The sequence below is a fragment of the Gopherus evgoodei genome, chromosome 13, assembly GCF_007399415.2.
Source record: "Gopherus evgoodei ecotype Sinaloan lineage chromosome 13, rGopEvg1_v1.p, whole genome shotgun sequence".
Lineage (NCBI taxonomy): Eukaryota > Metazoa > Chordata > Testudines > Testudinidae > Gopherus > Gopherus evgoodei.
Genome location: NC_044334.1, coordinates 32,428,940 through 32,543,939, shown reverse-complemented (window position 1 = coordinate 32,543,939; position 115,000 = coordinate 32,428,940). Strand labels below are relative to the sequence as shown.

The following is a 115,000-nucleotide window of genomic DNA, read 5'->3' as shown; positions in this document are numbered from 1 at the left end:
CAAGAGGATGAGCTTGTCATTTGCAAGGTTGATCTGATGATGGAGTTCAGGTCAGAGTAGAACTGCTCCTTGCTTTCCTCTGTGCTGGTCTGTGTAGTTGCACAGGCTAGGTTATCAGAAGAAGCTAGGTCCCCATCAGGTCCTTCCTGTCAACTGTTGGAAATGGGCCATCCTGATTATCACTACAAATGTTTTTTTCTCCTGCTGATAATAGCCCACCTTAATTCTTTAGTCTCGTTATAATTGGGATGGCAACACCCATTTTTTCATGTTCTCTGTGTATATATATCTTCCTATTGTATTTTCAACTGCATGCATCTGATGAAGTGGGTTTTAGCCCACAAAAGCTTATGCCCAAATAAATTTGTTAGTCTCTAAGGTTCCACAAGCACTCCTCATTCTTTTTTCTTGAAAGCACTGCTTCTCCTCACCCAAAGGTGAGACCATGGTGCATCTTAGTCCAAGAAGGGAGCCAGGCATATACAAGAGAGTGGCACTATGAGGCATCAGAACTACAACTCCCATGTAGCACTACAGCAGTATTTCCTAACCCAAATATTTCAGTTTGGTGACTTTCTACCAAAACGACAATTTTTTGTTGGAAAATAAAAAGCATTTTCTGACCAGCCCTAACATCTGAGAATATGGCCCCCTGGCCCCCTCCCTACAGAAGCACCTCCCAGGAATCATGGCGAGGCCTCTGTGGATGGGAGGGGATGGGCGGGGTGGGCTGCATGCTTCCCATGGACAAGGAAGAAAACTTGGAGGTGCTCAGCTCCCCGGGGGCTGGGCACAACATAACAACCTTCTGCAGGTGGAAAACTGACTCCTAGTTCCATACCTCCAGCAGTACCCCCTCCTGGTGTGGGAGGAAATGTGTGGGTGGCAGTGGCACAATAGCAGCTTGGCTGAAGATCCAGCAGGGTTGCAGGGGGTGCAGGGAAGAGCAGGCGGCACCAGGGAGCATCTGCTCTTATGGCTGTGGTTGCGTGGTTATTTCGGGGAGAGAGGGAAGGTCTGGACAACAGTGATGTCATATAAATGCTTAAACAAAGACAATGAGTGGGGACCAAAGCCATAACATGAATTTCCTGTGTGTGGCCAAGAGCTCCCTGCTCCACACCCCATCCCCAAGGCTCCTTGCTCTCCTGGGCAGCTGTCCCACCATGTCGCTTCCTGCACTTCTCTTGGGCCACTCCGCGCCTCATCCCAGCCTCTGTCTCTGTCAACACTGCATTGGAGCCAGTGTCCTGATATAGCCTGGAGGGGGAGTTGAGAGGGAAGAGGAGGTGGAGGAGGCCCAGATCCTCTGTCAGCAACCACCATCACGTTCCCCAGCGACTCAGGCAGTGCAGTGGGGCATAGGCTGCCAGGCCAGAGAGGCAGCTAGGGTTGCCAACTTTCTACTCACACATCCTTGCCCTACCCCCTGCCCTGCCCCTTCTCTGAGGCTCCATCTCTACTCAGCCCATCCTCCCACTCTCACTCACTCGCTCATTTTCACCAGGCTGGCTCAGGGGGTTGTAGCGCAGGAGGGAGTGCGGGCTCCAGCTGGGCATGTGGGCTCTGGGCTGGGGCAGAAATGAGGGACTTAGGGTGTGGGATGGGGCTATGGGCTGAGGCAGTGGGTTGGGATGTGGGAGAGGGTGAGGGTGCAGGTTCTGGGGTGGGGCCAGGGATGAGGTGTTTAGGGTGTAGGAGGATGTTCCAGGCTGGGGGGTGGAGTCAAGGGGTTCAGAATATGCAAGGGGGCTCTGGGCTGAGGCAAGGGTCTGTGGTGTAGGAGCCCCCATAGGCTCTGGGTTGGTGGTGCAGCTTCTGGGGTGGGGCCAGAAATGAGGGGTTCAGGGTGTGGGAGGATGCTATTGGCTGGGGCAGGGGTGCAGGGAAGGGAGTGAGGGCTCTGGCTGGGGGTGCAGGTTCTGGTGTGGGGCTGGGGATGAAGTGTTTGGGGTGTAGGAGGGTGCTCTAGGCTGGGACCAAGGGGTTCAGAGGGAGGGAGGGGGATCAGGGCTGGGGCAGGGGGTGGGGTCGCAGGAGGGGGTCAGAAGTGCAGGCGGCGCTTGCCTCAAGCAGTTCCTGGAAGCAGCGGCATGTCCCCCCCCCCGGCTCCTACATAGAAACACGGCCAGGTGGCTCTGTGCACTGCCCTCTCCACAGGTGCTGCCCCCGCAGCTCCCATTAGATGTGGTTCCTGGCCAATGGGCACTGCGGAGCCAGCGCTTGGGGTGGGGGCAGCTTGTGGAGCTGGAGGAGGGACGTGCCGCTGCTTCTGGGAGCTGTGCGGCATGCAGAGCATGGCAGGCAGGGAGCTTGCCTTAGCCCCACTGTGCGGCCAACCAGTCTTTTAACCAGCAGTGTTGACCAGAGCCACCAAAGTCCCTTTTCAACTGGGCATTCTGGTCGAAAACCAGACACCTGGCAACCCTAGAGGCAGCATGCTGGGATACAGAGGCCTACAGGATGCCAGCCATTCTGTCACCTCAGAGGACAATGAGGGGGATGAATACTGTACACAGTGAGGTCAGGTGGGAGGAGAGGGTAGTTCCAGGCCAGCAGAGGCAAGATAGGGGCTGGTCCCACAGCAAGGAGCCCCAAAGAGTTCTGTGAGCTGCCCAGGCTAGATAAGCAAGGAGAGAACTGTGCTTCTGAGACTACTTAAACCTTTATTGAAAACTAGTCTCTTCTGGGGGCATGAACTCCTTAGATGCCAGGCCCAGACTATCTCTTCCCCTCATCCAATCCTCACCTCCAGGAAATAGATAGGAACAGAGAAACTGTTTCTCATGAGGTGAGATGCAACCCTCCTCTCAAAACCTGTGCCTCACCTTGCCTGAAATTTGAAAACCTCTCACTGATGTCCCATATTTGGGGCAAAACCATCACCAGAGCAGGGGCTACCTCTTCCTGTGTGTGTGCACAACTCCTAGCACGATGGGGCCCAGATCTCAGTAGGTAGCAAAAAATAAATAATCCCTGCACAGCTGACTATCTGTAAGATATATACAGCCCTGCTGGAATCAAGAGACTGGAAAGCCAATGGGAGAGCCAGAGCCAGTGAGATTTTTAGAGCCAAGGATCAGAAAACACTGGACATGTTAGATATTTGGGCTGGGCAGAACCCCTGAACCTTTAGCACTGCTCCCAGCATTGATATTAAGCACTTGTCAGCTAAATGAATAAGAAGTCTCCACTCAGCACTTTTACTAGGTGCTTAAATCCACATGGGCTGGGATCCCTCCCCAATACAATGGGGCTGGAGGAGACCCATTTCTAGGTGAAGGGTGAAGCTGATCCAGGTGGGCCCAGGGAATCTCTATGAGCTTTTGCTTTGGCGCTGATTCCCCCCTCTCCCCACCCAGGTGGTAATCCAGGTGAACTGCCCAATGAGGAGGCAGAGCTCTTGGGCTGAAGCTGACTCAGGTGGGTCTTGTTCTCTCTCATAGCACCTGCTGCAGGGCCTATTTACAGGGGCTGGGAAGCTAATGGTCTGAATCTTTTCTTTCCCAGAATGGCTCCCTGGAGGCTGGTCCTGGTTGCTACCATGTGTGTAATAGTGTTTGGGATGCCAGGTAATCTGATACTCAAAGCCACTTGTGCTGCTGAGCTTAATAACAATGGTGTGGGCTGTTCTGCTGTCCTGATGCTGTGCTGGGTGTTCTGCTTGCTGCCCTGTTTTCTAAAGCAGGATTCTTGTGATCAGGAGAATAGCTGGTGGATTTCTTACCTTGTAACATCTTTACTTATCAGCCCTACTACTAGGGTCTCTTGTCCTCTCTACTGGGAGGCTTGGGAACTCCTGTGTGTGATGTGAGATGGTGTCTGATGCCTTAAGTTAGCCTAGTCTTTTTCTAGGGTGTCTGCTTAACTCAGAAGTGTGGGGTATTAAATGGTAAGCCATCACTTCAAATGGCATGGGGGTTTTTCTGAACCTGCTTGCAGGCTATGGGGCTCTATGGGGAAGATGTGATATAGGCCTAGCAGCAGCTGGCTATGGGGAAGTGGAGAGAGTTGTGCCTCTCTGCCTTGAGTAGACAAAGCAGACTGCTCCCCTCGTTTTGAGTGTGATCATTCTAGGGAGCAAAGCAGTGTTACCCTGAACATGTGGTGAGAACATGCAGCTTGAGCTCTAGCTCCACTAAGTGGTTGCTATTTCCATGTGAGCAGAAGCTGTCTATGGACAGGCATGTCTTATCTTTTGTAACAAAGCCACACTTCCACCAAAAGTCTAGCCTGCACACTCTGCATTTCATAGAACTTAACGCCAGAAGAAACCATTATGAGCATCTAGTCTGACCACCTACCTAACAAAGGCTAAACACACTCCTTCCCTCCCCTGCCCAAAAAAACCCCACACCCTCTTTATCTAATCCATAGTGTAACTTCTTAGACATTCAGTCTTGACTTGCCTCCACTTGATTTTCCACCACTCCTCTATGTCTTTCTGCTTCTCTTCACTGCATGAGGCACTGAAGGCAAAGGATTGGCCTAAAGAAGTCAAGGCTGATCTAAGATGGCTTTTTGTAACCAGGTGTTGAGGGAGGAGCAGACAGCAAAAAGTTCTGGCTTTTATTACCCTCAAGCAGGCAAGGAACTGTTGTGGTGTCCTCTGCGTCTGACACTAGACTAAATTGCTATCAGATTGTTGGGCTAATGAAAACCATGTGCCCAAGGAAAATGGGCTTGTTTAGTGTCTAGAGAGTAAGCTGTAGACTGAAATGCCATGCTGGGGCTTAATGCTGGAGAAAGGTGCCTCTCAGCCCTGGAGACTGAAATGGTCTCTAGCTCACATACACCAGGCAGACTGGGAGCTTCCCCCATCTGCTACCTTGCTATTATGCCTTAGCACTGACCTGCCTGGCCCTGTTGTAGGATGTGGGGGAGAAATCAGATTGTTTTTTAAAGCTTGGGGTTGGTAATACCATTTTATGATTTGATAGCGAATGCCATGTGTCTTTATAAAGCTCTATTTACTTCTGGTTTCTGAGCTTCTGTACCATAAGGCTAGAAACTCTCTACAGCAATTCCTCACTTAAAGTTGCATTTTTCAGGAACATAACTACAATGTTAAGTGAAACTATGTTAAATGAATCCAATTTTCCCATATGATTTAATGTAAATGCAGGGGGTTAGGTTCCAAGGACTCTTTTTTTCTTGGGGTAGACAAAAGGCATGTACAGTACTGTGGTTGGGAAGGGCCCCTGGCTTACCCCACACAGGCACAGCCTGCTGCAGGCAAGGATGCTAGAGGAAGCACCTTCACAGTGGCAGATTCCCTGGAGAAGAACAGGTGCCGACTTTGCTGGGGGATGCTCCAGGCCTGCCTCTTTTGGGCTCCACTCCAGGCCCACCTTCTCTCCTGAGCATGCTGCTTCCTTGCTCTTCCCCCTCCCTCCCAGAAAGTCCTAAGCACCACCTGCTTGGCAGTGGAGGAAGCCTTGGGGAGGAGGCAGAGAAGAGGAACTTGAGCTGTGACTTTACAAGGGAGCACTGCACTTCCACAGAATCTTACAAGCAGTGGACAGAGCAGGCAGCTAAATGATGTTCTAAGGGAGCATTGCACAACTTTAAACAAGCAAGCTCCCTAATTGAGCAGTGACATAACTTTGAAACAACATTAAGCAGAAGGATGTTATGTGAGCAGTTTCAGCTTTCATATAATACAGTGACTCCTCATACTTGCATGACTAGAAGAGCTGGGGCTGTAAGAGAATCACCAAATGCTTTGAGATTCTCTTCTAAATCCAGCATCAGCAGCACTGAACTTGGCCCACTCCATGTTCCCTTGGGTTCCTGCTGTGACTGATAACAATGGTGCTAGCTGGGGATGTGGACACCTGACCTCTAGGAACTGGAGCATCCACTGACTTCATATGTAAACCTCAAGAAAGACAGAGCTGCTTCTGCCACCCTTTATCTCGTTTCCCCCTTCGAAGCACTGGGCTGGGGAGTAGTAACACTTCACTTGCTGTATAACTGTCTACACCTTAGTCCTGACACTCCCTCTCTGCCTGGATGTTCCTTGCTCTGAAGGAAGCTCTCAACCTGTATGAGCACTTATCTTGGGGTCTGTACTCTTGCTGGGTCCTGCTTCCTCAGCATAGCTGGGTTTTTCTGCAACTAGCCCCCTATTATCTGATAACATTGGATTTAAAGGAACAAATTCCCTGCTTTGTTGTGATTCCTTGGATCCTAGGAATCAGTACTGTTAAAGTCTCCATTTACCATCTCGCTCCATGTGGAGGAGACTGAAGGCTAACTAGGATGGCATCTCCAGCTGCGGTGCCTGGCTTGTGCACTGAGAGCGGAGGAGACTCTAAGCACAGTAGCTAATCCAGTTGAGTCTGGACAATAATCAAAGGTTTCCTTCTCTACTTGTCCCAGAGCAAGTTCCCTCCCAATGGAACAGCTCCTCGCACCCAACCACAGCAGCTAGCGCCACTGGTCACAGTCTGCAAGATGCCACAACTGCACAGTCTGCAAAGATGAGCTTCTTCCGTAAAGTCCTGAATGGTGAGAAACTCTTGGCCTCCTAGGTCAGGCAGGCCAAGTCCTGCAAAAGCCCATGAGCTGGTACTAGTACTTCATCTTGGATTAACCCCTCAGCAGATCTGCAGCAGCATCCTTGAAATTCTATAGAGCTTATTCTGTTCCTGACCCTGCATCACTGCCATCCCCTCACTGGGTGAGGCAGGGCTCTGGGTGGGGGTGAGTAGGCAGTACTTGCCTGTCCCTTGGTGGGCTGCTGCTCAGCAAAATAACCACTGACTTGAAGGTTGCAACCTAGCCAGGCAGTTCCTTCAGTGCAGAAGTTGGTTACATGTTTGTAGGGCAGTATTCCCCTACCCCAGCCTATGGATGACTCTTCCTGAAGGATGAGCCATTTGGGGCTCTTGTCGTCATCTCCCTTCTGAGAGTTGCTGACTAGCCCTCTTAATTACTATCTGACCCCTCATTCCAGAATGACCCAAAGGCAGGTCCTATTGCACCTGTCCATGCCCTTCTATTCTCTTCATGGGAGGAAAGACCAGCTACCTAGAAACCCATGTATACTTAATAGTCCCTTCTTATAGTGCTGCAGGTGTCAGGTTGGCCTCTCCATAGGTTCTCTGCTGAACCTCTTTTCAGTAGGTCCCTCTGTGGTGGTGAAGGTCATACTTGGCCAGTTCTGTGGCCATAGTTATCAGGCTGGTGAATGCTTCATGGGGAGGACTGAGAGGTGCCTGCATGGTGCATCAATGTATCAGAGGGCCTGATGAAGGTCTCCAGTCTAAAGAATGGGATAGAAAGACAAGATGTTCCTCTTCACCCATTCTTGGATTCAAAGAACAAATGGACACCAGTGAAATTAGAATGCAGCAAATTAAAAACCTGATAAGACTTGCCTAAGTGGATTTCAATGCCACCAAAATGCACTGACCTCAAAGAACTCTGCCAGACTAAGATGCTCTGTGGGTAGTAAGAAGATTTCCATATTGAGTTTTAAATAAACCATGGCATAAACCAAACTTTGCAGTGGGGGTGAGTGTTTAATGATAAATTCCCCCATGGGCAGCCTAGTTGCACATTCCTCTAAAGTCTCTCCAGTTGAACACTTTTGGGGATAGAACTGCTGGTCTGATCCAGTCTGGCACTTCCTATGTTCCTGCAGATGCTGTTCAATGTAGATTCTAGTTCTCAATTCTTCTCTCATAGCTGCCAAAGATCTCGTGTCCCCCTTCTGGGATGATTCCTCTAACAGTACACTGACCACAGTGATGCCTGCTGCTTCAGCCCCCTCTGGTACCACAGTGGCTGGCCATCTCTCAGCTATGACTCCAGGTCATGTCCAGTTCCTGCAAGGTGGCCACTCCATAAAGTCTGCAAAGATGAACTTCACCCTAAGGATCCTGAATGGTGAGACCTTCCTACAGATATTGCTGAGGTTGCCATGTGTAAGAGAGACAGCCTTCTGCCTTCTCAGTGTTCTGTTCTGCACTGTTTGTATGTGGGGTGGGGAGGACAAAACCAACTCTGGTAAATGTTAACCCAGCTGCCTAGGTGTCAGTATGAGTTTGAGCCAACTGTCTCTAGGGTAACAATCTGTCCATGGATTTCTGGTTAACATGCTCCTCGATGTGACTGCCTACAGGCATCTTGGGTTCATCTTGTTAGTGGTGACTATTGACTTATTCCCTCCCCCTCTCCTTTCCTGGACTATCCCATGTGTAGGGCTTCATGTGCTGAGAAAGCAAAGGCACTTCCTGAGGGAGATGTTGGCAGTGTTACTTAACACCATTTTTTTCACCTTGAGTGGGGAGCTGCCATCCTCAGCCCAGCTACTCTGGTCAAAGGGTGGATCAGCTCTATAGCGCTGAACCTCTGCTGGCCCAACATGCACACAGGCTCATTCAGATGGGTGTTGGAGCCAAATGCCTGGGATTAAATGCCTGGGGTGGCAGGTTTAAGGGCCAGCATATGGGGCTACCTCTTCAGCAGAGGGATTCATAACTGGGAGTCTTGTGTGGTTGCAACCACACACATTCCTGAACTAGATTAGCTGGGGCATTCAGTACCTTCCCTGAGCTGTTCATATACTCCAGCTGGTGACTTATTGGTGACAGGGGTCTTCCCCCCCCCCCCCCGAGCACAAGTCTGAGTCAGTCTCAAACTTAACACTTACCATGGAGTTGAACTTCTGCCACTGCAGACTCCAGCTCTTTGTTTCCAATCCAGTTCAGATTGATGGTAACTGAGCTCAAGGGCTAGGTGGCTTTCATCCAGCCCCTTGACCACTTGCTCCTTTCCTGGGCTGAAGAAACCTGGGCAGGGTGGCTGCTGGTCTGACCTCTCTGGAGAATAGACACTTGGATGGAGATGGTGCTGATAAACAGCTATGGCTCACTGTTCCTGAGTGCAAGGACCCGATACAGACTTTTTCCAGCCTGTGACCTCCCTGGCTGCTGGAAAGGTGTACTCAGCCCATGGGGCACTCCTCCTGCCACTGGGTGGATGAGACAGGCTCACCTCTTCAGAGGTGCCCCAGACATATTTGGGATAGTGCAAGACATTGGCACATGTAACCTATCCTCTCCTCCCCCTGCAGAGGACTTCAGTGTGATGGCAGAGCCCTCAACATACACCCCTGGCTCTCCCATCTATGTTGAGGCCAAAGTGGAATCCAGTGCAGGTGTCTCCCCAAGAATCTACGTGGAGGAGTGCTATGGGAGCCATGCAAAGGACCTGAGCCATTCCAGGAGGATCTATGTGATTGTGAACAACCATGGGTCAGTGGGGGTGGAGGGTGGGGAGATCAGACTGAGGAGGTGCTTGGGCTTGTTCTGCATGCCCTCAGCTGTGGGGTCTCACTCCCAACACAGGGACATGCAATCTATCCTGCTGGTTGGATTTCTTCACTTCCCTGGAGCAAGAATACAGCAGAGAGGGGGTGAGGGGAGCAGATGTTCTTTGACCCTCAGCTGGTAGTAATGTCTGTATTGAACCCTGATCACTCTCTCAGATGTAGGCGTGTGTGGATCCCTTGCTCTAGCAGGGGAATATGTCACTCCAATGCATACACTTGAGAGAGTCTCTTGTGCTGTGCCCATCACTGTGGTATTGGGTAGCCTAGGACAAGTCAATGGGAAGAATGGCAGCCTGGTCAGTAACATGACTACCTTCACACTCAGTCTGCACCCACTGCACATCCCTGCTGGGGGGGGGGCACCTCCTCTGATCCCTTCCCCTTCTGAAGCCTGTGACCCTGCTGAAGGCATCCCTGGCTGGCTCCCTTGTCTCCCACAGGTGTCTGCATGGGGGGAAGTCTGGGAATGTTGCTGTCTGGCATCGGCCTGAGGATTCTGCCTTGCAGTTTGCCATCCCAGCTTTCATGCTGGCTGACGAACCAGAGGAAAAGGTGAGGCCCAGCTATGCGTGGGGAGTGTGACTGGCTGTGTGGTTAGGTGGTGTTCTGCTAGTGGCTGAGCTCAGCCAGGGGTTGATGGAGAGCAGCGGTCTGAGCACCTGCATCCTAGATGCTGCCAACTAAGAAGCAGACTTGGGAGTCTTGAACGAGCTTCCTGCAGCAACTGAACGGAGCTGTCTGTACCTTGCAGCCTGGCCAAGGCACTCCGCAGCAATTGCCTGCTTTGCTTCAGGGTCCTAATTCTCAACAGAGGGTTCCCTATGAGAGACTCTGCCCATCCCTCTTGGCTAAGCCAAAAAAGCAGGAATTGCTTGGTGAAAGCCACCCTAACTGGACTCCAGATCCTCATACAAGGATCCCAAATTCTCCTCTGCCCTGTTAACTAGGTGCTTTAACTGCCTAGCTAGAACAGGGGTCATCCTTGCCATGCAAGACAGATCTAGGAAGGCAGTGCTATGTCCTGCCCTATTGCCCAGGCTCAGAGATGCAAGCTGGTGCCCTGCAAGGGAATTTCATGAGCATCTCCAAAAATGTAGGTGGGGCCTTCAGGGAGATGTGTGCCTTGGAATGTGTGCAGTAGCCAGACTGGCTGAGCATGTACAGCAAATGGCTCGGAAGAGAGGCTCCTGCTTGGCTCAGCCCTCAGGATCATTCAACCATGGGCTCCCTGTGCTGCCTCTCCAGACAGCCAACTCTTCCTGGGCCCTCTTGTGTACTAGCTTCAGTTCTGCTCCCCAGGGGCTCTGGACCTGCCTGGAGTGGGAAGGGTGCATGTATGCCAGTTGCATGGCAGTAGGCAAGCCCATCATCCCCAGTCTGCTTCTGGACGCCTGCTAGGCTCCTTCCAAACTTAGGACATCAAATGAAACTCAGTCAGTCAGTTCAGGCTTCATCCAAGATGAAGCTTGGCCCAAAGGTTTCCCCTGGCTGCTCTGATCATGACATTGAGCTCAACCCCTCTGCAGCATAGCTTGCATGTAAACCCACACCCCAGGTGCTGCTGGTGAATCTGGGGTGGGAGCTCAGGGTTTGCTCTGAGCACAGCTGTCTCTTTCAGATCTACATTCACTGCCTGCTGACTGCATGGGGCCAGGAGAGCCTCACAAACCTGGGGAAGAAGTCCTGCTATTACAACAGTACCTCCTTCAGGTCTGCTCAGCCATTCAGTGCATTACTGGGGGCCATAACCAAAGCAGCCCATAACACTGGGACTAGTGGGGCTCTAATATAAGGAACAGCTGGCAGGGCTGTTGCAACAGCAGTGTCTGGGAAGGGCTTGTTCACATCTGAACACAAATGAGACACCACTCCAGAGCACCTGTCAAACGGTGCCTGGAGAGGCTCTTTGGGCTATGCTTGGAGGGAGGGCATATGGCTAAACTAGAGCCACCATGACCTGGCTCCAATGTGGCTCCCCTGCCTGCGATGGCGTGGAGGGGACTGGTACTAGGAGGGTACCTCCAGGAAGCTGATTTGACTCAGCTCTGATCAGTAGTTACCGTTTGGTGCTTGACTGGCCTATGTGGAAGTTGTGGGTTTCCACTTGGTTCTAGTAGGCAAGCTGCCACATGGGAATGGTGGCCACAGCTGTCACCAACTGGGGCTTCCTCTCAGAGACGCCAAGGCTATAATGGTGTGGGGCTGGTCTGTCCTCAGAGTCCCTGCTTGTGGGGCTACATGGGCTAACATCTCTGTAGGACCACTCCTGATCCCAGATGTGCTGTGCAGGGACTGCTACTCAGTGACTCCTTGCTCTCTCCATCTCCAGCTGGCAGAACCTAGAGGACCCTTCCCAAAACTTAAAGTGTAGCTGCTGTGACAGCCACTGCCCTGCTGACTCTGCTCCTCCAGAAGAACTAAGAGGTACCAGGACCCTGTGTCCATTATTTTCTCTGCATGCTTAATACTGTGCAACCAGATTGTAGGGCCAGTTGGTGAGTGCTCCCCAAACAGAATGTGGGGAGGCTGGGGTGTGGTCACTGTCTTGGCTGCAGAGATCCAGATGTCTGCTGGGGCTGTCTCAGCAGATTGCAGGCAGGACCTTGCAGCAATGCCATAAGAGGGTGCTTCATCTGCCCAGGGGGGAAGGGCTTCTGGATTCCTGGTATCATCCACTCTGCTATGGCCAGTTAGTACTAGGCTCTCCATTAGACTTTAGTGGTTGTGAGGACAACACATCCAACAAGAGTGGGGCAATGTTGAGGAAATGAGCTCTTCTATAAGCCTGGATACATGGTGAGGAGGGGGAAAGTCCTAGCTATCCAACAGGAGCTGGTCACAACCACCTACCTGCTCTGGTGGGGACACAAAGGCCCCATCTAACATCAGATTGGGCAGCCGCCACTCCATCATATGCAGCACTTCGATTGTTGGTTGCTACATAGTATCAAGCCACCTTGCCAAATTAAGCTGTTGCACCTGAGGTGGGTATTGGACCCTCTCACACAAGTAAGCCCTGCTCTGTTAACCAAAACACTCTCAATATGGCAGTGCAGCCTGTAGTGACTAGCTTGGACAGAGCAGTGTAGCTGCACGCTGGGACGCAATCTCCATCTCCTTGTGACATGAAGGTGGCTGCAGCCATCCCATAGATCTCCATGGCTGTGCTCAGCTGCCTCTGTAGTAAAGTGACCGGACAACCCAGTCTGAGCATGGGTACAAAGATCTGTTTTCCTCCAGAGTTTATAGGTGAAGGGATGCTCCACAGAAAAGTAGCTGGCCCCTGGACAGTGCACAAGGAAGAGGCTCCATGGTATGAAGGTAGGTGTGAATGAGACCTCCCAACCCCTTGTATTGGGAGGGAAGTGGGAATGACTATCTTAGACTCAAGGGTCCTTCCAACCCTACTGCACCTGGAAATGGCTAAGACAATGCTAAAAGCTCTGCTGAGTAAGAGGCAGTACTTGGTTCTTTAGCTTCCAGCTGGCATTGCTTGTAACCACAGTTCTGGGCATTTCTCTGTAGGTGGCATCTAACGCATGGCTATGCATTGTGCACAGATACACAAATGCAGGGCTCTTAGCTTTAGGGAGACTGGCTTCTGCTGGAATTACATTTTAATCTGGTCTACTTGGTCTGGACTCAACCCAAATGTCTGTCCCTTAGAACGATGCCGTACCCTGAAGAAGCTTCTGCTGGTGGGTGTTGCTTTTGCGGGCAGCTGTCTAGTGGGAGTCCTCTTTGTAGGAGGCCTCTTGGCTCTGGCTCTGGCCTTGTTCCGGTCATACCAGCGCAGCAAAGGGCAGAGGCTGCTGAGGAAGAGGAAGGAGTACCCCTATCAAACAGAGCTGCAGAGTGTGGTGAACGCCCTCGTGACTACTGAAGAGATACAGATGGATGAGAGAGAATCCAGCATAGACCACAACTTGAATACGAATGCATCAGAGAAGGAATAATCAGCCCTTCAGGCTACAATAAATGCTTTTTTTCCTCTGTCAATCTCTTGTCTGTCTTCCCTCTGCTGACAAATGGGGGTGGTGGGGAGGAGTCAAAAGCCAAGGAGTCAGGGCTCACTGCTGAGCTTCACAGAGAAACGGGTGCAAGTACCCGTGTCCTGACATGCAAGTGCACTTGTGCACAGGGCCAATCTCTGCCTTCAACTGATCTGTAACAATGAACCAGGGGAACTTCCTAGTAGCAAAGGACTCAGAAAATAGAGCTGGAGTGACAGGGTATCTCAAGGCTAGCAGTTAAGTCTCTGAAAACAGGATGAACAGTCAAAGCTGTGCTAGAGGTCAGGGACAATGTTTTGGGGTATTACAGTGGGTACCACCCAAATCCTGCATTTTCTGGTGTCTGTATGTTGCATTGTCTGCTTCTGTGAGGCTTAGAGGAAGGGAGAGACAAACCTTCTCACTTCTCTCCCTGCCAGCATATCATGGTTAAGGCTCCCTCTGCTTTAGTGCAGGGACAGTCTAACTAGCTAGTTCAATAGCACAGGGAACTGGGAGTGAATTCAGGTTAAAGCGGCTTATTCTGAGGAGAGGGAATTGCAGAGTTTGACTAGTCAGGTTCCCACTACACCACAGCAGCAGGAACTGGAGCCAGTTAGAGGGATGTGAGTTAGTGCAATTAACCTCCAGAACAGGTGTTTTTGTGTGGGTTTTTTTTCCACCATAAATACAGATCTCCTGGATCTTAAGCTACAGAATATGCCAACCCCAGCCTGTATTAATATCCCCTAGCACCACTGGGTTTTGACAGCAATTGCACTTTTCCTCTCTTCTCCCCCCCTGGCCACAAAGGACCAAGAACAACCCTGAAATCTCATGCTGCCAGAACAGCTGGGCCTCCAGCATTTGGGTTGGGCAACCAGCTCTTGGCAATTCAGGGCTAGTGCTAATGGCTCTGAAGCAGGGGTGAGCCTGTGCTGGGGCAGGGCTGCCCAGCCCACTTGCTCTCCTGCCCCCATGTCACAGTAAGTTGGGTTAACAGCAGAAAATTGCTCTAAATACAGTGTAGTCAGTTGTGAGGTGCTGAGCTGGGTGGGTGAGAGAAGAGTCCTTCTCCTGCACAAACACCCCTCCCCCCCTCCCCCCCCCCCGCTTTAGCCGTGTAAAGGGGCTGCCTCACGAAGAAGGACGACGTTTCTCTTCAGCACCATAGAGTTTGCGGAGGCTGGAATCCATCAGGAAATCCACTGACCTGCAGAGAAGAGAGGCTGTGGTTACTTCAAACAGGTGTTTTCATTCTCCCATCCCATTGTGCCCCTGGCATGTCCCTTCACTCCATCAGCTGGGCCCCCTCTCCTAGCAAACAGCCCCAGAGCACTAGCTCACAGCAAGGAGTTACTTAAGGAAAGCATTTGTATCCAGCTCTAATGTGATCAGTGTTGGGCCCTTAGTGACAGGGTTAATCACATGGTTTCCTTTGATCTTCTCTCCTCCTAGCTGTTAAATCCCTTGAGGGATGTGCTGCCCAGCCACCTACTCTTTGATACTAGCTGCCTGTTTCTTCTCACACATAGCAGCCCCTACTAGAGGCCAGCCGGGGGGTTGCTCTTAATTTCCAGCTACATTTACAGCCCTCCAGGTTCTCAGTGCATGGGGATGCTTGGCACATGTAGGTGGAGCACTAGCTTCACAGCTCTTCAAGTTGTCTGAGTGTGAGAATCTCACTTTTTAAAATGGAAACGAAGGTTCTATCCCAGTAGGGGGTGGGGAAAAGCTTGGAGCTGTGACCCTGAATAGCTAGGACACTGGCAGCCAGCCAAAAACAATAGGGCTTTGGGGTGTCTTTAAAAAAAGCCACACTGGTGGGGGCCTGACTCATGATGTGTGGATGCCTGTGCTGGTAATAGTGTGTGATAGGTGAAAGCAAAGAGCAGCACCATGTGGGATGGCAGGATGAGCTCCATGTACCACAGCCAGGCACCAGTGAGGGCTGAGGCCTTATGTGAACCAATCAACTTCAGCTTCCCAGGCCTGCATCAGCCCTGGCTTGGTGGCTTACGGGTCATTTCTCAGTGTAGGAATTTCCTAGTGAGCACTGAGGCTTGTCATCAGCCCCAAGCTGGTATTAGCCATGCACCCCTACAGTCTGCCTGGTTCAAGACTCCTTGAAGCAATGGGGACAACATTTAGCTATGAGCTAGGGCTGTGTTCAGCCAGGTGTTCAACAGCAGCTGTGCCACAAGTGTGTGACACACCAGGTGTGCTGGTGCAGCCAGGATATGTGCACAAATTCCCCAGTGCTAGCTCCCTCTGAGCTGCTTGACAATGAACACAGGCTGCGCTTGCCAGAGGGCCTGGGGCATGAGGGGACTTTCAGCAGGAGTCGAGTGCCTGGGGTCTCAGATTAGGGGTTTGTGAGGCCCTGGGCCAGAACAAGTGAGGCCCCTTCTGCTTGCAGTTCCCCCCTTCCCCCAGCACTCCAGCTGGAGAAATAAGGTTGGAGCATAGGGGCTCCCCCCACCACCTCCTGCCAGGGAGTGGAGTCAGGGTGCAGGGACTTGCAAGGGTCACTTACAAGGGTCACTGGTATCCCTAAGGCAGAGCACTACTGACAAATGCTGCATTTTTAATGCCAAGCACTGTAGCTACCGCTGATAGAGACGGGGAAAACGAGGCCCAAAGTGGTGCCATGACTTGCCCAAGGCCACACCATGAGTCAATAGTGGAGTGAGGCATCTTGACTCCTAGTCCTCTGCTCTAACACCCTGCCTCTCTATGCATGTAGTGTACACTATCCCCTCCATCACCAGCTTACCCCCAGGGCATCACAGGCCTCTTGCCCAGAGTCCTGGGCCCCAGGTGCTGAGCCCTGATCCTGCCACCCGTGTTAACCCTCAGCATGCCAGGGAAGCCTTACCTGTCAATAGGCTTGATGATGACAGGAATGGCTGAGAGGCCAATGGCTGTGGTCATCCACTTCCGGATGGGGAGGGGCCAGTGTGTCATGGTGCCCAGGAAGTAGAGGGAGGCAGCACAGATGCGGTTAATGGTGAAGCCGGGGATAGCCACAGAGGCCAGCGCCTGCCACACAAATGTATCCACCACAGCCACGGCCACCTGCGTCGGCTTCCCCACGTCGTGTTCACGTGCCTGATGGGTGCAGCACAGAGAGCATGGAGAGCAGGACACTGTACCGGAGGAGCAGGGCAGAACAGCAGGGAGTGGGTGTGGGAGCGCACCGAGAGGAATGTACCACTGATGTGGGGGAGGGGGGTTACACACAGGGTCCAGTATGGGTTTGGGGAAATGGTGCAGAGAGGAATGGACCACAGCAGAAGGCAAGCAGAGAAAACACATTTGTTATGGGCTCTGTGGGCACATGTGCACATGTGTACAGGGGTGTGTGCAGGCAGGGGTGTACAGGGGTGTGTGTGTGTGTGTGTGTGCGTGTAAGCACACATGGACAGGGGTGTGTGCATGTACGGGGGTGTACAACTCTGTGTGTGTCTCTGAGTACATGTGTACAGGGATGTGTGCAGGCTGGGAGATGTACAGATCTGTGTGTGTGCGTGTGTGTGTGTGTAGGGTGTGTGCAGGTAGGGGTGTGCATGCATGTGTACAGATGTAGGTGCAGGTAGGGGGGTGTACAGATCTCTGTGTGGGTTTGTGGGTGTGTGCATGCATCTGCATTTGTGTGCAGGTCAGGGTGTACAGATCTGTGCATATGTGCACACGTGCTGGTCTGGGATGTTAGGTCTGTGTATGTTTGTACATGTCTGGGTGGGTGCATTAGCTCACCTGAGCAGGGCAGGTGCTGCCCTGGTGTGTGCAGGGTGTAGATCACAGTCTGGCAGCAGCTTTCCCCAGACAGGTACCAACACTCAGGAACATGCCACAAAGCTCAGCTTGGCACTGCCGGGCAGCACAGCCCATGCAGAGCAAGGAAGCTGCCAAGTCATTGACAGGGATCCCACCTGCTGTTTCACTGGGAGACAGGCCTCCCATGGCACATGGCTCCCTGCTCTCTGGCTAACATTGGATGGCGGGTCAGTGCTAGCATGCTCTGACCCTCTGTCTCCAGCATGGTAGCAGGGCTCAGAGCATCCTCTTCAACACTCCTGGAGGTGCTGTAGCTGGCTTCTCTGGCTCCTGGATCTGTTGCCAGCTTCTGGCATGCCCTAAACCCAAATGCTTTTGCAGAGGGTGGGCTCAGGAATGATCCCCCAGCCCAGCATATTGCACAGTTATGACACATCTGGCACTGGCCAATGTCAGACACAGGGCTCTGGACTGGATAGCCCTGGGGTCTCTTCCAGAGTGTCAGGAACATGGGATACTGCACTAGCTGGACCACAAGTCTCTTCCTGAAGGGGAATTCTTATGGTCCTAACCTCCATCTCTCCTGGAGACAGGGAAGTGAGTGAGAAAGGACTGAAAGGAAAAGGCAGGTGCATTTCACAGAATAGAGATGCAGGACACTACAAGTCCTGAGCTGACACTATGAATCAAAAGACGCCCAGGAACGTCAATCTGTGGAGTCTGACGCCTGTTGCTGGTGGAGTAGGAGAGGAAGACAGGGCCTCAGCACAGAGAGCTGCACAGCCGAGGTGTGCAAGAGTGACTTTGTCTGTGCAAAGGTGGGAACTGCCCCTGGGTTTAGAGGCAGAAGCAGACTTTTGATGCATGAGCAGGACTGGCTCAGTAGACAGGATCTGGGCAGGAATGAGAGGGAAAGTGGAGTTGGCAGATGAGAGAACTTGGCCCCAGCTGCCCAGTTTGTCAGCAGGAGAGGGGAGTCTTTGCCCCATGGAAGGTCAGAGCAAGAAGGTCAGACAGCAAGACCCACCCTAGCCTGCCCTCCCCGCTGGCACTGCTCCCTCCACCAGGACCTGACCAGGGTCTAAGTGACAGGATCTTGGTTTGACCCCTCTCTTTTAGGACACACACAGGCGATCCCAGGGGTCCAGGAGACAACCAGCTCTGGGGGACAAAAGAGTTTGAGAGCTTCAAGGCACTTACAACAGCTGCCTTCTTTCCCTTATCAATCGCATCAGCCATCACATATGTGGTCGCCACCCCGTAGCTTGCCCAGACCAGCGAGATGGGCACAATGGCTCTGAAGGACTCTCCAACTTCATTAGCATAGCCTTTAAGAAAGAGCAAGGTCAGAGGGGCCAAAGGGGGGAGGGGTTAGTTACCGAAGAGGCTAAGGCACAGGCCAGAGAGGAGTTAAAACAAAAAAAACTGGGGAGACTGCAAGCTCCACCTACAACACCCCAGTAGCTAAATGTTCAGCAGTCCAAGTGTTATCATTCAAACATCAGCACTAGGCTTTGGAATGGCAGCTCACACCTCTCAGAGAGCGTCCGGCTCTCTACAGACTGAACAGACAATTCTGCATCAGGTCACCTCTGGGATCAGGAGGCTGGAACTGCACATGTAAATTCTGCAGGAGGCACCAGCCCAGGAGAGAGCTGGCCCTGGGTCCCTCCTCAGCAGGGCTGAGGGTGGGGCAGGGCAGTGTGGGCGAAGCTTGCCCTCTGCTGCACTACTCTGAGACTCTCCAGGGCTTGCTCACCAATGCACCACACAGAGTTTCAGAGCAACCTGCTTCTCAGCAGTGCCTCCTGGGTTATTTTTAGCCTCCGATACCTGCAGGCTTTGCCAGGTGCCTCTGGAGGGCAGAATCACTGAGCCTTGGCAGATGCCTCGCTTGTCCGGGGCTGATGGGCAGGAAGGTCACCTTGAGGCTTGCCCTTTGTTCCCTGCATCGCCCTCCAGCACCCATCAAGAAGGGGTGGGCGGTGCCACCTTGGGGCGAGCTGCCCGCGGAGGGGGGGGGGCCGTAACGCCGTTCCACGTCTCAGCCAGAAAGCCAGCCCCAGCAGGAAGATCCCATGGCGCTTGTAGTCACAGCAGCGACGAAAAGAAGCCAAATGCTCCATAGTATGGCATGGGGATACGGCCCCCTTCTCTGCAATGCAACAATCGGGGCAGGGGTGGGGGGGGAGGAGCACATGGGCGCCTGCGGATTGCACGACACCACACACGCTATACACTGATCTATGTAAATCGGTGTGTGGTTACACAGCAACACACACACTCTATATTGCATAGCTACACAAGAACACCCCGAAAAATCAGGCTGACGACCAGCCCTTACAGCATTAGCTATGGAGTGTGGCTGCCTCTCTCCTCGGAGTACACACAGCCCCTTCCCCACGCGTGTGCGGCACCCCCGAGCCCAGCAGCATGCCCTGCACGGGCGGCTCGGTGTCTAACAGCGGCAGATCCTGCACCCAGATACATCACTGTCCATGGAGCTAGTGCCGCGCTGTGCACCCGTTACACGGATGGGGGGTCGGGATCGGGCCCGCGGCGGCCGGCTTACCCGGGCTCAGGATCGGGCCCACACTCACCCAGGTAGCGCACCCACGTGTCGCGGTAGAGGTCGGTCTCGGCGGGGGGCCCCATGGCGCAGCCGCCGCTGGCTCCAGTCACGCCGGCCCCGGGTCAGCCGCCGCCATCCAGCCCGAGGGCGGTGTCAGCAAATCCCCGCCCCCGTGGGGCCGGCCCGGCGGGGCAAGGCAACCGCGGGGGCCCGACGGGAGCCAGGCTCAGCCAGCCCTTCCCCGGGCCGGGCCGGGGGCAGCTGGGCTGCCTTCCCCAGCGAAGTCACACCAGAGAGAGTCTAGCGCCCGCCCCCCCGGCCACCCGACCTGCCCCGTGGTGTGTGCAGTGTCAGCAAAGGCCCCGATCTGCACCCCGGGGCGGGAGGGGGAGACTTGCACAGAGCCAGGGTCCTGGGGTGGGGTGGGGTGGGGTGGGGCTAAACACCCCCAATGGCCTGGGCTCTCTGACTCACCCACCTTCCTGATGCAAGGCCTGGGCCAGCAGCATTGAGTCAGGGCCATCTCACCAGAGGCAGTAGCCTCCCCTGGGTCGGACCCCACTTTCCAGGCAGGAAAAAAATCAGAAACCACACAGATATCTCCAGCTCCAAGGGAAGGTCTTTCAGAAAGTTAAAAGGGGGAGGGGGTTGAGAGTCCCTGGCAGCTGAATCTAGACTCTGGGTTCATGGCTCTGATTGTGCTAAGAGGACAGTGCATTATATAGGGGGTTGTTCTTAGAGACAGAGCAGCCCCATTTCCTTATAATGGTTATTCCTTCCTACCAGAGCTCTGTCCTGCTGGGAATGAAGGACAGTGCAGGGCTACCCTGGGGTTGTGAATGACAGTATTCCACTGGCATGTATGTTATCTTGTGCTCCTCTCTGTGAATCAGATTGTAATTGCCTTTCTGGAACTCAGCTTCAATCTAGACCAGGGGCTCTCAAACTTTTTGACTGGTCACCCCTCTCACATAGCAAGCCTCTGACTGCGACCCCCCCCCCCTTATAAATTAAAAACACATTTTTATATATTTAACACCATTACAAATGCTGGAGGCAAAGCGGGATTTGGGGTGGAGGTTGACACCGTGTGATCCCCTCATGTAATAACCTTGTGACCCCCAGTTTGAGAACCCCTGATCTAGACAATCTGTGATCCAGAAAGAGAGAAGTGTGCATTCCAGAGCTGAATGCCTCATTGTCAGGAGAAAGGCTGGCTCAGGGGCTGGGACTGGGGCATGAAGGCATCCCTTCTTGGTTACCTGTGGAAGTACAGCCAGACCAGCAGAAGTCAAAACTTAGATGCCAATTTTTAAACAGGGTTCCAGAGGTGATCCCGGCAATTACCAGCCTTGTAAGCCTGAGTTCAGTACCAGGCAAACTGATTGAAACTATAGTAAAGAACAGAATGGTCAGACACATTCTGGTGAACATAATTTGTTGGGGAAGAGTCAACGTGGTTTTTGTAAAGGGAAATCATTGCCTCATTGATCCGCTAGAATTCTTTGAGGGGGTCGACAAGCTTGTGGACAAGGGGGATTCAGGGGATATAGTGACTTAGATTTTCAGAAAGCCTTTGACAAGGTCCCTCACCAAAGGCTCTTAGGCAAAGTAAACTGTCATGAGATAAGAGGGAAGGTCCTTGCATGGATTGGTAACTGGTTAAAAGGTAGGAAACAAAGGGTAGGAACAAATGATCAGTCTTCAGAATGGAGAAAGGTAAATAGTGGTGTCCCCCAGGGGTCTGTTCTGGGACCAGTCCTATTCAATATATTCATAAATGATCTGGAGAAAGGGGTAAACAGTGAGGTGACAAAATTTGTAGATGATACAAAACTACTTAACATAGTTAAGTCCCAGGCAGACTATGAAGAGCTACAAAAGGATCTCACAAAACTGGCAGATGAAATTCAATGTTGATCAATGCAAAGTAATGCACATTGAAAAACATAATCCCAGCTATACATATAAAATGATGGGATCTAAATTAGCTGTTATCGCTCAAGAAAGAGATCTTGGAGTTGTTGTGGATAGTTCCTGAAAACATCCACTCAATCTGCAGCATCAGTCAAGCCAACAGAATGTTGGGAATCATTAAGAAAGGGATAGATAATAAGACAGAAAATATCAGATTGCCTTTATATAAACCCATGGTACACCCACAGCTTGAATACTGTGTGCAGATCTGGTCGCTCCATCTCAAAAAAGATATATTGGAATTGGAAAAGGTTCAGAGAAGGGCAACAAAAATTATTAGGGGTATAGAACAGCTGCCATATGAGAAGAGATTAATAAAAGTGGGACTTTTTCAGCTTGGGAAAGAGATGACTAAGGGGGGATATGATATGACTAGTGTGGAGAAAGTAAATAAGACTCCTTCTCATAACACAAGAACTAGAGGTCACCAAATGAAATTAATAAACAGCAGATAGATTAAAAACAAACAAAAGGAAGTATTTTTTCACACAATGCACACTCAATCTGTGGAACTCCTTGCCAGAGGATGTTATAAAGGCCAAAACTATAACAGGGTTCAAAAAAGAATTAGATAAGTTCCTGCAGGATAGGTCCATCAATGGCTATTTGCCAGGATGGGCAGAGATGGTGTCCCTAGCCTCTATTTACCAGAAGCTGGGAATGGGGGACAGGATGGATCACTTGATGATCCTGGGGGTTGTGGTTGCTGTTCTGTTCGTTCCCTCTGGGGCACCTGGCATTGGCCACGGTCAGAAGACAGGCTACTGGGCTAGCTGAACCTTTGGTCTGACCCAGTGTCACCGGGTCAGTGCTCTGAGACTACTCCATACAAAGCCAGTCTGGACTCTGGTGTAGCAAGCCTCCTCTCTTTCAGCATATTATCACCAGGGCAAGAAACTTACCCAGCTTCGACCTTTCTGCTCTGCCCTGGGAGCATTCAGCATCTGCTTCCTCCCTGTGTGCTTCCCGCAGCGAGTCCACCCGGGTGGGGCTCTTGGTCTCATTCTCAGTCAGCATGTAAAACAGAAGGGTTTATTAGCTGACAGAAACACAGCGTAGAACAGAGCTTGCTGTCACAGAAATCAGTGACTTTCAGCCAAGTCCATCTTGGGGAGTCCTGGGCCAGACGGACTGGACTCCCCTCTTCCAGTCCCCTCTGCAGCCTTCCCAGCTTCCAGCGACCCACCCTCTGACACCCCCGTTGCTCCTCCTCCTCTTTGTCCTGCTTCCCAAGCAAAAGATGTCACCTGGTCACATACCCCTCCTGGGTCTCAGGTACATACATTCAGACAGCTGGACAGCTTCACCTGCCCCGAGGGCCTGAGCAAAAATCACACACCCAATTCCCACCACCGAATATTGGTGCAGTACACAGGGAAACTGTTGTACACATAGTATTAGTATAGGACAGTAAGACACACATGCAACATAACAAGATGAATAAAACCCTGCTTCAGCACATCTCTCCCCGCTCCGAGACTGAACTGACAGGGCCACTTTAACCAGTGGACTGGGAAAGTTCTTGCCCAGCACTTGTTTAACCTGGGAAACATGCTCCTCCCAGGTCTGGCTAAAAACACAGAAATCGTCAATATATGCCAGGGCAAAATTCTCTATCCCTTTGAATAAATGGTCCACCAGGTGCTGGCAGGTGCCCGGGGCCATCCCTACCTATATGCAAACTATGCAGCTGCGTAGGGCACCAGGAAATTTGGGGCACCAAATTGGCCAAAATTTCCTGGTGCCCTACGCAGTTGTGTGCTACATCCAGGTCCAGTGGCCAGCCCAATCTCCCTGACAGCTGAGCCGGCCCCTCCTGGGCTGTGCACAGCAGGACCCAAGAAACCTGCCTCCACCCCAGCCCCACCCCTCTCCCTGGCTCTGCCTCTTCCCTCCCCCAAACCCCGTCCCCTGAGCTATGTGTCCCAGGGGTCTGCAGCAGGGGTCAGGGTCAGGCCCGCCCTGCACTCACTGGGCAGCGGGAAGTGGAGTGACCTGGCCCCAGCTTGCTACGGTATGCTGGCTCCCAGCCCACGCCGCCAGTGAGTGCTGAGGGGTGGTTCCCCTCCTTCTCCCAAGCCTTGGAGCCAGGGGAGCAGAGCAGACCAGGCTGGGGCCGAGTTGCTCCACTTCCCGCTGCCCCGTGAGTGTGGGGGCAGGCCCGACCCTTGCTGCCTTCCTACACTGGCTGCTCCTGCCTCCCAAAGCCCGTGGGTGCAGGCCACCCCCTGCAGAGGCCTGGGATACCCCCGCCCTCCAGAGGACTGGGGCTGGCCCCCCTGCAGGGGGCTGCGTAGGGCACCACAATCACTAGGGATGGCCTTGCAGGCAAGGGTAAAAGTAACTTAAAGGACTTGCCCGTACTCCGGAATCCTGAGGAGGGGCGTGGCCTCCACCCGAAGAGGCGGAGCCTTTAGATCCCCAGGCTCTTTAAATCAGGATTTAAAGGGCCCAGGGCTAGGGCTGTGGAAACAGCAGCTAAGAGCCCCAAGCCCTTTAAATCACCCCCTGAGCTCCCAGATGCAGAGGTGGCTGGAAGCCCTGGGGTTCAGGAGCAATTTAAATGGGGGGATTTAAAGGGCCCGGGTCTCTAGCTGCTGCTACCACAGCAGAGCTCTGGGCCCTTTAAATTGCTGACGGAGCCCCAGGGCTCCAGCAGCAGGGCCCAGGGCTCCTGCTGCCACTACCCTCCAGGGCCCTTTAAATCATCTCCGGAGCCCTGCCGCTGGAGTCCTGGGGTAGCGGTGGCAGGGCTCCAGTGGCTGTTTAAAGGGCCCAGGGTGGTAGAGGCAGCGGGAGCCCTGAACCCTTTCAATAGCCACCAGAGCCCTGCCGCTGCTACCCCAGGGCTCCGGCAGGCTCCAGGGGCTATTTAAAGGACCCGGGCACTGTAAATTGTCCCAGAGCCCTGGGGTAGCGGCAGTGGGGCTCCAGCGTTGATTTAAAGGACCTGGCGTGGTAGTGGCGACAGGAGCCCTGGGTCCTTTAAATCGCCACCCGAGCCCCGCAGCCGCTATCCCAGGGCTCTGGCAGCGGGGCTCTGGGCTCCAGCCCTTTAAATTGCTGCCTCAGGAAGCCGGTCCACCCCGGTATGGGGCACCAGCTCCTGCCAGCAGGGGTGGCAGGTTTGTAGAAATTTTGGTGGTGTCCAGAACCTGCCCCTGGCCAAACTCTACCCCCTCAAACTCCACCCCCCACCTGCCCAAGCCTCTGGGAGGGAGTTTGGGTGGGCGAGGTCTGGGGTGCAGGCCCTGAGCTGGGGCAGGGGACTGGGGTGCAGGCTGCAGGCTCTGGGAGGGAGTTTAGGGATGGGAGGGAGGGGGTGCAGGTTCTGGGAGGGAGTTTGGGGATTAGAGGGGGTGTGGAGGGAGGGGGTGCAGGGGTGAGGGCTGTGGGGTGAGGCTGGGGTGGATTTGGGATGTGGCTGGGGATGAGGGGTTTGGGGTGTGGGAGGGGACTCAGGGCTGAGGCAGAGGGTTAGGGTGCAGGGGGATGAGGGCTCTGGCTGGGGCTAGAGATGAGGGGTTTGGGGTGTTGGAAAGGCTCATGGCTAGGACAGAGAGTTGGGGTGCGGAGGATGACGGCTGTGACTGGGGGTGTGGGCTCTGGGGTGGGGCAGGGCTGGGGATGAGTTCGGGGTGCAGGCAGGCTGCCCTGGGACTGGAGCCAGAGAGAAGGACTCCCCCCAGCCCTCTCCCTGCTGGCAGCAGCGAGCTCTGGGGTAGGGACCCCCTTCTCCTCGACAGCACACTCACTCCCCCACTGTCACTGCACATGCTCCTGGGGCCCCTCTCAGGTCCAAGAATCCCCCTCGCCTCCCTTGTGGTGAGTGCCACGCCGGGGCGGGGGGCAGGGCGCCGCCATCACATGTGCAGCTCCTCCCCTGCTGCTGCCCCTCACTGGGGCTGCCCCTTGCCCCATGTCTGGCAATAGCAGTGACTGCGGGCAGGGGGGCGGCTGTACCGGTGGAGGGTCCCACTGGAAAATGAAAGGGTCCGAGGGGGAATGGCAGCCTGCCCTGGCAGGAGGTGGAGGGTGGGCACTAGGACCCCGTGGCAGCCGTTAATGCAGGCAGACAGCATGGAGCTGCAGGGGATGGGAAGAGACAAGCGCTCTGCTCCAGGACCCAGGGCTGTGCATGGGGGCAGCAAAGGGGGGCTGGGGTACACTCAGGGGAGGCGTGGGGGAGCAGTAGGTGGAGCCAGGGGGGAGACCTGACCCCGAACATTCATGCAGCCGGGCTCCTGGACCCTCAATTTTTCTGGAGCCAGGAGGCAGAGTCAGAGAGGGGGAGAGTGCTCCATTTTCTTGCCCGTAGCTACTGCACTTTTTCTTACCGGTCCTCTGTACCGGCCTGTACCGGCTTACTTTCACCTCTGCCTGCAGGTGCCCCCTTTAGGCCAAAAGGTAGGACCAGGAACTTGTATAGCCCCAGAGGGATGATAAAAGCAGATTTCAGCCTGGCATCCGGATGCAAGGGTACTTGCCAGTAGCCCTGGGTGAGATCCGTAATAGTGAGATAAAGAGCTGCCTCCCCCCAGCTTGTCTAGGAGCTCATCAGGCCTAGGCATGGGGTAGGCATCGAACTTAGTGACAGCATGGGGGAGGGATGGCTCAGTGGTTTGAGCATTAGTCTGCTAAACCCAGGGTTGTGAGTTCAATCCTTGAGGGGGCTATTTAGGGATCTGGGGCAAAAATCTGTCTGGGGAGTGGTCCTGCTTTGAGTAGGGGGGTGGACTTGATGACCTCCTGAAGTCCTTTCTAACCCTGATATTCTATGACTCCAGTAGTCAACACAAAACCAGATTGACCTGACCTTCTTGGGGACCAACACCACAGGAGAGGCCCAAGGGCTGGAGGATGTCTGGATTACCCCTAAAGCCAGCATGTCCTTGACCTATCTGTCCAGATCCTGGGCTGTTTTCCCAGTGACCAGGAACTGGGAGCATCTTACAGGAGGGTGGGCTCCTGTCTCCACCTGGTGGACAGCCAGATTAGTGAGCCCAGGCTGGTTGGAGAGCACCTCTTGGATCTCTGCCTGCTGGGCAGGGGTTAGCTGGTCAGAGACAGTGAACTGATTCCAGCGAAGGGCCAGACCCTTTCTCAGGGAATAGATTCACCAAGGGAACATCTCCTTGCTCCTCCCACTAGCCACACATGGCCAGTACCAAATTCTCCCTGTCAAAGTATGGCTTCATCGTGTTGGCATGGTACACCCAGTGGCTGTGAGTCCAGTTAGATAGTTCCACCACACAATTCAGCTGCTTGATGACCTTAAATGGCCTGTCCCAGGCAGCTTGTAGTTTGTTCTTTCTCACAGGAATAAGAACCATCTTCTGGTCCCCAATGGCATAGGAGTGGCCATGCGCTGAGCAGTTGTACCGACCTTCTGCTTCCCTTGGGCCCTGGATAGATTGTCCCTGGCCAAGCTCATGAGCTCAGTGAGCTTTTCCCAGAAAGTCAGTACATTATCCACCACTGATTCTCTATCCGGAGAGGCCTTCCCCTCCCATTAGTTCCTCATCAAATCCGGGGGTCCCCTCCCTCTCCGCTGGTACAGCAATTCAAAAGGAGAGAACCCTGTAGATTCTTGGGCACTTCCTGGTACAAGAACAGCAAGTAAGGTAAATATTTGCCTCAGTCCTGCGGATGCTGGTTCATAAAGGTTTTCAGCATCATCTTTAGAGTCCCATTGAATCTCTCCACCAGCCCGTTGAACAGAGGGTGAAACGCCGAGGCCCAGGTCGCTGGAGCAGGGGTGACGTGAAATTGGAGTCCTGGTCTGTAAGGACCTCCTTGGAGAATCCTACTCAGCTGAAAATGGTCATCAGTATGTCTGCCACAGTGTCTGCCTCAATAGAGGACAAGGCCACCATCTCGGGGTACTGGGTAGCGAAATCTACAACCACCAGAATGTATTTTTTCCCTGTCCGAGTTGCCTTGCTGAGGGGCCCCACCATGTCCATGGCTACCTTCTGAAAAGGCTCCTCTATGATGGGCAGGGACCTCAAAGCTGCTTTCCCCTTGTCTCGGGCCTTCTCCACCTTTTGGCAGGGGTCGCAGGACCTGCAGTACTGCTGGATGGCATCAAAGACCCCAGGCCAGTAAAAGTGCTGTAACAACCTCTGCTTGGTGCGCTGGATTCTCTGGTTTCCCGAGAGAGGGACATTGTGGCCCAGATATTGGGGACCTGCTCCCTCTCACTGGCTGGGTCTGAAGCCACAGCCCTACTAAGTCCTGTCCCCTGTGGCTCCTTTCCTGCCGGGGTAGGGTGCCACGCCTCCTGCGGGGTATGCACACACACTCCCGCTCAGTCTCAGGGCAGAGTGCCCTTCGCTGGCTCTGGCTACAGGTAATGACTAGGGTGCTCTGGGGGCTGCCCAGCCAATCCACCAGGTCACCCCCCATCAGCACCTTGGGCCCGGCTAGCATCACTTCAGTGCCCATGTCCCAGTACCCTGTGGTCTGCTTCCCATCTACCTCCAGAGGAATGAGGCACTCACTCCTTAGGGGGCATCACGCACCCACCCTGTAGACTGAGAACTTTGAATCCAGAGCATCAAGCCTCCCTGAGGAGCTGGCCTGGGAGACTCCTCCCTCATGTGCCATTGCTAAACTGCCAGCCCCATCAGTTCAATCACATCCGCCTCGGTCTGGGCCCCGGCCCCATTCATCCACTTGTCGGTGTATTCCCCCATCAGCGTGACCAGTTCCAGATACGTCATCCCCTGGGTCTTTTGCATACTCTGGAACCTTTTCCTGTACACCTCAAGGGTCAGCTCAAACTTGCACAGCAGGGCTTGTATGAACAGTTCATAGTCCCCTGCTTCCACCCCATCCATCCGACTGAACATCCCTATGGTCTTGGGACCCAGTAAGGAGGTGAGATGTCGAAGCCCGTCTGCAGGGTCAACCTGGTGCACATTGCAGGCCTTCTCAAAGGTAGTGAGGCAGTCATCTATCTCATCTCCTTCCTTAAACTGAACTTCCTTTTTATATCGGAGTTCCCTGTTGGCTTTGGCACCCTGGTCCCATCCCCACTCACCCCAGCAGGGGTGTCCTGCTTCTCAGCTCCACTATCACCAGTTCATGCTGCCTCTGTCTCTCACGGTCCTCCAGCTCTTTCAGTTCCATTTCCAACTCCAACCATCTCAGCTCCACCAATGGGGAACTCGGCCGTGAAGATCCCCTGCTGGTCGGGTAGGTGGGTTCTAGGATCACCTGTTTGCTTTCAGTCCCTCCCACAGCCCTGGTTGGGTCAGTGGCTGGGGTGACCACTGGGGCTGCCTGGCTGCTCCCAGCTCTCTCTCAGGGCCCCAGCTGAGTCACGAACTGGATCCTTAGAGCGATCATTCTCTTCCAACTGAGCAATTAGTTGTACCTTGGTGAATCTTTTAATGCGCAGCCCTCTCTCTCTGCACAGCTCTACAATGTCCTTCTTAAGGAGATGGTTCCCAAATGGTCACAGACTCACAGGCCTGTACTCTCTCAGCTCCCCACAGTCCCGGGGAAGAACCCCTTCAGTGCAACAGCCTTCTCGGGGGTCCACTCTCTCTTGGGGTTGAGCCGTAGGCTCCTCCGCCTCCTGGAACTGCGCCTCTCTGAGCCTTCAACACGCCTGCTAATCCCCCTTCGTTCTAGAGTACTGCTCCCCAGTCACTTACTGCAGGGTGCAGTTTATCCCACCTCTACCACCAGTTTTTACGGAGTCACTGGGTCACCTGGTCACATCCCCCTCCTGGGTTTCAGGTACATATGTGCAGACAGCTGGACAGCTTCACCTGCCCCGAGGGCCTGAGCAAAAGTCACACACCCAATTCCCACCCCCGAAATATTGGTGCAGTACACAGGGAAACGGAGGTACACACAGCATTAGTTTGGACAGTAAGACACACATGCAACATAACAAAATGAGTAAAACCCTGCTTCGTCACACCCAGTATGGCCGTTCTTATCTTCTTATCTGATGGCATCTCAGTGGTCAGTGTGGGATGAACGAGGGATGTCAGTTGAGTTCCTATTCATCAGGTGGCCATAACACAAAAGCCACCATCACACTTGGCACTCGTTGGCCCCTTGGTGGAAGCCTCAGGTGAGAGGCCCTAGTACTGTACTGAGCAGACTCTGGACACCAAACTACCTTCGTTCTTTGAAGACAATCCCTCCAGAAGGGGATTGAGGACGCCTGTGAGGGACGTGTGACGGTGCACCCCATAAGGCTTCATGGGAATATGCTTATGAATGTATATATGATATAACTGGAATATGTTTTATGCTACATATGCCATGTAACATATCTATGTAAAGGTTATGATCTACTGAATACATTCCTCCTATTTATATGCATGTGTCATTTTTGTACTTGAAGTTAAGAATATTGGCTGTGTACTTGCTTGATTTCTAAGTAGCCTTAGTAAAGCATTTGGTCAGCTTCTTGAGAAAGGCATGTGCAAATTAAGTGCCTAGTCAAGAACCACTTAAGCCAACAATGAACTCGAAGATGCCAATCCACATCGGAGCTTTCCCAGGAATGTGGCTTGGCTGGTAAGAAACTGAGTCATGCATGGTCATGTGACTTGTCCATGTGACTCCAAAACTCCATCTTGGAGCTGGACTTTGCATAGGAGAGAGAAGAGGGGTCTCCCCCCACAAGATAAAGTCTACTTAAACCCCTGGGAGACCCCTCCATTTGGTCTTCAACTGGCTAAAGAGAGAGCCTCTCTACTCCCAAGGATACCTGAAAGAAACTGGAACAAAGGACAGTAACTACAGGGAGTGTGAGTGATTGCTGGACCCAGACTAGAAGATTAGTCTGTAAAAGGAAGCTTACTGGAATTCCTCTAAGGGTGAGGTTTTTTATCTGTACTCAGTTTTCTTACTGTATTAGACTCAGACTTGCGTGTTTTATTTTATTATACTTGGTAATTCACTTTGTTCTGTCTGCTATTACTTAGAACCACTTAAATCCTGCTTTCTGTATTTGGGTGAGGAGACCGGGACTAGCTGGGCACGGTGATGGGGATTTGGGGCCGGCGGTGTGAGGAGGCCGGGACTGGCTGAGCATGGAGATGGGGATTTGGGTGAGGAGGCCGGGACTGGCTCAGCACAGAGATGGGGATTTGGTGCCCATGGGGTGAGGAGGCCGGGACTGGCTGGGCACAGTGATGGGTATTTGGGTGAGGAGGCCGGGACTGGCTGGGCACAGTGATGGGTATTTGGGTGAGGAGGCCGGGACTGGCTGGGCACGGAGATGGGGATGTGGGGCCAGCGGGGTGAGGAAGCCGGGACTGGCTGGGCACGGACATGGGGATTTGGCTGAGAAAGCGGGACTGGCTGGGCACGGAGGTGAGGATTTGGGTGCAGAGGCCAGGACTGGCTGGGTATGGAGATGGGTATTTAGGTGAGGAAGCTGGGACTGGCTGGGCAGGGTGATGGGGATTAGGAACTGGCGGGGTGAGGAGGCCGGGACTGGCTGGGCACGGACATGGGGATTTGGCTGAGAAAGCGGGACTGGCTGGGCACGGAGGCGAGGATTTGGGTGCAGAGGCCAGGACTGGCTGGGTATAGAGATGGGTATTTAGGTGAGGAAGCTGGGACTGGCTGGGCAGGGTGATGGGGATTAGGAACCGGCGGGGTGAGGAGGCCGAGACTGGCTGGGCACGGTGATGGGGATTTAGGTGAGGAGGCCGCTAGTGGCTGGGCACGGTGATGGGCATTTGGAGCTAGTGGAGTGAGGAGGCCAGGACTGGCTGAGCACGGAGATGGGGATTTGATTGAGGAGGCCGAGACTGGCTAAGCACGGAGATGGGGTTTTGGGTGAGGAGGCCGGGATTGGCTGGGCACCGAGATGGGATTATGGGTGAGGAGGCCGGGACTGGCTGGGCACCGAGATGGGAATATGGGTGAGGAGGCCGGGACCAGCTGGGCACGGTAATGCGGATTTGGGGCCAGAGGGGTGAGGAGGCCAGGACTCGCTAGGCACAGAGATGGGGACTTGGGTGAGGAGGCCAGGACTGGCTGAGCACAGAGATGGGGATATGGGTGAGGAGGCCGGGACTGGCTGGGCACGGTGATGGGGATTTGAGGTCGGCGGCGTGAGGAGACCGGGACTGGCTGGGCATGGTGATGTGGATTTGGGTGAAAAGGCCTGGACAGGCTGAGCCCAGAGATGGGGATTTTGTGCCTATGAGGTGAGGAGGCCAGGACTAGCTGGGCATGGTGATGGGGATTTGGGTGAGGAGGCCGGGATTGGCTGGGCACGGTGATGGGGATTTTGGTGAGGAGGCTGGGACTGGCTGGGCACGGAGATGGGGATTTGGGGCCAACGGGGTGAGGAAGCCGGGACTGGCTGGGCACGGAGATGGGGATTTGGCTGAGAAAGCCGGGACTGGCTTGGCACGGAGGTGAGGATTTGGGTGAGGAGGCCGGAACTGGCTGGGCACGGAGATGGGAATTTGGGTGAGGAGGCTGGGACTGGCGGAGCACAGAGATGGGGATTTGGGGCCGGCGGGGTGAGGATTTGGGTGATAGGGATTTGGGTGAGGAGGCCGGGACTGTCTGGGTACGGTTATGGGGATTTGGGTGAGGAAGCCGGGACTGGCTGGGCACGGAGATGGCGATTTCGGTGAGGAGGCTGGGACTAGCTGGGCACAGAGATGCGCATTTGGGTGAGGAGGCCGGGACTGGTTGGGCATGGAGGTGAGGATTTGGGCGAGGAGGCCGGGACTGGCTGAGCACGGAGATGGGGATTTGGGGCCAGTGGAGTGAGGAGGCCGGGACTGGCTGAGCACAGAGATGGGGATTTGGTTGAGGAGGCCGGGACTGGCTGGGCACGGTGATGGGCATTTGGCGTCAGCGAGGTGAGGAGGCCAGGACTGGCTGGGCACGGTGATGGGGATTTGAGGTCAACGGGGTGAGGAGGCCGGGACTGGCTGGGCACTGAGATGGGGATTTGAGGTCAGCGGGGTGAGGAGGCCGGGACTGGCTGGGCACGGTTATGGGGATTTGGGGGAGGAATCTGGGACTGGCTAGCCATGGAGATGGCGATTTGGGTGAGGAGGCCGGGACTGGCTGGGCACGGAGATGGGGATTTGGGGCCAGCGGGGTGAGGAGGCCGGGACCGGCTGGGCACAGAGGTGAGGATTTGGGTGAGGAGGCCAGGACTGGCTGGGCAATGAGATGGGGATTTGAGTGAGGAGGCCGGGACTGGCTGGGCACAGTGATGGGGATTTGTGGCCGGCGGTGTGAGGAGGCCGAAATTGGCTGATCACGGTGATGGGGATTTGGGTGAGGAGGCCTGGACTGGCTGAGCACAGAGATGGCGATTTGGGTGAGGATGCTGGGACTGGCTGAGCACGGAGATGGGGATTTGGGGCCAGCGGGGTGAGGAGGCCGGGACCGGCTGGGCACAGAGGTGAGGATTTGGGTGAGGAGGCCAGGACTGGCTGGGCAATGAGATGGGGATTTGAGTGAGGAGGCCGGGACTGGCTGGGCACAGTGATGGGGATTTGTGGCCGGCGGTGTGAGGAGGCCGAAATTGGCTGATCACGGTGATGGGGATTTGGGTGAGGAGGCCTGGACTGGCTGAGCACAGAGATGGGAATTTGGTGCCCGCGGGGTGAGGAGGCCGGGACCGGCTGAGCACAGAGGTGAGGATTTGGGTGAGGAGGCCAGGACTGGCTGGGCACGGTGATGGGGATTTGGGTGAGGAGGCCGGGACTGGCTGAGCACGGAGATGGGGATTTGGGTGAGGAGGCCGGGACTGGCTGGGCACGGTAATGGGGATTTGAGGCCAGCGGGGTGAGGAGGCCGGGACTGGCTGGGCACGGAGATCGGGATTTGGGTGAGGAGGCCGGGACTGGCTGGGCACAGAGATGAGGATTTGGCTGAGGAAGCCAGGACCGGCTGAGCACGGATGTGGGGATTTGGGTGAGGATGCCGGGACTGGCTGAGCACGGTAATGGGGATTTGGGTGAGGAGGCCAGGACTGGGTGAGCATGGAGATGGGGATTTCAGTGAGGAGGCTGGGACTGGCTGACCACGGTGACGGGGATTTGGCTGAGGAGGCCAGGACTGGCAGACCGCGGAGATGGGGATTTGGGTGAGGAGGCCGGGACTGCCTGGGCTCGGTGATGGGGATTTCGGGTTAGCGGGGTCAGGACTGGGTGAGCATGGAGATGGGGATTTCAGTGAGGAGGCTGGGACTGGCTGACCACGGTGACGGGGATTTGGCTGAGGAGGCCAGGACTGGCAGACCGCGGAGATGGGGATTTGGGTGAGGAGGCCGGGACTGCCTGGGCTCGGTGATGGGGATTTGGGGCCGCAGGCTGGGCGAGGAGAAAGGGACGTGCGGGTAGGGAGCTGGAAGTGGCTACAGGAGGACACAGGGACCTCGAGCAGGCTGGGGAGGAGACAGGAGAACTGGTCCCTTCCCTGCTGCCCGCCAGACACGAATTTTCAGACGGTCTCTAATTTACCCCCCTGCCAACCTTCCTCTGAGGCTCCGCCCATCCCGACCGTAGAGCACTTCCGCCCCGAATAAAGATGTCTGCCCAGTGTTCCTGTCCTGACTGCCACGTGACGGGGAAAGTCTGCGGGTGCAGCGGCCCCGGAAGCGACCCGCCCGATAGTGCGCATGCGCTCATGTTTTCCAGCCAGTGGTGTCTCAGGCAGCGCTGCCCTAGTGCCAGCACCGCGCCTCCCAGCACTAGTGACTCCGGCCCTTCGCCAGTTCACAGCGCGGCTCCGGCCGGGCGCTGAGGCCGCGCGCTGGCTTGGGAGGGGGGGTGCTTGGACGGAGGATGGGGTGGGGCGCGCTCGTAGGGGGAGGGGGAGCTGAGGAGACGCTGGCTGTGGGGGGGATTTAGGGGATGCTGGGGGGGCGAGGAGATGCTGGGGCGCATTTGTGGGATGCTGGCTGTGGGGGGGCATTTAGGGGATGCTGTGGGGGGAGTGAGAGGATGCTGGCTCTGGGGGGGTTAAGGAATTCGGGGGGGCGAGGGGATGTTGGCTCTGGGGGGGTGAGGGGATGCTGGCTCTGGGGGGCATTTAGGGGATGCTGGCTCTGGGGGGGTGAGGGGACGCTCGCTGTGGGGGGGCGAGGAGATGCTGGGGAGCATTTGTGGGATGCTGGCTGTGGGGGGTATTTAGGGGATGCTGTGGGGAGAGTGAGAGGATGCTGGCTCTGGGGGGGTTAAGGAATTCAGGGGGGGCGAGGGGATGCTGGCTGTGGGGGCATTCAGGGGATGCTGGGGGGGGTGAGGGGATGCTGGCTGTGTGTGTGGGGGGTGAGTGAGGACATGTAGTGGGGGGGGTGAGGCGATGCCTGCCAGCAGGGAGAGATGCTGGGTGTGGCAGGAAGTCAGATGTGGCTGTTGACCACCCTGAATATTCACAACAGGGCCTACTAAGTGATGAGACTGGCTTAAACTCCCATGATATTAAACCAATGTGGGGCTCTCTTGCTGCAGGGAGCGGGGAAGGACTCTCAGCTACTGTGAGCACAATGGTATGAGCTGATGGCAGGGAGCACAGAGGTCTGGCCACCTGGAGCATTTATGAACCCACATCCCCAAAAGAGAGGATGAGACAATGATCTGTTCAGCCATTTACTAATAAAGCCTGTGGACAGCATGAGATAGCACAAATATATATTATTCCATCCTATAATTATTCTTTTGTTATTCCAAACCATCTCACCTCTGATGTTTATCCTAGCACACAAGGAATTGAAAGGACATGTGGGCTGGGAGCTAGTGGCTGTGATGGAGGCTCCAGATGGCTCCATACTGTTCCTTCTCTTATGTGAATTTACTCTCATTTTGTAACCTTTCCAGCCTGGAGCTTCTGTAAAGGCTGCAGAGGCAGCAGCCTCCTGATGGCCTTGCCACCTGCTAACAATCATGCTGTACTCATGGTCCTGTAAACATCCCTTCTAAAGAAACATGACCTACAGAGCTAGTGATTCCCTGGAAAAAGAGATCTGGTCTCCCTTTAAGACTAGAGTTCCTATTACCAGTGCAACCTATGTAAGGCACTGATGGGCTGACATGAGCTGGGCTGTATCACCCAGTTTGGCCCACCTGGAGCACACATGGGGTGATACAGCCTAGGCTGCATAGCCTCACAGTGCCTACCCATCACGTTAACTTATTATTTTCTTCTACTGTCCATGATCCAAAGAATAAAAAGTGCCATATCTTTTCCAAACAGCTGAGTGAGTGTTCCTGCCTCGGGACTCCTTCAAAACTTGGGAGGAATTTGTCCTTCATGAAATCCACCAGTTCCCCCTTTATGGTCTGTGCTTTCCCATACTGACACCATGCTTGGCTGTTTGAGAGATGTCCTTGAAAATCAGAGCTGCACAGGGACTAACGCCCATCTTTGCTGTCTCAAGGATCTGCTGCACGTACAATTTGCACTGGCTGTTTCTCCGTGTTCCAGAACATGGTGCAACTGCATGGGAGACCTCCACTTGCTTGTGGCTGCTTGAGCCATCTTGGTTCCAATCAAGAGCTGGCTTTCTGATGTGTCTTTGGCTCAGGCATTTCCACTTGCTCCATGTGCACCCTTAACACAGTGTGTGCAGTCTTTTTCCTACCCCACCGCTAGTGCTGCTCCCTTTCCCCTGTGGATGGGGATCAGGTTCTGCAGGCTGAGGGTTGGGAAGTCAGTGAAATGGACAACAGCTGCATTCAGAACCAATGTTCTCATTGCAAGTAACTCTGGGCCAGCTGAGTGGTCAGGAATTCAGTGGCCCTGGAGCACTTCACTGTCTCTTGATGTTGACCTGGAAAGATTGTTGAAAGCTTCACTGGGTGTGAGTCTCATGGGAACCTCTCCTCCTAGTGCCCCAGGATGGGCTGGGGATGGCTTTATGATTGGCAGGGGCCAGGCTTCCTGCTGGGACTGTAGAAGAGAGAGGCCAACCATGAATTTCCTTCCCAGAGGGGGAAGATAGGTCAGGCCACCTTCTGAATGCCTGGGTCCTCCTTAAAGTGCAATGACGTGTTTATGTCTCAGACCAGCCCTGGGGGCAAGGAGAAGAGCATGAACGGTGATATTGCCATCTCTGGGATTTGCTCTGTATTATTGATTTTGATGTTACGGTGGAAGATGCCCCACACAAGCCGTTACATCCCACTTCCCCGCCTACTATATGCTTCCCACTCCCCAGGCCCAGGCCCTGCCCCTCCTCCCCAGTGTGATTTGCTTTCTCAAGTTGCTCCACTCCCTTGTAGCTGATTGGTCTTTACAGATCCCTGCCCCTCTAGGGCATATTGGGCCATGGGAGCCCAATGCAAGCCTCACTATGGTGCTATGGGTAGCGATGCCCCCTGGGACTGTGGAGCCTGGATCCACTGGCCCCAGGGAAGCTCCAGCCCTTTGTTAGGTGTGAATGTTAATGAGCAAGGCACTGAATTATACAGACACGTGCTGGGGAGGTTTTTGGAGGGGTGGGGAAGAAGGGGCACTCTGCCCGCCTGGATGGCCAGGGCCTTGCCACCAACACCAGCTGCTACCACCCTAAGACTTGGGCTCTCAGCTGTTGCACCTCACTGTGCTATAGAAGTGCCAAGAAGGGCCCCTTTCCCCCCAAGTTTTCAGCTCAGCCCATGTCGAGGACAAACCTACTGATAATACAAGGGGTTTCCCTCCTGAACACCCCATGACCCTCCCCTAACCCCCAGGTGCTTAAAGCCCAGAGTTCTGATCAGGGACAGATTAACCTGGCAGATGCTGGCTGGATTGGCAGCCTGAACTGCCGCATGTCTGGGCACAGACTGCTAGATCCCAGACACTGACTTCCCAGCTCAGCTATGTTCATTCTAGGCAGCTGCAAGGAAGAGATGGAAACTTTCCACTCTGCAGCATCCATGCCCCTGCCTACAAACACCCCCTCTGCAGCCAGTTCAGGATGAGGGAATGTCCAAAAGATCACTCCAGAGAAGGTGCCTGAATGTTCTAATGGCAACTAGCAGAGGTTCTCTAGAGAATGGTTCCACTTTCACTTCCCCATGGCTGGGTGTGTCTGGGGGAAGCCCTGGTTTGCTTGTGCAGAGAGAGATGGGAGTGGGGCTGGCGGTGGGGGTCAGACGATGAGGGAGCTCTAAGAGCCATCACTGGTGGGCATTGTTGAGGTCCAACTCATTCATGGTCTCTTCCAGTTGCTGGATCTGCTCTTCTGACTTCTTGTCTGGCAGCAGAACCTCCACTGTGTAGCTGACCTTCTTGGCATGGAGGTAGCTGTAGGTGTTGTCAAACCGCAGAACATCTGCAGGAGGAGGAGAGAGAGGTTACTCCACACTCAGTGCAAAGAAGAGATCCATGGGCACTGCCCCTAGCTGGACAGAACCAGACCTGTGAATAGGGGTAGTTATTTTGCCCGTTAGTGGCTGGAGGATACAGATCTGGGAGATATCAGCTCCCCAGAGGGAGGTTGCATTAACACCCTATTCATAGAGCAGTTTTTAAACTAAGGGCTGGGGGAAAGCTAACAGGCATGGAGGAGCACATGGTTTGGCCGGAGGCAGCCCTTAGCAGGAGGATCTATTAATGGAGATGCTCTATGTCCTAGTAAGGAGAAGAGGATGGAAGATGATAAAATATGGGTAGGATCTGATGAGAAAGTCAAATTAAAAAAGATTCCCATTCAATTACATCATGTAATGGCAGACAGCTAAAAAGTGACACTTTTTAAAGGGCTTATATACAAATGCTAGAAGTCTAAATAATAATATGGCTGAACTAGAGTGCCTCATGTTAAACGAGGATATTGATAAAATAGGCATCACAGAAACTTGGTGGAATGAGGATAATCAATGGGACACAGTAATACCAGGGTACAAAATATACCGGAAGGACAGAACAGGTCATGCTGGTGGGGGAGTGGCACTACATATGAAAGAAAGCGTAGAATCAAATGAAGTAAATATCTTAAATGAGCCAAACTGTACCACAGAATCTCCATGGATAGTAATTCCATACTCTAAGAATAAGAATATAGCAGTAGGGATATATTACTGACCACCTGACCAGGAAGGTCATAGTGACTGTGAAATGCTCTGGGAGATTAGAGAGGCTATTAAAATAAAAAAATAAATAATAGGGGATTTCAACTATCTCCATATTGACTGGGTACATGTCACCTCAGGACGGGATGCAGAGATAAAGTTTCTTGACACCTTAAATGACTGCTTCTTGGAGCAGCCAGTCCTGGAACCCACAAGAGGATAAGACAATTATTGATTTAGTCCTAAGTGGAGTGCAGGATTGGGTCCAAGAGGTGACTATAGCTGGACCACCTGGTAATAGTGACCATAATATAATTGAATTTAACATTCCTGTGGCAGAGAAAACACCACTGCAGCCTAACACTGTAGCATTTACTTTCAGGAAGGGGGCCTACACAAAAATGAGTTTAGTTAAACAGAAATTAAAAGGTATAGCACCAAAAGTGAAATCCCTGCAACTGCATGGAAACTTTTTAAAGATAGTATAATAGAGGCTCAACTTAAATGTATCCCCCAAATTAAAAAACATAGTAAGAGAACCAAAAAAGTCACTGTGGCTAAACAAAGTAAAAGAAGCAGTGAGAGGCAAAAAGGCATCCTTTAAAAAGTGGAAGTTAAATCCTAGTGAGGAAAATAGAAAGGAGCATAAACACTGGCAAATGAAGTGTAAAAATATAATTAGAAAGGCCAAAGAAGAATTTGAAGAACAGCTAGCCAAAGACTCAAAAAGTAACAGCAAAATAAAAGTTAAGTACATCAGAAGCAGGAAGCCTGCAAAACAACCAGTGGGGCCCCTGGACAAACAAGATGCTAAAGGAGCACTCAAGGACGACAAGCCATTGTGGAGAAACTAAATGAATTCTTTGTATTAGTCTTCATGGCTGAGGATATGAGGAAGATTTCCAAACCTAAGCCATTCTTTTTAGGTGACAAATCAGAGCAACTGTCCCAGGTGTCATCAGGAGGTTTTGGAACAAACTGATAAACTAAACAGTAATAAGTCACCAGGACCAGATGGGATTCACCCAAGAGTTCTGAAGGATCTCAAATGTGAACTTGCAGAACTACTAACTGTAGTTTGTAACCTATCATCTAAATCAGCTTCTGTACCAAATGACTGGAGGATAACTAATGTGACACTAATTTTTAAAAAGGGCTCCAGAGGTGATCCTGGCAATTACAGTCCTGTAAGCCTGACTTCAGTACCGGGCAAAATAATTGAAACTATAGTAAAGAACAGAATGGTCAGACACATAGGTGAACATAATTTGTTGTGGAAGAATCAACATGGTGTTTTGTAAAGGGAAATCATTGCCTCACCGATCCACTAGAATTGTTTGAGGGAGTTGACAAGCTTGTGGACAAGGGGGATCCAGGGGATATAGTGACTTAGACTTTCAGAAAGCCTTTGGCAAGTTTCCTCACCAAAGGCTCTTAAGCAAAGTAAGCTGTCATGGGATAAGAGGGAACTGGTTAAAAGATAGGAAAAAAGGGTAAGAATAAATGGTCAGTTTTCAGAATGGAGAAAAGTAAATAGGGTTCCCCCCAGTGGTCTGTTCTGGGACCAGTCCTATTCCATATATTCATAAATGATCTGGAAAAAGGGGTAAACTCTGAAGTGGCAAAATTTGCAGATGATACAAAACTACTCAAGATAGTTAAATCCCAGGCAGACTACAAAGAGCTACAAAAGGATCTCTCAAAACTGGGTGACTGGGCAACAACATGGCAGATGAAATCCAGTGTTGATAAATGCAAAGTAATGCACATTGGAAAACATAATCCCAGCTATACATATAAAATGACAAGATCTAAATTAGCTGTTATCACTCAAGAAAGACTTGGAGTCATTGTGGATAGTTCGCTGAAAACATCCATTCAATCTGTAGCGGCAGTCAAAAAAGCCAACAGAATGTTGGGAATCATTAAGAAAGCGATAGATAATAAGACAGAATATATCAGACTGGCTCTATATAAATCCATGGTACACTCACATCTTGAATACTGCATGCGGATGTAGTTGCCCCATCTCAAAAAAGATATATTGGAATGGGAAAAGGTTCAGAAAAGGACAACAAAAATTATTAGGGGTATGGAAAGTTTTCCATATGAGGAGTGATTAAAAGACTCAGACTTTTCAGCTTGGAAAAGAGACAACATGGGTGGGGGGCGGAAATAAAATCATGACTGGTGTGGAGAAAGTAAATAAGGAAGTGTTATTTATTCCTTCTCATAACACATGAACTAGTGGTCACCAAATGAAATTAATGGGCAGCAGGTTTAAAACAAATAAAAGGAAGTATTTCTTCATACAACGCACAGTCAACCTGAGGATGTTGTGAAGGCCAAGACCATAACAGAGGTCAAAAAAGAACTAGATAAATTCATGGAGGATGGGTCCCTGAATGGCTATTAGCCAGGATAGGCAGGGATGGTGTCCCAAGCCTCTGTTTGCCAGAAGCTGGGAATGGACAACAAGATAGATCACTTGATGATTACCTGTTCTGTTCATTCCTTCTGGGGCACCTGGCATTGGCCAGTGTCAGAAGACAGGGTACCTGGCTAGATGGACCTTTGGTCTGACTCAGTGTGGCCATTCTTATGTTCTTATTTAAATGGCCATGTATGGAATAGTTCTATATAAAGAGCTTAGATACAACTTTGAAGGAGTCTGACAGCTCCTTCTTTGCATTTTAATTCAGCAGAATGGGTTCCCAGGGAAAGCCCAGAAACCTCCTCCTGGAAATTCTGCTGAGGTTCTAGTTTACAGAGTAATCCCAGCAAAGGCTACTTATCACCTGAATGGGTTTCTGGTTGAACTGGCTGATTCTGTTACATTGGTAAGATCAGGCAGACTAATGAGCGAAGCGTTCTGTATCTGTGATGCAAGCTGATGTGGCCTTTAGAGTTATTCAGGCTTAAATAGCCAGCTTCATTTTTCCCACATCATCCAGCCATTTCCCAGCCCACATGAAGTAGTGTCAGTGACGCCTTGGGCCAGAACAGGCCCTGGGTATTGACAGGGCAGAAACTTGTGCTTAGGGCAGCATTTCCAGTTGGCAGATTAACTTGCAGCTGGAGGGAAGCTCCAAGACTGGCCAGAAATTAGCATTTTAATTACTGGGGAATTCTCTGTATTTTCTTTCCATAAATGCTGGGAGAGATGGTGCCCTCTAAGTCCCAGCTCCTCCCCCCAGCAGATTCAGCATGGTCTCTGCAGCCAACAGATGGGGAAGCTCCCAGTGGCAAGGGAGAGGGAGCCACTTACAGATGCCGGCCACGGAACAGGTGAGGGAGCCATCCTCAGGCACCAGGTGGGCATTGTAGCGTTGGTTTGGAAGCACCTCCATCATCTCGCCAGCTCGCTGCCGCTCCCCAATTCTAGTCTTCAGATAGACCCCAAAGCCCACATCGGCCCCTTCGGACATGAACTGCCACCTGGTGGGACACAGGCCTTAGACACAGGGGGCTCCCATGACCCCTTCCCCTCATAACCACTCTGCCCCAATACAATGAGGCTGGCCTAGACCTTGGTACCACCCTGCAGCCTGTGGTGCAGACCCAGACCTTGCCATCCATCCTCCCCTAATACAGTGGGGCTAACCTACGCCTCAGGAACCACCCCACACATACTCAGTGGGCTCACCTTGACTTCAGGGTCATGCCCGGGTAGTTGGTGTGACCCAGAACTCATTAACGTTAGGTAGCTTGTCTGACCCAAGCCTTGGTACCTTCCTACCCCTCCTCTGTCTGGGTAGGTGGGCTAGCCCAGGTGGCCTCAGTAACCCCCTGCCCCCAGATGGCTGGGGTGACCCATGTCCTGGCACTGCCCCCCCATTCACCCTCACGCAGCCCCTGTTATCTGCTCACCCCAAGTGGGGCCCATGTGTTGCTGGTAGCCCCGGGGACAGCTCTGCACCAGCTCTCCCTACCTGAGGACGCAGCCTGGGAAGAGGATCTCATATTCCACCTGGTGGGAGGAGCCCCGGTTCACTACCACTAAGTGCTCATACTGCTGCTTCAGCTGGTCCCGCACGTAGTACTTCTTGGGGATGTCACCGCCGTAGTTAATCTGGAATGAGAGAGAACCAGGCCCTGAGCCATGAGGGCATCATACACATGCGTGCACACACGCGCACACACACACACACATACCCCAATATCGCTCCCACCCTGGGATCACAGACACAAGATGACTGAGAGGACTTCTGTGTTGGAGTCCAGAGACCTCCTCCCTGCCATGTCTCCCACTGGGCTCTCCAGCTGGTTGCTGCACTAGCAGAGCTGGGCTGTGACTGGAGGAGCAGTGGCTGACACCCCAGCATGCAAGTGGGGGATGCTGGTGTTCAGGATGGGGTCACTGTACCTTGGTCACACACTTGGGGTTCCCATCTGGGTCCCGGAGGGTTCCCCCATACACCACAGGGATCTCCTCGGGGGCGATGTACTTCTGCAAGACCTCCTTCCAGTTTGCTGGCAGAAGAGAGAGGAGCAGCGAGGTTACACCTGCAGGAGGTGCCTTCTGGCTAGAGAGCTGTAGTGGGGGGCAGGGGGACTGTAAGGTTGTGGGACTCAGCCCTACAGCCAGGGCCGGCGCTTCCAATTAGGCGACCTAGATTGTTGCCTAGGGCGCCAGGCTTTGGGAGGGCGGCATTTTGCCGCTCTTGGTGGCAATTCGGCTGCGGGGGTCCTTCTGCACTCTGGGTCGTCGTCAGCAATTCTGCGGCAGGTCCTTCACTCACTCCGAGACCCGCCGCCGAAGTGCCCCGAAGACCGGGAGCATGGAAGGACCCCCGCCTAGGGCGCCAAAAACTCTGGCTCCGCTCCTGCCTGCGGCACCTCCTGCTAGCCTGTTCCAGGAATTAGCTCGATTTCCAGCCTGGAGCACCTGATCCACTACCGCTTGGCTCCCATGTCCCTCTGTTAACTCCAGTGTCCTGAGAGCTGGGGTGCTGCCCCCTGGCAGTGTCAATCTTAGGGTGTCCCTTCCCCAGGGAACCCCCACGCACTATTCCCACCTTACCTCAGTATATGGCTACTGCCCGTCATGGTCTAGCCCTCGCGCCCTGGGGCAGACTGCAGTATCAGCCTACTCATCACTGGCAAGGTTGGGTTTGGACTTGCTGCCTTGGCCTACCCCTGGGCTGCTCTCTGCAACCCCCAGTAACCCTGGGCCTTATGCTAGGCCACAGCCTGGGGCTTCCTAGGCCGGAGCTCCCCAACTCCCTTGGCCCTTCCCCAGCCCTGCTCCACTCTAGGCACTTAGTTAAACTCCCTGCAGCCAGGCCCTTCTCTCTCTGAATGCAGAGAGAGACTGTTTGGGCTCCTGGCTCACAGCTTTTTTATACAGGGGCCGGCTGGGCCTCATGGGTCGTGGCCGAGCTGAGCCTACTCTCCCCCAATCAGCCCAGGCTTCTTGCCCCAGCCCCAGCCCTCTCCTGGACTGTTTTAAGCCCTGAAGGGCAGGGATCACACAGGGACCCTCTGCTCTGCTGGGATCACAGGGCAGAAGGGAACACAGGTGCCTACAGCATGCTAAGTTCCTTGGAGTGAGGGAACAAAACCAGTGGGGTTGAGGGGTGGAAACGATCTATTAGCGCTTCCAGTCCCTCCCTAGGTCTTTCCACAGCAGCATGCGAGCGTTGGGAGTGGTGATGCCATGGAGCTGGGGTGGCGCAGTTTCTGGCGTAGTGGAGACTGGCTTGGCACATAGCAGACCCACTCATTAGCCATCCCCCCTGCCACCTTAGCGAAGACAAGGAGAGGAGGGGTAGAGACAAGAAACGCTCTGTGCTCCGCAGGGATCCTGCCAAGGAGCTGAGTTAACCAAGGGAAATGGAACCAACGTCAGCCTTGTAGTTTGACCGTGTCTGGACAGCTGAGCTAAGAAGTGCAGGGAGCTCAGCACAGAGCACACGGGTTAGGAGCCAAAGGGTGAGTCCCTGGCAGCGATCTCCAGTGCCCATGTGCTCCCACAGCTGCTCTCAAGGGGGCATTTCTGTGTCAGTGACACACAGAACACACAGCTCTAAAGGCCAGGACAGCGATGGCTGCCAAGCTTGTCCCTGCTTCAGAACAGGCCAGGCCCGAATGTTTGGCTCCACTCTCTGCCTCGTGCCATCACGTTACAGCCCAGGTCCAAAGCCAGCCTGGGCTAGCAAGGATCGAACACCATCCCCATGGCCAATGGCTGGAGCGAGCTGGCAGTTGTCAGCCCAGCCCCGTGTGACACAGGTGTGCGTATAGTCTTGTGACAATAGGGAGGGATCAGAGGCGCTGGCCAAGGTGCCTTATTAGCATAGGATGGTGTTATCCCGACAGCACCTGGCTCTGCCCTCTGCCACTGCCTGGACCCCAGCCTAACCCAGCCTGCCGGTTTAGAGAACAGCACCCATCTCCTCACTGGCTCCCTTGGGGGCAGTCTTAGCAAACAGGCCAACGACTGAAGGGGCCATGGAGAGTGACCAGCTGGCTCCCACTGGAGGGGCTATGCCCTCAGCTCGGAGGAGAGAGACAGTGAGCTCTTAGGGGGGAGGCGCTGGAGTGGGACTCAGGAGAGCTGGCTTCAATTCCCAGCTCTTGGGCAAGTCACTGAGTTTCTCTGGCTCTCAGTGCCTGCCCCCATGAAATAGGGCTGAGAACACCCCCCCTTGGGTTTGGCTTGTCTGTTCAGACTGTAAGCTCTGGCCCGGGACCCTGCTGGTCATTACTAAAAACAGTGAAGCTCGAGGTGCATTGGCCACAGCTGTGGACTCCACTCCCCGTGGCTCTCAAGCCAGTGTCACAACATGAAATGTGCTGAGTTTGGGTTGCCACCTCCTTCCCTCCACTGATGCACATGGTGCTCAACTGAATGATGGGTTTTTGCTTCCATTGCTGCCTGTGCAGGAAATGGCGTGACCAGTGGCACGAGCTCTGCCAGCCTGGGAACAGGGTTTGTTAGCCCAGTGGCAGCACAGAGCCAGCAGGGGGAGCTCACACTGAGTTTTGTTTCAAGAAGAAAGCCAAGAAGTGGGGAAGGAAATACACAGGTCACAATATTAAGGTGCCCTGGCTCACCTGACTGTTTCCCTTTAATGATCTGACATTTCTTCATTCTTTTAACACAAGGGTTCCAAGCAGGGCTGTCAATTACTCACAGTTAACTCACACGATTAATGCAAAAAAGTGAATGGGGATTAAAAAAGTAATTGTGATTAATTGCAGTTTAAATCGCATTGTTAAATAGAATACCAATTGAAATTTATTAAATATTTTTGGATGTTTTTCTACATTTTCAAATATATTGATTTCAGTTACAACACAGAATTCAAAGTGTACAGTTCTCACTGTATATTATTTTTATTACAAATATTTGCACTGTAAAAATGATAAAAGAAATAGTATTCCTCTCATACAAGTACTGTAGTGCAATCTCTTTATTGTGAAAGTGCAATTTACAAATGTAGAATTTTTTTGTTACATAACTGCTCTCAAAAAAACCCAATGTAAAACTTTAGAGCCTACAAGTCCACTCAGTCCTACTTCTTGTGCAGCCAATCGCTCAGACAAACAAGTTTGTTTAAATTTACAAGAGAGAATGCTGCCCGCTTTTTATTTACAATGTCACCTGAAAGTGAGAATAGGCATTCGCATGGCACTTTTGTAGCTAGTGTTGCAAGGTATTTACATGCCCGATATGCTAAACATTCATATGCCCCTTCATGCTTCGGCCACCATTCCAGAGGACATGCTTCCATGCTGATGACGCCCATTCAAAAAATAATGTGTTAATTACATTTGTGACTGAACTCCTTGGGGGAGAACTGTATGTCTCCTTGTCATAAACAGATAGCTAAGGGTTAATGTCTCTTACACCTGGAAAGAAGAAACCTGAAACACCTGACCAGAGGACCAATCAGGAAACAAGACTTTTTCAAATCTGGGTGGAGGGAAGTTTGTGCCTGAGTCCTTTGTTCTTGGTCTTCTGTCTGTCTCTCTCTCGACTATGAGAGGATTTCTGTTTCCTGCTTTCTAATCTTCTGTTTCCAAGTTGTAAGTACAAATATAGTAAGGCAGTAAGGTTTCTATTGTTTTCTTTTGTATTTACATGGGTATAGTTGCTGGAATGTTTTGAATTGTATTCTTTTTGAATAAGGCTGTTTATTCATATTTCTTTTAAGCAAATGACCCTGTATTTGTCACCTTAATACAGAGAAACTATTTTTATGTACTTTTTCTTTCTTTTTACATAAAGCTTTCTTTTTAAGACCTGTTGGAGTTTTTCTTTAGTGGGGAACTCCAGAGAATTGAGTCTGTGCTCACCAGGGAATTGGTGGGAGGAAGAAGTCAGGGGGAAATCTGGGTGTGTTAGATTTACTAGCCTGACTTTGCATTCCCTCTGGGTGAGGGGGGAAGAGAGATTAGCTCTCGGTAATTCTGTTTTCCAGGACTGGGAACGGGGAGGGTGGAGTCCCTCTGTTTAGATTCACGGAGCTTGCTTCTGTGTCTCTCTCCAGGAACCTAGGGAGGGAACACCTGGAAGGGAGAAGGGGGGGAGAAATGGTTTATTCCCCTTTGTTATAAGATTCAAGGAACTTGGGTCTTGGGGTCCCCAGGGAAGGTTGTTGGGGGGACCAGAGTGCCCAAAACACTCTAATTTTTTGGGTGGTGGCAGCTTTACCAGGTCCAAGCTGGTAACTAAGCTTGGAGGTTTTCATGCTAACCCCCATATTTTGGACGCTAAGGTCCAAATCTGGGACTAGGTTATGACATGAGTGGCAGTCGTGAGACAGATAGAATCCAGAAGCCAGTAGAAATATTATATTTTTCTTTTCTCTGCTAGGGGCTTTTTAGCAGAGAGGGTTTGGTTTTAAAAGGAACCAGAGAGAATTTTTTTTTCCTCTGGTCTCTCTGGCAGTTGTGGCTTGCATATTAAGCAAGGAACCATTAAGGAGCTATTACGGGTCTTTTGTCACACAATAGCACTCCTATTAGGAGTCATATACCAGCACTATACACATGCAAATAAAGTGGTTTTTCTGGTTTACTTTACATTAAAAAGATTAGCTAGAGGAAGAAAGGGAAAAAGGCACTGTTGCTAGGCAGACCCCAGGAGGCAACAGAGAACCTGCAGTTCAGACAACAAACACCAGAGGGCACCCCAACACAAGAAAACAGGAACCATGACTTCCAAGGAAAAAAGGGAGGCAGAAGAACAATTCAAAGAAGCTGAACACAGGCGACAACTGGAAATAAAGCAAAAAGAGATGGAACTAAGAGAAAGAGAAAGAGAGGCAGCCCACAGAAGAGAACAAGAAGACAGAGAGGCAGCCTACAAAAGAGAACAAGCAGCCAGAGAGGCGGCCTACAAAAGAGAGCAAGAAGCCAAAGATGCAGACCACCAAAAACAGCTGGAAATAAAAGAGAGAGAGTGGGAACTCCAGAGGGAAGCCCACCAACAGGCCATGGAATTAGAAAAGGCTAAGCAAAACACAGCCAACCCTAACAACCCTGCGCCAATGATTGTTCCACAGCACAGGAAATTTCCCACCTACAAGGCAGGTGATGACACCGAGGCCTTCTTAGAAAATTTTGAAAGAGCCTGTCTTGGGTACCGCATCTCTGAAGACCAGTACATGGTAGAATTGAGGCCACAGCTCAGTGGACCTTTAGCAGAGGTGGCAGCTGAAATGCCTAAGGAGAACATGAACGACTATAAACTTTTTCAAACCAAGGCCAGATACAGAATGGGGATAACCCCGGATCATGCCCGTCGGCGTTTCAGAACTCAAAAGTGGAAACCAGATGTGTCAGTTCCCAAACACGCCTACTACGTTGGGAAAAATTATGAGGCCTGGATATCAGGACACAATGTTAAATCCTTGGAAGAACTGCACCTCCTCATACAAATGGAGCAGTTCTTGGATGGTGTTCCCGAGGACATCACACGGTACATACAAGATGGAAAACCCAAAAATCTCGCTGAGGCGGGGGAGATTGGAGCCAGATGGATGGAAGTGGCAGAAAGCAAGAAAGCTACTGTCAAGGGGAACGAATACCCCAGAGGGCACACCGACCATAAACCCTACAACCGAGGACAACCAAAGACCCCACCTACAACCCAAGGAAAGCCACAGACAGACTATTCTTCCACCTCACCAGTCTCCAGTAATCCACCTCGACCCAGTGACCAGTCAGATGGAAGATGCTTCAAGTGTAATGAACTGGGACATATCAAGGCCAACTGTCCAAAGACCGCCAACCGAGTGCAGTTCATTACACCACCATCACACCAAAGATCCCCAGGCCCAGATGCCTCTCAAATACCCTTGGAGTGAAGGGAACATTTGAGAGTGGGCGGAAAGAAGGTTACTGCGTGGAGAGACACGGGGGCACAAGTGTCAGCTATCCACCAATCCTTCATAGACCCCAAATCCATCAACCCAAAGGCCAAAGTGACAATTTACCCCTTCATGTCACAAGCTGTAGACTTGCCTACAGCTGAACTGCCTGTCCAGTACAAAGGCTGGTCAGGAATGTGGACTTTTGCAGTCTATGACAATTATCCTATCCCCATGCTACTGGGGGAAGACTTGGCCAACCAGGTGAAGCGGGCCAAGCGAGTGGGAATGGTTACACGTAGCCAAACCAGGCAAGCTTCCAGACCCATTCCTGTTCCTGAGCCGTCCATAGACGCCCCGTCTGTGTTACCAGAGACCCAGACAGAGGTAGTGGACCCGGATTCCATGCCAACCACTGAAACAGCCACAGCACCTCCAGTCCCAGGCCTGGAACTGGAACAGCAACCAGCACCAGCAAGTGCAACCACATCTTCAAACTCAACACCAGAGGGTGCCAGCGAGCCAGAACTGGCAGAAGCAACAGACAGCCATACCCAAAAGGCTCAGCCAGAGCCTGAAATACCCTCAGGTGCACCAGCGGAGAGCGGTTCACCAGCAACGGAAACAACCCCATCACCTACATCGCTTCCAGAGGGACCATGTCCAAGTCCACAGTCTGAGGAAGAACTGGTGACCCCAGCCTCAAGGGAACAGTTCCAGACTGAGCAGGAAGCAGATGACAGCCTTCAGAAAGCTTGGGCAGCGGCACGGAGCACCCCACCGCCTCTCAGCTCTTCTAACCGATCCCGGTTTGTAATAGACCAAGGACTTTTATACAAGGAGATTCTTTCTGGTGGACACCGGGAAGAATGGCAGCCGCAAAAACAGTTGGTGGTTCCAACTAAGTACCGGGGGAAACTCTTAAGCTTAGCCCATGATCATCCCAGTGGTCATGCTGGGGTGAACAGAACCAAGGACCGGTTGGGGAAGTCCTTCCACTGGGAGGGGATGGGCAAGGACGTTGCCAAGTATGTCCGGTCTTGTGAGGTATGCCAAAGAGTGGGAAAGCCCCAAGACCAGGTCAAGGCCCCTCTCCAGCCACTCCCCATAATTGAGGTCCCATTTCAGCGAGTAGCTGTGGATATTCTGGGTCCTTTCCCAAAAAAGACACCCAGAGGAAAGCAGTACGTACTGACTTTCGTGGACTTTGCTACCCGATGGCCGGAAGCAGTAGCTCTAGGCAACACCAGGGCTAACACTGTGCCTGGCCCTAACAGACATTTTTGCCAGGGTAGGTTGGCCCTCCGACATCCTTACAGATTCAGGATCTAATTTTCTGGCAGGGACCATGCAAAAACTGTGGGAAACTCATGGGGTGAACCACTTGGTTGCCACCCCGTACCACCATCAAACCAATGGCCTGGTGGAAAGGTTTAATGGAACTTTGGGGGCCATGATACGTAAATTTGTCAACGAACACTCCAATAATTGGGACCTAGTGTTGCAGCAGTTGCTGTTTGCCTACAGGGCTGTGCCACATCCCAGTTTAGGGTTTTCTTAGGGTTTTCAAAGGGTTTCATTTGAGCTTGTGTATGGCCATGAGGTTAAGGGGCCATTACAGTTGGTGAAGCAGCAATGGGAGAGGTTTACGCCTTCTCCAGGAACTAACATTCTGGACTTTGTAAGCAACCTACAAAGTACCCTCCGACACTCTTTAGCCCTTGCTAGAGAAAACCTAAAGGATGCTCAGGAAGAGCAAAAGGCCTGGTATGACAAACATACCAGAGAACGTTCCTTCAAGGTAGGAGACCAGGTTATGGTCTTGAAGGCGCAACAGGCCCATAAGATGGAAGCATCATGGGAAGGGCCATTCACGGTCCAAGAGCGCCTGGGAACTGTGAACTACCTCATAGCATTTCCCAATTCCTCACTAAAGCCCAGAGTGTACCATGTTAATTCTCTCAAGACTTTCTATTCCAGAGACTTACAGGTTTGTCAGTTTACAGTCCAGGGAGATGATGCTGAGTGGCCTGACGGTGTCTACTACGACGGGAAAAAAGACGGTGGCGTGGAAGAGGTGAACCTCTCAACCACCCTGGAACGTCTGCAGCGGCGACAAATCAAGGAGCTGTGCACTAGCTTCGCCCCATTGTTCTCAGCCACCCCAGGACAGACTGAATGAGCATACCACTCCATTGACACAGGTAATGCTCACCCAATCAGAACCCCACCCTACCGGGTGTCTTCTCATGCCCGAGCTGCTATAGAACGGGAGATCCAGAACATGCTACAGATGGGTATAATCCGCTCATCTACCAGTGCATGGGCATCTCCAGTGGTTCTGGTACCCAAACCAGATGGGGAAATACGCTTTTGTGTGGACTACTGTAAACTAAATGTTGTAACTCGTCCTGACAACTATCCAATGCCATGCACCAATGAGGTATTGGAGAAATTGGGACGTGCCCAGTTCATCTCTACAATAGACTTAACCAAGGGGTACTGGCAAGTACTGCTAGATGAACCTGCCAAGGAGAGGTCAGCATTCGTCACCCATGCGGGGGTGTATGAATTTAATGTCCTTCCTTTCAGGCTGTGAAATGCACCCGCCACCTTCCAGAGGCTGGTAGATGGTCTACTAGCAGGACTGGGAGAATATGCAGTTGCCTACCTCGATGATGTGGCCATTTTTTCAGACTCCTGGCCCGAACACCTACTACACCTGGAAAAGGTCTTTGAGCGCATCAGGCAGGCCGGACTAACTGTTAAGGCCAAAAAGTGTCAAATAGGCCAAAACAGAGTGACTTACCTGGGGCACCAGGTGGGTCGAGGAACCATAAACCCCCTACAGGCCAAGGTGGATGCTATCCAAAAGTGGCCTGTCCCAAGGTCCAAGAAGCAGGTCCAATCCTTCTTAGGCTTGGCCGGGTACTACAGGCGATTTGTACCACACTACTGCCAAATCGCTGCCCCACTGACCGACCTGACCAAAAAGACCCAGCCAAATGCAGTTGAGTGGACTGATGAGTGTCAAAAGGCCTTTACCCAACTTAAGGCGACGCTCATGTCTGACCCTGTGCTCAGGGCCCCGGACTTTGACAAGCCATTCCTAGTAACCACGGATGCATCTGAGTGTGGTATAGGAGCAGTTCTCATGCAGGAAGCAACGGATCACAACTTCCATCCTGTCGTGAGAGGGAAAGTCACTGGTCAGTCAGTGAAAAGGAATGCTATGCCATTGTGTATGCCCTGGAAAAGCTACGCCCATATGTTTGGGGACGGCAGTTCCAGCTACAAACTAACCATGCTGCACTAAAGTGGCTTCATACTGCCAAGGGGAACAACAAGAAACTTCTTCGTTGGAGTTTAGCCCTCCAAAATTTTGATTTTGAAATTCAGCACATTTCAGGAGCTTCTAACGAAGTAGCTGATGCACTCCCCCGTGAGAGTTCCCAGAATCCAGTAGTTGAAAAGTGTTCTTAAAATGTAGAAGTCTGTTAGTTATATACTTACTGGTATATGTAAAGGTGTATGTGTTGTATTAATCTGTTTATTTTAAAGTTCTAGGAGGAAATCGCCGCCCGTGAGCTTCCCCACTGTCTGCAATTTGGGGGGCGTGTCATAAACAGATAGCAAAGGGTTAATGTCTCTTACACCTGGAAAGAAGTAACCTGAAACACCTGACCAGAGGACCAATCAGGAAACAAGACTTTTTCAAATCTGGGTGGAGGGAAGTTTGTGTCTGAGTCCTTTGTTCTTGGTCTTCTGTCTGTCTCTCTCTCAGCTATGAGAGGATTTCTGTTTCCTGCTTTCTAATCTTCTGTTTCCAAGTTGTAAGTACAAATATAGTAAGGCAGTAAGGTTTCTATTGTTTTCTTTTGTATTTACATGGGTATAGTTGCTGGAGTGTTTTGAATTGTATTCTTTTTGAATAAGGCTGTTTATTCATATTTCTTTTAAGCAAATGACCCTGTATTTGTCACCTTAATACAGAGAAACTATTTTTATGTACTTTTTCTTTCTTTTTACACTCCTGCTCTGTGTTTTACCCGCATTCTGCCATATATTTCATGCTACAGCAGTCTCAGATGATGACCCAGCACATGTTGTTCATTTTAAGAACACTTTCACTGCAGATTTGACAAAACGCAAAGAAAGGACCAATGTGAGATTTCTAAAGACAGCTACAGCACTCGACCCAGGGTTTAAGAACCTGACGTGCCTTCCAAAATCTGAGAGGGACAAAGTGTGGAGCATGCTTTCAGAAGTCTTAAAAGAGCAACACTCTGATGCGGAAAATACAGAACCGGAACCACCAAAAAAGAAAATCAGCCTTCTGCTGGTGGCATCTGATTCAGATGATGAAAAGGAACATGTGTCAGTCTGCACTATTCTGGATCATTATCGAGCAGAACCTGTCATCAGCATGGACACGTGTGGTGGTTGAAGCATGAAGGGAATATGCATCTTTAGCGCATCTGGCATGTAAATATCTTGTGATTCCAGCTACAAAAGTGCCATGTGAACACCTGTTCTCACTTTCAGGTGACACTGTGAACAAGAAGCAGGCAGCGTTATCTCCTGCAAATATAAACAAACTTGTTAGTCTGAGCGATTGGCTGATCAAGAAGGAGCACTGAGCGGACTTGTAGGCTCTAAAGTTTTACACTGTTTTGGTTTTGAATGCAGTTATTTTTTGTACATAATTCTACATTTGTAAGTTCAACATTCACGGTAAAGAGATTGCACTACAGTGCTTATATTAGGTGAATTGAAAAATACTCTCTCTTTTGTTTTTTACAGTGCAAATATTTGTAATAAAAATAAATATAAAGTGCGCACTGTACACTTTGTATTCTGTGTTGTAACTGAAATCAATATATTTGAAAATGTGGAAAACATCCAAAAATATTTAAATCAATGGTATTCTATTATCACTTAAAAGCATGATTAATCGTGATTAATTGTTTTAATTGCTTGACAGCTCTAGTTCCAAGGGCTTTACAGACTATACATCACTGCACCAGCCTCTGGGGAAGACCACAGGCGACTGCAGGACAGGCAGTGAAAAGGGGGTGGGGGAAGATTTAAGGAGACAAGGTGTGGCCCTGAAAACTGAAACTTGGCCAGGAGGGTGGATCAATTTACAAAGAGACCTACAGGCAGTTAAACACCCCAGCTTGGTTTTACATTTCATCTGAAATATGGCACTTCCAGCAGTGCGCTGCCCCCTAGTGCCACACAGGGGCATTGGCAGCAGCACTGCCACCACATCACTCACACCCGCCTGAGTCTTCCTGGGAGGTCTCCTATGCAGCTGCTGATCAGCCCCAGCCCCACTGAGCTAGTGAGACGTACAAAGATGCTTAGAATGGGTTCATTTATCCTGCCCAGCATCGTGATCATCACGAAACCCTCTGTGCCCAAATAGAACAACTCTCTGTGAATGGTGGGACTGGGGCATCAACTAGGCAACAGGAAGCATCAGTCTGGTGATGTCCCTGCACTGAGCAGCAGGGGTTAGACTCAGTCTGGGCAGCAACTTCTCCTTAGAAAAGGGGCTCTGGAACTGGTCATTGGGAGCCCATGGGTTAGGCTGGGAGAGGAGGTGCAAGGCAGGGTTAGAGGGCAGGGTCAAACTCACCTCCCAGGACGACAATCTTCTTACGGGTGTCTTCGCTCAGTAAGTGCTTGATGAGGTTGTAGGCCACAGGGAAGAGCTTGGGAGCTGCAAAGATGGTACAGAGAGAACATAGCATCATGGGCAAGAAATCCTTCATCCTCTCACTCTGGCTTTCCACCTCCTGCGCCACCCGTGCCAGGGATCTGAAATGCTCTCCTCATGTCTCTCACCGATCCCTGCCCTGGAGCACCAGTGCTGTGCCAATGTGATAGAGATGGGAGAACAACATACCACGTGGTCAACAACATGGTGCATCTCCTGGGCTGACTGTGGTATCTCCTACTGGGCCATGGCACAAACAACCATGCTTCCCCAGCTGGATACTAGCTCTGTACCCCAAGTGGCAAAGGTAGAGGGTCTGCCCAGAGCAGCCTCCAGATTGGGTGTTCCGTGTTTCTGTTCCCGGGGGGCAGAGATGTGCATGCAGCATCTCCTCCAAATGCAAGTCTGCTGTCCCAGCTCACACATGTATATGCATGTGTGTGCATGCATGTATGTGTGCGTGTGCATGCAACTGCACAGTTGGGTGGGGAGGGGAAGCATACAAATCTTGTCCTGCATTGCGGTTAAACCCACCTTTAATTACAAACAGGCGCTTCAGGGTCTCGGGATAGTTCTCCTCAAACATGGACAGAAGCTGTGAATCCAAAGGAGCTTGTCAGTCAGGGAGACAGAAACCTGCCCCCAGCCAACCCCAGTACCTCATGTCTGGAACCTTGCCTCGGCCCATACCAGCCAGCCCTGGGCTGTAGTAGCAAACAGCTGTGTGGGAGGAGACGGAACCAGATTCACATCCCTCCCCAGAGCCAGATCAGACACCTGCACAAAGCTTGCAAAGATTTCAGACAGGAGACAGACCTTCCCCGTCTCTTCCTTCCCCTCCGGGGCTTCTGCACCAAAAGAGAGGTGTTCTGGTTGCTTTAAACCCCAGTGACCCTCTAGTCCCCCAATCTGAATCTCCCTCTCCCCCGCATGCCAGAAACAGAGAGAGACAGAAATCAAAGAGCAAAGGCCAGTCATAAATACAAAAAAAGGACTGGCAAGCTATTCAAACCCAAGTTCCTCAGGAAAGAGGGGTCAGTCTAAGACAGGCTGTCAGGGAGCCCCCAAATTCAGATCCACAAAAGGGCATTAAAACATAAACCCACTAGCTTTGCTGTCATGGGGGAACAAGGGGAGAAAAGAGGCCAATGCACCTGTGACTGGCCAGTTGATCTCTCCCTGTCCTCAGCTGGGCTTAAGAGAGGGCACCTGGGCCCTAGAGGGGAGGAGACTGGGAGAATTGGCCAGTTGGTTGAGATGCAGCAGGTAGAGAGAGCTGTGTGGAACTGCACTGCTAGCGAGAACTGACCAAAGCTCGGGACCCCTGAGAAGTTGAAGGCTCAGGCAGTGGCTTCTTGGCAAATGGGGAAGATCCAGCTTACAGGGCCGCCCAGACGGGGGGCAGGGGATGGGGCAATTTGCCCCAGGCCCCGCAGGGGCCCCCACGAGAGTTTTTCGGGGTCCTTGGAGCAGGGTCCTTCACTTGCTCCGGGGGCCCTGGAAAATCTCGCGGGGCCCAGGCCCCCGGAGCTTCTTCTGCTCTGGGTCTTCGGTGGCAATTCGGTGGCAGGGGGTCCTTCTGCTCTGGGACTCCCCGCTGCTGAAGTGCTCCGAAGACCCGCGGCAGGGGGTCCTTCCACCCCGGGACCCACTACCAAAGTGCCAGGTCTTCAGCAGCAATTCGACCCCTGGTCCCCTGAATCCTCTGGGCAACCCTGCCAGCTTATCTGGGGAAGTCGAGCCTGGGCTCAATACGGTTGGTGTGGGAGGGTGGATCCTCTTGGCAGGGAGGCCTGGGGAGTGGGACACTGGGGAGCTCTCTTGGGGACACTTGATGGGGGCTGTGGAGACTGGCCACTCTCCAGGCCTTGCATCGGGGTGAAGGGAACTGGGAACAATGTGCTGCCATGGAGTGGGTGGGTGGAGGTGACTCCACTGGAATGGGGAATGGAGAATCCATGGTACCTTTACCTTTACTGTGCACACTGGATAATTGCTTTACGGGAACTACTGAACTGGCATATGCGAGCAAGCTGTACTCAAAGGTGGGCTTGGCAGCGCACACTGAGAGATCTCCTTTCAGGGCTAGACTAAAAGGGAAACTGAGGCTAGGCATGCCTGTTGTGTCACAGCCTGCCCATGAAAGGTGCCCTAGGTGGGGTCACCCTATGACATCTGCAGAGAGGAGGAAATTCACCTCTGTGCAGAGGGCTATAGCATCCGTGGAGCTGAAGCAAGACTCATGCAGTGCCCAGGCCCTGAGCAATAGCCCTCTGCATGGGGTGGAATTTGACCCCGAAAGAATAACACCATGAAAGCCTTTCCATGCTTATTAGAACCCCACAACCATAGGGGAAGGCATATCTCATGATTTCTACAGCAATCTCATGATTTTTGATGCCCCAACATGATTTTTCAAATGGTTGGGGGTTGGCCAGTATTGAAGGATAAAAGAGAATCATTCCAAACCAGCTACACTGGAAGACACCGTCAGCATGGCCAACCCCAAATGTCAACAAGTCATGAGTGAGATCTCCCAAAATCATAAGATTGGCTTGAAATTCATGAGATTTTAAAAAATAACTTGGAATTATTTGTATTTGCTTTCTGGGTTTCTTTGAGCCTTTAGGGTTCACGTTTCTGAGGTTTTTTCCACTGCCATAAGGGCCAGACTCTATTATTTTGATAAATGAGAGCTGAGATTCTCACATATTCCCATGACTCCAGGAGCTGGGGCTTTAAGAAAAAACACCAAAGACTACAAGACACACAATAAAACTCTGAGAGTTGGCAACATTGGAAAACTACCCAAACTCCATGGATTTTGTAGGATCAAGAGAAGCAACCAAAGTCAGCCTTCAGCACTTCAAATCTAGAAGATCGGAGAGCCAAGGTAAGACATCAAACGATCCACTGAACACATCCAGGAAGCCCTTCTAAAACTATCTAGCACAACCTTCCAATCCAGACACTTGTCCAAGATGTAGGTGTGTGCACACTGCAATCAGGAGATGTAATTGCAGCATATATAGTATACCCAAGCTAGTTTGCCAGGTCCCCAGGGTACACACTGGAGCCGTTGCCAGCTTCACTTATTGCTACTTAAGCTAAATCAAAGCTACATCTGCACATGCTGCAATTGCACCTCCTGACTGCAGTGTAGCCATATCCTTTCTCAGCTGGGCTAGTTAACCCGATAACCAAAAGCGAGGCCCTCAGCGCAAACATCTACTGAGGTATCTGTGATCCTGGCACATCCTCAATAAGAGAACAATACCAATGCCAGTGTAATCCATAAAAGTCCAGTTGGATTCCTTCCCAGGAAAGAACCACCAACCACATCTTTTAGCCTGTAGACACTCGTTAACAAACAGGGGAAGATCTATTTGCCTCCTTCATAGACCTGAAGACTAATCCTTAAATCACCATGAAGTGGATTTGTGGGGAAAGCATGCGATTTGAGGAAACCCATGCACCAGACCATTCTGCAGGATGGAGAATAAGCAAGAAGTAAACAGAGACCCCCTCCCCCGACATCCTCACCTCTCCGTACGCCTCCACGGCTGGCTTCCAGAGATGCTTCAGGCCCAGCCCCTCACAGTCATAGATCATCATAATCATCTCAACCCTCTTCCCCAGCTGCAAGAGAACAGAGCAAGAGGATTCAGACAGACACCATTCCAGCCATCTGCAGGGTAACATCCCAGGGAAACACAGCCATCTTCAATCAAGACTGTTTTACTATGTGAGGGGTTTTCTCCTATTCGCTTCCTGCTTGGGCCCTGGGGCATGGTGCCTTCCTGCATGACCCCTTGGGCTGTCATCCTGGAAGAGTGGTGTATGTGGCTCAGTAGGGGATGCTCTCCTGTCCCAGCGCGGGTCCCAGTGCTCCAGCGTGGTGACGGGACACTGCAGGAGATCCTATCTTTCAGGCAGCCATCTGAAATTCCTAAGCTGTTCCAACAATGCGGGGCTATTAACACTCAAAGTCCTGAGCATATTCCAACACAGACAGGTAATGTACATTCTGCCTCCCTGAATTCCACCCACTGTTTCAACTGGACACGGTTTTCTTCTTCACTACCTATTCTGAGATATTCTGCAGTGTTGCTGTGTGATGTTAAAGAGCTGCTCTCTTCCATCCTAGAAGTGGCTGCATTTCAGTGGTGGGCAAAGTGGTCTTGGTACAGAGAGCCTGTAATGCATTTCACTTACTAGGATCCTAGCCAAGTCTGAATGCTGGTTTCTCCTGTGGCCTGCTCCGGCTTAGGACCCTAGACCTCAAGACAGAAAGTCCCCAGCCGCTGCTACAGGCTCCTTCCCTGCCCTGGGCTCCCCAGACCCAGATGACAATGACTCATGGAGGCAGCGAGGTCTCACCTTCTGGGTCTGCTTGTCACACTCCTGAAGCAGCATTTCGCAGTCACGGTACTTGTTTTTGAGCAGATCTTGTTTGGAGGCTGATAAGAGGATGCCTTTGGCATCGAGGGGCCCAATGATCTCGTACCAGATGGGGCAGCCATCCCGGTCATACCCACACATCCCCCCCGACATGTACTTCTGAATCACCTGCACAGAACAGACACAGGCCTTAGACTTCCTCCACTAAGCACAGCTGTTCGCAGGCTGCACTCAGAACAGGTGCAGAAATCCAGCCCCGAGGACAGAAGAGAGAGGGCAAATGGGAACTCACCTCCGGGGGGCGCCAGTTGATGATGTTGTCAGCATCCATGTGCTTCCGAACCTCAACGTACTGTTAAAACAAACCAGAGGGGAGCTGTTGAGAGTGGGGGGAAACAGGTTGGGTAGGGTGACCAGATTCCCCATTTTATAGGGACAGTCCTGATTTTTGGGTCTTTTTCCTATATAGGTTCCTATTACCCCCCACCCCCATCCCAATTTTTAACATTTGCTGTCTGGTCACCCTAAGTCTGGGTCACTTTCAAGCAGGAACAGGGACAGGAAATACAGGAATCTGTGTACATCTTCCACCCTCCTCTGATGAACGCTGACACTGTGGAACAAAACTCAGCAAGGCGGGGAGCGAGGTATGGATTACACAGCTGCAGCATCAGGAAAGATCCTGCATGTAACTGACAGCTTCTAACCAAGAGGGACTCAGGATTGGAATGGGGGTGGGGCATCAGTAGAGCTGGGTGTGTGCGGAGAGTACGGCTGGAGCAGCAGGCTGGGTTGAAGTGCACGCTCTGCACTGGGCTAGGGACTCAGGGCTGGAATAGCAGGTGGTCACACTGTGAGAACAGGACAAGAAGGGGTGTACTGGGGCGAGGGCAGCAGGAAGTGAGGAAGAGGGGGAAGGAATATATAGCTTGTATAAAATACAAGATAAGAGCAATCAATTAAAGAAATACTTCAAAGGCTTCTGGTGTGAGCTGGACTCTGGAACCAGCAGCTGGGAGTGCCAGCCGTGTAGCCAGGGGGCCTGGACAGGTTTACAAAAGGCTGCACAAATGGGATCATGGGCTTGGATCCTGTTGGAATCAGCATGGGTGTGCAGAGTGGTGGAGAGTGCAGGGGCATAGGGATTGGGGACTGCTTTTGTTCTCTCGCCCACACCCCCCTTTGGGATGTAGAAACCCCAGGGAGGGGGCTGGGAGGCTCTCTTACCTTGCGGATCATGGCCTCGGATTTCTGCAGGTTGAAACATCGAGCTGCAACAGAATGGGGAGGTTATGCTTGTGGCCAGGCCCATTCTGTTATTACCCATCTGAACAGCTTGCCCCAGGGAGTGTTCCTGCTGGGGAATGATGCCGGCATAGCAGCACTGGGAGCTGGAGCACAGACCGGTGAGGTATGGGAGCAGCAGGAAAAATCAGCTCCCGAGTTGTTCCTGGCCCCTCAACCAGAGGGACTGAACTCCTGGGATCAGTCCATGTGATCCATTCAGTCCATGGCTTCTCAACTGAGCTGCTACTATTGGAATGAATAGCACCAGCTGGGGTGGCAATTTGTTTTATGTGGCTATTTGCCTGCTGCAAACTGGGCTGAGACCCAGCAACTCACTGCGCACAAGCCACCTGCCTGCCATCAGATGCTGATGAGTTCCAATCTCCACCACCACTCCCTGGGCTGCATCCAAACCACAGACCTACAAGGAAAATGTTTCTTCCCAATATCATTCTGCAGTCAGTGATGCCAGCAACACTGGGGCAGCCTCTGGGCTTCCAGGGAAGTGTGCAGAGGTCACTGACTGCTGGACAGTTCTGCTGACGTGCACAGGATGGAATAGACTCCAGCTCCCTCTCCCTTAGCTGAGTTAGCTCCTCAGGGTTAGCAGGAACCAACAGGTGGCCACGCTTTCCTGTCATGGAAGCCAGGAGCTCTGAGTCTGATACATGCAGGGAGCAGCAAAGGGCCTGGAACAGGGTGGCATGCCCCTTTAAGAGCTAGAGACCTGGGACCAGCCAACCTTAGTTACCATGTAGACACACCTGAGCAGGAACCACGTGATTCCCCTATAAGATACTCCTGGGAGAATTCTGCACCACTGCGCATGCACAGAATTTATGTCCCTCGCAGATTTCTTTGCTTCCCTGCAGAAAAATGACTTTCTGACGGGGAAGCTGTGATGGAGTAGGAAGTATTAACCTGGTAATGTTGCATGGGAGTTTTACTAGTTCACTGTCTTCTGCTAATATGGGGCGTGCCTCCGTTTCCCTGGGGTACTGCACCAATACTAGATGGTCATGGGAAATAAGGGTGTGACTTCACTGAGGGTTGATACTTGATGGCCAGCACGTAAGCGATGGCGGCTGCCCTTCGTAACCTGAGCCCATGAAAGCGTTGGGGCCAGGTGACACCTTCTGTCTGGAAAAATGGACATAGGCTGGGGGGGGACAGGGGTGTGACTGGGTGAGGCAGCAGGAAGGGATTTCAGGTTGGAGCTGGCTGGGGGACACAGTGGGAGGCCCAGAACCTGGGTCTGGGCTCTTCATCCCCCAAGAGGGATCTGATTGAGGGGTCCTGTTTTCTGTACCTATAAGCTCTGTTTTAGACTGTGTTCCTGTTGTCTAATAAACCTTCTGTTTTACTGGCTGGCTGAGAGTCACGGTGAATTGCAGGAAGTGTAGGGTGCAGGGCCCTGACTCCCTCACATTCTGTGACAACTGGTGTTAGCGGTGGGATGTACTGCACCCCATGGATGGCGCTTCCTGCAGTAAGTGACTGAGGAGCAGTAAAATGATGGGGGATTAACAAGAACCAGGTGTGCTGAAGGCTCAGAGAGGAGCAGTTTCAGGGGGCAGAGGAGCTACACTTAACCCTGGGAGTGTGACCAGTGAGGACTGTTGCAGTAACAGGTCCCCCTGGGGATTGCAGTGAGTGGTTTCAGAGGTGGAGGAGTCTGCAGCTTGACCCTGGGAGTGAGGTGGTGACCTGGAGAAGGGCTGGCACACTAGAGGTTCTTCCTGGAAACCAAGGGGAGCTGAGAGCACACAGGCTGTGAGTCTACAACTTGGGAAGAGCGGAGAGATGTATAACCATCTCCTTAAGAGGGACCTTGTAGAGCTGTGTAAGGAGAGAGGGCTTCGCAGAGGGAAGGCCACCAAAGCACAGCTGATTGCCGAGCTGGAGGAGGGGGATCACTGAGGGAAGCAGCCCGGCAGATGCAGCGGCAGCACCGGTGTCTGTCCTGGCTGGGAGTGGTCAGACTAATGCAGAGGGCACTTCAAGGCCCCTCCTACTTATGGTTAGGGGAGTGGCTAGAAGCAGTCAGGCAAACACCATGACCCCCGCAGCCAGCAGGGGATCCTCACGGCCAAGATCGCTGTTGCTGGAGCTGAGGCAGCTGGAATGAGAGAGGTAGATAAAACTGAAAGAGCTGGAAGATCAGGAGAAACAGTGGCAGCATGAACTGGAGTTGGCAAAGTTGAGGAGCAGAGAGCCCCCTGCTGCAGTAAGTGAGGGGGGACCCAGGACTACATGGAACTTTGATAAGTGCATCCTGTCCCAGTTTAAGGAAGGGGAGGTCATAGATGAATTCCTGATGGCCTTTAAGAAGGCCTGTAGGCTGCACAGAGTTGACCCTGCAGACAGGCTCTGGTTCCTCACCCCTTACTGGACCCCAAAGCCACAGGGATGTACAGCCGAATGGAAGGGGTGGAGGCAGGGGACTATGAACTGTTCAAAAAGGCCCTGTTATGCAAGTTTGGGATGACTCCAAGGCGTACAGGAAAAAGTTCCGGAGTCAGCGGACACAGATCTGGAACTGATCTTCCGAATGGAGGGATATGTTTACAAGTTGGCAGATGGGGCCAAGACAAAGGAGGACATGGTTAAACTGGTTGTACAGGAGCACCTGTATGAACATTGCCCATCTGACCTGAGGATATGGTTGGTGGATAAAAAGCTAGAGGACCTGCAGAGTGCAGGGCAGCTGGCTGACGAGTTTGTCAGGGGGTAGAAAGGAGTAGTCCCAAAGGAATAAGCCCACCATGGTGCAGACAGTGAGTCACTCTGGGACCCCTCAAAGGGGGAATGTGGAGAACCCCCTCTCCAGGGGAACAACTGGCACCAGGATCAACTGCCCGGCTCGAGGGGACCAATGGAGCATGAATTGTTATTAATTTGGGCAGAGAGGCCACATATGGACCCAGTGCCCCAAGCTCAAAGACAGAGTGAGCAAATCAAACCCTCACAGGGTTAACTGGGTAGGGACCCAGCTGGAGGAGGGGCAGGCTTCCCAGGCAGGAGGGGCAGGCAGCTAACCAACTGCTCAGGAGGGAGGAGTTTCCCAGACCAGATCCTCTGGGACGGCTTGATGCTCCAGACTCAAAGTTCTCTGTTTACAGGGTGGGCGTGGGGCTGTCCCTGCAGAGTGAGTGCCCTGTTCCCCTGGAGGTGGATGGGAGGAAGGTCAATGGATACTGGGACACAGGCACTGAGGTGACGCTGGCCCAGCCCAAGGTGGTGGCCCCAGATTGAGTGGTGCCTGATACATACCTGACCCTGAAGGGCTTGAGCGGGACCCCATTCAAGGTGCCCATGGCAAGTGTACATCTGAAATGGGGGGCCGAGGGCCCCAAGGACGTGGGGGTGCACCACCATTTGCTCACTGAGGAGTTGATGGGAGGTGACCTAGAGGATTGGCCAAGCAATCCCCAGAACGCCCTGGTCATGACCCATAGCCAGAGCCGGTGAGGGGCACAATGCCCTGACTTCGAGGAGGGTACATCACTGGAGGCACAGGACCCTACCCTTTGTCCATCATAGAGGAGGCTTTTCAGAAGGTGGCTGTGGACATAGTAGGGCCTCTCAGCAAGACGATCCGGTCGTGGAAGAAATACATTCTGGTGGTGGTAGATTTCACTACCCGTTAACCCAAGGCCTTGTCTTCTATCGAAGCAGACACAGGGACCATTTTCAGCTGAGTGGGGTTCCCTAAGGACGTCTTGACAGACCAGGGATCCAACTTCATGTCAGCCCTGCTCTGGTGTTTGTGGGAGAAACGTGGGGTTCGGCACATCTGGGCCTCAGCATATCACCCCCAGTCCAATGGGCTGATGGAGAGGTGGATGATGCTGAATACCTTTATGAACCAGCACCCGCAGGATTGGGACAAGTATTTACCTTCCCTGCTGTTCGTGTACAGAGAAGTGCCCCAGGAGTCTACTGGGTTTTCGCCTTTTGAACTGTTACACAGAAGATAAGGGGGCCCCTGGACCTGATGAGAGACAAATGGAAGGGGAAGGCCACTCCCAATGGAGAATCAGTGGTGGAGTATATCTTTACCTTCCAAGAAAGACTTGCTGAGCTCATGGGCTTGGCCAAGAAGAATCTGGCCAGAACCCAGAGGAAGCAGAAGGTCTGCTATGACCGCACGACACAGGCCCGCGCCTACACCACTGGGGACCAGGTGATGGTTCTTATCCCCGTGAGAAAACACAAACTACAAAACACCTGTGAAGGCCCTTTCAAGGTTGTCAAGCAATTAAGTTAGGTAAACTATGTGGTGGAACTGTATAACTAGGCACACCACCACAGGGTGCACCACGTTAACATGATGAAGCCATATTATGACAGGGGGAATGTGGTGCTGGCTGTGTGTAGGCATTGGAAGGAACAGGGAGATGACCTTTTAGTAGATCTATTCCCTGAGACAGGAGCTGGCTCCTCCCTGGAAACAATTCCCCTCTCTGATCAGCTAACAGTTGACCAGCAAGCTTGAGATTAGAGGGGTGATGCATTTGTACTGACAGCTGTTTTCCAGCCAGCCTGGACTCACTAATCTGACTGTCCACCAGGTGGACACAGGATCGCATCCTCCTATAAGATGCTCCCTCTTCTGAGTCACAGGGAAAACTGCTCAGGACCTGGAAAGAGAGGTCAGTGCATCTTCCAGCCCTTGGGCCTCTCTTGTGGTGCTGGTCTCCAAAAAGGATGGGTCAATCGGTTCTGTGTGAACTATTGGAAGCTTAATGCCATTACCATGTCCTCTACACTTGGAGCCTGGCCTTGCTGAGCCTGCCTGCCCACACCTGGTGTACCTGGCACGGAGGGGCAGGGCCCTGGGGTGTTTCTGGAGCAGGCCCAGTCCTTGCACTGCATCAGGATTGGGTGCAGCCTCACCGCTGAGTCCATGTCCCGGGGGCAAGCTGCACAGTGATCTTCCACCCCGTGCAGCCAGTGGCCTGTTCTCCCCAATGCCATGCTGGAATCTCCACATTTATTTGACAAATAAAATTTGCAGAATTTTAAAATAGTGTGTGCAGAATTTTTAATGTTTTGGTGCAGAATGTCCTCAGGAGTAAGAGCTGGAAGAAGTAGGGGGACAGACATTTAGTGAGGAAGCTATGGCAGAAATTGCACTAGAGTTGTGGTGAACAGGGCACTGCTGCAGGGGATCATTGGATCTGGAAAGCAGCACCAGAGGCTAGAGGGCCAGGGAAAGCAGAAAAAGACACCAGCCAAGAAGGCCTGGGCACAGGTTCAAGGGTAGCTGTAGTGGGGGCAAGAACTTTTGTTGGACTTTGAGATTTACTTTGTTCATAAATCAGACCTCAAGGAGGGGTATTTTTGGCCACCAGAGAGCCTCTAGTGGAGCTTATTGATTTATTGGGAAAATGAGGCACAGTACCTCAGACCCACCCCAGGCGGTGAGGGGACACTCAGGTGGTGGTTTACCTATTATCACCATAGTTAGGACTGTACCTCCAGTTATGAGCGAGTTTGTACTGCACAGAGGATTCCTGCCATGGGAGCTCTCTGCATTTGTCTGGCCAGGTGCTGGAACGTTGCCCTTCTGGGCTGGACTGGTTACAACCTTGCTTTCCAGCTCTGAGTGCCTGCACTCCCAGATTTAAAAGTAATGGTAAGGGCCAGTTCCCTCTCTGCCTATCACTGCCTCCTGCCTGATCCTGCCCTGGGCTCCTCAGCCTGCTGTAGCGAGTATTTACATTCCTGCTCACTCTCTCACAAAGTACTAGAAATACTAGTGTCATGCCTGAGTTCAGGGAAACACAGGCCCAAACCTGGGAGCGACACATCTCCCCAGTTTTGGGGCAATGTCTGTCTTTGATGAAGTGTGTGCACAGCACCCAGCACAATGCAGCCAGACGTGACACAAGATTCTCTCTGGGTAGGGGCTGAACTGTGGTTTATATGACTTGGGAAGGGTTGGTTATTAATCACAATCATGAGGATGATATGCTCATGTGTAACTCATTACAGCTACTCAGCACTAAAGTGATTGAACTTAATCTGAGAGTGTCCCTGCCTGGTAGGAAAGTATCACTATCCTCCAGGTCACAGATGGGGAAACCAAGGCACAGAGAGGTGAGGTCAGATGGGGTGTCAGTTGCAGAGCCAGGACTAGAACTCAGGAGCATCCTGACTCCTATAACAGGGTGGGCATAAGAACTAGTGGTCTTTTCATCAGTAGCTCTCAAAGGAGGTCAGTGTCATTATTCCCAATTTACAGATGGGAACACTGAGGTGCAGAGATGTTAAATGACTTGCCCAAGGTCATGCAGTAGAGACAGGACTAGAACCCATGTCCCCTAAGTCCCAGTCTGGTGCACTAAGAATATAAGAATGGGTGGACCATCTAGCCCAGTATCCGTCTACCGACAGTACCCGATGCCAGGTGCCCCAGAGGGAGTGAACCTAACAGGCAATGATCAAGTGATCTCTCTCCTGCCATCCATCTCCATCCTCTGACAAACAGAGGCTAGAGACACCATTTCTTACCCATCCTGGCTAATAGCCATTTACAGACTTAACCACCATGAATTTATCCAGTTCCCTTTTAAATGCTGTAATAGTCCTAGCCTTCACAACCTCCTCAGGCAAGGAGTTCCACAAGTTGACTGTGTGCTGTGTAAAGAAGAACTTCCTTTTGTTTATTTTAAACCTGCTGTCCATTAATTTCATTTGATGACCCCTACTTCTTGTATTAGGGTACAGTGCCTCTCCTTAACAAGTACTGGTAAAGAGCTTTGAAGAGGAAGCGGGCTCAGGAGGTTCCAGCAGTTTCCCAGGATTCTCAGTGAATGGGAAATAAAGGGCAAGTAGTACTGATGTGTAAAATCGCTTTAAAGTACCTTCTTTCCCCCGCCCCCCCAGCCACCAGGCTCTGCTGTTTGGAAGGAGTTGGAATGTGACCCCAGGTTCAAGCGAAGGAAACTGGCCTGTGGTGCAGGGGTGCACAGATCAAAGGCTTTACAACATCCCTCCCCCCTTAATAGCTCCATTTATGATCTCTCTATGAAGGGCTGCTAGGGCTTAAATCCCCTGGGTTCTGTCCCAGAGCAGCTTTACCTCACTTCTGCAGGAGAGAGGGTGAACTGTGAGCTCATTTTATCACAGAAAGCTCTGTCACTTGCCCTTTCTCCAGTCGCAGTGCTTATCTGCTTTGTAAAGTCCAACAGGGAGAGCCTTCTTGGTAGCTTGTCAAGTGGGAGAATCTGCCCTAAGAAAAAGCACTGCAGCTATCTCCCAAGCCCTGCAGTGTTTGCTGGGGCAGTGTCCCCAATTGTCAGGACTTTATCCCTGAGCTCACGACATTCGGTGTCTTTTTGGCAAGTCCCAGCCTCCAAAGTCAAGTGATTAGGTGAGAATCACACCTAAGTAAGTTTCTGGCCCCTGGGTTTGTGGAGAATAGCCTGGCACCCAATATCCCCTAAAGCAGTAGTTCTCAAACTTTTGTACTGGTGACCCCTTTCAAATAGCAAGCGTCTGAGTGCAACCCCACTTAAAAATTAAAAACATTTTTTTAAATATTTAACACCGTTATAAATGCTGGATGCAAAGTGGGGTTTGAGGTGGAGGCTGACAGCTCGCGACCCCCCTGTGTAATAACCTCACGACCTCCTGAGGGGCCCCAACCCCCAGTTTGAGAATCCCTGCCCTAAAGGCTCTGAAAGCAGATGGTAAACAAAACAAACAGAAAGTTGATTGGATGCAGTGGTGGTGCAGACCTGTTGTTCCCAGGATACTGGAGAGCCAAAGGGGATGAGGGAATATCTTTTATTAGACCAAAGTCTTTTGGTGGGAGAGAGACACTTTTGAGCTTACACAGAAGAAGAGCTGTGTGGAAGCCTGAAAGCTTGTCCCTCACCAAAAGACGTTGGTCCAGTGAGATATTACCTCAGCCACCTAGTTGCTCAGAAAGCTTATTAAGTCTGGTGATTTTGAAGGCAATTGTGGTTTTTTAAATTTAATATTTATGTTTAACACATGGGATTGGCACCACTGCTGTAGGGTGTGGAACCAGTACTGCAGATTACTCTGCTTTGTAGATACATGTGTTAAGACCCAATCCCATAAGTGGATCCACCCAAAAGGACCATTATGTGAAAGCCGCCGTCCTGGCCAGCCCATAGGCACTGAAGCAGAGACATCCTGAGCTAAAAGCATGAGCTGCTGCAGCTTGGGCAAAAGAGCCTCAGCCTCATAGCTGGGGCAATACCAGACTCAAAGCAGCAGCAGATCAGGCAGAGAGGGAGCCCTCACACACACACACACCAGCTTGAATCTAAGGTTACTGCCCCATTCATGCACTCTTCTTCCCCCACCCTAGGGCACCAGATGGATTTGAACCCATGATCTCTAGCATAGGAAGCAGGAGTCCTAAGCCAGCTGGCCTACTCTAGCATTCAAGTGGATCTCCAATGCTGCAGGGGAAGGAGTTCCCTTTGTTACAATGCTGGTCCCAACACTGAGGTTTGTAAAGAGCCCTGTATTTTAATGACAGAACAATGTAAATTTGGGGCTAAGCTGCCTAGGCCCATGCTGTCCAGCTGGGTGTTTACAGAGCAACTCTCCACCCTGCTGCTTGGACAGACTGATCCCCCCAGCCCCTCCTGCTCTCAGTGGGTGCTGGGGGTACTCCACACCCCCTTAGATCAGAGGAGTGATCTCAGGGCCTTGTGGGTGTGTTTAGGGTCCTGGCTTCATGGGGCCAAGTGGAAAGATCCTGATCTTGGAGGGCCTCTCTTTGGAGCCTGCTACAGTGAGAGCCTGGGAGGTCAGAGACTATGGGGGAGCTATGCAAAGGTAGGAAGGGTGGGTGGGCCAGTCAAGGAGAGGCAGGCACCCCCCAGCCCTCTGTGCTTTTGGAAGCCTCCCCCTAACACTGAGGCCAAGCAGACAGGACCCATAGAGCCCCTTGTACTGGGACTTGCCCTGGATCTGGCAGTGCATGGCCCAGGCACATTGGGCCCGCCCAGCCGCAGGGGGATAGAAATCTCCCAGGTCAGGGCTGGACAAGTCTCTGAATTTTGGACTTTCCAAAACAGATAGCAGGAGAAAGTGGGAGGGAGGGAGGGAGGGAGTTCTCTGTGATAAAAGCGCTCACAGATCACTGCCCCGCCCCCTGCCACGATAAGGCCCCTTGTTGGCCTTGTAGCCAGGCGGCCTGGCTCCCAGCCGCGCCTGAGAGGGCCGAGCCAGAACGGCCGCCGAAGTGGGCGGAGCCACTGCCACCTGTTCCCGCTCCCCGGAAGTCAAGGTGCGGGACAGGAAGTATAAAGGCCCAGCCCCAGCGCTCAGTTGGCTGCTGGAGAGGACAGATGCTGATGCCTTAGCTCCTGCTGGGCCGAGCCTGGCCCCGCGCCCGCTGCCCCACTGGGGACCGGCCGCCAAGCCTGGCCCCGCGCCCGCTGCCCCGCGGGGGACCGGCCACCAAGCCTGGCCCCGCGCCCGCTGCCCCGCTGGTGACCGGCCGCCAAGCCTGGCCCCGCGCCCGCTGCCCCGCGGGGGACCGGCCAAGGCCTGGCCCGCGCCCGCGACCCGCGGGGGACCGGCCCACCAAGCCTGGCCCCGCGCTCCGCTGCCCCGCGGGGGGACCGGCCGCCGAGCCTGGCCCCGGCGCCCGCTGCCCCCTGCGGGTGGACCAGCCGAGCCTGGCCCCCGCACCCGCTGCCCCGCGGGGACCGGCCGCCAAGCCTTGCCCCGCGCCCGCTGCCCCGCGGGGGACTCCGGGCCAAAGGCTGGCCCCGCGCACCGCTGTCCACGGGGGACCGGCCACCAAGCCTGGCCCCGCGCCCGCTGCCACCGCGGGGGAACCGGCCGCCGAGGCCTGGCCCCGTTTGCCCCCTGCCCGCGGGGGGACGGCCCGAGCCTGCCCCGCGCCCGCGGCTCCACGGGGGACCGGCCGCCGAGCCTGGCCCCCGCGCCTGCTGCCCCGCGGGGGACCGGCCGCCGAGCCTGGCCCCGCGCCCGCTGCCCCGCAGGGGACCGGCCGAGCCTGGCCCCGCGCCCGCTGCCCCGCGGGGGACCGGCCGAGCCTGGCCCCGCGCCCGCTGTCCCACGGGGGACCGGCCACCAAGCCTGGCCCCGCGCCCGCTGCCCCGCGGGGGACCGGCCGCCGAGCCTGGCCCCGCGCCAGCTGCCCCGCGGGGACCGGCCGCCGAGCCTGGCCCCGCGCCAGCTGCCCCGCGGGGGACCGGCCGCCGAGCCTGGCCCCGTGCCTGCTGCCCCGCGGGGGACCGGCCGAGCCTGGCCCCGTGCCTGCTGCCCCGCGGGGGACCGGCCGCCGAGCCTGGCCCCGCGCCTGCTGCCCCGCGGGGGACCGGCCGCCGAGCCTGGCCCCGCGCCTGCTGCCCCGCGGGGGACCGGCCAAGGCTGGCCCCGCACCCGCTGCCCTGCGGGGGACCGGCCCAAGGCCTGGCCCCGCGCCCGCTGCCCCGCGGGGGACCGGCCGCCGAGCCTGGCCCCGCGCCCGCTGCCCCGCGGGGGACCGGCCAAGGCTGGCCCTGCGCCCGCTGCACCGCGGGGGACCGGCCCCCGAGGCTGGCCCCGCGCCCGCTACCCCGCGGGGGACCGGCCGCCGAGGCTGGCCCCGCGCCCGCTGCCCCGCGGGGGACCGGCCGCCGAGGCTGGCCCCGCGCCAGCTGCCCCGCGGGGGACTGGCCGAGGCTGCCTCTTGCCCGGTATCCCAAGGACCAGCCCCGCTTACCCGGCACTCAGTATCCTGAGGAGCCCATGGTGTGGGATGTTGCGGAAGACACAGGTGACACACAGGTACCAATGAGGGGGAGATTGGAAGTGGCCCGGGGGTAGCTGACCCTAGTCTGGCTCCAGGAGACCCCGAACCAATGTCAGTGGGTTGTGGCCAGGATCCCCACCGAGACAGCAGCGGACTGCCTGCCGCTGCTAGGGCCCCGGGCTGGGACCCAGTGGAGTGGGAGGGTCCTGCGTCCCTCCCTGCCACCCGTCCAGGGGTGGCAAACTCCCCCTCTCGCTGGCCTGAGGAGGCCTTTCTTATAGACTTTGAACTGTTGTTTGCTCAGCCCCTGCCTAAGGGTCTGAGCCTTGAACTGCTTGTTGCCCCGCCCTGCCCGAGGGCCTGGGCTTATACACTGTTTGTTTGCTCAGCCCTGCCTGAGGGCCTGAGCTCCTGACTGTTTCCTGCCTCACCAGGCTAATTCGACAGCCCATCCAACTCGTATAGCAAGGCGGCCTGGCTCCCAGCTGCGCCTGAGAGGGCCAAGCCCCCCCAGCGGACCCTTACAGGCCTCTGATATCGGCCTGATCTGTACCAACCCACCCAGCTTCCTGCAGCTAGCCCAGAGCCATCCAGAACACGCCTGCTAGGGAAATAAAAGCTCCCTGATGGGGCAGGGCCGTCTTTGCTCTGCAGAGTGATGTGCATCCTGGCCGCCAAGCCCCTGCTCTTTTCTCCCAGGGGCAGATCCTTTCCCTGCCTCCCCATATGGACACACTCCCTGTCCATTTGTTACTCGAAGGCGAAGATGCCATGGCTGCCACTGGGATGCTGTTAGTCTTTGTTCCCTGCTTGGCTCTAACTGTGGGCTGTCCCACTGGTGCCCCTGGCTGGGAATCAGACCTGAGGATCCCCCCCGGGACTCAGGCTGCATGTGAGAGGAGCAGCAGGGCTGGAAACACTCAGGCCTGGGTGCTCAGGAAGCCATGTGTCCCCAAAAGCCAAGTCAGCCCATTCATGCCCCAGGCAGAGCAGGCTGGCTCTGTCATGGCCAGGGCCCAGACCTCTCACGGAGCTGAGCTCTTAGCCCTTTCCCCCTGGGTTCCCTGCTGCAGGGCTGGCTTGGGCCACAGCTAATACAACCAAGAAATGCAGCTAGCTCCCTGTGCCTGCTCCCTGTGCCTGTGTGTAACCCAAAACCACAGCTGCCCCAGACAAAAGAGCAGCTTCTCCCTCCCACAATCCATATCCAGTTCCAGTTCCCACACTAGAACCATCTTCCATTGCACCCGGACACTGGCAGGTGTGTGGGGCCCCTAATCCTGGGCTGCCCTACCTGTTCTGCCCCTGCCTGCACAGGGGGTCAGATTGCTCTGCTGTTCTCTGAGAGAAACCAGCAGCTTAAAGATAAACCCGATATTCCAGGGCTGCTTGGAGCCTGGGTTCTGAATCCTACAGCAAAAGCCCATGGGTGTCCTCATAGTGCTACGGGATTTCCTCTTCCCCCTCCTCTCAGGGGCTCTGCAGGGGAATCCCCCCACACACACCCTCGCCATTCCTTCCTCTTATGCCCAAGGAGGCATTTCCCCCTTTCCCTGTGCAGTGGTGACAAGCCCCCACTCCCTCTGTGAGGCAAACCGAAAACCAGGGGTGAAAGTAACTTAAAGGACTTGCCCATACTCTGGAATCTGGAGGAGGGGCGTGGCCTCCACCAGAAGAGGCGGAGCCTTTAGATCCCCAGGCTCTTTAAATTAGGATTTAAAGGGCCTGAGGCCAGGGTTGTGGTAGCAGCAGCTGAGAGCCCCAAGGCCTTTAAATCACCCCCTGAGCTCCCAGCTGCAGAGGTGGCTGGAAGCCCTGGGGTTTGGGGGCAATTTAAATGGGGGGATTTAAAGGACCTGGGGCTCTAGCTGCTGCTACCACAGCAGAGCCCTGGGCCCTTTAAATTGCCGATGGAGCCCAGGGCTCCAGCAGCAGGGCCCAGGGCTCCTGCGGCCGCTACCCTCCAGGGCCCTTTAAATAGTCTCCGGAGCCCTGCTGCTGGAGCCCTGGGGTAGCGGTGGCAGGGCTCCGGTGGCTATTTAAAGGGCCCAGGGTGGTAGAGGCAGCAGGAGCCCTGAACTCTTTCAATAGCCACTAGAGCCCCGCAGCCGCTACCCCAGGGCTCCGGCAGGCTCCAGGGGCTATTTAAAGGATCCGGGCCCAGTAAATTGTCCCGGAGCCCTGGGGTTGTGGCAGTGGGGCTCCAGCAGCGATCTGAAGGGCCCGGGGCGGTAGCAGCGGCAGGAGTCCTGGGCCCTTTAGTGGCTGCAGGGCTCAGGTGGCGATTTAAAGGGCCCTGGGCTCCAGCCCTTTAAATTGCTGCCTCAGGAAGCCGGTCCACCCCGGAATTGGGCACCAGCTCTTGCCAGCAGAGGTGGCAGGTTTGTAGAAATTTTGGTGGTGTCCAGAACCTGCCCCTACCCAAACTCTGCCCCCTCCAATTCTACCCCCCATCTGCCCAAGCCTCTGGGAGTCTAGGTGGGGGAGAAGGTCTGGGATGCAGGCCCTGGGCTGATGCAGGAGGGGTGCAGGCTCTAGGAGGGAGTTTGGGGATGGGAGGGAGTGTGGAAGGAGGAGGTGCAGGGATGAGGACTGTGGGGTGAGGCTGGGGTGGATTTGGGATGTGGCTGGGGATGAGGAGTTTGAGGTGTGGGAGGGGACTCAGGGCTGAGGCAGAGGTTTAGGGTGCAGGGGGATGAGGGCTCTGGCTGGGGCTGGGGCTGAGGGGTTTGGGGTGTTGGAGAGGCTCAGGGCTAGGACAGAGAGTTGGGGTGCGGGGGATGAGGGCTGTGACTGCGGGTGTGGGCTCTGGGGTGGGGCAGGGCTGGGGATGAGTTTGGGGTGCAGGCAGGCTGCCCTGGGGCTGGAGTCAGAGAGGAGGACTCCCCCCAGCCCTTTCCCTGCTGGCAGCAGCAAGATCTGGGGTAGTGACCCCCTTACCCCCCCCCCCGGCAGCACACTCACGCCCCCATCACTGCACATGCTCCTAGGGCTCCTCTCAGGTCCAAGAATCCCCCTCATCTTCCCTGTGGTGGGTGCCATGCTGGGGGAGGGGGGGCACTGCCATCACATGTGCAGCTCCTCCCCTGCTGCTGCCCCTCACTGGGGCTGCCCTTGCTCAGCGTGGGGAAAGAGCAGTGACTGCGGGCAGGGGGGCGGCTGTACCAGTGGAGGGTCCCACTGGAAAATGAAAGGGTCTGAGGGGGAATGGCAGCCTGCCCTGGCAGTATGTGGGGGGGGGGGCACTAGGACCCTGTGGAGCAGTTAATGCAGGCAGGCAGCATGGAGCTGCAGGGGATGGGACCCAGGGAGGTGCATGGGGCAGCAAAGGGGGGGCCGGAGCACACTCAGGGGAGGCCGGAGGGAGACCCAACCCCGAACATTTGTGGAGCTGGGCTCTCGGACCCTCAGTTTTGCTGGAGCCAGGAGTCAAGAGAGGGGGAGAGTGCTCCATTTTCTTGCCGGTAGCTACTGCACTTTTTCTTACCGGTCCTCTATACCGGCCTGTACCGGCTTACTTTCACCTCTGCCTAAAACACCCCAGGCAAACTCAGGCCCGGCCATTTTCTTCCTGTCTCCCAGGAGTGGGAACAAGAAGAAAGCTCCAGCAGTGGCTCAGTGCCTGCGGCTGATATCGGCTCAAGGGGCAGCTAGAGCTAGCTTGGCCCCACACCGCATCTCCCCCTTCCTCCAGCCCGTTACCTCTGAGCCAGCGCAGGAGGAAGTAGTCGTCCTGATTGGGAAGGGAGGGCAGCACATCCTGGAGGTTCTCACGGAACTGCAGAGAGAAGAGGAGCAGGGACCGCATCATGGGCACTTCCCAGTGCAGGATCAGCAAAGCTGGAGGCACCAGTTGGGCCCCGCAGAGCCCACAAGCTGTGTCTCAGTGCAGAGGCCAGGACTTCTCACTCAGCCCCCATGACCTGCCCCCCTGCCCCATCCCAAGGTGCTGGGCCCTGGGACTCCCAAGTTTGATCTCACGGTTAGACTTTAGTCAGGGCAGGGGCAAGGAGGAGGTAGACTCCCAAGGGGCACGTTGCATGCAACTGCCCAGGAAGTGCCCAGTTGCCAGGCCACAGACAGCCCCATGTCTTCCCTGCCATCTGGCCAAGGCCTCTCACAAGTTTGAGCTGTTTCCCTCGACTGCTAAGACTGAAGGGCAAAGTGACTGCTGAGCATGTCTACAGCAGGACATGTCTCCTGCATGGGCTTTGCGCTCCCGGAGCTGGGGGCGGCAGAACAGCAAAAGGCCTGCACCCAATGTTTGGGCCCCAAGTGGAGATGACCAGACCGCAGTGACTTGTGGCTGGGGGGGAGGGGCCCTCTCCCTTTCTGACATCACTTATGCCACAGGCCAGGATGGCTGTAGGCACAGGAGTATGGGGGTGGGGGGGCAGGGAGCTGTCTAATGAGGAGCTCTTCACCATGGCAACGTACCCCTGCCCCTAGAGATCAGGGTTTCAGGGAAGACCCTGTAGAAGTGGAAAAGACCCATTAGGTCCCATCTAGTCCAGCCCTCTGGGCTGGAGACAGGGTTATTCTATTTCCAGTTTAGCTGCAGGGTCCTATGGGAGGCACTTCCACCACCTCCTCTGCAGGCCTGTCCACAGCTCCAGAGATCTTGCTGGTGGGGTGTTTCCCTGCTGCTCCTTTCTAATGCATCACTCTGAAGGGGCATTCAGCTCCTTACACAGCAGCCTACGCAGCACAACTGCCTGTGGGGCTGACACCCTTCAGACACCCATCCCCCCAAGTTAATATTTCAGTCCTGTAACTCATCCCCAACCCTGAGGTTCAGTTCCCTGGGGTTCAGCTTCGGTCTCTCCTTCGCAAGGGCATTTCAGTGCTTTCATTGATAGCGCTCTGGACACAGCTCTGGTTTTCACGCTGCCGCTGCCAGATCAAGGCCTTGGTCCTGATCGTCAAAGCCGTGGGCCAGTGAGGAGCCAGCTCATCAAGGCCCGTTCCCCAGCGATCTTTTGTGCTGTGACCCTTCTGCCACTTGGGCACCGCAACGGGTTGTTACTGCTCCTGGGAACAACCCTTGCATAAGGGGACTCCCTGGCCAGCATAAGAGATGTGGTGGGAAAGGGGGCTTGGCCTCAGCCCTGGGGCTCCTGTAATTTAAACTGGGGCTACCCATGCCCAGACTGCCCTGGGAATAGGGGGAAACCAAAGGCAGTTTAAAGGCACAAGCAGGAAGCGAGCAATGAAGAAGCAGGGCTACTGGTCACTCAGCCCGCTGCGCTCCTTGGGAAGTGCTGGCACAGAGCCCAGGCAGGGGGGAGATGGGGTCTGGTCTGGCTGTGGAATCAAGCTGCCCATGAGATGAGCCTGACCCAGGGTCTGACCGTCCATGGGGGAGCGCACGGGGCCCACCTCTGGGATCAAGCCTTCCTGCCCTAGCTGGACTGCCAGTCACCACAACACTCCCCCATCCACAGCAACGCTTCCCCAGACCACCCCAGGCAGAGCTTCCTGAAGGGGCCAAACACAGCATGAAATCTACTGGGGGCCTCCCTACACCTGGCTAACTAATCAGCTCAGCCTTGGACGTGGCTGTGAGGGGAACCAGATGGGGTCCTGGAGTCTGTTTAATGCCTTGCAGTGCTGGGGGCAGGGCAGCACATCCCACCCTGTGACCGGGGATGCTTGTCATGCTCAACAGTGGCTCCTTCTGGCCAAGTGAGGAAATAGCACAGCTGAGCTGGAAGGGAAACGGGTAGCCCTGATCTCAGTCTCCCAAAAGGGGAGGCATTAAAGCAATCTTTAGGGGTCTAAAAGGGTCTCTAAGGTTCCTGAAGGAAACCTTCAGGTGCTAGCATAGGGCACGTGGATGGCGGCATGTGGGCAATTTGTGTTGGAGGCAACATTTCTCTCCTTGGGCCAGCAGTCCTCATCTAATCACAGAGCTGGCCCCTGCTCAAGATATGGAGAACGGGGGGTTAATGGCTGGGAATCGCTATGCATGCAACATTGGCATCAGTTTGAGAGGCAGCAGGGGAGCCAAGCAGGTGGCCTTGCGTCAACTGCAAACCCAACATGGGGTGCAAAGGGCAGAGGAGGAATCAGTCCCAAGTAATAGATGTATAAATTAAGCCTGAGCCTGCAGGTCAGCTGATTTTCCCCCGCTTCCCAGGACACACACACCAGGGTCAGCCACAGCTGCATCAGGGCAATGAATAGCATAAATCTCAGAGGGGCAGAGCACTCTAAGTCCTTCCCTTCCCTTCTTAATGGGGCTGGTTAGATTATTGTGGTCTGAAATTAGGTGTAATTAAATCTGGGATTAATTCCTTTGCCTTGAGAACAGCAACACAGAGGGGCCGTGCAAAGGGAGGATAGAATGAAAGCCCAGCAGTAGCTCTGGAAAGCAGGAGAGGAGAATTTCCAAAGATCTGTTGTCAATTAATGCTGTGCCCCAGCTTTGATTCCTTGAACCAAAGATATTGCACAATACAGATTTCAATTATGTGCAACTATGCATCAGATCAGACCCTCTGCAGAGAATATAACACTTCTCATTTGGCAAAACTTCCCTGACCTTCCCAGTGCTTAAAATTCATCTCTCTCTAACTCCACCATCCATCTAAAATACCCTCTCCAGCCTCACTGATCTCGTCCCAGTTTGCCTCTTATAATATAAAAACAAGGGGACCTCCCAAGGCATTAAAAGGCAACACAGCTAAAACTGATAGGAGGAAACACTTTAAATGTCTAATTCATCTTGCATCCCACGAAGTGGGTATTCACCCACAAAAGGTCATGCTCCAATACGTTTGTTAGTCTATAAGGTGCCACAGAACTCTTTTCCGCTAATTCATCTCTGGAGCTCACTGCCACAAGACACAGGTGAGGTAAATAGTTTGATAGGGTTTTGAAAAAAGTGTAAGGTGTTTATAGTGATGATGAGAAAGAATAAAAATGTGTAAAGGAGATCAGCTTTCCTGCTCCAAGGTATAACCGCACACCCAGAAATACGTGACTAGAAATGGCCCCCAATGGGCTTGTTATTCTTAAGGTCCACATTTTCGAGACCATCCCTGATTTTGGGTGCTGATTTGAGAAATGATTTTCTAAGTGCTGAGCACCACCAACCTAATTTGAAACCAAGGGAGCTTTGGGCCCCCAGCATCCCTGGAAATTTGGCCTCAGATCTCTCAGCACCAGCAGCCTGGGAGGCAACTTTGGAAAATGTGGCATTATTGTCCCTTATCGAAGGGTTTTGATATCTGCTTCTGAAGTATCTGATGCTGGCCACTGCCAGAGCCAGGACACTGAACTAGAGGGACCTTGGGCCTGTTCCAGGCTAGCAACTCCTCTGTCCTGCTACAACTTGGGTCAAAAAGGCAGAGGAGTCTCCAAATTGCCCCTGACATTACGGCACATGGCAGGTTCCAGCTTCACCTCAAAAGGAGAGACTTGGACATCCCCAGCCTGTCATTGGGGTCCTGGTTTGTTTGAAGTTTCTGTGTCTACGTATTTAAAATCAATTGTAAGCAGTAGCACAAGGTATTGGCTTGACAACCCAGCAGGCCCTACATTTAGGCACAGAAGAGGTCAAACAGCCAGCGACAGGATAAACTGCCCCCTTTCCTCATCGCTAGTACGCCAGTGTGCCAGGAATTCACCTCTTGGTGTGAGGGAGGATTCAGTCACTGGGCCAGGCATAGACATGCCAAACCTATGGGAAAAAAAAAACACAGAAATTGGGCTTGTTTTTGACTTAATTGGCTTGTGAGTTGCTTGTTGGCTAGTTTTTGGCTTGTAGCTTGTAGCTTCTATCTTTTGATCAGCTCCCAGTAAGCAGGGGCAAGGAGAGGCAAGGAGGGGGAGAGAGTCAGGGGTGCACAGCGGGCCCACCATAGTCCCAGACTGCACACCAGGGAGATCTAGTCACATAGAGTGTTGGGGTTCTCAGGGACTGGCTTGTTTTGAAATGGGATTAGCTTGATTTTTGGCTTATTGTGAAAGTCAGGGTGCTTATTTATCATGTGAAAGTTGGCAACTGTGGCCAGGCAGTCATTCATCCCTCTGCTGAGGCTGAATCATTCTGGGTTTCATGTGGACACAAATGCATTTCACAGAGGGCCCTGTGTGTCTGTTAGACAACAGTGACTCTTAGCTGCAGTTGAGCTGGGATCCATGTTCCAGGACCCTTTAAAGGAAGACATGCATCGTAGTTTGGAATGATGCAACAGATCATCAAAACCAACTGAACCACATCCAGAAATAAATCAGTATGGAATCGGATTCTCCCTGCCCTGCCCCTTGGGAGATCGCTGACACCTGTGCAAAAGAGGTGTGTGTGAAATGCAGCCCAGCAACTTGCACAGGGGTCAAAGGCCATGCAAGGTGCAAGAATCAGGCTCCTGGGTCTAACACCAGAAACCTTTCCTATGCCAGTTGCCATAGCCCTGTAAAATCTGTGGAGCTGAGACTTCCTCTGATGAATGCAGATTTCAGTGGGGAAGGCAGCCACCTTTGAATGCTGTTTCGAGGTGACTTTCAGGTGATCTTTAGGGGAGCTATGAATGTAGTTCTACACTAAGTTACTGTCACTTGGACTTGTTTACTTTCTAGACAGACAGAAGGACCTGGACTTGTATATGATAATTAGCTGCAATCCCTCCCTCATTCCCACACAAACATACCACAGAGAGCTCCTGGAATGTCCCACTCTTAACCCATGGCCTCCCTCTCCCTTGACTGCCAGGAAGTGGGATGAGGGAGAGGGAGACTGGCTAACCTAGTAAGGAGGGCTTTAAACTAGGTTCGACGGGGACAGGTGAGCAAAGCCCACAGGTAAGTGGGGAACAAGACCTGGGAGATAGGTTGGAAACAGGAGGGAGCACGGGCTATAATGGCAGAGAGGAAGGAGGGTCAGGGCAAAGCTGGGAGGCAAGATCAAACCAGTATCTTAGATGCCTATATACAAATGCAAGAAGTATGGGTAATAAGCAGGAAGAACTGGAAGTGCTAATAAATAAATACAACTATGACATTATTGGCATTACTGAAACTTGGTGGGATAATACACACGACTGGAATGTTGGTGTGGATGGGTATAGTTTGCTCAGGAAGGATAGACAGGGGAAAAAGGGAGGAGGTGTTGCCTTATATATTAAAAATGTACACACTTGGACTGAGGTGGAGATGGACATAGGAGACGGAAGTGTGGAGAGTCTCTGGGTTAGGCTAAAAGGGGTAAAAAACACAGGTGATGTCGTGCTGGGAGTCTACTACAGGCCACCTAATCAGGTGGAAGAGGTAGATGAGGCTTTTTTCAAACAACTAACAAAATCATCCAAAGCCCAAGATTTGGTGGTGATGGGGGACTTCAACTATCCAGATATATGTTGGGAAAATAACACCGCGGGGCACAGACTATCCAATAAGTTCCTGGACTGCATTGCAGACAACTTTTTATTTCAAGAAAGTTGAAAAAGCTACTGGGGGGAAGCTGTTCTAGACTTGATTTTAACCAATAGGGAGGAACTTGTTGAGAATTTGAAAGTAGAAGGAAGCTTGGGTGAAAGTGATCATGAAATCATAGAATTTGCAATTCTAAGGAAGGGTAGAAGGGAGTACAGCAGAATAGAGACAATGGATTTCAGGAAGGCGGATTTTGGTAAGCTCAGAGAGCTGATAGGTAAGGTCCCATGGGAATTAAGACTGAGGGGAAAAACAACTGAGGAGAGATGGCAGTTTTTCAAAGGGACACTATTAAGGGCCCAAAAGCAAGTTATTCCGATGGTTAGGAAAGATAGAAAATGTGGCAAAAGACCACCTTGGCTTACCCTTGAGATCTTGCGTGACCTACAAAATAAAAAGGCGTCATATAAAAAATGGAAACTAGGTCAGATCACGAAGGATGAATATAGGCAAATAACACAGGAATGCAGAGGCAAGATTAGAAAAGCAAAGGCACAAAATGAGCTCAAACTAGCTATGGGAATAAAGGGAAACAAGAAGACTTTTTATCAATACATTAGAAGCAAGAGGAAGACTAAGGACAGGGTAGGCCCACTGCTCAATGAGGAGGGGGTAACAGTAACGGGAGACTTGGAAATGGCAGAGATGCTTAATGACTTCTTTGTTTCAGTCTTCACTGAGAAGTCTGAAGGGATGTCTAGTATAGTGAATGCTTACAGGAAGAGGGTAGGTTTAGAAGAGAAAATAAAAAAAGAGCAAGTAAAAAATCACTTAGAAAAGTTAGATGCCTGCAAGTCACCAGGGCCTGATGAAATGCATCCTAGAATACTCAAGGAGTTAATGGAAGAGGTATCTGAGCCTCTAGCTATTATCTTTGGGAAATCATGGGAGACAGGGGAGATTCCAGAAGACTGGAAGGGGGCAAATATAGTGCCCATCTATAAAAAGGGAAATAAAAACAACCCAGGAAACTACAGACCAGTTAGTTTAACTTCTGTGCCAGGGAAGATAATGGAGCAGGTAATCAAAGAAATCATCTGCAAACACTTGGAAGGTGGTAAGGTGATAGGGAATAGCCAGCATGGATTTGTAAAGAACAAATCATGTCAAACTAATCTGATAGCGTTCTTTGATAGGATAACAAGCCTTGTTGATATACCTAGACTTTAGTAAGGCATTTGATACGGTCTTGCATGATATTCTTATAGATAAACTAGGAAAGTACAATTTAGATGGGGCTACTATAAGGTGGGTGCATAACTGGCTGGATAACCGTACTCAGAGAGTAGTTGTTAATGGCTCCCAATCCTGCTGGAAAGGTATAACGAGTGGAGTTCCGCAGGGGTCTGTTTTGGGACCGGTTCTGTTCAATATCTTCATCAAGGATTTAGATGTTGGCATAGAAAGTACGCTTATTAAGTTTGCGGACGATACCAAACTGGGAGGGATTGCAACTGCTTTGGAGGACAGGGTCAAAATTCAAAATGATCTGGACAAATTGGAGAAATGGTCTGAGGTAAACAGGATGAAGTTCAATAAAGATAAATGCAAAGTGCTCCACCTAGGAAGGAACAATCAATTTCACACATACAGAATGGGAAGAGACTGTCTAGGAAGGAGTATGGCAGAAAGAGATCTAGGGGTCATAGTAGACCACAAGCTTAATATGAGTCAACCGTGTGATACTGTTGCAAAAAAAGCAAACGTGATTCTGGGATGCATTAACAGGTGTGTTGTAAACAAGACACGAGAAGTCATTCTTCCGCTTTACTCTGCGCTGGTTAGGCCTCAACTGGAGTATTGTGTCCAGTTCTGGGCACCGCATTTCAAGAAAGATGTGGAGAAATTGGAGAGGGTCCAGAGAAGAGCAACAAGAATGATTAAAGGTCTTGAGAACATGACCTATGAAGGAAGGCTGAAGGAATTGAGTTTGTTTAGTTTGGAAAAGAGAAGACTGAGAGGGGACATGATAGCAGTTTTCAGGTATCTAAAAGGGTGTCATCAGGAGGAGGGAGGAAACTTGTTCACCTTAGCCTCCAATGATAGAACAAGAAGCAATGGGCTTAAACTGCAGCAAGGGAGATTTAGGTTGAACATTAGGAAAAAGTTCCTAACTGTCAGGGTAGTTAAACACTGGAATAGATTGCCTAGGGAAGTTGTGGAATCTCCATCTCTGGAGATATTTAAGAGTAGGTTAGATAAATGTCTATTAGGGATGGTCTAGACAGTATTTGGTCCGGCCATGAGGGCAGGGGACTGGACTCGATGACCTCTCGAGGTCCCTTCCAGTCCTAGAGTCTATGAGTCTATGAGAGGTTTCCCTGCCAGCCAGCATCTCTTGCTTTCTTTTTATTGTAACTTGAAAGTTCCATTGAAACTGACAGGAGGAGTCATGAAAACCAGCTGATGAGAAGAATGCAAAATAGAATTGTTGAGAGCACACGGCACTTCTAGGGCTGCAAAGGCTCCCCAAGCACTAATGAATACTCATGGCTTCCCCAGAGAGGTAGGGAAATAGAATTGTTCCTATTTTATAGCTGGGGAAACTGAGGCACAGTGTTTAAGTGACTTGCCAAAGTCCATGCAGGTAGAGCTGCAAACAGACTCCAAATCTCCCAGGACCCACTCACACACCTTACCTACAAGGCTGTTCTTTATTCCTTAGAGGAACAGGTTTAAACCCCTAAAGCACATGCACTCTTCAAATGCAGTGGGGGCTGGTTCTCCACCACCTTGTGCCCTCATTAGCACCTTATGCCCAGTGCATGTAAAAATGCTACCAAAATTCCCTTCCCCATTTACATCTGTGGTGGAACTTCCTGCTCACGCTGCATACCTGGCTCAGGGGTCTGCAGGAAGGGGGCTAGCCGGAGCTCACTGGGGGTGGGTGCAGTTTGCCTTCATGCCCAGATCCCTGCCCCTACCTGCCTGTACATACACTGAAGCAGCTGCTGTACGACAAAGCCACGTTTTGCTCCCCAGACTGACAAACGCGCATTCAAAGCTGACAGCTCTTCCCTCTAAACACACTGGGGAAGAGGTTCTCTAAGTCCAGCTGAGAACTCCCTTGCTCTGTACAGGGAGCTCTGAGCCAGTGGCTGCCACCAGCAATGCTCACACTTCCCAGGTATTTGTAATACTGGTGGGGGATTGTATGGATGTAGGTTTGTATCCAGCAATGCTGGACAGCAGAAGAGGGGCCTTTTCCTTTAACACCTCCCTCAGCCCTCTCTTCCCTTCCTAAGTTCAGTACAGATGCATCTGAGTTAGCATCAAAAGAAGAGCAGTTTCATAAAAGGCCCCCACAGGTGCACGTTAGGACAGAGAATAGGAAAGAGCAAATGCGTGCAGAAGGGCAAGGGAGAGGAAGATGGGAAGGAGGGGTGAAAGGCTCAAAGGAGGCAGGAAAGGCTCAAGGTTTACAATGAGAGGAACACATTGGGGGCAAAGAAGCAACCATGTGAGTTAAACCACTTCTTCCTGTCTGGCCTTGCAAGAGGCCCTATGACATGGGGCAGGAGCACTGGCTGTGGAGGGGCTCAGAGCTACTCCCGTCCAAACACTTCTCTCTAGGAGCTGCAGGGAACAACACATTAGGCTTCACTATGCAAAGGCCCAGCTACTCCTGTCCAGGGAGGAACTGTCACTGCAGGAATGGTGGGGGCTGTGGGGCAGCTCCCAGCCTGTCCCTGCAGGAGAACAGGGTAGTGGTGCTTTGTGCAGCGAGGACCCTGCAGCTGTGCACTCATCACCTTTCATTCAGAAGCTGCTTAAGGAACAATTGCCAAGTAATCAGCCTGCGGCCATGAGCCTTTTCCACCAGATACAGGCCATGAATACTGCCTTGTGTCCAGTCCCTTCCGCTAGTCGCCAGGCAACCACATGCCCCAGTGGGGGTGCCAGCTCCGTCACCTCCAGGGCCCAGCAGCATCCCATTTCCTACTAATGACACATCTGAGGGTATGGAGGGTGTGGGGGAGTCCTATTCCTAGTCACCCTGAGAACTTCCTCTGCTCCTTCTGCACAGTCTAGAGGGAACTCATTAGAGGCTCGTCAGCCCCCAGAAACCCAGCATGATCATGCTCCCAAGAGCCTGGTGCCTCTGCCAACACTTTCTGTGCTAATCACAGCTGGGACTGCCACTCACTCCCCAGACAGGCTCCTGTGTGAGTCAGCTCCTGGTTCTGGCCTGGGCTGCTCCAGGCACCTGAGTCCCACAGGTGCTGGGTGCTGAGGAGCGGGAGAAATCTCCTTGCAGGATGGTCCTGTGCAGGGTTACCAGATAGCAACTGTGAAAAAACAGGACTGGGGTGGAGGGTAATAGGTGCTTATATAAGAAAAAGTCCCAAAAAACAGGACTGCCCCTTTAAAAAAATGGGACATCTGGTCACCCTAGTCCTGGGTGCAGGTAGATTTGAAATCTTGTTTACAGCCTGCGGGTGAGATCAGGTAAACTGCCTCCCGGTCAGCCTGGGGGCACAGATGTGCTTTCTCCCAGTCTCTTGCACCCCTCTAAGATCCCTACTTCTATCTAGGTCAGGGTAGCGGGAGGGGCTGCGAGCTCGGCCTGACCGGTGCTCCAGGCGCTGCACGGCGGCATCGGCAGCGTGGCCTGGCTCCCGCTGAGCGGCGCGGCTGTAGCACCACCAGCCACCCTAAGGGGGCAGGGATCAGGGGGGTTGGATAGAGGACAGGGGAGTTCAGGGGGGGGTAATTGGGGGTGGGGGAGTTGATGGGGTCGGCACGGTCAGAGGGTGGGGAACAGGGGAGTTGAATGGGGGCAAGGGTCCTGGGCGGGCTGTCAGGAAGAAGAGGGAGGTTGGATGGGGGGCAGTCAGGGGAAGGGGTTCCAGGGGCAGTCAGGGGACAGAGAGAAGGGGTGGTTGGATGGGGCAGGGGTCCCGGGGGTCCATCAGGAAGGAGGGGGAGGTTGGATGGGGAGCAGTCAGGGGTAGGGGTTCCAGGGGCAGTCAGGGGACAGGGAGAAGGGGTGGTTGGATGTGGCAGGAGTCCCAGGGGGCCATGAGGAATGAGAGGAGGGGTTGGATGGGGTGGCAGGGGGCGGTCAGGGGACAGGGAAGGGGGGTGGATGGGGCAGGGGTCCTGGGGGGGCATCAAGGAATGCGGGGGGTTGGATGGGGCAGGAGTCCCAGGGGGTGGGGGCAGGCCACGACCCCCTTGCGGGGAGAGGAGGAAACTTGTTGTTTAGATTTTGGCAGCTCATCACTGGCCGCGGGGGTGGGGGGCTGAGGAGGCGAGCGGGCAGGCAGTGGTGGGGGGTGAATAGGCGAGTCGGGGAGGGGGGAGCTGAGAAGGTGAGGGGGGGGCAGGCGAGCTGAGGGGTGGGGGGCTGAGGAGACGAGCTACGAGTCGGGTGGCTGACCCGTTCTACTGATCTGGCCTGGCTCCCATCCCCTCTCCAAGGGTCGCAGCTGTCTGGAGGTGCTGCCTTCCTCATCCACACCTCCTTCATTCAACAGGGCAATTGATTACAAAGTGGGGGGAAGATCTTATTCTACTTCTAGCAAAAAGACATTTTTCTTTTACCTTAATTATACTACCTTAGGGGCCTGCTATAACATATTACCAAGGTTCAATACCACTGTTTCGGCCGGGCGGCACTGGAGAAGGAGGGTTTGTTTCTGTGGGGCAGGCGGCACTCGGGGGGGGGTTGTTTCGGGGGGGGGGGGCTAGGTGGCACTGGGGGGGTTGTTTTCACAGGGTAAGCAGTGCTGGGGGGTTATGTTTTGGGGGGCTGGACAGTGCTGGGGGGGGTTCAGCAGCGCTGGGAGGGGGTTTGGCAGGGCCGGGGGGGGAGGGGTTCAGCCCTCAGCTGTTTTCTTTGGAGTAGTATGGCCCTTGCTGCTTTACTAGTTGTGCAGGCCTGATCCAGGTGCTTATACAGCCCCCAGCACTGCGGGATCCCAGCATCTCAAAGGCACAGCGCTTGGGGAGAAAATTAACACCCCCTCCCTTCCCCCACTGGAGGAGGTGCGGAGGAAATAATCAGCATTGCTGAAGAATAGGGACTGTTGCTAGATCTCACCTTGCCTAACGCCTCTGCCTGCGTGGGGCTCAGATCTCCCACCCTGCCACTCATGGTCTCTTCTGTGTTGGCCAGCTGGCTTCTGTGTGCAACCTCCTCGGCCCAAGGCAGTTCATTCCAGGCTTGATCGTCCTGTGCCAGGCTGCAAGCTCCACCTCTTAAAGGGGACAGCTCCCTGGCAGCTCTCATGGGCTTCAGACACGCAGGAAGCATGTAGGATGCCAGGCAGGCCCAATTTTGCTGGAAGGAGAGGGCATTGTAGCCAGAGTGCTGTGGCAGAGGTGTTGGGCAGGGAGCAGTCACACCCGTGCGTGGCTGGCACTGTCTGGTACGGCCCCTGCCCCTTGACAACCTGTGATAATAGACCGTAACTTGTGCCTTTGACCTTGGACTCTTGCTCCGTTGCCCAGTTTGCCCTCTCAGTCACTAACCCCGTCCTGCCTGGGCACAGCTGCTGCTGAAAGCTTCGATGGCCCCTGCAGGAGTGTGTTTGCACTGAGACGAGATGGGAGATTTTGATGCCAAGTTTTCGTTTTATTCCTTTGGATCAAAATTTGAATTCACCCAGAGATCCCCCAGTGTCTGCACTGCCAACGCACAGGACATGCCCCATGCCCCAGACCGGCTGCCTTTGTCCCAGCCCAGAGTTCTCCCCTCCCCTTTGTTGTTTTTATTTTGCAAACACACTGTTCCCTTGCATTCTCCAGTCAAAGCACCCAAAGAATCGGAGGTCTCTCAGCAGCAATGCTGAGCACTCGCACCTCCCACTGACTCCAGGCCAGGTTTCTTCAGACTCAGGCACTAGGGTCCTGACCCTTGGGTGGTGGCTAAGCTAAACTCCGTGCAGCTTAGAGGAGGGGGAGAAGAGGAAAGCATCCCTATGCCACCTTCCTGCCTGAGTCTGAGGCCCTCCAGGGAGTGGGTCAGCCCCTGGCACAAGCTAGAGCAACCAGAGGGCTGCTCTCATTTATGCTTAGCTGCAGTGGTTCCCAAAGCCCCATTCCAGCAACAAGAAATGTGCAGAGGGCACTTCCATCATTGCAGGTTGTGATTGCTCTCTATGGCAAGAGCTGTCGTCTTTGCTAAATTGCTCTGTACAGCACCTGGCACAATGGGGCCATGATCCTTCACTGGGGTTCCTAGGTGCTACAGATAGTTAAAAATATCAAAACACCCTCTCCCACAGTTATGCCCCATGCTGGGAACTGCAGGTTCTGATCCATTCATCTGGTTCTGCAGCAGCCAGGCCACGGGCAACTGGCTATGCAGCCTCTTTACGCCTGCAGAGCTGGGGTGCATGGGACACAGTGAAGGCCAGAATCAGGGCCTAGGTTCTTCTGTAGCTATCAGGCAGCTTCTAGACTCAGGCTGCAAGTGCTAGAGAGGCCACTGCCAGGAACCGGGGAGCAGGATTGGGGTGTCCATGGCAGAGACACCAGAACTGCCTCTAGCCTGGCAATCATCAAAAATTCCTGCACCATTGAGCTAGAGCCAGCACAGCTGCCCAATGGATACACTAATGTGGACTGACCCCAGGTGTTTTAGCCCCATGGTATCTAACCTGGTACAGGCTATTATTGTTTGTATTGCAGTAGCATCTAGAAACCCTTATCATAGACCAGACCCCCATTGTGTTAGGCCTGGTGCAGCTCCTTCCATAGTCTTCTCCCACCTTTAGCTTCTTACCTGCTGCCCACCCACCCAGATGCCTGGAACAGATTCCCACCTTGGGCTGTATAAGTAGGGGCATTGCCAGCAGATCGAGAGATGTGATCGTTCCCCTCTATTCAACATTGGTGAGGCCTCATCTGGAGTACTGTGCCCAGTTTTGGGCCCCACACTACAAGAAGGATGTGGAAAAATTGGAAAGAGTCCAGCGGAGGGCAACGAAAATGATTAGGGGGCTGGAGCACATGACTTATGAGGAGAGGCTGAGGGAACTGGGATTATTTAGTCTACAGAAGAGAAGAGTGAGGGGGGATTTGATAGCTACTTTCAACTACCTGAAAGGAGGCTCCAAAGAGGATGGATCTAGACCAGGGGTAGGCAACCTTTCAGAAGCAGTGTGCCGAGTCTTCATTTATTCACTCTAATTTACGGTTTCGCGAGCCAGTCATACATTTTAACGTTTTTAGAAGGTCTCTTTCTGTAAGTCTATAATATATAACTAAACTATTGTTGTATGTAAAGTAAATAAGGTTTTTAAAATGTTTAAGAAGCTTCATTTAAAACTAAATTAAAATGCAGAGCCCCCTGGACCGGTGACCAGGACCCAGGCAGTGTGAGTGCCACTGAAAATCAGCTCAAGTGCCACCTTCGGGACGTGTGCCATAGGTTGTCTACCCCTGATCTAGACTGTGGCAGTCTAGATGACAGAAGAAGGAGTAATGGTCTCAAGCTGCAGTGGGGGAGGTTTAGGTTGGATATTAGGAAAACTTTTTTCACTAGGAGGGTGGTGAAGCACTGGAATGGGTTACCTAGGGAGGTGGTGGAATCTCCTTCCTTAGAGGTTTTTAAAGTCAGGCTTGACATCCCTGGATGGGATGATTTAGTTGAGGATTGGTCCTGCTTTGAGCAGGAGATTGGACTAGATGACCTGAGGTCCCTTCCAACCCTGATAGTCTATGATTCAGAGCCACCCCCTTCATATCTTGCCTTGAAGTCCTACTTCACCCAGGAATGCTTCAGATGTTGCTGTCTGCGCTAATAACCTTCCCATGGCCTCCTGTCCCTGAACAGCTGTCTCTGGTCAGTTCTTGGCATGTCTCATCTGTGTTTGTCTGATCTCTCCTAGCTCCCAGTTTACCTTCAGCCACAAGCGGGGTTGTCATCAATTCAAGGGTGGGACTTAATGGATATGCTGGACTGGTGGCTTACAGGAGGTGAGGGTATCACAGCACTATAAAAAGTATTAATATTTATAAGGGAGCAGAGAACTAAGATTCCCGGCTCCTGGGTTCAATTCTCAGTGGCCCACAGAGTTGCTATGTAACCTGGAGCATGTCACTTAGAATCCGGGCCTTCATTTCCCTATTCATTCCTAGTATGGGAGGCTCATGGTAGAGCTGGGCAAAAAGTGCAAAAGCATTTTTGCAGACATTTTTTCAAAAAATGTGGCACTTTCCATTTTAATTATTTTCTGATCTCTTGATGAGTGGCTCAGCTGCAGTGCTGGCTGGAGCTGGGGGAGCCAAGGCCATGGCTAAGGGGTGTTTGGTGAGAGCGGGGGATGAGGTTCCCAGTTGGGTGGGCCCAGGTGGAGTGCGATAAGTGGCGCATCCTAACCTAACCCTAATGTCATTGCCTTACCCCGTTTCCAGAACGGCCCTGTTCCCCAGACACGCGTCTGAGGTCACCGCCTGTACCCAGAGTGACCCTGCTCCCCTCCTCTGAGAGTTCAGTGCTACACCCCTGTATCCAGGGTCCCTGCTCCCCTCCCCCAGGCCTCTGTGAGCTCACTGCTACACCCCTGTATCCAGGGACCCTGCTCCCCTCCCCCAGGCCTCTGTGAGCTCACTGCTACACCCCTGTATCCAGGGTCCCTGCTCCCCTCCCCCAGGCCTCTGTGAGCTCACTGCTACACCCCTGTATCCACGGACCCTGCTCCCCTCCCCCAGGCCTCTGTGAGCTCACTGCTACACCCCTGTATCCAGGGACCCTGCTCCCCTCCCCCAGGCCTCTGTGAGCTCACTGCTACACCCCTGTATCCAGGGACCCTGCTCCCCTCCCCCAGGCCTCTGTGAGCTCACTGCTACACCCCTGTATCCAGGGACCCTGCTCCCCTCCCCCAGGCCTCTGTGAGCTCACTGCTACACCCCTGTATCCAGGGACCCTGCTCCCCTCCCCCAGGCCTCTGTGAGCTCACTGCTACACCCCTGTAACCAGGGACCCTGCTCCCCTCCCCCAGGCCTCTGTGAGGTCACACTGCCTCACTCCTGCCCGGAGCAGGAAATCAGGGGCCTGGCTGGCATGGGGACCTGAGGGGCCCAGCTGGGAGGGGCAGGGGACACTGACCATAGGGTTTCCAGGCATCCGGTTTTCGACTGGAATGCCTGGTCTAAAAGGGACCCTGGCAGCAGGGCCGGCTCCAGGCCACAGTGCGCCAAGCGCGTGCTTGGGGTGGCACGCCGTGGGGGGCGCTCTGCCGGTTGCTGGGACGGCGGCAGGCGGCTCTGCTGGAGCTGCCGCAGGCATGGCTGCAGAGGGTCCGCTGCTCCGTGGCTCCGGTGGACCTCCCGCAGACACGCCTGTGGCAGCTCCACCGGAGCCGTGGGACCATCGGACCCTCCGCAGACAGGCCTGCGACAGGTCCACCGGAGCCGCGGGACCATCGGACCCTCCGCAGACACGCCTGTGGCAGCTCCACCGGAGCCGATGGTCCCGCCGTGGGACCAGCTGACCATCCGCAGACACGCCTGTGGCAGCTCCACCGGAGCCGTGGGACCATCGGACCCTCCGCAGACAGGCCTGCGACAGGTCCACCGGAGCCGCGGGACCATCGGACCCTCCACAGACACACCTGCGGCAGGTCCACCGGAGCCGATGGTCCCGCCGTGGGACCAGCTGACCATCCGCAGACACGCCTGTGGCAGCTCCACTGGAGCCGTGGGACCATCGGACCCTCCACAGACACGCCTGCGGCAGGTCCACCGGAGCCGCGGGACCAGCTGACCATCCGCAGACTCGCCTGCGGCAGCTCCACCAGACCCGCGGGACATCGGACCCTCCGCAGACACACCTGCGGCAGGTCCACTGGAGCCGCGGGACCGGCGAGCGGCAGAGCACCCCCAGCGGCGTGCCACCATGCTTGGGGCAGTGAAATTGCTAGAGCCAGCCCTGTCTGGCAGCTCTGGTCACTGCACTGACCATGCAGTTAAAAGTCCAGTTGGCCACAGCAGTGTCCGTCTTGCCCCTAGGCAGAGGGGCAGCCGGGGAGCTCCACATGCTGCACCGCCCTGAGCACCATCTCTGCAGCTCCCATTGGCCGGAGAAGGTAGTGTAGAACCCCCTGGCTGCCCCTCTGCCTAGGAGCCAGAGGGACATGCCCAGTAGCGGATCAGCCAACTGGGCCATACCCAGGGGCGTTGGCCAATTGGGGGTGCCCCTGTGCCCTGATCCGCTCCGCCCCACCCACCCAGTGCTCCTGACAGAGAGCAGTGTTGGGGCATGGGGGCTTGCCTTGCTCCACCCAGCACTCCTGTCACGGTGGCAGGAGCACCAGGCAGGCGGATCTGGGCAAGTCCCCGGGCCAGACCCCACTCCCTGACAGGAGCGTCAGGGGGCAGAGCAGGGAAAACTCCCAGGCCTGACCCCATTTCCTCAGTAGGAGCACCAGGGAGTTGGAGGGACCGCCATTTCCAGTGGCCCAGGGCCCCTCAAAACCATAATCTGCCTCTGGATATGCCAGCTGCTTCTGTGGCCACCTGAGATAAACGCCACCTGGAGCCCACACTCCAAACATCCTCCCGTGTCCAAATCCTCAGCCCTGAGCCCCCTCCAGCATCAAATTCCCTCCCAGAGCCCACAGCTCCACCTGCACCCCAACCCCTGCCCTGGGCTGGAGCCCCTTCCCAAACCCCAAATCTTTCATTCCTGGCCCCATCCCAGAGCCCGCACCCTCAGCCAGAGCCCTCACACTACCCCACACTCCAACCCCTAACCCTCGCTGCCCTCACACTACCCCCTCCTGCACCCCAAAGCCAGAGCTCAAACTCCCTCCTGAACCCCACCCTCTACCCCAGGCCTGTGAAAATGAGCGAGGGTGGGGAAGAGAAAGCAATGGAGGAAGAGGGATGGAGTGAATGGGGGGCCTCAGCAAAGGGGTGGGGCAGGTTCTTTACGGAGAGATTTTGGCAAACCAGTAAAGTGCCTGAAACCACTATGGCTTATTGTTAAAAGCAACCTATTAAGCAATCTCAGCTTGACCAAGACAGGAGGGGAGAGGGTTTGGGGTGCCACAGAAAGGGCAGCTTGACCCCACGTCCTTCCTGATAAGAATTGTGTTGAAGTTGCTGATGCATTTTAAAAGAGCAGGATGTGCCCCAGGAATGTCTATTAGGATCTCAAGGCTGCAAACTTGGAAAAACCCACACCTGGTTAATCCATAATCAGAGGAAACCTCTTGCTTGACCATTGAAACTGCTTACTTAGCAAGTTTTCTTTAAGGGACATGTCATTCTATTACTAATGTATAAATACGGGGGGAAAAGCTTGAGACTCATTTGGGGACACTTTTGGACTCTCCCTCTGGATACATCTTGCGGTCCTCACTGGCAGACAGAAGATTTGGCCACCGGAAGCCTGCCGCTGTGTCACTCAAGAGCGACACTCAGCTTTGGTAATTATCAAGGGTTGGGAGTGTTTTACTAACTTGTTGCGGACGTTTGTAAGTGCTTGAGACTAAGTAAAGTTTAGCTTTAAGTGAAAGCACTCTTGTGTTGTCCTGTTTGTGCCAGCCCTCTATCGGTCAGACAGCCGCGTCTCCTCTGATTTATCTCCTGACACCACCTCACACAGAGTAAAAGTTACCAAGAGCTTTGGGGTTGAAAGAACCCCGGGTAACAGCTTGGGTCCTCCAGGCACGGGTGGGGCAAGGATGTTCAGCTTTCTGCAGTCAGAAAGTTGGCAGTCATAGCTAACCAGAGTGGAATGAGGGGCCATAACTCTAACCCTGTGCCTAACTCTCACCACTGTATCCTGAGTGACCCAACGTTGGTGTTAATGGAAATCAGGCTTTTCTGCTTTGCTGATTGTCCCCAAAATCAATAGTGTTCTGCCCAGTGATGCCTAGAACATCCCCTGACATTCTGGAGTTGATCCAATGTGGTTTGCAAAGCTATCACAGTGCAGACAGAGAGCTCGGCCAGTTGCTGTTACAAACAATGGAGCAGAGAACTAGGATTTCAGATACCTGGCACTCCCACAGAGTTACTGTGTAATTTTTGGCACATAACCGGAACATTGCTGCTTCAATTTCCCCCATTCATTTCTAGTCTGGGAGCTGGTTGAAAAAGTCACAAATATTTTTGCAGATTTTTTTTCCTTAAAAAAGTGTCAATTTCAAATTTTTTCTGTAAAGAAGAAATGGCGACCATTCGATAAGTTGGTTGGAATAACACATACAAAATGACAGGTTTCAGAGTAGCAGCCATATTAGTCTGTATCCACAGAAAGAACAGGAGTACTTGTGGCACTTTAGACTAAATTTGTTAGTCTCTAAGGTGCCACAAGTACTCCTGTTCTTTCTGCACATACAAAATGTTTTCCTTGACATTTCAGAAGTATTCATCCAGCTGCACTGAGGAGACCCTGAAGGCTTTTTTGCCAGTGGTCCACAAGCTAATCTAACAAGACTCTGAACCTCAGACCGGGCCAGCATTTAATTCCTGATCCAAAAGAGCGTAATGAAAGGCCTCTGCTTTTGAACAGAAGCCAGGTAAATCAGGGATTGATCCTCCTTTATGCGGAGGGGTCTCGACTCACATTGATTACAGCGGGGAACTGAGGGGTGTGTAGCTATTTATGGTATGAGCACCGCAGATCGTTCCCTGATACAACCTGAAAACTGATACAAATTGCATTTGATCAATACTTTGCTCCCATGAGAGACCTAACGCTCAGCAGGGTGCTGCAAATGGCCAGGGGTTAAGAGCCTTATCCAAGATCACTACAGTCAAAGGAATTCTTTCCAGTGACTTCAGTGGATGTTGGATCAGATCCAAAGTGGGGAAATTCTTGGCTTGGATGTTACCTAAAGATACCAGGCTGCCTTCTCCACTGCTTGGCACCTTATGTAGCCAATTACAGCTTTGCCGAGAGGGCGTGAAGTGCTGCCATGCCGATGACTTTTCTTGGCATAGGTGTAAGTGACTGCACAAGACAGAAGAGAACCAGGCCTAGCTTCCCTGGGAAAATGATGGCTGTTACTATGGTAATCCGCGCATGATCTTCTACCAGCAAAACATGTAAGGATTGTTACAATCCCCTTCTGCCCCAACTATCCCCTGGGAGGCAACCAGAATCACTTGGCTTGAGGGCAGTATGATTGGGACATGGTTGCTCTTGAACTCCCTGGGCCTAATTCTGCCCTGATTTACACTCTGTGTGGGGTGCAGGGATGTAAGTCAGGGCCCCCTGCTATGACAGAAATGGTTTGAGATACGGTGAATAGTCATTAATCAGGGAAAACCTAGGACCTGTTGGGCTACTCATTACCAGGGGCGGCTCTATGGTTTTTGCAGCCCCAAGCACAGCAGTCAGGGAGCCTTCTGCGACATTTCTGTGGGAGGTCTGCCGGTCAGGCAGATTCAGTGGCGGTTCTGTGGGTGATCTACCGGTCCCATGCTTTCAGTGTACCTGCCACTGAATTGCTGCTGAAGCTGCGGAACCGGCGGACCTCCAGCAGAAACGCCGCTGAAGGCTCCCAGACTGCCACACTCACGACAACTGGCAGGCCTTGCTCATTAGGGTTGCCAGTTTTGGTTGGACATATTCCTGGAGGTTTCATCACATGACATCATCTTTAATTAAAGATTCATCTTTAATTCCTGGAGTCTCCAGGCCCCACGTGGTGTATCAGCCTCAACGGCCAAACAGGCCCCTGCAGACAGACGAGAGAAGCAGCCATGCCATTGGGAAGCCATGAAGGGTCAGAGATGGGAACTGTTTTCAGACATCCCATCAGAAGTAGCTCAGTCTTCTCATCTGTCAGGGGATGTAGTCACCTCTTGTGTGTTTGCAGCTGTGGGGCTAGGCTGAGGTTAGGATTTAGTTGTATTTGATTTTAAAAAAGAAAACAAAGCTGGAACTGTAACCACTGGCATGAATGGATAGTTCCCTGCCCTAGAATAGGTCCCACCTCCGAGGCCAGCTCCTTAGGAATAGGAAAGGGCAAATCTGACAGAGACATCTAAACTGGCTGGAAGAGAAACAGATCCAACCTCCTGCAAAAGAGGCACTTCAACGCTGTGGCTGCTTGGTTCTGCCAAATGTAAAGGGCAGCCCCTAGAAAGGCATTCTGGGAAAAATAGTGACCCTAAGAGAGGGAGCCAATGGTGAGGTGCTACCAGGAACCCAGAAGCTTTCTAGGAAGGGGTCGTTTCTCTCTTGTGCCTATTGTTGCTGTGCCACTGTGAGTGCAACATCTTGTAATCTCGAGCTACGGCAGGTGAGTGGAGCTAGAACAAATGATCTGTCTTTTACCAGAGCTGCTGGGAATCAGCCACTGAAGATGGTGCAGCTCCATTGGGTACCCTGGAGCAAAGCTTGGCCTTTGGCTGCCGCTTGGAGCCAGCTGAGGTCTGGGGTAACCCATCCACCCTTCTAGTCCTGTTTCCTCTGGGTTCTCGGTTAAGTGACTGTTTCCTGTTATTGATGTTGCGGGGGATAGCTGCAGGTGTAGACTGCAGGGGTTGGCTTCTTGTTTCCTCTTTGGCTATTCTAACCATTCTAACCATTCAGGGTGGTCACCTGTGTCATGGGAATAGGGCAAGCGGCACCGCCGTTCCCCCTCTGGGCCACCTCCTCAGGTGTCAGCCTCGCGCCTTTTCCTCTCCTGGGGCAGAATCCTGCCGTTCTCCCTCTCCTGGGCTACAGCACCCTGTTTGTTACCATGCTGACTGAGTGCAGCACCTGTGGTTCTTCCCTTCAGGAGTCCGAGCGGGGTGAGCAGTGACTCGACAGCCAGCTTCAACCAAAGTACGGTTGTTTTAACAGTAGGAATAAAGCATTTCGAGAACAATGTTTTTAAAGCAGTCCACAGGCATGGCTTATCATCCCCTCCTGGTGACCTTGACCGGGGTGGGCAAACTACGGCTCGGGGGCTGCATCTGGGGCCCTCCAGATGTTTTAATTTGGCCCTTGAGCTCCCACGAGGGAGCGGGGTCCAGGGCTTGCTCCCCTCTGAGGGGCTCCTGGAAGCAGCAGTATGTCCCCCTCCGGCTCCTATGTGTAGAGGCAGCCAGGGGAATCTTCCCGTTGAATCTTCTAGGCTGAGATTCTCTGTGCTGCCCCTATAGAGTTCAGCACAGGGGGCGGAGGGTCAAACCAACTTCACATCACATTTGTGCCTTTGGATTATGAGCTGGCTGGAGGCCAGCAGAGTCCTTTGTGTAGATGAGCAGCTGCAGAAGTGCCCCGATGTACAGTCGCCTCCTGATGGCTCCCTAGGAATCCCCTCGGGGGCACACTATGACCCTCGTCTCTCATGCCCTCAGTACATCCTTGTGAGGGCCTGTGCCAGGGGAATTCTACTTCGGCCTCCCATTGCACAGGTCTGGCCCTCTATGTTGCTGGAGTGGCATATGGGGAACAGGATCTGTCCTCTGGGTTACTCTGGGTGTGGAGACTCAGCCTCAGGATAGGCCCAGAGAGATGTGAACTGGAGCTGTGCTGCTAAATGATGTTGAAAGGAGTTTGGGAGAGCTAACTCCCCCCAGATGGGCAGCTGCTGAGTTTGCAGGCACAGCCTGGCTTTGTCTCTTCTGTTCACTGCATACATGGAGAGACACGGCAGAGGATTAATGGGGAGGCTTTGGAGAAGGCCAGGAGAGTGTGCCCTCTATGACTGTTTTAATCCTGCCATGGCTTAAATAATTTGTATGTTCTCCAGATGCTCAAATCAGTAACTGCTTGAGTTAGGACCCAGTGCAGACCCAGTAAAAGCACGAGGTTATTGTGCTCATTAATCCCTAGCTTTTGAAAGGGTTTCAGTTGTAGCCCCCAGGGCTAGCTTGCCTTCATTACATTCAGCAGTAACTCACAGAACCTACAGGCTTGTCTTCTGTAAGATGTTGGATTCAACAGTTAGCATAAGGCTTGAGGCCTATGAACTTGAGCACAGATAAATGACTTAACAGTCACCCCTACATTTTGGGGAACTGGAAATAAAGTGGCTGGAGGAGTTTGGTCCCTAATGACATCAGCCAACCACAGGAGTATAAGCTAACACCGGATTTTGGATAGAATATCTGCAAATGTCTAACCACAAGAGTGCCATGGCAACAAATTCATGTATATGATAATAAGTTGAGATCATTAATACACTAATCTATAGGAGAAGGACACCCCAACATTAGTAGGGTGAGGACATACAAATAAGGAAGAGGGGAGAAACTCCTAGTGACTATGCATAACGTATTATCCAACCTGTGGGCAACAGGAGAGAGAGATGTAGCTCTTGGGAGGTGCCAGGCTGATGATGAGGAAGGTGATGGTGATGAGGAAAATAATGGCTAACATTCAGGTTGTTCTGCAAGGCATGGTGTGAGTATGTGGCTGTGCAGATTACATTCTGTATTATCTCTAGCCACCATACTGAGTTAGAGAGGTTGCGACTTTGCTAAATGAACTAATAAATTATTGTAAATATAGAAGAGTTCCTATAGTGTGAGTATCAGAGGGGTAACCATGTTAGTCTGTATCCACAAAAACAACGAGGAGTCTGGTGGCACCTTAAAGACTAACAGATTTATTTGGGCATAAGCTTTTGTGGGTAAAAAACCACTTTTTCAGATCATAGAATCATAGAAAATCAGGGTTGGAAGGGACCTCAGAAGGTCATCTAGTCCAACCCCCTGCTCAAAGCAGGACCTAATCGCCAACTAAATCATCCCAGCCAGGGATTTGTCAAGCCTGACCTTAAAAACATCTAAGGAAGGAGATTCCACCACCTTCCTAGATAACCCATTCCAGTGCTTCACCACTGTCTTAGTGAAAAAGGTTTTCCTCATATCCAATCTAAACCTCCCCCACTGCAACTTGAGACAATTACTCCTTGTTCTGGCACCTGCTACCACTGAGAACAGTCTAGATTCATCTTCTTTGGAACCCCCTTTCAGGTAGATGAAAGTAGCTATCAAATCCCCCCTCATTCTTCTTTTCTACAGACTAAATAATCCCTGTTCCCTCAGCCTCTCCTCATAAGTCATATGCTTCAGCCCCCTAATCATTTTTGTTGCCCGCCGCTGGACTCTTTCCAACTTTTCCACATTCTTCTTGTAGTGTGGGGCCCAAAACTGGACACAGTACTCCAGATGAGGCCTCACCAATGCTGAATAGAGGGGAATAATCACGTCCCTTGATCTGCTGGTAATGCCCCTACTTATACAGCCCCAAATGCCGTTAGCTTCTTGGCAACAAGGGCACACTGTTGACTCATATCCAGCTTCTCATCCACTGAAACCCCTAGGTCCTTTTCTGCAGAACTGCTGCCTAGTCTGTAGCAGTGCATGGGATTCTTCCGTCCTAAGTGTAGGACTCTGCACTTGTCCTTGTTGAACCTCATCAGATTTCTTTTAGCCCAATCCTCTAATTTGTCTAGGTCCTTCTGTATCCTATCCCTATCCTCCAGCATATCTACCACTCCTCCCAGTTTAGTGTCATCTGCAAACTTGCTGAGGGTGCAGTCCACGCCATCCTCCAGATCATTAATGAAGATATTGAACAAACCCAGCCCCAGGACCAACCCTTGGGGCACTCCACTTGATACCGGCTGCCAACCAGACATGGAACCATTGATCACTACCCACTGAGGCCAAAGATCTAAAAAGCTTTCTATCCACCTTATAGTCCATTCATCCAGCCCATACTTCTTTAACTTGCTGGCAAGAATACTGTGGGAGAGCGTATCAAAAGCTTTGCTAAAGTCGAGGAATAACATGTCCATTGCTTTCCCCTCATCCACAGAGTCAGTTATCTCATCATAGAAGGCAATTAGGTTAGTCAGGCATGACTTGCCCTTGCTGAATCCATGCTGACTTTTCCTGATCACTTTCCTCTCCTCTAAGTGCTTCAGAATTGATCCCTTGAGGACCTGCTCCATGATTTTTCCAGGGACTGAGGTGAGGCTGACAGGCTTGTAGTTCCCCGGATCCTCCTCCTTCTCTTTTTTAAAGATGGGCACTACAGTAGCCTTTTTCCAGTCATCCAGGACCTCGCCCAATCACGATGAGTTTTCAAAGATAATGGCCAATGGCTCTGCAATCACATCCGCCAACTCCTTTAGCACCCTGGGATGCAGCGCATCCAGCCCCATGGACTTGTGCTCGTCCAGCTTTTCTAAATAGTCCCGAACCACTTCTTTCTCCACAGAGGGCTGGTCACCCTCTGATGCAGGAAGTGAAAATTACAGATACAGGCATAAATATACTGGCACATGAAGAGAAGGGAGTTACCTTACAAGTGGAGAACCAGTGTTGACAAGGCCACTTCAGTCAAGGTGGATGCGGTCCACTCTCAATAATTGATTAGGAGGTTTCAATACCAAGAGAGGGGAAATTGCTTTTGTAGTGAGTCAGCCACAACCAGTCCCTATTCAAGCCCAAATGAATGGTGTTAAGTTTGCAAATGAATTGTACATAAAAGAATAAATGGACACAAATCAGACATCAGGAATGGTAACATACAAAAGCCAGTAAGAGAACACTTCAGTCTTCCTGGACATTCAATAACAGATTTAAAAGTAGCCATTCTTCAACAAAAAAAATTCAGAAACAGACTTCAAAGAGAAACTGCAGAGCTACAATACAGTTCTGTGGTGACCTGGAAGCTACTTTCACTGTCTCTGACTCAAGGAATATTTTCAACACACCACTGAACAGTGCACTGATCCACAGGAACCCTCCTACCAACAGTACAAGAAGAAGAATTCTGTGTGGACTCCTCCTGATGGTCGAAATGACAGACGGGACTTCTACATAGAGTGCTTCTACAGACATGCACAGGCTAAAATTGTGAACAAACAGCATCACTTGCCCCATAAGCTCAGCTGTACAGAACGCCATCCACAGCCTAAGAAAAAACTCTGACATTTTAATCAAAGGGGCTGACAAAGGAGGTGCTGTAGTCATCATGAACAGGTCAGATTCATCATGAACAGAGGCTGCCAGACAACTCTCCAACACCACATTCTACAGGCCACTATCCTCTGAACCCACTGAGGAGTTTCAAAAGAAACTACACCATCTGCTCAACAAACTCCCTGCTACAGCAGGGGAACAAATCTATATAGACACACCCCTAGAGCCCCAACCAGTGGTAATCTATCTGTAAGCAGAGTCAGGATGAGCTCTACCCTGACATCTGGTGGTGAATTATGGGGAGTGCGGAAAGGAATTTTAGGTATTTGCATTAGCACACCGACCCCACCTAGCACAGCCCACGGCAGCCTGGGATGATTATTTTGACAGCTCTGGGATCCCCAATTTCTTTGTTATTGGGGCAGGAGGAATAAAGTGTTGTCACCCTGATTATGTGAATGAGGAACTATGAGACTGCTTTATGATAGAGATGTCTCAATATCAATTAAGTAGCACTTGCTGGACAAGGGACATGGGTGCCAAAACCCATTGAAATGAGAGAGGTTGGGGACTGGTGTGTGTGTGTGTACCTGCTGGTATGGGCCCCTTTTGAGGGCCTGGAACACCAATTGCACATCCTCCTCTCTCCACTGTTAAAGAGCAGAGCTAATTTTGATTCCATTAGGAGTCCATCTAGAGGCTGCTGAGCTGAATTCACGTTGGGCCAATGGTGCACCAGCACCAGGGCTCCCCTGCTATGAGCTGAAATCACTAAGAGCTGAAATCACTAAAAGAGCTAAGCTTACTGAGCTGAGATCACTGAGTGCTGTGCTAACTGGTGGGGGAGCCTGAAGATCTATAACTAAGTGGCTGGCAGAGCGGAGCAGTTTGCAGCATATTGGAGCAGCCCACGGAACAGTGAGCGGAGTGGAGCGGAGCCGTTTGAGGGGATGGCTGGAGTGGCTCATGGGTCGGCTGCAGGAGCGGCACAGCTGCTGTAGTAGAGCTGGTCGTGGTGAAGGCTGCAGTAGAACTCCATGGAGAGGCAGAGTAGTTGGCCCTGGCCCACGTAAGGTGCCCCTTAACACCCTGCGTATGCCCCCCCCATTTCTACCCAGGCTAGGGGGGGTAAAACTCTGCAGATAAACTTTTGAACTCTGGGGTGGCACTGACCAAAGATTTTCAGGTTGTTGGACTTTGGAGTGATTGGACTTAAGACCCTAAGGGGGAAAGGACATTGCTAAACGTACTTGGAGGTGGGTTTTTGCTTATAATTTGTGTTATAATCCTGTTTGTGGTGTTTCTCCAACGTGATGCCACATTGTTTCCCTCCTTTATTAAAAGGATTTTGCTACACTCAGACTCCGTGCTTGCGAGTGGGGAAGTATTGCCTCCTAGAGGCACCCGGGGGGGTGGTATGTAATTGTCCCAGGTCACTGGGTGGGGGCTCGAGCCGGTTTTGCATTGTGTTATTGAAACGGAACCCCTGGATACTGAACCCAGCCCTTGTTGCTGCCAACTAAGAGGGGCAGAAGGGTTACATATCAGCTACGCAAGATCTATAAACCTGGAAATCCTGGACGCCCCACCATCTCAGGCACTGGCACTCTTACAGCAGGATTATAAGGCTATTTGGACTCTCTCCTCACACCCTACGCTACCAGAACTCCTAGCGATCTTTGAGACACCACCGACTTCCTGAGGAAACTACAATGCAGTGGTGATCTTCCTGAAAACACCATCCTGGCCACCATGGATATAGAAGCTCTTTACACCAATATTCCACATAAGGATAGACTGCAAACTGTCAGGAACAGTATCCCTGGTGAAGCCACGGCACACCTGGTGGCTGAGCTTTGTAACTTTGTCCTCACCCACAACCATTTCAGATTTGGGGACAATTTATACCTTCAAGTCAGCAGCACTGCTATGGGTCCATGCATGGCCCCACAGTACGCCAACATTTTTGCGGCTGACTTAGAACAACACTTCCTCAGATCTCATCCCCATATGCCCCTACTCTACTTGCGCTGCATTGATGACACCTTCATCATATGGACCCACAAGAAGGAGGCCCTTGAAGAATTCCACCTGGATTTCAACAATTTCCACCCCACCATCAACCTCAGTCTGGATCAGGCCACACAAGACATCCACTTCCTGGACACTACAGTGTAAGCAAGCGATGGTTACTGTTATATCAACCAGGCAGTAAAAGCAATTGGAGGCTCACCTGGGCTTTGCAGAAAGGGTGCAAGTGGGTTCAGAGGCAGAAGATCCCACCCTCGTCACCAAAATGTTGTATCAACCAGGCAAGGTACTAACAAACTTCAACTGGACTTTATTTTTAAAGTGGAAACCTCTTTACCAAGCTGCTGCTGTAACCCTCTGTAACTCTCACTCTGCCTCCTCAAATCCTCCCCCCTCCTTCCTGTTTCCTGTCCTTTCAGACTCCCAACAGCCAGTCCTCCCAGTTCTAATAATCACAAGCAACATCTAAACACCACAGTTACATAAACACCACCCTATACAGGAAACCTACTGACCGCTATTCTTACCTACATGCCTCTAGCTTCCATCCAGGACACATCACACAATCCATTGTCTACAGCCAAGCCCTAAGATACAACCGCATTTGTTCCAATCCCTCAGGCAGAGACAAACACCTACAAGAGCTTTATCAAAGATTCTTAAAACTACAATACCCACCTATGGAAGTGAGGAAACAGACTGACAGAGTGAGACAGGTACCCAGAAGTCACCTACTACAGGACAGGCCCAACAATGAAAATAACAGAACACCACTGGTCATCACGTGCAGCCCACAGCTAAAACCTCTCCAGCACATGATCAACAATCTACAACCTATCCTAGAAAATGATCCCTCACTCTCACAGGCCTTGGGAGGCAGGCCAGTTCTCGCTTACAGACAAGCCCCCAACCTGAAGCAAATACTCACCAGCAACTACACACCATACAACAGAAACACTAATCCAGGAACCAATCCCTGTAACAAACCTCGTTGCCTACTCTGTCCCCATATCTACTCTAGCGACACTATCATAGGACCCAACCTCACCAGCTGCACGATCAGGGGCTCATTCACCTGCACATCTACTCATGTGATACATGCCATCATGTGCCAGCAGTGCCCCTCATTGGCCAAACCGGACAGTCTCTACATAAAAGGATAAATAGACACAAATCAGACATCAGGAATGGTAACATACAAAAGCCAGTAGGAGAACACTTAAATCTCCCTGAACATTCTATAACAGATTTAAAAGTAGCCATTCTTCAACAAAAAAACTTCAACAACAGACTTCAGAGAGAAACTGCAGAGCTACAATTCATTTGCAAACTCAACACCATTAATTTGGGCTTGGATAGGGACTGGGAGTGGCTGGCTCACTACAAAAGCAATTTTCCCTCTCTTAGTGTTGACATCTCCTCATCAATTATTGGGAGTGCACCACATCCACCCTGATTGAATTGGCCCTGTCAACATTGGTTCTCCACATGTGAGGTAACTCCCTTCTCTTCATGTGCCAGTATATGTATGCCTGTATCTGTAATTTTCACTCCCTGCATCTGAAGAAGTGGGTTTTTTACCCACAAAAGCTTATGCCCAAATAAATCTGTTAGTCTTTAAGGTGCTACTGGACTCCTCATTGTTTTTATAGTGTGAGTATTGCAGCTGTGCACATCGGGGTTCCCAATTGTACAGTAATTTTAATAATACTAGGCCTGATCTTGGGGCAAGAACCTGTCAACCCTCAAAGTGATAACTGAGAATTCTTAAGTAATCAATATAATTAATACATAATCTATAAATCAGGCTACACAGTGACTAACACCCGATCCTGCAGCCCAGACATAGATAAGTCCTCTATCAAATTCCACCTGAGTTTTGCCTCCATCAGAAGGATTGGGTGCTTTAGCCCAAATTCTGTCCCTCTATTCCTGCACTTGGCTAAGGAATGGAGGTGGAGGAGAGGCAAAGGACCAGCTTGCACCTCCTGAACGCTCCATTCAAGCAGAGGTCTTCCCAGCCCCCAATGTACAATATCTTAGAGTGACCTTGAGGGTGCCTTAATCAGTGTTCTGTCTGACTCATAGACTTTAAGGCCAGAAGGGACCATTATGATCTTCTTGTCTGACCTCCTGCACAACGCAGGCCACAGAATCTCACCCACCCACTCTTGTAACCTACCCTGACCTATGTTTGAGCTATTGAAGTCCTCAACTTGTGGTTTAAAGACTTCAAGGTACAGAGAATCCTCCAGCAAGTGACCCGTGCCTGACCTGCAGAGGAAGGCAAAAAACCTCCAGGGCCTCTGCTAATCTGCCCTGGAGAAAAATTCCTTCCCAACTCTAAATATGACGATCAACTAAACTCTGAGCATGTGGGCAAGACTAACCAGCCAGACACCCAGGAAAGAATTCTCCGTAGTAACTCAGATCCCACCCTATCTAGTGTCCCATCACAGGCCATTGGGCATATTTACTGCTAATAGTTCTGCAATGGTTCCTTATGAGTCATCCACCAAGCAAGGGTAGCTGCATTCCCATGTGCTATACCCATACCCCCTTCATCTCTGGGCCACATCCTGTCCAAGAATCTGGATTGGAGGTCAGAACAGAACCATTTTAATCACTGTCTCCCAGCCAGGGAAACCATTTACACCAGGGCAGTTCTACAGGACAGTTCCACCCCCTTTAGTGGAAAAGAGAATTGGACTCAATGGCTGTAAAGTTATCTGGGTGTGAAATTGCTGTTGAGTCCAAGGGGAACAAATCCAAATTAGATTCCAGTTTATCTTCAGCCACAGGTGGGATTGTTATCACTTCAAGGATGGTGGGTAATGGACATGCTGGACTGGAGGCTTACAGTAGGTGAGGGTATCACAGCAAAGAGGGAAGGGAGGGTCACATAGTTCATATCTGCAATGCAGTACTGAGAAGGCTATAGCTTAGGGCATAATGGGCACCCTCGCTTACAGAGTCAAATAAAAGGGAATTTTGCTGGTTCTTTATTACAACACCCTGTGGGAGCAGCACCCAGAAGTGTAACCAACTGGATAAATCGATTGCTACATTGTAGCTGCTCCAGAATTCAGAACAAATGGAACCTTCTGCTCAATTAAATACTGTGCCTGGTTCCACTGAGAGAGTGTTCACTGTCCCGAGGGGTGGGAGAGCATTTGGAAGAGGAAGGCAAGGATGAGCCTGGAGTGGAATGAAGACAGATGAGTCCTCTTGAATGCAAAAACAATAAGGAGTCTGGTGGCACCTTAAAGACTATGAGATTTATTTGGGCATAAGCTTTTGTAGGTAAAACAGTGAGATTTTTTACCCACAAAAGCTTATGCCCAAATAAATCTGTTAGTCTTTAAGGTGCCACCGAACTCATTTTTGTGGATACAGACTAACACGGCTACCCTCTGATACTTGTCCTCTTGAATGGTTGCTATAGTTACAGAGCTATTGGTTGGCCAAAGTCTCCGCTGGAGTTTTACATAAGGCCAGAATGGACCATGATGCTCATCTAGTCTGGTCTCTTGCTCAGCATAGGCCAGAGAACTTCACCAAGCAATTCCTGCATGAAGCTCAGAATATCTAGCTGAACTATAAAAGATCTTTTAGAAAGACATCCGGTCTTGATTTAAAGACTTCAAGTGATGGGGAATCAACTACATCCCATGGCTACAGGGGACACTACATACTGAAAGGTGAACTGTCAGGCCGGTGGGAGGTCACTAGTGGAGTTCCTCAAGGATCAGTTTTGGGTCCAATCTTATTTAAAATTTTCATCTAGATAATACTTTGTCCTACCATGAGTGCAGCGGACTGGACTAGATGACCTCTCGAGGTCTCTTCCATTCCAATGATTCTATGATTACTGACATTGGCACCAAAAGTGGCAGTGTGCTAATAAAGTCTGTGGATGACACAAATTTGGGAGGGATTGCCAGTTCAGAGAAGGACTGCAATATCACACAAGAAGATTTGGACGATCTTGAAAACTGGAGTAATAGAAATGGGATGAAATTTAATAGTGCAAAGTGCAAGGTCATGCACTTTGGAACTAACAATGAGTTTTTACTATAAGCTGGGAATTTAGCAGTTGGAAGCAGCAGAGGAGGGGCAGGCCGGGGGGCCTCCGCGCGCTTCTGCCCCCAGGCACCGCCACACAGTGTCCCAGTGGCTGCAGGGGCCCTCGGGGCGGGGGCAGCGTGCGGAGGCACAGCCCTGCCCCACCCCTGAGCTGCATGGAGGGGCCGGCAGCCACCAGTGAGCAGGCAGAAGCGGCTCAGCTTTGCTGCACTGCCAGGGCCCCTGAGGGGGCAGCGCCCAGGGCAGCAGGCGGGGCCAAGGGAGAGACCCAGCCCCAAAACTGCTGGAGTGCCGCAGGCCACAATGGGGAAGCTTGCGGGCCACAGATGGAGTCTGAGACCCCTAAGGTAAAATGTACCAATGGTTAATTACCCTCACTGTAAACAAAAAAATCTGTACCTTATTTCTATTTTTAATTTGTTCAGCCTCACCCTTCAGCCACTGGATCGCTCTGAGCTTTTGTTGCTAGATTAAAAAGCTGTCTACTCTCAGAAATCTCTGTCCCATGTAGGGACTTATAGACCATGATCAAGTCACCTCTTAACCTTCTCTTGGCTAAGCTAAATAGACAGCGTCTTTAATCTCTCACTGTAGGGCAGCTTTCCTGACCTCAGATCATCCTTGCCGCTCTTTTCTGAAAGCTTTCCAACTTGTCAACATTCTTTTTAAAGCCTGGACCCCAGAACTAGACACAGTCTCCAATAATGGCCTCACTAACATTGTACACAGTATCCTACTCACTATTCCCCTGCATGTGTACCCACGGAGAGCAAAAGTTCTGTTATTCATGCAATAAAGGGACCTGCTAGCAAGGTCGATACACCTCGATTATAGACAATAACCAGCGCGGATCTCGCTGGGTGACAGAATTCTTTCCAGCTGGTAAATCACTGATCTGAAGGATTCCTTTAGAGAGGAACAGGGAGGCGGAGTTGTGCTTGTGGTCTCTGATGTGAAGTCGCAATGACCAGAAGTAGTTTTATTTTACTGGGATCTTTTGGTAGAATGGGGAAACAATTCTGTATCTGTCTATTGTACTTTTATGGCCTCCATTACCGTAATATGTGAGCACCTCTCCCCCTTTTATGTATTCCTGGAAGTGCAGTAACTAGGGCCAGTTACTGCTAGAGAGCAGACAAACCCACGTTCTCATTAACGCAGCTTTGGGGGATTCCTACCGTAACTCCGCAGACTGGGCAGATGCTCCTGGTTTTTAGCGTCTGCACGAGAAGTTTGCTGTCTGGCTTTGATTCTTCATAGCATTTCTGTCACTCTGCTAGAGACGCAAGTTCTCCTGACTTGAAGTAAATGGCGGATCCTTAGAGTTTTGTGGCCTCTAGTTCTGCAGCAGGATTGGGGTGGGCAGGCTGGGGCTATGCTTGTTTTTTGAGCAGAGAATGTGTGGAGGGGGAGGAGTAGACAGGAGTGTTCAGGTCATTCAGTTCCTGGTGCTCTTCTATGGCTGCAGGTTCCAAACAGGAAGCTACAGGCTGCATCCACGCTCCAGCATGAACTTGTGCAATCCAGCCTCGAGGTGCTTCCCTTGGGGTTAGTCTCTCATGAGGAAGAGCAGTCCCGCTGCTAAATAGCAAGTCCTGTGTCCACACTGTATGTGACTCCAGGAATGCTGGGAGCGCATAATGGCAGCGTCTGTCCCCGGGGGCACCCTGTAAAGCTCAATTCCAGGGCCCTTAGCTGTGCCTTACACACACCAGGTGTGCGCCGCATAGAGGGTGGCATCTTCTACCCAGGTAAGGTGTGTTCCAGCTCCACAACGGTGTTTGTCCCCAGGGACAAGTAACCGAGTCATCTCAGGGGGGCCCCTGCAACTGCATGGCTGCAAGTGTCTAAAGCTGCCACTTCCACTGGCCGAGCTGTGCAGGCCGTACTCCCAGCTCGGCAGCGTTTCGGTCTTGGTCAGTCTGCGTGTAACATGGTAACTCTCCAACAGTGCAAAACGTCAGGGAATGGTCCAGGCATCCATGGGCAGAGTCCTATTGATCTGGAGGAAATTGGAAAACGGAAACGGGGATAAGCTCCTTAGCAGACACAAATGATGAACATACTATAGCTTACGTCAGGATAAGTGATGTCGCTCAGGGGTGTGAATAAGCCACACACACTCCCAGCAACCTAAGCTACAGCGAGCTAGGAACTGGTGTGCACAGTGCTATGTCGGTGAGAGAGCTTCACCTGCTGACAGCTGACAGCTGCCGCTGCTTGTGGGGGCTGGAGCAGGGGGGTGGGATAGCTCAGTGGTTTGAGCACTGCCCTGCTAAACCCAAGGTTGTGAGTTCAATCCTTGAGGGGGCCACTTAGGGATCTAGGGCAAAAATCTGTCTGGGGATTGGCCCTGCTTTGAGCAGGGGGTTGGACTAGATACCTTCTGAGGTCCCTTCTAACCCTGATCATCTATGGGCAGCATGACTCCTGTATTTGGTGAGGCTGGGCCTGAGTGCCAAAAGTTCTCTAGAAGTGGGGGAGGGGGCCACCAGACTGTGGCTCCACCCCCTATTCAGACCCCTCCCCTGAGGTCTCTCCACCTGCTTTCTGCCACTTGCACCTCTCTGCCCCCACTTACTCCTCTTCTTCCAAGGGCTGGTACTGCAGGGGAAGTAGCAGAAAAGCATGAGAGACAGGCGGGGGGGACCACAGGGGAAAGGGACGGAGAAGCATGAGCAGAAGGCTGTGGGGAAGAGGAGTGCTGTGGGCTGGGCCACAGAGGAAGAGTGGGATGCAGGAGCAAGGCCTCGGGGCAGAGTGTGGGCAGACCCACAGCCCCGGCACCCTTTTCGCAGCAGCGCTCCAAAGGCATCTGGTCTGCAGCATGCTGCCAAAGGGAGGGGCACTGCATCCTGTTCGGGGAGGCTGAGTTCCCCTGGCCTATTCTACCCCATGCCCATGGGCTGGACTGATTGCATGGCCAGGAGAGCTCTCTCCAGTCACCTTAGAGTGTCTGCACTAACTTTTTGTGGGCCCGGCGCCAAATATATTTGTGGGAGAGCAGGCTCAGCCCGGCAGCAGGATCCCAGTGCAGAGGGACTTAGTGTGGGGGGATCCAGGTGGGGGTAGGAGAGTTCTGTGGGGCAATCTGAGTGCGGGTGGCTCAGTGGGAGATCTGGATGCACAGAAGCTCATTGGGGGGTTCTAGGTGCAGGGGCAATGGGACTCTGCAGGGATCCAGGTGAAGATGTTTGGGGCTCAGCAGGGGGGTCTAGGTGCAGGGGAGGTGGGGTTCATTTGGGTGGGGGTCCAGGTGCAGGTGGGTGGGGCTCAGTGGGGAGGGTGTCTGGGGGGGCTCATCGGGGCGGTACAGATGCAGGGGAGGTGGGGTTTGTCAGGGTGAGGGTTCAATGGGCCTGCTTAACAGGGGAGCCCCAGCTTCTGCCAAGGGGATGCCACATGCTGGGCTCCAGCTTCCCCCCTGCTCCCACTTCCCCCATCCGCTTCTCTTCCCCATCCCATGCCCTTCCCCACTGCCCCATCTCCTCCCCAGGCTTGGGGGGTAGGGGGGAACCTCCCGCCAGCATGAGCCGGCGGAGTGGAGGGGGTTGGGGCCAGATCGCTCCACTTCCTGCCGCCCAGTGACTGCAGGGCACCCAACCCCTTCTGCAGTCCCCCAGGAGGTGTGGCTCAGGGGAGCGGATTTAGGGAGAAAGGGCGGAGTGGGGGCGGGGCTGAGGCAGAGCAGGAATGGGAAGAGGCAGGCGGGGGCTGAGGCAGCTTTCCTGGCTGGCTCAGCCATCCGGAGGATTGGGCTGGCTGTGGCCTCTTTTGACTCTGGGCCTGGCACCATGGTAAACCCGAGTCCAGCTGTGCCTCCGTGAACTCTAGTGGAGTCATAGCCCCCATCTCACGCACCTCTGCAGTTGTGTATAGGGCAAACAGCTGGTAGATGGCATCCATTAACTCCTTCCAATATCACAGCGCCCCGCTCATCCACCCAACGGAACTTCATGTGTTGATGCCGTGAATGACTTGTATCACTAGGCAGAATGAAGAATAATGGGCGGTGCAGGGGGAATGGACATAGCCCCTGACATGGAGGTGGCACGGGGGTCCCTGGTATAGGGAAAGAGGGAATAGGGCACATAGGAAGGGTGGGAATGGGGGACAGAAAGAACTTCTGACATGGAGGGAGAATGGGGGACCCAGCAATGTAGGGAGAGGGCAAGGGGAAAACACAGAACCCCTGAGACGAGATATGGGGAACCCTGGCTGGAATGGGGATATGTGGTGAAGAGGGGAATAGGGGTGTACACAGAGCCCCTGGCATGGGGGGAAATGGGGGACCCTGGCTTGGAGGAACTGGGGGCACACAGAGCCCCTGCCATGGAGGGCAGGGGGGAGGGGGAATGGGTGTGCACACAGAACCATTGGTTTGGGGGGAGGATCAGGGACCCTGGTATGGTAGGAGGGGACCATGGAGGTGCACAGAGCCCCTGGCATGGGGCAGTTCCAGCGAAGGAAGCTGGGAAGGTGGCCAGGGAGCTGGCAGGGGTGGGGGCAGGGGAATGGAGGGACGCAAGGAGCCCTGGGTTTGTGCAATGAGCTCAGTCAACACAGGTAACAACATGTGCAACTCCCTGGTAGAGGTGGCCAAGAACGGGGAACTCCCGGGCTTGTCAAGGCTGATTCACCACTCTGGCATTTCAAGTGCAGAAGGTGGGGGCCGGCAAGTACTCTAAAAATTAATACTGGCCACTGCAGGCTTGTATCAAACTCCCAAAGTTACAGCTTCTCTCTGACCTTGGATTGGTAGATGCTGCCACCACCCGAGTGCATGTGGGAATTCCTTCCTTTTGGGTACCCTCAAGCCCTTTCACCCCTTCTGGGGAAGCGCTAACAAGAAAAACAAAGGAAATTAGCCATTGCCAATAGTTAATTAAACAACGTGCACAAACCTCTTAGAACACAAAAATCCAGTTCTGCTCTTAAAAAAGATAAATTTTATTAATTAAAAAAAAGAAGAAAATACATCTGGGACTTAGGCTTTCACTAGATTTAAAAAAACAGTTACAAGATTAAGCATCAAGAATAGCTCTCCTGAGGTCCAGCTTAAAGGTTACAAGCAAAACAAAAGCACCTGGGGTTAGCACAGAGGAATCCACAATCCATAAAGAAATAAAAGAGAAAAACCTAATCGCGTCTTCCTAGACATTTCCTGATCTACTTACATATCTGGAGTTTTAGATGAGTAGTTTCTAGGTATGATACTGATAATTTTTCATACCTGGCCCAAGCTTCTCACAGCATAACTACTCCCTGTCTGCTTCTCCCTGAGAACAACAGCCAGACAAAAGGGGAGTCTTGTTTCAGTTTTAAAAAGTTCTAGCCTTTTGGCCAGGTGCCCACTCATTTCCTTTTACCTATGCATTGCAGCGAGACTTTTAACCCTTTATAGGTAAAGCAAGTAGAAAACAGCTACTAAGAGGGATTTTATAGCTAACTGGCTGGCTGGGTCCATAAAAGGGAGCTACTTCCACCCCCCGCTTCATTTATCACAGGGTAGTTCCAGCAAAGGAAGCTGGGAAGGTGGCCAGGGAGCTGGGGGGTTGGGGGCAAGAGAATGGAGGGATTCAACAGTTTGAATTTAAATCGATCAGTCGCGACTGAGAGTTGGGTTCCTGAGCTGGCTCTTCGGTGCCTTCTTTGATAACTGACTTGAATGGTGTCTGTTAAAGTCCAGAGCCAGCTTATTCCAATCTGACCACTTCAAATCTGCCCAACTCGGGACACGTTTCAGAGGTGCTGAAGTCACAGGGAGCTGCGGGTGCTCAAGCTCCAACAATCAGGCCAAAGTCTCCAGTTAGCACCCAAAACCTGAGACACAGATCAGTAGTTGCTGATTCTAAATCTGGTGCCATGTGTCCACTTCCTGGAACTCACTCAATACCACGTTGGAGAGGCCAAGGCCTGAACGGGACACCAAGACTGAGCTATGTTCCCAACCCTACAATGGCAGGACAGTGGGAGGAAGTCTCTACCCACTGTGCACCACTCGTTCAATGGATCAAGGGAGGCCTACAGACTCCAGGGCAAGCTGTCCAGCACTTTCCACCAGGCAAAATCCACTTGACTCAATGGGAATGTACCCGAGAGGGGAGTTCCGTCTCTCTTGTCCATCCAGTCCTTAGCCTCTCAGCTGAGATTGCCAACAAGAGGCTGATTAATGGTGATGACTTTGTAACGTGGACACTTGTCCACTTGAGACCTCTAAGATAGCACTAATGGTTGTTCTCCACAGTCAGGTGCCTATCACACCCTCATATTGTGGCTGCCCAGTGATTAGGTTCCTGGTGAAGTGGTGTGTTTAACTGCTCCTCAGTGGCATTCTCCTCAGCTGGGAGTTATTGCTCTGTATAAGCACCGTTTCCCTATAATGTTCTGCCCGTGTAATCCAGGCATCAGTCTCCTTTCCAAGGTAATCATCATACATACAGTCAAACCCCGCCATAATGCGCCCCGCCATAACGCGAAATTGCATCTAACGCGATCGCAAGTTGGCTCCTTTAAGATACAGTATAATACAGTACGGCACTGTACCAATGGTCCCCAACACCATGGCAGGGGAGAGAAGCTGCAGCCCCACACCTGCTGGGGACAGAGAATTCCGAGGCTGCTGGCACCGGTGCTCTCTGTCCCCAGCAGGCATGGGGCCCTAGCTTCTCTCCGGCTTCTCCAAGGCTGCGGGCCCCAGTGCGCTCTGTCCCCAGCAGGTGCGGGGCCGCAGCTTCTCTCCTGCTTCAAGAGGAGCCGCAGCTCCCCATCTGCCGGGGACAGAGAACTCCGGGGCTGCAGGCGCTGGTGCTCTCTGTCCCCGACAGGTGCGGGGCTGTGTCTTCTCTCTGGCTTCTCCAAGCCTCCACCCTAAGCCCCGCTTTGCCTCCAGCATGTATAATGGTGTTAAATACAGAAAAAAGTGTTTTTAATTTATAAAGGGGGTCGCACTCAGAGGCTTGCTGTGTGGAAGGGGTCACCAGTACAAAAGTTTGAGAACCACTGGTATAAACCTTTCTCTCCCTTCCTCTCTCACACTGCCCTGGCTGACTTTGCTGAGGGGGTGGGGATTTAGGTGGGTCAAAGGTCAATGTGCAGTTCATACTGCAGTAACATCCACTGGTGCCAATCAAAGATCTGGGTGCTCTGACACTCCCTTAGGAGTTTCGTTTGCTGCCTACAGTTTGCAGCTGAAGGAAGCAAGCATTAAGGACGTTATCGTACTCTTTCTTCCTTCCCATGAAACTTCCACAGAGTGATGCTAAAATTAGAGCTGGCTGAAAAATTGTAAATGCAGCTTTTTCATAATCTAAATGTTTTGCAGGAACATGTTGATTTTGATAAATTTTAGATGAACCATTTCATTTTGACAGTCAAAACATTCAGACTTTTATAAGATTATACATAATCTATATTAGGAATACATAATCAATATTATATTTAATATTTCAGTACAATATACAAGATTAATCAAAACAACACTATCAACACAAAGCATTTTGGAATTTTTGTTTTGCAGGAAATTTTGTCTTTTCGTTTGGAATTGGAAGGGAATTTTCCCCAGATGTTGGCATTTGCTGTGGAATGGAAATTCTGGTTCACGACCAACTCTTGTGAGCATCATAGCTCTAGTGTAGCTGGGCTGCGACACCACTCGCCCTCACTACTAGATAAGACTTCCTCATATCTAACCTCTGTGTTTCCTGGTTCAATTTCCAGTCACTACTTATGCTCCTAACCCTAATAGTTTCACACAGTTTCTCTGGCCCCGTTGCTCCTGACCTCTGCATATTAAGTTTCTTCTGATCCTTTCATCGCTTTCCCACCCTTCTTGGGATTCTCTCTGTAGCAAAATGTCCCAACGTCTGCTCACTGATAACAGGAGGGGAAGCTGAGAATCCAGGAGATTATTAAAACAGGATCTCAAGGTCAGAGGTGAAAGTAAGCTGGTACGGTCCAGTACGGCGTACCGACAAGAGCCAGTACACCGTGCTGGACCGCACCGGCTTCCATGGCTGGGATTTAAAGCTCTGGGCTGCCCGCAGCTGCAGGCAGCCCGGAGCCCTTTAAATCCCAGCCGCGGCTCCAGCAGCTGAGCTGGGGCCAGATTTAAAGGGCTCAGAGCTCCTGTGGCTGTGGGCAGCCCAGAGCCCTTTGAATCCCAGCTGCAGCTCCAGCGGCTGGGCTGGGGCTGGATTTAAAGGGCTCAGAGCTCCCACGGCTGCGGGCAGCCCAGAGCCCTTTGAATCCCACCCGTGGCTCCGGCGGCCGAGCTGGGGCTGGATTTAAAGGGCTCAGAGCTCCTGCGGTTGCGGGCAGCCCAGAGCCCTTTGAATCCCACCCGCAGCTCTGGCGGCCGGGCTGGGGCCGGATTTAAAGGGCTCAGAGCTCCCTGCAGCAGCAGAAGCTCCGGGCACTTTAAATCCCGGTCCCAGC

The 115,000-nt window shown here is 52.5% G+C and overlaps 2 protein-coding genes across 10 annotated transcripts; both read right to left on the bottom strand.

Annotated features, from left to right (window-relative positions):
• Nucleotides 1-13,992: 13,992 nt before the first annotated feature.
• On the bottom strand, nt 13,993-23,504 carry MTFP1 (mitochondrial fission process 1). Of its 7 annotated transcripts, none has more exons than XM_030583182.1 (5): nt 22,567-22,654; nt 18,949-19,270; nt 18,316-18,443; nt 16,214-16,551; nt 13,993-14,548 (listed from the first exon to the last, which is right to left on the bottom strand). In XM_030583182.1, the coding sequence occupies exons 2-5, from the start codon at nt 19,082-19,084 to the stop codon at nt 14,473-14,475; spliced, it is 678 nt and encodes a 225-aa protein (XP_030439042.1). In that variant the 5' UTR covers nt 19,085-19,270; nt 22,567-22,654; the 3' UTR covers nt 13,993-14,472. The 7 variants fall into 7 exon arrangements, with proteins under 7 accessions (XP_030439042.1, XP_030439047.1, XP_030439044.1 ...); XM_030583187.1 differs by having other exon boundaries at nt 16,214-16,446; XM_030583184.1 differs by lacking the exon at nt 22,567-22,654 and adding an exon at nt 19,716-19,797.
• An 11,495-nt stretch (nt 23,505-34,999) lies between these two features.
• Nucleotides 35,000-107,810, bottom strand: SEC14L2 (SEC14 like lipid binding 2). 3 transcript variants are annotated; one of them, XM_030582859.1, is made up of 13 exons: nt 86,652-86,738; nt 78,802-78,854; nt 74,873-74,948; nt 60,352-60,395; nt 59,417-59,476; nt 59,104-59,292; nt 58,267-58,362; nt 55,258-55,318; nt 54,643-54,726; nt 43,043-43,149; nt 42,609-42,748; nt 41,945-42,114; nt 35,000-37,937 (listed from the first exon to the last, which is right to left on the bottom strand). In XM_030582859.1, the coding sequence occupies exons 4-13, from the start codon at nt 60,361-60,363 to the stop codon at nt 37,783-37,785; spliced, it is 1,074 nt and encodes a 357-aa protein (XP_030438719.1). In that variant the 5' UTR covers nt 60,364-60,395; nt 74,873-74,948; nt 78,802-78,854; nt 86,652-86,738; the 3' UTR covers nt 35,000-37,782. The 3 variants fall into 3 exon arrangements, with proteins under 3 accessions (XP_030438719.1, XP_030438720.1, XP_030438718.1); XM_030582860.1 differs by lacking the exons at nt 78,802-78,854; nt 86,652-86,738 and adding an exon at nt 107,743-107,810; XM_030582858.1 differs by lacking the exon at nt 78,802-78,854 and having other exon boundaries at nt 86,652-86,778.
• Between the last annotated feature and the right edge of the window lie 7,190 nt (nt 107,811-115,000).

What these genes read in the sequence shown, in the direction of transcription:
- MTFP1 (XM_030583182.1), bottom strand. Translation starts at nt 19,084, where the DNA reads ATGGGTGCTGGAGGGCGATGCAGGGAACAAAGGGCAAGCCTCAAGGTG. An exon ending in GCACCTGGCAAAGCCTGCAG is followed by an intron (nt 18,444 to 18,948) that starts GTATCGGAGGCT and finishes TCTTTCTTAAAG; the next exon opens with GCTATGCTAATGAAGTTGGA. An exon ending in AGGGAAAGAAGGCAGCTGTT is followed by an intron (nt 16,552 to 18,315) that starts GTAAGTGCCTTG and finishes CCCCCACATCAG; the next exon opens with TGGTACATTCCTCTCGGTGC.
- SEC14L2 (XM_030582858.1), bottom strand. Translation starts at nt 86,705, where the DNA reads ATGAGTGGCAGGGTGGGAGATCTGAGCCCCACGCAGGCAGAGGCGTTA. An exon ending in CCGAGGCCATGATCCGCAAG is followed by an intron (nt 59,477 to 60,351) that starts GTAAGAGAGCCT and finishes TTGTTTTAACAG; the next exon opens with TACGTTGAGGTTCGGAAGCA. An exon ending in ACCCCAAGTGTGTGACCAAG is followed by an intron (nt 42,749 to 43,042) that starts GTACAGTGACCC and finishes CTCTCATTCCAG; the next exon opens with ATTAACTACGGCGGTGACAT.